Below are 144,179 nucleotides of genomic sequence, written 5' to 3' on the forward strand. Positions count from 1 at the left end.
ACACACCCTCATTTGCCACTATACAAATCCAAACAACAGCTATAAAAAAAATGGAACAAATTAAAGGCTAGATTCTCCTTTATACTGAGCCCCTTTACACCATTCTATCCATGTGAAGGGACCGTGAAGTGGGAGTAGATTACATTTACATCCATTCTAAGTCCCTGTTCCCCCTGACAGAGTGGTGTACAGGGGCCTTAGGGTAAATGGGAATGTGATTCCTGATGTTTCACTGATGTATTTGTCAGCATTCTAGAATTTTGCGGACACAATTGCCAGAGTTCTAGAATAATGAATGTATTGCTAAGGGTCTGACTCAATGCCCAGTGATGTCCCCCCCCCCCCCGCCCCATTGGCATTATAATGGGGGACTGGCCTTTTAAGGTCAGAGGAGGTAGCATGAGACGGCAGCTACCCCATTCCATGTGTCCAGGAAAGTGAATGAAGCAGTCTCTGGGGGAGAGGAAGTTGGTTCTAGGGACCAATTAATGACTGTGAGGGGAAAGCTAGAGGAAAACCCAGACCACTGTTCCTTTAAGAGCCCCAGGACCCTAATCCTTATACAGTGGGTGGGACAAGACTCACCTATCGCCGAGGCAACACAAACAGGTGTTTGGGATTATTAGACCCACCTGGGAAAGATTAAGTATCCGTCAGGTGGCTGGGCAGGTAATTTAAAAGAAGACTCCAAGCTCAGTCAAGCCGTGGCTTGAGGAAGCTGTGGTTGGGAGCCTAGGAAGAGCAAGTATGCAGCTAGCCCCCAGCCCTGGGAGGACGACTGTAAAACCCTGATCTAAAGGGGTGAGTTTGAAGGGTGGGACAGCCAGGACTAAAACTGCACATTCCAAAAGGAGCTCTGTGGAAACCCTGCACCTAGCAAAGGGTGAAAGAGGGATGGATTATATTGAACAAATTAGATCCCAAGAGAGGGGGGAATACCTCATTTCTGTGAGGGGCTTATTTCTGAGAACCTCTGAGGGAATCTGTGGCAGAGTGCCTGCAGAGTGCCCTGGAATGGCATCTCCCTACAATCATCACTGGGTGTTGGATCAGGCCTCTAGGCTCTTCCTTCCATTGACTTCCAGGGAAATGAGGAGCCTAAATACCTTTGTGGATCTGGGCCTTAGAGATGCTAGATGCCAAACGCCGCACAGCTAGATGTCACCCATGTTATAAATAGGGCTAGATTAAGGCAGTCCAGGGCCTAGGTATACCAAACCTAGGCCCATTGGGTCTCCATCCCTGAGGCCCTTCCCCCACACTATTGTCTGGCCCCATAGTGGGATTGGGTGGGGGCATTCCCCCTCAGAGGGGAAGGGGCAGTAGCATAGGGCCCCTATTGCTTCAGCATCAAGGCCCCTCCTCTGGTCAGAACCAGCAGGGGCAGGCAGCAGGAGTCCCCACCTGCCCATGGAGATGCTGCACCAGGAGGTCATTGTAGTATCTCAGTACCTTCCAGTAGTGCATAAAGTGACATGTGGTTTCATTCCTCATCCTCAAGGGAAGGTCTTGTTTTGGTGGTTTCTTTTTGTCTTGGAGTTAACACCCCATTGAGATGCAGGAGGCAACTCACACCTCTCAGAACTCTTGTTCCAGGCTATCTGCACACTCGGGCAGGTGTCACTGCAGAGGTTTCATTCCAGTCATGATGTCAGACTATGTGAAATGAAAGCTGAGATTCTGACATCATCACAAAACTTGGGACCTGTACACCAACATATAGTGGCTATGCTTTAAACTGGTGCTGGTTATAGCAGGGATTGGCAACCTTTGGCACACAGCACGCACCGCTTCACACAACCCCCATTGGCCTGGAGCGGCGAACCGCGGCCAGTGGGAGCTGTGATTTGCCGAACCTGCGGATGCGGCAGGTAAACAAACTGGCCCAGCCCGCCAGGGGGCTTACCCTGGAGGGCCACGTGCCAAAGGTTGCTGATCCCTGGGTTATAGGAACACTGGAAGCTGATGTCAGATATTCATCCAGTGATAGCCCTGAGCTGAAAGTTTGTGGTCTGTCTTGCCTGCCACAGGCAGGGCATTCAATGCCCAATGAGCGAGAGGGATAGGGGGTGATGTTTGTTTGTTCTCACTAACAATAACTCTTGCTGGCCAGGTAAGAACAGTAGGGTTGCTGGGACCCTGAAAGGAACTCTAACAAACCCACAGCTGCGGAGGAGTCTCAGACCTCATCTCTACCCTACATATCCCTGTGATCACATAGGCTTTATGAGTGTGTAACAGGCCTGAAGAAGTTTGTGGTGCTAAGAGGTATGGATGATGTATCCTCTGTAGGATGCAGCTGCTAAAGGGAGAAATGACCACATACTTAAGAAGACCTGCTCTTAAAGCTTAAATAAAAGTCCAGAGTGACCAAATCCCATGTGGGAAAGCAGTCCAAACAAGCCAGCACATTTATCTCACTCTGGCTGGACTCTGGCAAGAGGCAAGCTGCACTGTTAAGTTAGCTGCTCATGAAGGGGAGTTCACAAGGATAATATCCCACCAGATTTCATGAACGTGTGCATATGTGACTAGCTGTCCTCTGTCTCGCTTACTGAAGCTAAACATTCATTCCCACCACTTTGCCTGGAAGTTGCCTATCTGTGGAGGAATAGCAGCAGTGCCAGGCCAGGACAATTTTGAGATAGAAAAAATGAAAACTTCATGAGTCTGAAATTCTCAGATCATTTCCTGGAAGGGAAAGAAAGCACCACACATTACAGGGGAGAAATTAACACAATGGGTCATCCTTGCTTATTTAAAATAAAAATTTAAAAAAATCCTAACCTAGGTCTAAACAAACTGAGGTGCCGCCAGTAATTCCCAAGCAGGCCTGGAATCTTTGCCAAGCCAGAAGGGGCAGCATTTTAAAAGACTCCATTCAGCTTCTTCACTGCACCTGGAATGCAAAGAAACAGAGGCTTTACTTTTAATCCTAACTCTCCTTCTCCTTAAAGAAGAAAAATGGAACTTTGTTTTGATCTTTAACAAACCAAGAGGGTATAATTCAGCCTTCCCCAAAAATGCAGGATTTAAAAAAATGTAAAAACTGAGGGTTTGGGACAGAAAACCCAAACCACATCCTGTGCATGAGGTCTCCAGTCTGCAGGAGTTTGTTTGGGTATTCAGCTCCATTTGAATACTTCACATATTAATCAGAAGAGAAATGTTTTGATGGAAAATTACTTCTGGTGTTTTTCCTCTCCAACTACATAGCACAAGAGTTCAGGGACAGTCTGCAGAATGGTCACTTAATTGTGCAGTCCGGGCCCCAATGAGAAATGAGTTGTGTGACAACCACTAAAATGTTTACTGCAACCAAGAAAAAATATTTAGTGCATTAAAACTGGCTGAAGTAGAAAATGGAAGCCATTGATTGAAGATTTCAGCAAGTTCTGTGGAAATAACAATGCATTTTATATGGTACAAATACTCATTTTATTTGTGAGTGAATTCTCTTCTGGAACACGATGTAATAAAATATGTCCTTTTTGACGTTACACTGCAGGGTTTAGCCTAACAAAAACAGTGTTTGGAAACTGTTGGAATTATCATTTATGCAGGGTATTACCACAATACTAATTTAACCATAAAAATTCCTTAAAGTCCAAAGGCCAAATGGTATTTTATACAATTGTTCTAAACATGCCTTTAAAAAGCCTAAATATAAAGCAATTTACTACGTCCAAACAGTGACACAACATTTACAAGCATTTGATCAAGATACAAGTGGGCTAAACCAAGGGGTGCTTAGACTCAGATTGGTGACTCCAGAGTGCTCAGGCAGATATTAGCAGTGAACCCTTTAAGAGTTAACTTTTTTATACCCTGCAACAAACAAGTGATGTCATCCCCAAATACTGACTTCAGCTTAAAACCAATTGGAGACAGTTCACCCTTATGACCAGTCTTAATCCAGATAAAATTTACAACCTCCTTTCTTCTCAAGGCCTTTCCTCCCCTCCTCCTTACACCAGTTTTTCCATTGCACCGAGTTCACATAGGCTGCAACAGTGGTGCGTGGGTTGGAAGGACCATGCTGGTTTATTTGAAGACAGATACTCTTTGTCTTATTTAAAACCATTTGCAGCCACCTCTATTGGTCACATGACTTCTCTTCACAAACTTCTCCTTATCCCATTAGTTATTCTTTGAACCAGATGTCCTCTCGACTTCACTCCTTCCAGCCTTGTATCTAATTATTTTCAAGGCCTTCCTCCTGCTTACTACTCAGGGCCTTTCTTTACAACCCATTTTCTTAACCAAACTTAAACTAACCGTAATTCTTTAATTTCATATTTGTCCTGTAGCATGTGACCATGGTAGTGCATTGCGATTGACATTCACATTTGGCTTTCAAAAATTAGGTTTATTTAGCAAAATCCAGTACAATAGCTAAGCAGAACCTGTGGTATGATGGGGAAAATCCTTCAATATGCTGAGTATACTCAACCCTGACTGCAAACTTCAAGGGGTATTGAAAGGCATCAGCACTCTGAAGATTTAGGCCCTTCATTTGGCTGAAGGGTACCATAATAAATTTGAGATATGGGAAAAATTTAAAATACAGTGAGGCAGAGAAAACATGAATGACAAACAAGACCCATCAGGCACCTGGTAAAAATCAGATGATAGCCAGCAAACTGATGCTTTCCTAAGGAAGAACAGGGTATCCATTGGCGGCTTCTAATTTGAAAAAGACTTGTCACTTCAACCTTGGTGATGAGCGCTGGTGAAATACTCTCACATTGGGCCACCCATTCTCTGAAACCAGAAGAACAGCCAACATTTCTTGATCCTCCTCCTCATGACACACTAATCAAAATCAAACTCACAGCTAGTCTTGATGGGCAGCAGGTTCTCCCACCTGCCAGCAATTTGGCCCCGAGGGAATCAGATGCCCAGCAGGTGGGATGTAATAGGTGTCTGAGGTGAAGGTGCTACTACCAGCTGTGCTTCAGCATGCTCCCAAGCTGACCAGTTCATAGAGCAGCAATGAGACAAGTCTCTGAAATACAAGTTATCCCAGGAGAGGAGCTCAGGGTTGATGGTAAAATGTACATTTTACCTAGTCAAATTTTATGCTTAACCATGCACTTGCATTTCAAAGGTGAAAGCAACTTGGAAATATTTGTGCTATGGAGAAGATGTTTTATGCAAAAATCCTAGTTGCCACTATCCTCATGGAAATGGTCATTCTCTCTCCTTCAGCGATTTTCATCCTGGCAGTGCTACAAAGCCACTTCATCAGCAAAGAGTGATAGCGATTCACAAAGGCACACAGCAAATGGTCTGACATTCCAGTTACGTGTTTGAACTGTTGCAACAATGCATCCCTGTCAACACAACATGACGTGAGAGGCTACAATGTAATGCAATTGCCTGACATTGTTTCATATTTATTGGGTGACTCTCTGCAACTCCATTTGACTAACATTGCCTTCCCGCTCCACCACCCCCGTTATACTGACATTCCAATGGTTCTCAAACCATGGGTTGCAACCCCAAAGCGGGTCGTGAGTTTCTTTTAATGTGGTCACCAGGGCTAGTGTTGGACTCCCTGCTGCCAGAGGCAGAAGCTGAAGCCCAAGCCCCGCCGCTCAGGACTGAAGCCATGCATGAGCAACTTAGCTTCACTCGGTTGCCTGTGGAATGGGGCCACGGAAAATTGCCCTGCTTACCACCCCCTAACGCCGTCCCTGATTCTAGACTCTAGAATCTAGAGTAATACAGGACACTGAGGTCATGTAGTAATTTTTGTTGTCGGAAGTGGGTTGCAGTGCAATGAAGTTTGAGAACCCCTGCTATATTCTGACTATTCAAGAGAATTGAAGGAATAAGGATACAATACTCTAGGCCACCTAGATAGGACAGTGATAGTTGCCTTAGAAAAGGCCCAAATATGGGACCTTATGTATGACACAAAATATTCATGAAAGAAACTTAAAATACTCTTAGATTCTTTCATTTTAAATTGGTGCCCATAACTCTTCACCTAGCCAGTGTCTGTGTTCAGGGTCTTTCTAATCTTCAGTGTATGAGCAGACAAATTCTTGTTATGCATCCTACTTTGTGTAGTAAAAATCCTGCTCCCCCTCTATCTCTAACACATAGTACAGTCTTCTTTTTAACTAGAAAATTTCCTTGGAAAGAATGGGTTAACATGACAGGAAAGAAGATTATCCATCTCACTCTCCCTGCGCAAACCCAGAATATGGCTAATCACATTTACAAAACCTCACACACTAGGAGGTTGAGCCATCCTTTTTCCAAACGTACAACTTCATTTAGTCAGTATCCATGTGCTGCTTCCTAGTTCTGGGATAGCAGCCATAATCTCTCCTTATGCTTGCTTGGTCTGAGCTCAGATCTTTCAAAAAGGCACTTACAAGGCTTTTGGGGACTGAAGAAATTGAAACATACAGTAGTTTTCCAGGCATGACTTATTCAGTGACTTGAAGAGTTTGCAGACCTGTTACATTTAACTGAAACAAGTACTGTGTATGTTATCCAGTGTACTCCATGCTTTCTACATTGGATAGTCATGAAATGACATTTGGAGAGAGAACTATGATAGGGAAAGAGACCTCACTCTCAGCTTTATATTATCTACTTTTATCTACCATGTTAGTTTCTCAGGTTGTGCCACTTGAAATTCCACAGGTTGGCAATGGCTCAGTGTAATTCTTGACAGATTTCAGATTCTCTCTACAACAGACAATTGGCCACAAACTCAAGAGCTTTTCTATCTAAGCCTATATCGGTCCTGATTGTCAGAGTATGAAACTCTGGAAAACAACTTACTGTAACTCCAGAAATAGCTATTGCAACAACATGTCAGTTTCACATTTTGTCCAAGCATCACATGACACACATAGTAATCTATTAGCTCCAAGACCTGGAGGAGGTGGTAAACCTCAGGTATCAGGGGATAGCCATGTTAGTCTGCATCCACAAAAACAACAAGGAGTCTGGTGGCACCTTAAAGACTAACAGTAAAACATAGTTGGCCAAAAAGCAATATTTGAACAGCTTTCCTTTGAACAGATCAATGCATTCACCGTCTTAAAAGGTCTATTCACCAGCTGTGTTTTATTTGCCGCTCTACCAACTCAGAAGATAAGTGAATGACATGACCATCCTTTACAGTAACTTCTTATTCCATGCAACAGGAAATTATTTGTGCATCCACACCTATTTCAGGAGCTGAGCCCAGCATCCAAGTCTAGCTCCACATAGATCTCTTAGTATTCGATGTGTAACTGCATGTTGTTTCCACAAACCTGTTATATACACAGTGGAGGCTAAGAATGGGTTATTCAAAGTCAGTTTGCAGCAGCAGATAAAGATCTGACTGCCAATGGGGCATACTTTCTACCCTGAGCAGCCTCCATGGACCAACCTGCAGGGTCCTATAAACAAAGCTATCTCATTTTCTGAATGACCCTGTTATTGGAAAGCAAGTACGGACAAACTGAGAAAACTGCTTCTAAAAACCCACCTGGGTCACTGAACGATATTGTGGATTATGGCTTTTGCAAGTTGGAGGTGATCATAAGACCTTGTCTAAACACACAAGCTGAACTGATTTAACTATACCAGTATAGTTAAAGCAATACACACACACACACACCATGGATGCAGTTACACCAACATAAAGGTGCTTGTACCCATCTAGTGTAGTCCTCTAGGGGAAGGAAAATAAACTATATTGGCATAAGGCACCTTTACACTGATATAACTCCATCCAGACTACGGGTATATTCTCTCCAATTTGTCCACAGCTTTCTTAAAGTAGGGTGCCCAAAATTGGACACAATATTCCAGCTGAGGCCTCACCAGTGCCAAATAGAGCAGAACCTTTATCTCAGTTTCTTACATGGGACACTCCTGTTAATACACTCTAGAATGATATTAGCCTTTTCCACATCTGCATGACATTGTTGACTCACATTCAATTTGTGTTCCAGTATAACTCCCAGAGCCTTTTCTGCAATACTACTGCCTAGCAAGTTATTCCTCATTTTGCAGCTGTGCATTTGATTTATTTTTTCTTTCCCAAGTATGGTACTTTGCACTTGTCTCTATTGAATTTCCTCTTGTTGATTTCAGACCAATTTTCCAATTTATCAAGGTAATTTTAAATTCTGGTCCTATCCTCAAAGTGCCTGCACCCTTCCCAGTGTGGCAAATTTTGTGTGCACTCTCCACTTCATTATCCAAGTCACTGATGAAATTATTGAAATGTATGATTCCCTTTGTACCTGATCCACAGAGGATATGAGTCTGTTACAGTTCTCAGCCTGGTTGCTTGGCTTTTTTAGCTCATGCTGTAGACACTCATGCTTTCAGCTATAATAGTTGACAGTTCAGTCTCTGGTGTGACAGCTTAAATGGCAGCCATCACACTTACCTACTATGTTTTCAAGGCAGACTATATGTTTGCATACATGTCTTGTACTTGGTCAGCAGTATGTCAGAATGCTCACTACTACAGGACCCTGTTGTGCAGTGATATTTAAGAACACCACCAAGGAGTTAACGTTACTGTGACAGAGACTTCATTATGCTGATCTAACATAACTGCAAAGTGCCTAGCTCCTCTGGCGAGAGGGCTAAAGAGACCTACTCATACTTTATATTAAGGGTACATTTATAAATAGTTTTTAAAGGGTTAATTAATTATTAATAGATAGTTTAATGATTAATCAAGTGTTATGGATTGTTAGAGTCAAACAGGTTGTTTATAGCAATCATTAACACCTTCTCCTGATAACCAGGGCTTGGAAACAGATCCATGCACTATACAGGCACATCTCTGAAACTATTATCTCGTTCTCCTGAATCTCAGCTTTTTTACCACTCTCCCGCACCCCCAGCTGTTCTGGTTGTGAAGAAAACCTCTCAAATGGAAATGGAATGTAGCTGTGCAAAGATGTCAAGGTGAGTCTGAAACAGCTCCAACAGGTGTGAATGGCCCCATTCATCTTCCTGAGGTGTGAACCCAGACACCCAATGATGATTGCCTGAACATCAACACAGTTAGCTATTCCATTCCTCATGTAAAAGAGGAGAAGCCGGGTCACAGATCTGCACAATTCCTTGGGGGCAACATCTCATTTTTGTGCCACAAATGGGCAGGAGGTGCCACCGCTTATTTTTTTTTCCTTCTAATCAAGAAGGATCCAAGCCCATGGAGGACAGCAGATTCCGTGGGCATAGTCAAGACCACCCAGGGAAGCCTGATTTAAAGAGCGCCGTGGACCTCAATTAACTGAGAGACCTTTGATTTTGATGACTCAAGTGAGAAGCGCTTATTGTGGGGGAGGAGGCTGGAAGAGTACCAAGACTCCCCCCCCCCCCAATCCAACCCGAGTCTATAACACATACTACTCATGTCAGTAAACTTGTAACATCTATTAGTCACTTATTAACCCGTTGTATGCTATTGATAAATATTGATTGTACCCTTCATAGAAAGTGACCAAAACTCCTTGGAGAGCTACAGAGCTCAGTCCTGCTGCTAAAGAGCTCAGTAGCAAAACTCCCATTGACCTCAATGGAAGGAGGATCATGTCCATTGTCTATCTTTAATTGGCTTAGGCCAGACCTATTTTCAAGAAGCTGGATGGGGATGTTGCTAAATGTTTCTATGACATTCACGTAAGTAGTCTGACTGTATCTCCTTGAAAGTGACAATGCACAGATGTATGTTTCTTGAACGCCCATTTGCTTTTCCATGACATTCATCCTCAAAGTTTTAAAAATTACTCCTGAAAAATGGAGTTCACTGACAGCAAAACAAATAAATTGTTCAGTTCTGGTATACGCTCGTAAAATGGATCTGTTCCAGCTGAAACCAGTTGAAGAGGAGGAATGAGAACAAGGGGGTACCTTATGCTGAAGCCAGTTGAAGCATCAAACACATTTCGTAAGCTAGGAGTACAGCCAACTCTATCACTACAGTTTTATAAAGCTGACCTCAGGCAGTTCATATTGAGCTGTGGCTGTGTGATTTGCTCTCTTAGCTGCTATAGAGACTCTCTGGAAGGTTCTTATTAGCTTTTGAAAAGAGACATGGCACAAACTGGACTTCTAATTTTTCTCCTCATTAGCATACTACTGCTGGATCAAGCTACTGGCCAGGCTTCCAAGTTCAAAGCCAGAAAGCACAGTAAACGTCGAGTGAAAGGTAATCAGTTTAATTTGGGGGGGTATATGCCATGGGCATTTACAATACTCTTAAATATTATTTGAACCAGTGGTTAATATTATTTTTAAATGTGTTATCAAAGGGTATTTGTGCCTATATTTACTCTGTCTAGAGAGAAGATTTTGTATACGTTATTTGGGTGTAGTGTAATGTGCCAAACTGTATTACATAAATATAGGGTAGAGAGCCAAATACCGTCCTCTCAGCTCCATTGACTTTATTTGGGATTCTGAGTTGTAAATGAGATCTCAGTTTGGCCCATGATCTTCAGTCATGTATTATGTAATGGATATCACCAAGAATGGAATATCGTGTGCATCTGATCAAAACAAGCTGAAGAAACTAACAGACTCCCAAGGATTTTTGTTGAAATTTATTTTCCATGACCTAGAACATTTTTTGTAACTTTTTAATGGGATATTTGTAGGATATTCTTCTATTCTAATTCTTTAGGAGTGTTGTACAATGATGGACAAAAGAAGCCAGAATGAATTGGTGAGAAAAGTATAGTTTCCCGCTAAACATATGCAGAGCAAAGACAAAAACCTTGAATGTTGGGAAATGTGTGTATTTAATTTAAACTTACTTCCCATTTTTTAGAAAGCATAATGTAGTTTACACAGTTGGTGAATATTTACTTATTAGTCAGTGAAAAGTAAGCAGCTTACACAAGTCCATATCTTACTATGCTCACGCTACTCTGAAAGTCAGGAGACTATATGGCATTTGTTTTCCCTTCTCATGAATCTATCTGTCTAGTTTTGAGGGTTTTCCACCATGCTCATTACCGTGGTATCTGGGAGCCCTGATTCCTATTTTAAGCCATGTGCATTTTTGTGCAGTAGCTAAGTAAATCTGAACATCGGGCCTTTTTTATTTAGGTGACTAACTTTAGACACCCAAAATTGAAAATATCTGCCATAGCATCTTTTGGGATTGTTTGGGGTTCTTTTATCAAGACAAATATATAAGGCAGGTTGTAGCCCAATCACTAAATATAGTTTCAGTCCGAAAATTCCATGAAAATAAACTCTCAACATTTCCAACCTACAGCATTATGTCGATCTAACTTACATATGAATACAGCCACTGTAGTTATTAAATCGCTTGTGTGTGTGCACAGTTGGCTCCTTGTGTCAGCAGGGCGTGTCCGCACCAGGAGTTCTTGTACCAATTGAATTGTCAGTGTAGGACATTGTGGGATGGTTTTTGAAAGTCAGTAAAAGTTGACGGAAGTAACTCAGTGACTACATTGACCCTGCATTGACCTAATTTCATCGACCTTGACCCTACCCCATTTGGGGAAGTGGTGTTACTAAATTGTTGTAGAGAGGCGCTTATGTTGGGGGGAGCCAAATTTAAGTGAAGACACTTCCACAGCAAGGTTGTTGTAATGCAGCTTACATTAACCTAACCATTTAGCATAGACCAGGCCTCAAATGTACAGCCAAAACCAAATCTCGTCAGCAGCCCTAGTACAATAATGACTGATCTCTAAGCAATTGTCTGAATTTATAATTCAGTAACACATTAAAAAGTTGGAATACGTGAACTACCATGAGAGTGCATTGGAATTTCATGTGTATTTACCTAAAGAGAGCCCAAAATGCAATTCAGTAGAAACCAATGACAAAATAGCAAGCTGCCATATTAATATTATACTGTACTTAATCTTGGGAAATTAATTTTACTAAACCTATGTATTTTAAAATAGTTAAATATGCAATGTATTTGTTTATGAATATTTGTAGCTTTATTCTCATCCTGCATAAATTTTGTGTTGGTATAATCTCGCTGATTTCAATGGAAGAAGGTGCACTAGTGTCACAGAGAACTGAGTCTGACCCAGGTGAACATTTCCTTTGGCTTATAATGATTATTAGAATTGCATTGCTTCGATGTTGTGATTTTATGGCATGTAAATGATTGCTACTTAATTTTATTGCATTATAGCATTTTGATTGTCTCTGAACATTGTAATTACTATGATTTTTCTCCCAACTAAAGAGTTATGCAAATCTCATACCTGCAGAAGCCCATGATATTTTAACAGGGCTTCTGATTTAAAGATATTCTTGAATGTGTATATTTATTCATTCATTCTTTCTCTTAAGAAAAGGATGGTGATCTAAAGACTCAGATTGACAAGCTGTGGCAAGAAGTAAACTCCCTGAAAGAAATGCAGGCACTTCAGACAGGTAAAACATGTTTTATTAGTCTGTTTTACCAGGAAATAGAATCATAGAATATCAGGGTTGGAAGGGACCTCAGGAGGTCATCTAGTCAACCCCCTGCTAAAAGTAGGACCAATCCCCAACTAAATCAACTAAATGTCACTAAACATTTTATCAGTGAAACCAAACATTTCCTGCCCCCACTATAATGTTCAATGAGGAATCATACTTCTTTGACAAGTGGGATTCCTTAGCAACATGTCACTGAGATGTTGCCAACATCTTCCACTTGAAGAAGCCAGCAATGACCTGGACTTTGGAAGAGCCATGCTGGCATACCTCGTGGTCTATTAGCACATAGGGAAGCATAGCCAAAAATAAATAAGATTTAATAAATGAGACCATTGTGCAAATCAAGCATTAAATGTAATCTGTCTCTTTTAAAAGGCATTTCTAGTTTTAAATCACCTTGGGTCACTTGAAATTAGCATTTGAAGGGAGGAGGATGGTGGAAAAAGTGACTGGAAATGAAGCCCTACAGAGTTTAGGTCCTCTGTACGTTATCTTTCTAGTGACAATATTTATCTATCAATTGCCCAAACAGAGATCTGAATTATGAATTTCCAATCAATATCTGACGACCAGGACATACTGTAACTAGCCCTTTCGCACTTGCTGTCTTGAATTTATTTACTAGGCCCTAGGCGTAGCTAATACATAACACACTTTACTTTGGCACTTAAATGTCACAAGTATGAAAAGACCTTTAGATCCTTGTCTTTGGTGTGAAGCCAGGAATACACCTACTTCCTGGCAACTAAACCAGCTCTGCCAACAATACAAACATCCATTTCTCCTCAGCATATGTTATGAACCCGATGAGGTGAAGCCAAATGTGTAAAGTTGGCAGTAGGGACTATTTACGGGGGAAAAAAATTAAACAAACAGGCGTACACCGTCTTTGTGTGTATGTGTGGTCTCAAACAACAGCATAAATAATCCTGAGGAAATTACATTCCTGGCTGGATCCAGGCTGAGAATGGTGACCCAAGTAGATTAATATAAAAAGCGTAGAGGTGGGATTTTCAATAGCCCCTTCTGAAATTAAGATCACAAGTCACATTGATTTTCAGTGGGACTTGTAGGCCTCACTCCCTTAGGGGCTTTTGAAAATCTCCCACTAAAATGTCAACTCTGTTCTGGAACATCCCTGGCCATTTTGCCAGCCAGGGCAGAAAATGTTCTTGGTGGTCTCCCTACCCCCACAAACCTGCCCACGAGCAGCCAAATGCACAAAATAAAAAACAAAAGCTGAGTGGCGCTGCCCTGCTCACCTGCCCCTAGAACTGGTCCAGACCCTATTCTAATATGTGACTCTGTTTCTTAATCAACATGCTCAACCATATCTATTCACAGTCTGTCTTCGTGGAACAAAGATCCATAGGAAGTGCTACCTGGCATCTGAAGGTGCCAAGCATTTCCATGAAGCCAATGAAGACTGCATAGCCAAGGGAGGGACACTGGCTATCCCCAGAGACAATGATGAAACCAGCTCCCTTCGAGACTATGGCAAGAAAAGTCTGCCAGGGATTGCAGACTTTTGGCTGGGTATCACCGATATGGTAAACGAAGGGAAATTTGTTGATGTCAATGGGATGGCTCTAAACTATTTCAACTGGGATCGCTCCCAACCAAATGGGGGAAAGCATGAAAACTGTGTCTTGTTTTCCCAGTCATCTCAAGGCAAGTGGGGGGATGAAGTCTGCCGTACTGTCAAAAGATATATTTGTGAATTTCTAATCCCATAATTCCATTCCCATTAGCTGAACCAATATTTAGTTATTAATGTGCAGGTTTTGCATGTTAGTAGTTCCTCCTACTTACAGTGGTGAATTGAAAATACTTATTAAAATGCACATCTCCCACAATACACAAACCTTGCCCTAAGGCAGGAATTTTCTTTATTAATTTATTTTCCATTCAACTGCTAAAAAGGTTGTGTTTAGTGAGGTCTCTCACCATGCAACTGTCACATATGCTGTACGTTTTGTTTTGAGATGTATTGCATCATATTTTGCCATATTCTCACAGTCCGATGTTCATGTTATCAACATCATAAAGTCAAAATCCATCTTTCAAACCCACACTACATATCTCTATAGATTAGTGTTTGCTCGAACCCCCTCCAGAACTCCGGTTAATATTTATGAAAGTTCCATACATAGAACATTCACTAGAGAGTGAAGTTTGCCAGCATGAGGCTATGGAAGCATAAGTAGAACTTTAGTGGTGTATAAACCGCTGAAAATGGATGGAATTCATCTGCTGGAGCTCAACAATGTAGCTCTGAGATAAGATTTTGATCTAAAGGAAGAAAAAAATGAATAGAAGCTGATGTTATTCTGAAAGATTATGGAGTTAAAAATGACACATTCCTAGAAAGTGGGGGAAATATTCCCACTAGCGATCGAGACATCATGAAACGCCAGCTGTGGAAATCTTTTGTATGTACTTGTCATTTGGAAAACATTGTCTTTGTGTTTCTGCCCTGACTTGTTTACATGCAAATTCCAGTTAAACACCTGATGTTTGGAAGTGGAGGAATTACACTGTTTATTTTGTGCTATTCTTAATCTTTCAAAAGAACTGTAAATAAGTCCTATACGTATAGAGAAATGGAAATGATAGAAAAAAAGAAGCCAGCCATATACTTTGCTTTGCATCACCCAAGTATGCTTTATCTTAGCGGTATATACAATGCAGTTTGCAAATAACCTCTTGCATCCTAGAACCTGAATTCTGTTACTCGGAGGCCAACTCTTAGTTTTCCTTTTAATTATACAATACATTTTAATTGCTAATAAATCAAACATATAATTCACTAGTGGGTTGTTGAGTTTTTTTTGAGACCATGAAGACATGTACAATCAGCATTTCAAAGATAAAATGTACAAGATTACATGTATTGTGGTTCTGTAAATATTGTGTATACATCCTGTATGAGAGAGAATTCCATCAACACTGAGGCTGAGAGAAATCTGAGTGAAGCTGCTATTCCATAATATCGAGTATTTAAGGCGGGCTTTGCTCAAGATGCATTGAGAAGACAGGGCTCAGACACAGATTAGGTTTAGGATAGGGCTTGGATTCATGTTCAAAGCCAAATCTGGGCTAGGATCAGTGTCTAATGTCACCAAAATCTTGCAAGACTCTGGGCCAGAAAAATAGAAATCATAAGAGTTCAGCTGTTCTTGTGACATTTCTGCTATCTTGGGCTGAGTTTGATGCTGTTGAAGTCACATGAAAGATACAGAAAATAGGCCCTTTCTGATTTCAGCTTCAACCAAGAACCAAAGCTAATGCAGCAGGTCTGGTGTCAGCAGTCATGCAAATGGAATCCATTTCTTACCGGTACGGGGGCGGGGGGGGACACCAGGAGCAGGTGACCTCTTCACATGACACTCCATGTGACTCCTCTTCGCTCCCAGCCCGGGACCCCCATGCTCTTCCCATCCGCTTCCCATGATCCACACCCCTTACCTGGGGAGGCAGGAGCTCTGTCCTCCTCTCATTGTGCCTTTGGAACCACAGCGGGGAAAGAAGCAGAATTTGGGGCCGCAGCTCCTCCGATGGCTGTACCACCCCAGCCCCGCCCTCCCCAGCCCTGTCCTCGGTCAGGGCTGCTGCTGTACAGATAGAAGAGACCCTGCATGGAAGGTCTGGGCGTGGTATAGCTGTGCCGGAGGAGCTGCTGGCATGGGGCCATTCAGCTCCTTCAGTCGTGTTCTGCTGCTCCTCTTTCTGGTACGTCACACCACCTATAAATATCTTGCTGGTATGGTGTACTGGACTGTACCACCCTACCTGCATTGCTGGGTGTCAATGACTCAGAGTGGAGGTTCCACTTCCAGTTGGGCCCATCACTAGTATTTGTAAGTGGAATGTGATACCTTTGGGTAAATGGTTTGCTCACCCACAGATTTCTCTAGCCAGGTCACATAATTTCTCACAAACTAATCACCATAAGAGCTGGTTGGCACCTGGCTGGGAGACCACCAAAGACAGTGCAAGATGCTGCAAGAGGAAATGGTGTAGTCCTTTTTGATAGGTGTCACTCTTCTCACTGATCCAGCATTCCAGTACGGCAGTAAAGGAACTGACATGTTTGTGGGATCATCTTCCAGGTGAGATGCTACACCAAAATCCTGACCCCCTCTAGTCTTTTGCTGTCCATAGCCCTCATCACAAGAATAGTGAGAATAAGTGAGTTCTGTAGGCAGATTTCACTGTAGGTAGTTAGATTCTGGCTAACTAAATTCTCCTGAACTTTCAATCAGATAAGCTTTTCTCCTCGTCTTTAGCTGTTGTGTCGTGTTGCTGTGTACTAGCAAACAGCTGCCCCCTTCCATTCCAGAGATCAATAGTGGGCAATGATACCTGTACATATAGAACCATTTTATACATGAATAGTTATTATTACTGCATCTTAATTGGTGAAATCATTATTTCGCTAGACAAGGAACCTACAATAGACGCTTAACTGTCCACCCTGCTAGCCATCCTCTGAATTAAATTATGGGAGCAAAGCAGGCTATCAGGATCTATCCATCTCTATTAAGCTCAGCAGATGCTATGGTCCCCCTTTGGTTTTGTTTATAAACTGTGATTTAAATAAATGGAGAGCCCTACAGTAGTTTGATATGGCCTCTTGAGTGCTGGTTCATTGGGTTAGTTAATTATATAAATATAGCTGAAACTACATTATGTTCAACATGTAATTTCATCACAGTTTTGGAAACCTATTCACATATGCAGTAACACAAATACCTACCAAATTCCAAGGGGGTTACTCTTTATTTCTACTTAATTTTCATCCATTTACTTTAGGTAATAGCAATATAAACCGGTTATGGACACTATTGGGGGACATTTTTCCATATACAGCAGATGTCATACACTTTGTTAAACAAACAGACATCTGTGCCAGTTAATTAGTTCATAAAGTTACAGCCAGTATGGGGGACTCAGACTTAGGTCTTAACACTGGCAGCCAGATGCTTTGTCTAATAACTGGGATATCTGAAGTAGACCAGAAGGATGGGGTGAAAAAGGCAGGGCAAAGGGAATGGAATGGCTGGCAGGAAGTTGAGGGTGGGCAGCAGGAAGTGGGCAGGGGAGAGAGAGGAGTTGGGATAGATGAAGAGGAGGAAACAGAGTGATGGTAAGAGTCAATTGCCCGTAATTGGGCCAAAGCAAAGAGTGTTCCTCTCCGCCCATTCACTCACATCCATGAAATAGGTCACTTGATGAGCTGCACGGAGCTTTGCAGTTGTGGATCTAGTAGTGACTAGCGAGTCCTAGAAGGACCTTGTTAAATAGCACAATCTTCTTCCATTGCCCCCACCCTCACTCCTCCACCCAGCCTACCCCATCTTGTAGATACTATGTAGCAATTGCACAGAAGTGACTATTGCCCTCTGCCTCTCCCCACAGAAAACAGAGTCAGTTTCACCTCCTTGTTCCTCTCCCTCCAAGAGGGCTTGCATGGCCTCCCTAATGCAGGGACCAGCTGGTGCCAGTAAGGGTCTGAGTGCACCAGCAAGGCACAAACTGCCAGGCCCCTGCCCCGTGGACCCGACCGCCCCCCCCCTTCTCTCCCGCCAGCCGGACTGCATGCATGCAGCCGGTCCAACCGCGCCAGGCGCAAAACAACGTGCTCCATGTGCTCCTCTCCACTTCCTCACCTCACCTCACCTCGTCCCCGCCCCAACCACCCTCCACCCCTGGACCTCACCTGTGGAGTGTGAGAGGCCCAGCAGCCCAGCCTGTCCCCTGTCCTGGCCCCCCCCGAGGCCGGGGCGGCTCCTTCACGGGGGCGTGAGTGTGCAGGGCCGTGGTTCTGGGCGCCCTGCACTGCACCCCTGCTGGCCTGTTCTGGCCCCCTGCGTGAGACCCTGGAGACCCCGCACCTTTACCTAGCTAGGGCCAGCCTGCCCCCCATTCTTCACTCTCTGTGACATTCTCTTCTCTTTCTGGCTGCACCCCACCCTCCTCCTCCCCCACCCACCCACCCCCCCTCCCCTCTCCTCCTGCCTCTCCTCCTCTCCTCCTCCTCCTCCTCATCCACGCAAAAGAGGGACACGCCAGGAGGAGAGGAGAGCGGAGCTGGAGACTCCCTGCGACTCCCGGTCCGCTGTCCCCCCTCCTCCGCTCCTCCGCCGGCCGCGGCCTTCCCGGCTGGGCGCCCGCTTGCTTCCCTCGGCGCTCCCGAGGGCAGTGGGCTCGTCCCCCCTCTTCCTCCTCCTCCCCCCCCTTCCCCTCCTTCTGACCCTGTTCTCCTCCCTGTTCTTCCCTTGTATTAGTTGTCCCCCGGTAGGTGGGTTCCTCTGCCTGCTGGGCCTGGGGGCTGCTCCCTCTGGGGGCTGGGGCCCCCCCCCCTCCCCCCCTCCAATATAATAGTACAAACTGCCACATTCCCCTGCTTTTCCTCTAACTGTGATTCTATCCCTGCGTGAAGCCAGGGTGACTTAGCATTAGGGGGTGGGTGTCTGATGCCTGATAAGAAAACAAGCCTGTCCCAGATGGTTTGAATGACTTCATCAGAGCCTCACAGGGGAATGTATTTCCTAACCAAGTAGCCTTTCTGTGCTGCAGCTCCACTTTTATCCCAGAATGGTGAGTGAAATGGAGAATGCTCCCAAAGCAACGCACTGCTTTTGGGTTCGAGGTAAGAGATACAAGCTGGTAAGCAGCATGAGCCATCATGGCACAGTGGAAATCACACTTCTCTGTAAATAATCACAGTTTGGGAACACTGACATAAATCCTACTCACTCTGAAAAAGAGAGAGTAAAGCTTTGTTGAAGAATTCTTGTCCCAAGTGCTCAGACACTACTGGGATGGAACCCACGTAAGCATTTTGATAGACAAAAAGACTAGAGATCAGACAGGCAGAGGGAAATTAACCATTTACAAAATATTTTTTTGCCAACTTTTCTACATGTTAAATAGTTTTTGTTTCTTCATCTGTGGTTGTAAGTGCAATTAATTGTACAGCATTAATTAGCTCATTTTCTTTCATTTGGATTATTAGTGAAATAAATTAACACAAAAAATAAAAATAAAAAACCAAGGAAAATATTGGCTCCTGGTTAAAGAGAATCAAAATGGGACAAATAATTAGATTCAACAGACTATAAAGTTATTTTCAAGTCAAGTAGCAATCATACAGCCTCTGTTCCCTATGTTCAAAACAATGAGTATAGCCTTTTGAGAATTTAGATGCTGTTTTATCATATGTATCATCACTTCCAAGTTGTTTTCATTTCAAAGTGTTTGAAATGGAACAATGAATAGTTGTTTTTTCAAAATATTTGAGAGGTTTATTTAATTCTCACCATTTATATTGCAAATGTTAATGAACTAGTTCTAGACGTTTTGTGTTTACTAAAAATTGGTTTTTGGTAAATGAGAAATATTGATAATTATTTTGATAAAAATTGGGAAAAAAATAAAAGGCCGGCTCTTTTGTGAAAAAATTGACAGTATTTTATTAAATGTTATTTCTGAAAACAGGCTATTTTCCAATAAAACATGTTTTTGTTTGAAAAATGTTGGCTACCTGTAATCTGTAATCTGCATCCGCATTTTATTTTATACAGATATAGTGTATGTCAAGAGTCTCAGTATTTCTTTCTTCCAGCAGAGGTCTACCTTTCCTTAGTAAAACCCAGAAAGATTTTCAGACTATAACTACATAAATACACACACAGAGCTACCAATTCCCTCAAATGATTTTTTGCTTTGATGTAATAAAATACAGGTTTGGCGAACAGTATATGACAAGGACTGAAAACCAAACAAGCATGATAATAACTGATAATAGCTTTGAGGATCTGTGAAACCCGTGACCACAGAGAACTTAAGGCTTGAATTTAAGATGGGCTGTGGCTCTGCTGTCTGAACTCATTGATTGGGATGTGGGGCTGTCATCTTCATATGAATTATTAATATTGCCTAGGTATCCCAGTCAGAGATCAGGACCTCATTGTGCAAGGTGCTGTACAAACAAAGGACAAAAAGACCGTCCTTGCCCCAAACAGCTTATACTCCCTCCTGATAATGGAATGTGTCGCATAACCCATGGATCTTGATTCATCCCCTAACCAGACCCTCCAGTCATAAATACCTTGCATTCCCAAACCCCACCTGTAATCCTATTGATGCATTTCCTCCAAATTCCCCTTCTGCTGCCTTCCCCCGACTCCAAATTCTGATAGTCACTGCTCTTTGCACCTGGTTGTACAGCACCTAACATAATGGGGTCCTGATCTCCTTTGAGGCTCCCAGATGCCCCTACAATACAAATAATGATGGTCTCCACTGAACACAGCCAGGGTAGCTTTGTTTTGATCACTGTCAGAGCAGCACATGATAGGTGGTTGGTTAGTTAGTGATTTCCCACTGATGACTTTCCTTAGTGATTAGTTGTGATGGCAGACCTGGAAATCAGCTGGTTCCTTTGCATGGGCTGGAGAGCATTGAATGTGATACATAGTTTTCCAGTTAAGTAAGTTACAGTAAAAGTACCCAAGATCTGGAGTAGAAATTGCAGTAGTGACACCTAGTGGTATAACAAAACAATGTGGTTCCTACTTAGTTTTTTAAAATGCCAGATGATCTCAGTAGTAAGTACTGTTAAAACTGCTTCCCCCCCCGCCTTCTAATTCAATGCTAAAGAAATCAGTGCAGTGTAATAAATCAACCCAGCTATTATTACATTAGGAAGGGATCCATATTTTGGAAGTCTACATTAACACCTAATTAAAATGTTCTGAAGGCAAATGTATTGTCTGACTTATTTCTAGTCCATTTAACTGATGATGACTTGTGTTCAACCTATGTTATAAGATTACACTTAGAATGGACCCTTATGTGGATAACCAGGACAACGCAAGAAGCGCAGAATCAGGCATACTCTTGGCAGGTCTATGAGATCAGATGCATGTAGCATGGTCTCAAAAGGCCCGAATCTGGAGGAGATGGGAACCTCTGTTATCTGACCTGCCAGGTTAATTTTGAGAAGACTTAATTTGATGAGCCACAGAATTGGTTAAAAGTGCACAGGCTCTGTGCAACAATGATAAGTAGCCCATGATTCGCAGAAGCAATGCAGAGAGTACAATGCCAGATTACCTGCAGTTTGGCTTTGAGGTTGTCTCTGGTTAGACCAAAGGCACTGATGGCCATGCAGATTTAATGATTAAACTCATGGCTGGTGGAATATCAAGAGGATTCTGCTTACATTCAGCAAAGACTTGTGTAAATAGAATTAATAAGTTAACCCATGGAAAACATAGGGAAAAGGAGGACGATCCAAGCATTTAATTCTGGAACTTTGGAAATAAAAAGATGTGTGATGACAAGTTATTCCCCAGAATCAGAAAAAACAGCATTACTTCATGATGATGCAGGACAAGATGAGCAGAATAGGAGATCATAGTTAGGATCCTAAAGGACCTGATTTTCAAAAGTGTTGACCATCCAGCAGCTCCCATTGAAGTCAATGGGTGATCAGTACTTGTAAAATTCAGGCCATTTATTATGGAGCCTACCTGTGGATGTAGGAACCTAATTCAAGGCTCCTGCTTTTTAAAATCTTGGCTGTGATGACTAGGTAAAAAGTCCATTGGAAACTCTGGTGCCTAGTGTCTCATGGGGGAAGTCTCTATGCTATCTTGTAAATACTGTGGTAAAGGGCCCATGTGACTATTTTATCTGCGCCATCAACCCACTGTAAAACTATAGCACTAGTTAGCAGGCATGCAAAAGGAACCAATACAGAATAACCTTGTATTGATTTATGTTATTTTTAGGGGTAGATTTGGGAGTTAGTTCAGAACAGATGGGATTGCCCACAGACATTATAAATGGGAAGAAGAGAAAGGGCCCAAGTACAGAAGTCTTAGGGGCAACGAGAAACAGTGAAAGATGGGGATGTTGAGGCAGAAAGAGAAGGAGCAACTATCAAGGACACTACGGTGTAGGCTCAATGTGCATGAAGTAATTATATGTAACAGTCATCTTGACAGCTGCTGAAGAGTTCAAGTGATTAGGCCATAAATGTCACAAATAAGTAATGAATCTAAAAGGATGCTGCTACTACTATGTATTTTAGAAACCAGCTGCAGATTGGTATCTGGAAAAAGAATGATCCTGGTGTTTCTCGGGCATCTGGTTTAATTGTGCTTAATAAATATATACAACGGAACATTTTCTACCAGATCATATTCACTCTGAATCCACTAGGATTATTACAGCTAGATGATCCTATACCTCACTACTATAGATACCGACAATTTAAGACTTGCAGCAGGAGACATAGAAGGACAGAGCGAATGGTTATCTTGTATGGAAGCAAAGTCTCTGGAGAATGGCTGTGTATGTTTTAGTGAGTGTGTGATACAGCCATATCACTATGGACTAGAGATCTAATACATGCGCCTGTGCATTCATCTAACAAGCAGGTGCTCCATCTTCCAAGGTTTGCATAATGAAGTCAGTATAAGCTAGTGAGAAATATTTCACATATATCATTAATGGATTTGCTAGGTATTGACTTTTAGGCACAGCACTCAGTGAGCTGACACAAATTACATCAGATTATAGAACCATACATGTGTAGGACTAGAAGGGACTACAAGAAGTCTTCTAGTCCAGCCCCCTGCACTCAAGGAGGACTAAATATTATCTAGTATAATCCTGATGCTTTACAAGCAATGCCAATGGTAAGGTCCTGCTGTATGTTCTGGTTTTTTTAGTTCAACATACATAAGTTATTTATAGTGTAATGAAGATTCTAGCATATTATTAATATTTAAGTGAATGGTTAATAATAATAATATAATAGGAGATATGCCAATCTCCTAGAACTGGAAGGGACCTTGACAGGTCATTGAGTCCAGCCCCCTGCCTTCACTAGCAGGACCAAGTACTGATTTTTGCCCCAGATCCCTAAGTGGCCCCCTCAAGGGTTGAACTTACAACCCTGGTTTGAGTAGGCCAGTGCTCAAACCACTGAGCTATCCCTCCCCTGCCATTAAACAGCAACTCATTTTTAACTAGTATTGTATATTGCTCTTCTTCATAGATTTAAAACTGCCTGGCTGTGTGTCATAGATCCTAAATTGCTCACAGAGAACAGCGATTCATCGTTTAGCTCTACCGGAAGGGGCCTGTGCTTTTGGAGCCTCTGAGCTCTGTGCTGACCATTGGGAAGTCCTGAGCAGCCATAGGGCCTTGTACACAAACTTTAAGGAAGAGGCTTAAAATGTTCAATATTTGTAAAAACGAAAAATCCTGCCTGCAGTTTATCAGCATCCCAGGCTAATTCCTATCATGTGCTCTTCTCTCCACTTATCCTTCCACCTTGGCCTTTGGTGATGGCAATGAAAGGTCCTTCCAGGAGCTCAGCTCAGGATTGGGTTGAAAATAGCTCCCCTCAAGGAGTCCTCCTCTAGTCATTGCTGCCTTTGTCTTGCCCTGGGAAAAGTCGCTCACTCTGTTCGTTCCAGCCTCACCACCCTATCTTTATTGGGGAGGCACCAGCAGGGAACTGTCCCTTGTATAAAGGATTCACCCCCAAACACATGACTCAATAATTAATATTTTTAAAAATACAATTAGCTTCAGCTTGTCATATTAGGCAAACAACTTTTATTAAGGCATGAGGTTCTAATCTCATACTGTCATTGCTAAGCAACTCACTGGACATAAGAACAGGGGCCCGCTCCCCCCCCCCATCTGTATTGGGCTCTCATTCTTCCCCCACTATGCTGTTCTTGCCTTTTTACAGATTTTACAAGTGATATTTTACCTCAGTATGAACTGAGAGGCAGGACTCTTGGGTCTTATTCATGACTATGGGATTGGTCCTCTGTGAGTTTAGGCAAGTCACTGTTCAGTTTTGTGCTCCAATTGCCCTTCTCACTTGGGAGTTTAGAATGGGAAGTTCCACTAGGCTGGTTTTGGCTGCAGTAGCATCTGCAGGGTGGATGTCCATGTGCAATGGATTTCAGTACAAATAGTCTGCAAAGAAGAAAGTAGCCTACGGGTTTCTAATTAAAATGAACCAGGGAGCCACTAATACACTGGGAAACAGTTTCCAGAGTTTGAATTTCGGGATTCTTGCTCAGAATGCTCAGTTTAAACCTTCCCCTGTGATAAAAACCAGCTCTATAGACCACAGTAGCTGCTGTGCTGAGGTATAAGGTCCTTCAGTATCATCTGGGAGGGATGTGAAAGCCCTGTTATGCCCCCACCCCTTAGGGGTCTGTAAAAAGAAAACCCCCAGAGCAGCATAAGGTTTGGGAGATTAAATCTCAGCTGGGGGTTCAGAGAACCAGCTGAAAGTACTTCCCTGAGCTCAGGCAATCAGATGCAGATGTGACTAGATGGGCTCAAAGGCTTTAAAGGGAGCTTTAGTCACATGATGGTAACTACAGATAGGTGTTTGCTAGCTGGGAGTTGTGATTGGGTGCACTGCACCTGCCAGAATTGCTGTCTACCTTAGGACAAACTGTTGAGTTGCATGAAGAGTATGTGGCCAGAGACTTTAACAGTTTACATCCGTTAGTTTGAACAAGAACTCTGTGAGTAGACCAGAAACCTCATAGAGGGGTTTATTTTGTCTGATGTGGAACTCCTGTGAGCTATCTCTATAGCACAAACCCTGGCCTTGCCCCGCCCCATTCCCATCCTGTTAAGCAGATGATGATCTAGAAATTTCTTGGTAGGATTCCATGAAACCATCTCCTTACCTGACCACTAACAAGGAACAGAAAGCAAAGGGCCACCAGAACCCAGCCATCTCCTCCTCCTACTAGAGATTACTCTAGCTGACATGATTTTGAAGATCAGATTTTTAAATAAAAAGAAGAATGTGCTGATGTACAATCCTAGTCCTCTTTCTGCCCTTCCTGATTTCCATGTTGTTGCCTTTATATAGATGAAGGCAGAATGTGGCCTATCTAGGATGGTTCACATGCAATGTGTGACTCTTCTGGAATTGGGAAAAAAAGAGTAAGACTTACAATATAAATATTTATCTTTTAAAAAGAGCTCTGCTACTCTGTGGTGTTTACTTTGTTTATCCTTTGTGGTTTGCCATTGCTGTTGAGAGTTTGGTACTATTTCCTTCCCTATTGATTTTCTGTTTAGAAGACTGAAGGGTTTTGTTTTGTTTGTTTTCTGGCTTTCACCTACAAAGCCTCATTCTGGCATAGTTGCTTTTTGTTAAATTTCTTATCTGTGATTAGCTTAGTTAACAAGACAAGTAATGTCAGAGCTCAGCTACTACACTGATGGGTGCCCTAGGAACATTATATTACATAATTAGAGCCTGGTTCCTTTCTCTCTTACAATGATGTAAATCAAGAATCACTCCACAGATGTCAAGGGTCCTGATTCTTGGTTCTCTTTTGCCTACGTATGCGGCAGGAATGGAAGCAGAGAATAAAGGTGCTTTTAAGTTACTTTGCACTCCCCATATTCTGGAGCAGTCAGGGTGGCTCAGCCACAGGTGTAAGTTAGAGCAGTATGTGGGTGCTGGGAAGCAGAAACCAGCTGTAACAGAGTGAAGGTGAGCCAGACCCCTCTCCCATCCTCAATACACCCCCTGTATCAGTGGTTGGGAGTAGGGTCAGCACAGAGCCTTTATGCCAGCCTCTGTAGAAGGGGTATATTCAGAGGGTTGTTTCCTCCCCTTTGTGCTGCCATTGTAGCATGGAGGGGGCCTTCTGTGTTAGACTCAGCACAATGGGTATGGTTTTGAGAAAACGTGTAGCACTTGTGACTTCTTTTCAGAGGCCTGTGAGGTTCCAGTGCTGAGATGAAACAAGGAGAGAACTGGCAACTTTAAATAAGCTTTGCGTTGAGTTGGGGGCCCTGATCTCTTTGAAATGCACATTTGTAGAAGGTCCAGTGAATGGGCTGAGTTCAAGTATTGGCTTAATGAACTGGGTTGGATCATTGTAGCAGTGGTATTGTGGCATCGTATTATTGTAGCACAGCATCAAAGAGCAATCCACCAATCTCTTTGGTATGTCAAATGGAAGAGAGGAAAGCTTCTGTGAAGCAAAGTTTGTTCTAACTAAAACAACAGACTTGGGTCTGATGGCCTGTGCCCAAGGAAGATAGAGGTGCAAGAACCCAGGCCGTCTATTTGTATGACTGCCGAAGAGCCTCCCACAATAGCAGTCCTTGCTCTCCCTGTGCTCTGGCCTCTGGTCCTCACCCGGAATAAGTTGGCAAAAAGGGAGTGGAGAGGGCAGGGTTCGGAGAGAAGGACCAGCCTGAATGCAGTAGCCCTTTGCTGCAGCCCAATGAAGGAAGCAGCCTTCCATGTACACAGAGCAGCCCACAGAGAGCAGGGACATGCCTGCCTGAGGTTGTGCCTGCACAATATAGTACCCCTAACAAAGGTCCTGTTTCTACAAACCATGTGCTGAAGCTCATGCCTAATTAGCAAAGCACCTGTGAGCACATGCTGGCTAAGATAAGTTTGCTGAATTGGGGACAGAGTACAGAGGAAAATGGCATTATCCACACCTGAAAACCCTGTGGAATGTGTAACAACACTATGACTTACCTTCAGATTGCCAGGAAACTGCAGCATGGAAAATTCTGCACAAATAGACCAAGTTGTCAGGGTAGCACAAGAATATAGGCTAACAAAATGGAATTGGGGCCAACACTTGTAAAAGTAGAGTTTGAAAATCCCCTGCTTCTTCAAATAAATACTATGCAGTTGTGATGGGCTGGATTCTCTCTGTAAGGTGGCTGGATCACCAAGCTGTCAGTAATTAATAAACTCTTCAAATTTAAACAAAACACTCTTCTCTTAGCAACTGTAACTTGAGCCAAAGTTATAAAAAGGTTTCCCATGATATTTAAGCTTCTCTTCAGCTTCCCACTCACCCTTAAGGGGAATGAATTAAAGTAATGTTACCCACAATTCCAGATGGGCACCAAATGACACCTTTTGCATCATGTAGGTGCCCACCTTGTATGTGTAGCTGTGTCTGGTTTGTGGAAAGAGGACCCCTTTTCTGCTACTTTTGTTAAATTTACTTGTGTTGCAAATTTCCTTTATTGTTTAAAAATGGGCCTGGGGATTAGTGTCTGATCCAAAACCACTGAAATCCAGGGAAAGTACCCCACTGCCTTCAGTGATCGGACCTCCTCTCCCTGCCACCGCCCCCACAAGCTTTTGGCCACCTGTAAATAGAAAACAATACAAAATGAGTACAACAATCCTTAAAGGCTGGGATTTTCCAAAGCAGCCTAAGGAAATTAGGAGCCCAAATCATTTTGAAAATCAAAGAGAGATGTATGCCTAACTTCTTATGGCTCCTTTGAAAATCCCAGCCTAAATGAAACAGACCTGCTGAAATAACTGGAAGTATAAAAATTGTGCTCACCAGACAACCAGATTCAGCCAAATTCTGCATTAACATCCACCATTGTAAGTGCAAGGGAACTCTATTGATTGCAATGGTGTTACTCTAGATTTACTCTGGTGGGGCTGAGGGCAGAATTTGCCCTATGAATTTGAATGAAACCACAAAATTAATGTTAGTTCATGAACTAAAGTAGGATTTGATCCTAATTCTCTGAAAAATGAACAGCTGGTAAAAGTAGCCGGGATACTACATGCTATACCCATAAGCCGCCTATATTCAAACTTCATTTAGAAACTTCACTTCAGTGTTCCTTTTCCTTTCCATTATTCAGCCTTATTTTCAGTCCTCCCCCCTCCTCACATTTGCTCTTAATTTATGCATATCTGAGTGCAAAGTAATTTATCCTGGACCCATAAGTGTAAACTCTATTAATATTGGATTTTGTTTAAATTGTTACTGTGAGAATCAGGTTTTCTTGATCTCAGACCAGTTCTAGCTTTAAACACCTTTATGCCGCCTTAGCCTGCTTCAGAGTTTCTTTAGTGCTAATAATTACCTAGCAAAGCTAAATCTTATGTATTGCTTCATTCTCCTGTTTAGGTCAGATGTTGCTTTGCTCTTTTCTTTTGCTCTTAGGTGTTCTCATAAAAAGTCAGCCTGGGGTGTGCATGAGCATAACAGCACTTGGGGACCAGTTTAAATAGGGGCTTCCTCAGATGGTTTCCTCAGAAGTAGAAGTTCACACTCCCTGGGGCAGGGACTCCCTTTTCGTTGTTTGTGCGTAGAGCCTAGCACAACGGGGGGCCTATAGGTGCTACAGCAATACAAATGAATGGCAGGTAGTTTAAAAATCCAAAGGCATGGCAGATGTTGGTTTAGAACTGGATTGTCAGTTCCCTGTATTGTTGTATATTCTGAGAAATCCCAATAAGCCTGTCTTATTTTGGGTACTGGCATATCCTTGTGAATCCAGTGCCTTCTAGCATGTACATATGGAGACAGGAGGGAAAAAAAACCTGTTATGAGGTGAACTATTAGTTTTCTCATACATACTCTGGTGAGTAGCGGAGACATTTGTTTCTTTAAAAAAAAAAACCCCACTTCATAAACACTGTTTATTTTGACTATTTTTTTCAGTTCTGTGAACTAGGCCTCATTCTTACTTCTTCTACAGCCCTCTTGCACTGCTTGGGCAGCATAAAGGGCCTTCAATGTTTAATTAAATGTCATTTCCCACCTACTGTATAGCCCTTGTATACTGGCAGAGCAATGTAAAGATGCTTAAATGTAACCACATACCAGAGTGTCTCCATGTGACCGGGTGTAGACCCCACACAGGCACCAGAATTGACTGCACCTAAGGAGGGTCTGGGCAGGTGAAGGGGATGGGTTTAAAGGAGGAGACAGAGAAGATAGTGAGCTCCCCCTTGCTGGGAAGAGGCCTGATATAAGGTGGGAAGAGCAGAGAAATAGGCAGTCTTCTGCTGTGAGGATATTACGCTATAGTTGAGGGTCTCCTCTGAAGGAGAGTGGTAGCCAGCTGAGCCTGATTAGGGCTGACGGTCATCTTTATATTTCTGTTGGATGTGCTAAAGCAGAGGTAGTCAATTATTTTTTGTCAATGTCCAAATTTCTTGGTCAAGGTCCAGATTTCCGAGAAAATAATAATTTAAAAACCCTATAATGGCAACAATAAGTAAATAAAAAGATTTTGGGGTCCATTCGAAAGCATCTGGGGGTCCAGATTTGGCCTGCAGTGCACCTATTGATTACCCCTGTGTTAAAGGATGCTGAAGGGATCAAATGCTAGAATGTGTCTTGACCAGAGGTCAGGCCACGAAACACAAGAGGGGAAACTGGGACACAGCTACTATCATCCCACATCCACCTACTTGAGAGTGTGATATAGCTGCAACTCTGCTGCATTCCCCTAGAAAATATTACTGGCATCAAGATCCAAAACTCCCTCAAGTGTGGATATGTTTATTTCAGCATAAAAGTGCTTGCAACCAGAATTGCTTATCCTATACCAATACAAGAAACTCTTATACCAATATAACTACATCCACATGGCTTAACAGTATAACTAAATCAGAAAAAAAGCATGCTTCTAACTGACAGTTATATCAGTATAAATTTAGTGTATACCAGGCCCAGTAGTCAAGGTTGGGGAAAATGGAAAAAGATACTGTACATTGGATTGCCTCAGGCAGTTTTAAATGGTTTTAGACTTGTGTGACCTCACGTGCAAATTAATTTGGCACAATTTCTTGCTGAAAACCTAACTACTAGATAAATTGCAATCCCCTTGAATACAGCTTACCCTCTTAGGGGTGCTGGAATAATTTGTACAGTGGGGGTGCTGAGAGCCATTGAACCAAACTGTAAATCCTGTATATAATGAAAACCGCTCCAAGCCAGGGAGTGCTGCAGCACCACCCCCTTCCCCCCCACACACACCCATAGTTCCAGCAGCTATGTACCCTCTTTACATCCTGATCCTGACCCCATCAAAGTCAATAGACATTTTGCCAGTGATGTCAGGGGGAGCAGGATTGGGCCCTTAGTGTTCTGTATATCTAAAGACTGGCTTATGGTGGTATTTAAGTGCTTTAAATAAATAGTCTTGGAAATAAAACCTGTGGCAATGGAAAGACTCCTACTGACTTCAATAGTCTCTGGATCAGATCTTGAATCCAGGCTGCTTATTGCAACTAATATGATACTGACAGCCCAACAGGGGCTTCTAATGAATTCTGAAAAGTGTTTGCTTGTATGGACAATAACTTTTCTGCCAATTTTATACAGGGCTTTTGTCTCTTTCTAAATAGACTGCAAGGGACAAGCAGCTGTAAAGGCAACTACCACAAAACAACATTGTGTCTGGTTTGATAAGTGAATTGCAAAAACCTAATTAAGCACCTTTGGTGTATTGTAATTGGTTCTCTGCTATGAATAAGCTTTTCTTGATTATATATCAACCATGTTGTTTGCTGAATAGGGATGTTTTACAGAGGAAAGAAGAATGCTGAGGTGGGTGTCTTCTTGTGAAGCATTAGTATAAATGCAAGAGCTAATTATGTGATTTCCGAGAGCATCTTTCTGAATGTTAAATCTAGACATGTTTGTATGCACTACAGAAGAAAGAGCAGATGCAGGCATACCATGTTTAAGAACAAGACCGTGCGGTTACTAAGAAGCCTTTCATAGATGAAAATGGTAGCCCATACTACTGAATATATTTAATAAGTGGAGCACTGAAGCTTTGCTCCTAAATTAAAAAAACATGGATAGATGAAAATACACATTGGAGATCCCTAGTCTTCATCCCAAATATTCTTTCCCTCTCCTGTATGAAGATGAAGCCTGGGCTCATGTGTGACACAATTAGCAAAGGAATAGTGCATCAGATCCACCCTTCCTGGGCAAGCTCATTAAACAACCCCCTACATTCAGCTTTAAAGCTGAGGCTTGATAGATCTATATTTTTAGGATAGGCTCACTGCCTTTTCTCTGCGAGCTCGCAGGGACTCCTTCCCAGGAAAGGACTGCAGCTCTGCAAACTCAACTTGGAATTTGAAACTCGAGCTACTTTCTTTCTGGTTAATGCAGGCCCACAGTCTGCCCCTGGTTAAATGAGTACAATACCATTGCTTTCAGCAGGGTTGCACTAAAAATTATAAGTGAGGGCACCATTTGGTCGCTGCAATTGGAACTCAATGAACAATTCCGTTGTGAGCCAGAGCACAATCCAGCTCCTACTCGCTTAGCTGTGTTGGCTGTGCCACCTCTAACAGGTACAAACTATTTTATTCTCAGACAGCAGAAATATTTCAGACTCCACCCAACAAGTGGATCGCCATAAAAAGGTGCCATTTTTACACAGCCTCTTCTCACAGTAGAAGCATGTTTTAAGGTTATTCTTCAAATTATAGCAAACAAGACCCCAGGTTATGCTTGGTCCAGTAAATCCCAAATATGATAAAATAGCTTCAGGTAAAATGATAGGCTCAGTTTGAAGGATTTATCGTACACCATTAAAGGATGTGGCTGGTGTAACACAGCATGTTTATAGCTTGCTTTAAAGTTGTTTTACCAATATAAAGAGGGGAAATTGCTACAACCACCAGGATTCAGATAGGTGCAGCGAACTGTTCAAAGGCAGACAGGTCTCTGCAATTATGTTGCTTATCCTCTTTCTGGGCACATGTGGTGTCAACCCATTTTAGTGCTCTCAGAGCAGAGATGGAATCCATCATCAGGAATTAGCTCCTTCCAAGAACCAGCATCAGACAATGTCCTATCACCACACTGGCTGTGGAGCCAAAGAACCCTGATAGACACACACCCTTCATGGGGTTGGACAAAGCTGATCAGTTAGTGTGTCATCATGTCGATGTTTCAGTTTTTCAGTTAACGTTTTAAACAATTTCCAGTTTTGGCCAAAAAAAAATGGGGGGGTCTGAAAAAAATAATTGAAATGTTTTTCTGCTCTTTTACCATCTATAGAGCTGGCTTAAGTATCTGAAATGTTAACATATCAGTGAGAACTTCGATCAAAATTTAAATGGAAAAAAGATGGGGAGAAAATCATGCTGCTTCTTCAACCATTCTGCTCACAACCCTGAGGCTGGAGACCAATCTGACCAGATTCCATCCTAAACCTTCCGAGCAATGACTAGCAAGACTGTCCAACTGGCAAGAGAAGTCCAGACCTACCAGGGCTGGAAGAATCTTTCATCCTCCAGCCAAAGGTAAAAATTCCATTCTTACTCATAGACTTTAAGGCCAGAGGGGATCATTGTGCTCATCTAGTTTGACCTGAACATCGCAGAACACAAACCCTCACCCACCCACTCCAGCAAGTGCCTCATGCTGCAAAGGAAGGAGAAAAAACCCCAGGATCCCTGCCAATCTGCGCCTGCGCCCGGGCTAAAGAAACAGACAGCCCTCCTGGGATGGATGACTCCCGTAAGCTTCTAAAGCAGATCAGAATGGCAGAAGAAACTCCCGCTGGGGGGCGGATAATTGCTGGATCTACTGGGATCCTGCCAGACTCTGATATGTGTTCTGCCCCCTGCTACAAAGTTGTACCCTCAAAATGGAGAATCTGCTCCTAAATCCGAGTACGAGTGATCAATTTGGGGTGGGGATGGGGGTTAAAAAAACAACCAACAAACCGAAAAAGTTGTTGGAGCCCGCAGGCTCCAGGTGCTGTATGTACGTTTTGGTGCTGCTACTCCCTCGCTTTGCAACGCGCGTCTAGGTTCTTGAGTGCACTCCTAACTGCTAAATATGGTTTCTCTGTTTAGACAGTGAAATGTTGCAGGATCAGGATGAAAAAGTGTCTTCATCGAGCAGTGTCCACAGACCAGACCAGCAGTTTTCCAATGAGATTTGCCACTACAGCAAGTTGCACTACAGACTTTTCCCCTGAAGGAAGAGCAGTTTCACTTGTGTTTTTTCGAGTGTATACTTTGGAGCCAGCAATTGCCAGGGGAGGAGCCAGATCCAGCCAAGGGCCGGATCTGGATTTTTGCAATGTTAATGTGCGGGGATGTGTCAGGGTCTTAGAACTGGCGGCAAGGGAGGAAGCTAGACTGGCTCTATTTAGACAGTAGAAAGTGAGGGCTCGGAACCGAAACGCGGCAGCGTCCCTGCTGCTGGATCTGCTTTTCTTTAGCAGCCCTCCTGCTCCGGGACGCGTTGGGGCGAGGCTGGAGTTCCCCGGCGCAGCAGAAACTGCCGGATCCGATCTCTGGTTCTGACTGTACAATATCAGGGCTGGCTAGATCCAGCGTGACTTTCGGCCAAAGCTCCTCGCCTGCCGCCCTGAGACACTGACCCCTGGGCTGAAAAGGGAACGGGGCGGCACCTCCCTAGTGGAGGAGGAGGGCCCGTGATTTCACCAGGAAACAGGAGGGGGGAGACTGCTGCTGGGAGCCACAGGGACTGAGTCACTAAGGCGCAGAGGCGAGCGGTGCAGCAGGGGGAGTGACCGCCGGGGCGGAGGTGCAGGAGGATCCGCCGCTGCCAGGGCGTGCGCGCCGGGCTGGCGCTTCCCTGGAGCCCGGGTTGGGGCGCGCAGCGGGGGGACAGGGAGAGCCGCTCCTCCGCCCGGGCGCCGGGAGCATGGAGGAGGCAGGCGGGCGCCTGGATGCGCGGTACGAGCGCCTGGCGCTGGACACGGCGCTCAGCACCCTGCTGGCCGTGCTGCTGTACGTGGCGGTGAAGGTGAGTGTGGACGGGCTCCGCCACTGGAGGGCGAGGGTCTCGGTGCTGATCGTGGGGGCTGGCCCCGTGGGGCTGACGGCCGCGCTGGTCGCTGTCCGCTCGGGCAAGGTGCTGAAGCTGACGCTGCTGGACGAGCGCTACCGGGCAGCGCTGCTCTGCAGACCCCAGCAGATCGCCCTGCAGCCGCGCAGCGTCCGCTTCCTGCTGGCCCTCGGGGTGGATTTCGATAACATGGAGGGCTGCTGGGACAACGAGCACTTCTTCACCCGCATCGGCGTCTTCCAGGAGCACCTGCTGAGCATCCTGGAGCAGCAGAAGTACAGGCAGGAGATCCGGATCCTGCTGGGCACCAAGGCAAGTACCCGGCTCCCTACAGTCCGTGCTGCAGCTGCAGGGACGCGCCGAGTTGCACTGGCTCTGCCCGGGGACTAACTTCGGCTGGCAACTTACACCCGCTCCCCGCCGGCTCCTCAGAAGGGAGGGGGGGGGGGCTAGGGCCTGACCCACTAGTCTCACTGGGAGCTGTTTTGCCAATGATTTAATTGGGGTGCAGGACTGAGCCCGTGAGGGCTGGTGAGTAAACTCGTCCCTGCCGGCTCCTCCACCCCCGCCAACTTGCTTCAGAAAGGGCCCGATCCCACTGAATTCGGTGAGGTGGGGGGGGGCAGCACCTCGCCGGACTGGGCCCACTGCTCAGGGGAGAGACCTCCCGTGGAGTGCTGTGTCCCAGTCCTTGGGAAGGGGCTGTGCAGGCAGCAGTCCCCCTGCTAAGGCGGGAACGGGAGGGAGGGAGCATCAGCAATTTCTCTCTTATCAGAGCAAAGCACATGGGAAGGAAAAAGGTAGAAAGAGGAAAGATGTTCTGGGTGTGGAGTGCTACCTTCCTTTCACTGAAGTGTGGGATGACATATCTGGAAAAGCTCGTTGGGAAATGGTTCTGCCTCCTGTGCACACATTTTTGGGGGGAAAACAATATTTTTGCAATGTTTTGAGGTTTTCATAATTTTATTTTCAAAAAATGTTGGTTTCCAAATATTTTTGGGAGGGGGTCAGAGGTTGCTTGGGTTTTGGGAGGACCTGTTTTTTACAATCACTCCCTGCAAATATTTTGTTAAAAATTGACTTTCGATGGAATTTCTACTTTAGTTGACACCCTTTTTGTCATTTAAAAACTTTTGACTTACTCTAGTAAGCTTCTGGGGTGGGGGAGAGAGTTAGGGACACCAGGACTTCGGAGTCCCCAGGAAGAGAAGGGGAAAATAAACATTGTTGGCAGAACATGCTTACAACTAGTACTATCCAGCAGGCACCCTGCATTTTGGAGGATTAACTTATTTTAAAGTAGGACTTTTTATCTTTTGACTTACTGTTGTGTAACTGAGATCAGGGCCACCTTGTGTTAACTTGCTCTTCATAGAAGGGAAGGGATCTCAGGAGGTCATCTAGTCCAACCCATGCTCAAAGCAGGACCAACCCAAACTAAATCATCCCAGCCAGGGCTTTGTCACGCCCAGCCTTAAAAAACCTCTAAGGATGGAGATTCCACCACCTCCCTAGATAACCCATTCCATTGCTTCACTACCCTCCTAGTGGAGTAGTGTTTCCTAATATCTAACCTACACTTCCCTCACTGCAACTTGAGACCATTGCTCCTTGTTCTGTCATCTGCCACCACTGAGAACAACCAAGCTCCATCCTCTTTGAAACCCCCCTTCAAGTAGTTGAAGGCTGCTAATCCTTCCTTCTGTAGTGGGGGGCCAAAAACTGGACTCAATACTCCAGATGTGGCTTCATGAATGCCGAATTGAGGGGAATAATCACTTCCCTTGATCTGCTGGCAATGCTCCCACTAATGCAGCCCAATATGTCATTAGCCTTCTTGGCAACAAGGGCACACTGCTGACTCATATCCAGCTTCTCATCCACTGTAATCCCCAGGTCCTTTTCTGTAGAACTGCTGCTTAGCCAGTTGGTCCCCAGCCTGTAGCAGCACATGGGATTCTTCCTTCCTAAGTGCAAGACTCTGCACTTGTCCTTGCTGAACCTCATCAGATTTCTTTTGACCCGATCCTCCAATTTGTCTAGGTCACCCTGGACACTATCCCTACCCTCCAGCATATCTACCTCGCCCCCCAGCTTGGTGTCATCTGAAAACTTGCCGAGGGTGCAGTCCATCCCATCATCCAGATATAGTTACAGGGTTTCTGCCCCAGTGATCTTGCAACAGAAACAGACAAAGGAAAGATGATTATCCCTATTTTACAGATGAGGAACTGGGCCATAGAAAGATTAGTGAGCTGATGAGATCACACATGGAGTTTGTGACAGAGCAGGGAATAGAAACCTACATCTTGTGGATCCGTCACAGCCTTAACCATCAGACCATCCTTAGTGCTAGACCTGTAGTGTTTGACCAGAACTGCAGTTAATAGACAGTAACTTGGAATCTGAAACTTGTTCTGTATCTTCTTTGGTAGGGTGAAAATAGGTTGACATAATTTATTTTATTACACACAATCTTTATTTTTACTATTATGTTATTTTTAGATTCCAGCAGCATGTTTTCTTGATTCCAGTGTAATGAGTCAGATGACATGTTAAGGGTTACATTGACACACTGCCATTTTATATTTACTTCAGCAGGTATGAAATAATTAAGTTAGTGTACATTACAGGATTAGTTTAGCCAGTAATGAGTTGTTGTTGAACAGATCTATAAATCTAACATGCTGTTAAACTAATTACCATCTTATATATTTAGTAGGGTAATCTGTCTCAGCCAGCTAAAGTAAACAGAGTGAAATATATCAAGATTGAAGGCACTAAACAAACTGTAGCCAGCATCTAATTAAGCAGGGAACAGATATGCTGAAGGGTGACCTCAGAAGGTTCAATTTGGATGTGAGCATAATTTAGAAAGATTGTCCAGATTTAACAATGGAACTAGCTTTGGTTAAATCTATCCTTCCCAATTGAGGATTAAGATATTCAGCTCCAGGGACCTAAATTCAAACAAGCTTGGTCTCCTCTCTTCTCCTCAGTGGACAAATAAAACTAAACACATGCACAGCCCACCACATACACTAGCAGGATTCAAGCATTAAGACATCTGTGCTGAAAGTGAGTCCTGGACATGAAATAGCAGGGAGTGCTTATGCAATTCTAATGCATTGATAGAGCTATGTGGGGAATCATAGAACTGGAAGAGACCTTGAGAGGTCATCTAGTCCAGTCCCCTGCACTCAGTGCAGGACTAAGTATTATCTAGATCATCCCTGACAGGTGTTTGTCCAACCTGCTCTTAAAAATCCCCAATGATGGAGATTCCACAACCTCCCTAGGCAATTTATTCCAGTGCTCTACCATTCTGAAAGTTAGGAAGTTTTTCCTAATGTCCAACCTAAATTGCCTTTGCTGCAATTTAAACCCATTGCTTTTTGTTCTATCCTCGGAGGTTAAGAAGAACAATTTTTCTCCCTCATCCTTGTAACAAGTTTTTATGTACTTTAAAATTGTTATCATGTCCCTTCTCAGTCTTCTCTTCTCCAGACTAAACAAACCCAATGTTTTCAATCTTCCCTCATAGGTCATGTTTTCTAGACCTTTAATAATTTTTGTTGCTCTTCTCTGGACTTTCTCCAATTTGTCCACATCTTTCCTGAAATGTGGCGCCCAGAACTGGACACAATACTCCAGTTGAGGCCTAATCAGCGTGGAGTAGAGCAGAAGAATTACTTCTCGTGTCTTGCTTACAATACTCCTGCTAATGCATCCCAGAATGATGTTCGCTTTTTTTGCAACAGTGTTACACTGTTGACTCATATTTAGCTTGTGATCCACTATGACCCCCAAATCCCTTTCTGCAGTACTTTTTCCCAGGCAGTCATTTCCCATTTTGTATGTGTGCAACTGATTGTTCCTTCCTAAGTGAAGTACTATGCATTTGTCTTTATTGAATTTCATCTTATTTACTTCAGACCATTTCTCCAGTTTATCCAGATAATTTTGAATTTTAATCCTATCCTCCAAAGCACTTGTCACCCCTCCCAGCTTGGTATCTTCCACAAACTTTATAAGTTTACTCTCTGTGCCATTATCTAAATCATTGATGAAGATATTGAACAGAACTGGAATGCTTGCATCACACTAGCCTATACAATATTTGCCTATACTTTTATTAGTCCCTTACTAAGGCCTTAATCAAGCAGAGTATTGAAACATGTGAATAGTACCATTGCATTCAGTAGTTGTTTCTTCATTGGAGACTACTCGTGTGCTTAAACTTAAGCAAATGCCTTGCTGGATCAAGTCCTGTACATTTGATCGTAACCTCATTGAAATCAGTCCAGTCTTTGGATCTGCCTCAATATTCCACTATTCCTATTTTGGAGAAATAATATCCTCCCCATTCTTTTTCAATTACATTGACAGAGATGCAAAATTGTGAGCCAGTTTCAAAACAGCAAGGGAAAGTATTCATTTGACTTCTTTAAACATTGTCATTTAATTTCTTAACTTTTAACTTAATTCTGTGCTTCTTATAGGAACTGAAGTGACAGCTTTGGAAATCGAAATCCTCCTCTAGTTAACCCAGAAGGGGGACAGCATTGGCAATGCAAGCTTCCCTCCATACAGCACTGCATCAGTTCACTTTGAACCTGCCTTGGATGGACCACCTGTAAAGATAAAGGGTGTGACCAGGTAGAAAGGTGCTCCACAAGTCCTAGTGCATGAGGGGTTCCAGACTCCTGTCTGTCACATGGGTCATCAAATGATAGGGATATAAAGATAGAGAAGTAGCTGTGACAGCAGCTAGCTAAGGAGAAGAGTGTGTCTTCCCTTCCCAGCTGACCAAGAGATTGGACAGGTCTCTGGCCATTGGAACCTACTGTTCAGAGTGGCTTGTTTTTGTTTGGAATCCTTTGTTTAAGAATCAGTAAAAGAAAGCCCTGAAGAAAGTGATTGAAAGTGCCACTGATGAGGCTATTATTCATCTTCTCTGCATAGGGGTTCTTCTCACTAGCCTACACGGGGCTATTTTATTCTCCATGTCCATTCAAGCCTTGGCCTTTATTAGGCTGTAAACAAGGGTGACAATTGTGAAAGTGGCTTTGTGATCTCAATACCTATCCAGGAACTGGGCTTGAGAACAAAATTGTTATCAGATTATGCTAAATTCAACTCAATACTGACCTAGATGTGAATATAGCTCCGGGGTATACATCACATTACCGATCTGTTGTCATCCAGTCCTCACCACAAAACATAGCCTGTAATATTGTTAACTAAAGAGTGATAGTCCAACTCATTAGATGTGTTTATACAATGTATCAAAATATTTTATGTCTGCACAAGGCTTCACTCTGTGACTTTATGAAAACAGAGTACAGATTGAAAAGAAAATTGGTCCAATCTTGGCTGGTATAAATCCATGTAGTTCCATTGAAGTCGTCAGAGCTATGCACCAGCTGAGGCTGTGACTCAGTATTGCATACTCTTTGATTTTAAGAACTACATATTAACAAACAAGAAGACTCTCTCAATATTGGCTGTTTGTCGGACATGGGATAATTTCCAGCTAACGGGGACAAATTTAAGCATGAATAATGTTCCATTTCTTGTAGTATAATAGATGAGCTTGATTTCAAACAGGACATTTTCCAAATGATAGGCCTGATCCTGTCTGGTACTGAGCAAATGCAACTCCCATTGAAATCAAGGCCTCTCAGTCAGGTCCTAATGTGTTGCTAGAATTCACAATTTCTTTGGAGACCTGGTTTAAGGAGTACCTCCGGCTGCCAGATGAGGTAGCTATCAAAAAGGGCATGACACTTATGTACTGAGGGGTGCAGGCACACTAAATCATTCTCCAATATCCCCTAGTAGTTGATCTATAGAGTGGAATAAGCAGCAGTGCCAGAGGAAATTATTTGTTCTGAACACCAAATGTACATGTATGATGCACATGTATTTTTAAAGTATAAAGGGTAGCCTACAGGGAAAGGGAGGCTGGGAAAGTAAACACTTCCTTGGAATACTTCCTTGATTAGAAGAGTGAGGTAAGGCCTCCATGTGTTTTTGTTTTTACATGCCATGGTAGACTGGCTCCAGCCTACCTCAAGGACCTTTCCTTTCTTCACATCCTTCCCCTTCTTTTAATCTAGTCCTGAGTTCCTCAACCATTCCTCTGCACAATCTGGCCTCTTTTGAACCAAGAGTCTTCTCTTTTGCAATTCCTTTTGTCTCAAATAGCCTCTCTGTACCATTGACTCCATCTCACTGAAACTCTCAGATTGGGGGGACCCCAACCTCTTGTCTCTTGTACATCTCTCCCTCGCTGTAGAGCCTTCTGGCATTTGTATGGGAAAAAAGGGCATACATATCACTATTGTACCCGTGTAACAAACCCTGGCCACAGACACATGCAGGGAAGAACCCAGGCCCTTTAGCATCAAACAAGGTCTCTACCTCTTGAACAAAAGGAGAAGACCTTTAGGTGTGATGAAGAAACACCTGGGTTGGGAGGCTGGTGTATTACACTTGCTCAGTTGGTTTTGGCAGCTAACTACTATTGCTGTAAAATTTCTTCATGATGAAATTCAGCACACAGACAAAATTATAGCTAAGAAATTTTATAGTCTGAAATATTCCAGCATGTATTTAGATTGATCTTGCAGTCTTGCTCATTTTATACTATTAGTTTTTTGGACAGGAACATGGCCAGTGACTACAGCACTGAAGTGGGATCAGTGACAGCTCCAGGCACCAGTGCTTCAAGCGCGTGCCTGGGGCGGCAAGCCATGGGGGGTGCCCTGCTGGTCCCTGCGAGGGCGGCAGTCAGCCTGCAGGAGGTCCACTGGTCCCGCGGATTTGGCAGCAATTCAGTGACAGAAAGGCCGAATCCGTGGGACCCGGGACCTCCCGCAGGCACGCTGCCGAAGGCAGCCTGCCTGCCATGCTTGGGGCGGCAAAATACATAGAGCCACCCCTGAGTGGGATCCAACACCGCCTATAGTCTATTCTTGGCTTTGTCGGTGACCTGTTATGTGATTTGGGGCAAGCCACTTTCCCTCTCTGAGTCTCTCACTGTGTTTGTATAGTGGCTAGCACAATGGGGCCTCTAGGCACTTCCATATACTGTCATTTCTAATAATATGTTTAGAATTTTTTATCTTTATTAGGATGGCAGAGAAGTAGAAGGAAGAAAAGCAAACTTCCAGCTCTGATGCAAATTTATATGTATCATGCATGAGGTTAAGATTTTGTCACGGTTGTTTTTAGTAAAAATCACGGAGAGGTTGCAGGCAATAAAAAAAATGTGCAGAAGCCCGCAACCTGTCCGTGACTTAGTAAAAATAACAGTGGGGAGGAGGGAGGGCTGACTGCCAAGGAGATGGAAGCCCGAGCCCCCCCCCGGGGGAGGGGCACCAGCCCCCACCACAGCCGTTGCGGTGGGGTCTAATGCTGAAGAAGTCACGGAGGTTTGTTAAAGTCATGAAACCTGTGACCTCCGTGACTAAATCGTATCCTTAATCATGCACAGTGCAACAAAGGTAGAAATTGAGAGTAAAATGTTGCTTCATAATTCAGAGCAGAAACCGAGCTAATGGGAAAATTTAAGGTTATATAAGCAATAACGCCATAGTAGCAGTAATAGTGCTAGGCAATAAATGTCTCCAACTCATAAAAACCAAAGATGCAGGCTCAAATTTTACGATCTTCTGAGATGTTTATTCATGGATGACTGGCTCTGTTTCTCTAGAGTTTTATTTGACCACTTTCATAGTTAATATAAATAGAACATTTTAAATGTGAGCTTTATGGTGGACAAAAGGTCAAACATGGCAAATGCAAAGATAAGACCACTGGTTTAATAACCAAAAAGAGTAAAGCAAACAAGGATTCTTTTGCTACTTTCATCTTAACTGATTTGGAATTCTGTATACATTAGAGATGTATCAGATCTAACTAGTGAAAGCAAGTAACAGTACCATATAATTAAGCAACCGTTCAAGCCAAACTGGCATTTCCAGTTAAGTTTGTTTGCACCCTCACCAATAAAAAGCAAAACCAAACCATATGAGTGTTTCAGCAAACTAGATGTTCTGGAAACTCTAACATGAAATATACAATAATTATAAGATAGTGCCCATTGTCATAAGCTTTACATAAGCCATAGTGCAAAACGGGGGGGGGGGGGAAAGGAACCTAAACAAAATTTAAAAGTCCCTGAAAAACCTGCCAAAACAAGATACATCACTGCACATGCTTCTCCCCCTAAGGAGGGGATGAGGGGACAAACACATGATATATGTTTTTCATAACGATAACCATACTGGGTCAGACCGAAGGTCCATCTAGTCCAGTATCCTGTCTTCCAACAGCGGCCAACGCCAGGTGCCCCAGAGGGAATGAACAGAACAGGTAATCATCAAGTGATCCATCTTCTGTTGCCTATTCCCAGCTTCTGGCAAACAGAGGCTAGGGACACCATCTCTGCACATCCCGGTTAATAGCCATTGATGGACCTAGCCTCCATGAACTTATCTAGTTGTATTTTGAACCCTGTTTACAGTCTTGGCCTTCACAACATCTGGCAAAGAGTTCCACAGTTTGTGCATTGTGTGAAAAAACACTTCCTTTTTAAACCCGCTGCCTATTAACGTTGCTTAATGTGCTACTGGAAGGTGATGACTGCAGTATAGTAACCTACAGAGAATAGACTACTTATACAGATAGGTGGTCACTAGGATGAGTAGGGGTTACACCATCTAGCCCTAAGTGAACAGAAAGATGTGATGCAGCAGTATAAGTATTAAATAATGGATGGGCTAAAATATAGATGCAAAAGCAAAGTGGTTGACTATGTCCCCTTTCAGGGTCGAATTTGTGTATAGTGAACTCCAGGGATTCTGGAGTTATGCCAAGGCTGAATGTTTTCCCATTATATTGGACATGTTCCTTTATTTTATTCATGATTATGCGTTAAAGTGTAAATCATAATCAGTTCTGTAAATTCTATTGGTGTAATTTGGTTATGTTAAAGAGACTGTTCTGATGATCTAATCTGACCTTCTGCATAACCCAGGTTATTTTGACCTCCGTTTCGCTCTCACTTGTGAATTTATAAATCTTTCAAAATTGTTTGTTGTTGTTTTTTTTGTTTTTAATTTCACAACATTCTAAAAAACATTTTTTTCTATTTATTAATCTCTTTAAAACACAAGCTAAGAGTTTCAAATAAGAACAGTTTTAATTGATAGGTACAACTGTTAATGCCAGTACATCAGATGTTGCCACAGCTACCTTATATCATATATGAAATATCTGACTATCAGTAAAGAAATGCTTACAATTTCAGGTGAACTAGAGCAGTGAGTGCTCAGAAATAGTTGCAGAACCATCTGACACATTAATTCTACCATTTAGAGTGTACTTTGCCATTTACAATGTATGATGAGAATATTGTTTGGGAACAACTGTTGTCACTGTGTTTGATCATTTACAAAATTTGTTTGAAGGGCAGCTCTAAAAACCCCTTAGGCCACTTCTTACATTCCATTTAATCTGCCATGCATAGTTAATAACATGAACACTCTGTTTAGACGTCAGTTCATGTAACAAGGGTCCCACAATCATAAGAATGGCCGTACTGGGTCAGACCAAAGGTCCATCCAGCCCACTATTCTATCTACCGACAGTGGCCAATGCCAGGTGTCCCAGAGGGAATGAACCTAACAGGTAATGATCAAGTGATCTCTCTCCTGCCATCCATCACCACCCTCTGACAAACAGAAGCTAGGGACACCATTCCTTACCCATCCTGGCTAATAGCAATTAATGGACTTAAGCTCCAGGAATTTATCCAGTCCTCTTTTAAACCCTTTTATAGTCTTGGCCTTCACAACCTCCTCAGGCAAGGAGTTCCACAAGTTGACTGTATGCTGTGTGAAGAAGAACTTCCTTTTATTTGTAATAATCCTGCACAAGGTTCTCATTGGAATTATTCTGGATTTACATGCTGAATATGAGATCAGATTCTGGCTTCTAATCTCTCTCTGAGTGTTTCTTCATCAGTAATATGGGGACAACAACTCTTAGCTGTTCCACAAGTGTGTTATAAGATTATAAATTTAATTAATGCTGCTGAAGAATTTTGCGATTCTCTGGTGGAAGTAAAAGCAGCGAAGAGTCCTGTGGCAAGGCACCTTATAGACTAACAGAGGATGCATGGTGGAAGTCTATCAAGAAATGTGAAGTGTTACTATTTTGTGATTACATCTCTGGGGCCAAATTAAAGGAATGTAATATGCTTTTCCGCTGCATTGTAACAGTAGATCTGAATAAGGTTTGGTCTACATTTTTTGACTTAGCTGTTGCAGGTGATCTTCCCAGCATTTAGTAATCACTTTACTAGATGCTGGAGGTAAACCACTGACCCTAGAGTGGAACCAAAACTCCATGTGCATAGGCTACTCCCTTAGTACAAGCCAGGTCTGGGAAATTTGATGGTTGCAAAAAGTACCATATGCCAGAGCTGTGTCTGTCTGCTGCCAGTGTTGTGCCTCACTGATCATTTATCTTTGATAATATAAGGGGTGCTGCTGGGCTAGATGAAGACCAATTTTTTGCTGACATTTACCCAGGTATAAATCTGGAGTAATATCATTGGAATAATTGGACTGGGTCCTTGGGACTGGCCTATCTATGTCCAGAACAGTTCAGGGTAGGGAGCTGTGAAACAGATCAATTGAATCATGGAACAGGTCCTCAAGGAATCAATTCTGAAGCACTTAGAGGAGAGGAAAGTGATCAGGAACAGTCAGCATGGATTCACCAAGGGCAAGTCATGCCTGACTAACCTAATTGCCTTCTATGAGGAGATAACTGGCGCTGTAGATGAGGGGAAAGTGGTGGACATGTTATTCCTTGACTTTAGCAAAGCTTTTGTCTCCCACAGTATTCTTGCCGGCAAGTTAAAGAAGTATGGGCTGGATGAATGGACTAGAAAGCTGGCTAGATCGTTGGGCTCAATGGGTAGTGATCAATGGCTCCATCTCTAGTTGGCAGCCAGTATCAAGTGGAGTGCCCCAAGGGTCAGTCCTGGGGCCAGTTTTTTTCAATATCTTCATCAATGATCTGGAGGATGGCATGGACTGCACCCTCAGCAAGTTTGTAGATGACACTAAACTGGGAGGAGTGGTAGATACGCTGGAGGGTAGGGCTAGAATACAGAAGGACCTAGACAAATTAGAGGATTGGGCCAAAAGAAATCTGATGAAGTTCAACAACGACAAATGCAGAGTCCTGCACTTAGGACGGAAGAATCCCAATGCACTGCTACAGACTAGGGACTGAATGGCTAGGCAGCAGTTCTGCAGAAAAGGGCCTAGGGGTTACAGTGGACAAGAAGCTGGATATGAGTCATCAGTGTGCCCTTGTTGCCAAGAAGGCTAATGGCATTTTGGGCTGTATAAGTAGGGGCATTGCCAGCAGATCGGGGGACATGATCATTCCCCTCTATTTGACATTGGTGAGGCCTCATCTGGAGTAGTGTGTCCAGTTTTGGGCCCCACACTACAAGAAGGATGTGGAAAAATTGGAAAGAGTCCAAGAGCGGAGGGCAACAAAAATGATTAGGGGGCTGGGGCACATGACTTATGAGGAGAAGCTGAGGGAACTGGGATTGTTTAGTCTGCTGAAGAGAAGAATGAGGGGGGATTTGATAGCTGCTTTCAACTACCTGAAAGGGGGTTCCAAAGAGGATGGATCTAGACTGTTCTCAATGGTAGCAGATGACAGAACAAGAAGTAATGGTCTCAAGTTGCAGAGGGGGAGGTTTAGGTTGGATATTAGGAAAAACTTTTTCACTAGGAGGGTGGTGAAGCACTGGAATGGGTTACCTAGGGAGGTGGTGGAATCTCCTTCCTTAGAGGTTTTTAAGGTCAGGCTTCACAAAGCCCTGGCTGGGATGACTTAGCTGGGGATTGGTCCTGCTTTGTAGCAGGGGGTTGGACTAGATGACCTCCTGAGGTCCCTTCCAACCCTGATATTCTATGATTCTATGAACGAGGTGGGATTTTTTCACATTGTTTGCTTTTTAGAGGAGATCAACATGCTAAAGTCTGTGTTTTACTGTAATAGGTTGACACATAACATTCACGGTCAACTCTCCTTTTCTTTCAGTTCTCAGATGACTTTATAAGGAAGAATTTAGCCTCTGAGTGGCCACAAATAATTGTGATCGCAGATGGATCCTGCGGAGAATCAAGCTCAGTTCTTGGAATCAGTCCAGATTACATTGTGGAATCCTGTAATGGTTATGGAGCAAATGCAGCTATTGAGAGGCGTGATCAGAGACAGGTAATGAGAAGAACACTCATTGTTATCAGTTGTTTACTCCCGACTGCTGTATGATGCTCTATACTATAGAAATAAGGTGGGGATTTAAGGGCTTTTATGCTGTCATGTGACATTTCCTTACTCACCTAGAGTTTGCTTGCAAATTATTTTTCCCACTGAGTTAAATAGGTGATGCTTTATATTCTGGGGTACATTTTAAAAGGCTTTATAAAGGGTGGGTAAATTATTAATAGATGTCCTAAACATGTTACAGACACATGAGGAGTGTGTGTTGTAGATCGCTCTAAGTACATCGGTAGAAGATCTTATGGTCATAAGCAACTTATTGACCAGTTGGGGCCTGTAACAACTGAATAACAATTTCTTAAAACATGTATATTAATCATTTCTAACTTCATCAATACCTTATGTAAGGTTACGAATGTTACTATTATTTTGTCGCCTGAGTTCAAATTAATTTGTTCTCAATATTAAGAAAAATAGACAACCCCAACATCTTCATATTCAACTTTCTTGGCAAATACAGTAAATAGGGCTGAACAAGACTACATAAAGGAACAGCTGATTAGAGGAAATGATTACCATGTGCAGTGGATAGTTTGACTGCTAGAATATTAAGGGAAGATGACAAGAATAGATGAATTGCACACTATGCCAGTTGCCTTTTCCCTGGATTGCTTATTAGTATTGCTGTGCTAATCCCGTCATCCTTTGAAAGGAAAAAAACAAGCCATGAATGAATAGCAAGGGAAATGTCAAGCTTTATGCAAGGCTCAGGAGATGCTGTTCATTATCCAGGGACAAAGACTCTTGAGAAGAAAGCTCATAAATAGGCTGGGCATAATTCAGTTCTTTTATAATTGCAATAAATACCAATGTTTGTTTTTAAGTATTTTTTAATTTCTACCTACATACATTTTCACAGTTGTGAGAAATTCTGGTGGGGTCAAATGTGTGGAGTGAGACAATAATTATTTAATGTCAGACACTGAGAGTTAAAAGAAATAAAGCTTTATAACTATACAAACACAAATTGTCAACCTCATAAGAATGGCCCTACTGGGTCAGACCAAAGGTCCGTCTAGCCCAGTATCCTGTCTTCTGACAGTGGCCAGTGCCAGGTACCCCAGAGGGAATGAACAGAACAGGTAATCATCAAGTAATCCATCCCCTGTCGCTCATGCCCAGCTTCTGACAAACAGAGGCTAGGGACACCATCCCTGCCCATTCTGGCTACCTACCCTCCATGAATTTAGATCTTTTTTGAACCCTGTTATGGTCTTGACTTTCACAACATCCTCCGGCAAGGAGTTCCACAGGTTGACTGTGCGCTGTGTGAAGAAATACTTCCTTTTATTTGTTTTAAACATGCTGCCTATTAATTTCATTTGGTGACCCCAAATGACCACCAATTTCATTTGGTGACCCCAGTTCTTGTGTTATGAGAAGTAGTAAACAACACTTTCTCTACACCAGTCATGATTTTATAGACCTCAATCATATCTTCTCTTAGCCGTCTCTTTTCCAAGCTGAAAAGTCCCAGTCTTATTAATCTCTCCTTATACGAAAACTGTTCCATACCCCTAATCATTTTTGTTTCCCTTTTCTGAACCTTTTCCAAGTCCAATATATCTTTTTTGAGATGGGGCGGCCACATCTGCACACAGTATTTAAGATGTGGGCATACCATGAATTTATATAGAGGCAACATGATATTTTCTGTCCTATTATCTATCCCTTTCTTAATTATTCCCAGCATTCTGTTCGCTTTTTTGACTGCCACTGCACATTGAGGGGATGTTTTCAGAGAACTATCCACAATGACTCCAAGATCTCTTTCTTGAGAGTGGTAACAGCTAATTTAGACTCCATCATTTTATATGTATAGTTGGGAGTATGCTTTTCAATGTGCATCAGTTTGCATTTATCAACATTAAATTTCATCTGCCATTTTGTTGCCCAGTCACCCAGTTTTGAAAGATGTCATCACATGTCGAACTATACAAAGAACCGTAAATACTCGTTCATTAGCTCGTTCGTTCATAAGCAGACCCCCCAAAATGGATAGGTAAAAGTAGCAAAAACTGTATGACGCTTTCATAAGCTGACCCTATATTTCAGGGGTTGGAAAACTTTGGCTCCCGGCCCGTCAGGGTAAGCCGCTGGCGGGTTGAAACGTTTTGTTTACTTGGAGTGTCTGCAGGCATGGAGCCCCTCAGCTCCCTGTGGCCGTGATTCGCCATTCCCGCTTCTCCCATTGGCTTAGAACGGTGAACCGTGGCCACAGGGAGCTGAGGGCTCCATTCCTGCAGACACTCCAGGTAAACAAAACAACAGTGTATTAGATAGTCAATTCAATGATTTCATAGAGTTTAAAATCATCAAATTTTGATGTAGACCCGTTTATAAGCTGACCCCCACTCTTTGGTGTGTCACGTTTTAATCAAAAATATTCAGCTTATGAACGAGTATATACGGTAAATATCCTTAAATCAAACTGCAAGTTCTCAAGCAGCATTATTTTTACTCTGCCTGTCTGTAAACTTCAATTATTATTGATGGAAATCTTTTTTTCAGCGGTTTGTGTGTTAGTTTACCAACCAACAAAAATTGACTCCTTCCAAGCACACTCATAAATCACAAGAACTTTAATCCTCACAGGCATTTTTTGTTACTTTCCATCACCTTACAAATATTGTATGGGCCTTATTTTCAGCTATGCCAAGTGCCCATTTACTTTGAAGAGAGTTTGCAGTGCTCAGCATCTCTGAAAATCAGGCTGTATGTGTGCGGGAATAACTAGCATTCTAAGCATACTACCAAAATGTCTCTGGGCTGCTCCCAGAGCTGCTGGAATGTTTTAGTACCAAAAAAGAAACCAAGGAGGGACTCTGTAAGTTGACCTATTTGTTTGCATTATGGTAGCATCTGCAAAATGCAAGGTGGTCCTCACACATACTGCCACAAAGAGCATACAATTTGTTTTTCTTCTTTTGTATTTAGCACCTATTATTCTATTCTGAAACACAAGACTCAATATCAGGAAATATACCATGACTTTAATCTAATATCTGTTTTATATTACTTTAATCCAGTGTGATATTGGTTACTATATGGCAAAATAAAATTGATTAGGGCTGTCAAATGATTAAAAAAATTAATAAATAAATTTGAAAATGTAGAAAACATCCAAAAATATTTAAATAAATGGATTCTATTATTAACAGTGTGATTAATCACAATTAATTTTTTTAATCGTTTGACAGTCCTAATCAATGTTATTTTGCCATATAGTAACAAATATCACACATATATATATTTGAAAATGTAGAAAACATCCAAAAATTGATATATATTTATATATAATCAATTACAACACAGAATACAAAGTGTACAGAGCTGACTTTATATTTATTTTTGATTTACAAATATTTGCATTGTAAAAAAACAAAATAAATAGTATTTTTCAATTCACCTAATACAAGTACTGTAGTGCAATCTCTTTATCGTGGAAGATGAACTTACAAATGTAGACTTATGTACAAATAAAGCCTGCATTCAAAAATAAAACAATGTAAAATTTTAGAGCCTGCAAGTCCATTCAGTCCTACTTCTTGTTCAGCCAATCACTCAAACAAGTTTGTTTACATTTGCAGGAGATAATCCTTCCTGCTCCTTGTTTACAATGTCACCTGAAAGTGAGAACAGGTGTTCTCATGGCACTGTTGTAGCCAGCGTCGCAAGATATTTATGTGCCAGATGCACTAAAGATTCATATCTCCCTTCATGCTTCAACCACCATTCCAGGGGACATGCATCCATGCTGCTGATGGCTTCTGCTCAATAACAATCCAAAGTAGTGTGGACTGATGCATTTTCATCTTCATTATCTGAGTCAGATGCCACCAGCAGGTCTTTTTTGTTGGTTTGGGTTCTGTAGTTTCTGCATCAGAGTGTTGCTCTTTTAAGACAGCTGAAAGCATGCTCCACACCTCATCCCTCTCAGATATTTAGAAGGCACTTCAGATTCTTAAACCTTGGGTTGAGTGCTGTAGCTATTTTTAGAAATCTCACATTAGTACCTTCTTTGCGTTTTGTCAAATCTGCTGTGAAAGTGTTCTTAAAATGAACAACATGTGCCAGGTCATCATCCGAGACTGCTAAAACATGAAATATATGGCAGAATGCGGGTAAAACAGAGCAGGGGACATACAATTCTCCCCCAAGGAGTTCAGTCACAAATTTAATTAACGCATTATTTATTTAACGAGCGGCATCTGCATGGAAGCAGCATGGAATGGTGGCCGAAGCATGAAGGGGCATATGAATGTTTAGGATATCTGGCACATAAATACCTTGCAATGTCGGTGTGATGTTGCACTCTGTATGATTTTATGAAAATATGCTAATGAGTTTAAATATAATGTAACTGGAATATGCTTCATGCAAAAGGTCTCTTGTAAGGTATCATTACAAACCTTATAATCTACAGAGTGTGGTCATCCTATCTGTATAAATGTACCACTCTTCTATCTGAAACTAGAAATATGAAATATAACTCTGAGGGCCTGTTGTAATTATGCAAAGTGTGGGCCATTAATGGTGGTTTGGAATCCTGATGACTCCCATTAGCCAGGACAATTGTCTGCAGATGGCTCTGTTTTACTTGCAAGTCTCCCTATATGTGTGTGCTGGCATGTGATCATGTCGCCTGAACTGGAATCCATCTTTAACCTGGGGCTTTTCCACTGAGAAGGAGTGGGTGGGAACCCAGAGAGGGACAAAGGATTCCTGCCTTATGCAAAAGGTCTGTAAATGGGTGGAACAGAACAAAGGGGGCTGCTGTCATGAGGAATCACCTGGCTACCACCTGAGATGGAACAAGGGCTGTACCAGGGGAAAGGACTGTGCCCAGACTAGGAAGGCATCCAGTCTGTGAAAGAGACTTATTGAAACATCTCTCAGGGTGAGATTTTTATCTCTATTCAGTTGTATTACTGTATTAGGCTTAGATTTGTGTGTTTTATTTTATTTCCCTTGGTAATTCACTTTGTTCTGTCTGTTACTACTTGGAACCACGTAAATTCTACTTTCTGTATTTAATAAAAACACTTTTTATTCATTAATTAACTCAGAGTATGTATTAATACCTGGGGGTAGGGGCAAACAGCTGTGCATATCTCTCTATCAGTGTTATAGAGAGCGAACAATTTATGAGTAAGATGGATTTATTTGGGCCTTGGACCCCAGTGGGAGTTGGACATCTGAGTGTTAAAGACAGGAACACTTCTGTAAGTTGCTTTCAGTTAAGCCTACAGCTGTTAGGGGACGTGGTTCAGACCCTGGGTCTGGGTTTGCAGCAGGCTAGCAGGTCTGGCTCAAACCAGGCAGGGCACTGAAGTTCTAAGTTGCCAGGGCAGGAAAGCAGGGGCAGAATTTGTCTTGGCACATCAGTTGGCAGCCCCAAGGGGGTTTCTGTGATCCAACCTGTCACAGTCGGCTGCAAAAGTGCTATGCAAATGCCTGTTCTCACTTTCTGGTGACATTGTAAATAAGAGGGCAGCATTATCTCCTGTAAATGTAAACAAGTTTGTTTACCTTAGCGATTTGCTGAACAAGATGTAGGACTGAGTGGACTTGTAGGCTCTGAAGTTTTACATTGTTTTGTTTTTGAGTGCAGTTATGTAACAAAAAAGCCTACATTTGTAAATTGCACTTTCATGATAGCCATTGCATGACAGTACTTGCATGAGGCGAATTGAAAAATACTATTTCTTTGGTTTATCATTTTTAGAGTGCAAATATTTGTAATAAAAATAATATAAAGGGAGCACAGTACGCTTTGTATTCTGTGTTATAATTGAAAGATATATTTGAAAATGTAGTAAAACATCCAAAAATATTAGTAAATTTCAATTGGTACTTTATTGTTTAACAGTGTGATTAATTGCGATTAATTTTTTTATTCATGATACATTTTTTAGCTAATCGTGTAAATTAACTGGGATTAATCAACAGCCCTAATTTAATCTTTAGGTAACAGATTCCTGTCCAATACAATTGGTAGTGACTGGAAGCCATTATTGTTTGATACATCTGGCTTGTGAAATGACCTGCACTCATTTACACACTCATTTAAGAACATGAGTAGTTCATTGAAGTCCTCTGCACTTCCTATTCTGCACACCTGTCACAAGCACTAGACATCAGTAGAGAACCATAGACTAGAGGGAAGGATTTGGCCTCAAGCCTTTTCCAACTTTCTTTTTGGTGAGGAAGGGAGAGTTATGGTGATATTTCATTGGTAAGACAAGTGCTGAGAAGATATATATATATATGCAGCCCTTATATATATATAATACAGGGATTTATCTCTAATGTTTCTATAGTGCTAGAGTGGGGCAGACTTTTACAGGGGTGCCCAGGAGAGGGTGGAACATACTGGGAGGCTCCAGAGAGGCTGAAAGAAAGCCATGCTCTGGTCCCCAGTTCTCCTCTCACTAGCCCATACCATGGTTTGACCACACTGAGCTGGAGCAGACTACATCAGCCTTTACTTACCCACCTTAACAAATACTTTACACTTGTGAGTAAAGCCTGAAGAATTTGGTGCTGTAGTAACAAGCTGAAATATTTGGAACAAAGACTGGCTATTTGACAAAACTGGCTCTATTGAACAATCTCAAGTCACGATAGTCTTAACACAAGCAGAACTTTTTTTCTTTGCATTATTATGTGGGACAAATTGTAATGTATCTGGGTCCTGCAGATCAATGGATTTGTCTTTGAATGTGAAATTAATTTCCTGTACATGTATAGTATAAGATGTGGCAATTGTAAATTACAAACAGACACAAGTCATGTTGGAATTTTATGGTCTCTCTTTTTTTTCCCCCTAAGAATTCTGACACCAGCAAAAGTGCCTGGGCAGGTTTAAATAACTGTCTGCCTTATAAATTATAAACATGTTCAGTTAATTAAAAATGTCGCAATTTACATCATATAAAATGAAATTGAGAGATTTTTCCTTTTCTGAGGCAGTTAATTTCTAATAACACAAAAGTACCACCCCCACAGCCTTATTGAAAAAATTATTCTCTAAGAATACTTTGCCCTTACATGTAACTTTCCAAGCATTTTACAAAAGAATAAAGTATCATTATTCCCACTAACAGATGGGGAAACTGAGGTACAGGGGTTTCATGGCCCACACAAGATCACACAACAAGGCAATGTCAGAATCAAGTTCCTTGATCTCATGACTGAACCAGTGTCCAGTCCACTGGACCATGCTATGTTCCTATGGAAAAGGCAGTTTGCTTTTAGAGTTCTTAGTGCAATTTCACTGAGCTGAAAACACGATATACTAATATCCCAGAGGGGTTCTTTTCTCAGCCTTCAGTATGAAGAAAAATCATCTAGAACAGGGGTCGGCAACCTCTGGCACCCCTTGGCCTGCGCCGCTTCCCACAGCCCCCATTGGCCTGGAGCGGCAAACCGCGGCCAGTGGGAGCTGCGGTCGGCCGAACCTGCAGACGCGGCAGGTAAACAAACCGTCCTGGCCCACCTGGGCGTTTACCCTGGTGAGCCGTTTGCCAGAGGTTGCCAATCCCTGATCTAGAACAACACAGGAAGGAAATGAAATGGCAATGCAAATGCATGGGGTAACTTTCTGAATTCTTCTTATCTGGAAACAAAACCTCACTCTCTAAATATTTAATTCATTGCAAGGCATCCCATATGAGGGTCATCTGGTGGAATCCATGAAATGAATTCATTAGTTAGATTAGCCCTTAATTATTTTTCCCTTTTTTTTGCACTTTATAGGTGCCAACTCCAGAGATCCGTGCTCACAGTCTATATTTTGATCTCTCTGCTTATGGAATGGATATATCTTCCATGGGTAAGGAATCTCTGAAGCCAGGATTTCATCTGAAAATCTATGGGACATTCCGTAATCGATACATGGCTTTGGCATGTCCAGCTTCTGATTCCAAAGTTGTTAGATTTCTACGGCATACTCTCAATTCCTCAGTGAGTATTCAGAACTATCGCTTTTCAAAGGGCCAGGAAACTCTTTGAGAAGAGAATTATTTTTCAATGTTTTAAATTTGGTAACACCAAGCAAAATTATGCAGCCCTTATTCAAGCAAAACTTACATTTATGTCAACTGGAGTTTAGTTCAGTTGCAGAAAATTGGCCCAAAACCTATGATCGGATGCACACGTTCTTGGCTTGAGCCACTATATAAAGAGTTGAGGTTTCAGTCGCAAAGACTGGACACTCGGTTAAAGCTGCTGCTTTCTCATGAGCAATATGGGAAACAATCTATACCTAAGGTACCTATGCCTATACCTGGGTACCTAAGGTATGTCTACACTGCAGCTGGGAATGTGCCTCCTAGTCAAGGTAGTCAGACACATGCTAGCTCTGCTCTAGCATGCCCAAAATAGCAGCGTGGACATTGTGGCAGGGGCTAGCCACGTGAACAAGGACCCCAGGGGAGCAGGCTGGCTTGTTCTCTAAAGCAGGGGCGGGCAAACTTTTTGGCCTGAGGACCACATCGGGTTTGCAGGGCTGGTTAGGGGAGGCTGTGCCTCCCCAAACTGCCAGGCATGGCCTGGCCAATGCTCCCTATCTGACCTCCCCCTGCTTCTTTCCCCCTGACGGCCCCCCTGAGACTCCTGCCCCATCCACTCCCCCACTCCCTGTCCCCTGACTGCCTCCAGACCCCCTGCCCCTGACTGTCCCCTGCCGCCCCATCCAACACCTCCTCTCATTCCTGACTGCCCCCCCAGGACCTCTGCCCCATCCAACCACCCCTTCTCCCTGACCTCCCCCAGACCCTCTGCCCCTCACTACCCCCTCCTTCCCCATCCAACTCCCCCTCTCCTTCCTGACTGCCCCCCCGGGACCCATGCCCCCATGTTCCCCGCCCTCTGACTGCCCCAACCCCTATTCACATCCCCGCACTCTGCCCACCACTCTGAACTCCAGTGCTCCCTTACCATGCTGCCTGGAGCGCTGGCGGCGCTATAGCCACCCTGCCCAGAGCAGCAGGACAGGCAGCCACGCCACCCGGCTGGAGCCAGCCACACCACCGCGCAGCACAGAGCACCAGGTCAGGCTGCAGCTCTGCAGCTGCGCAGCCCCAGGAGCTCGCAGCCCCACCGCCCAGAGCGTTGTGCCAGTGGCGCAGTGAGCTGAGGCTGCGGGGGGAGGGGGAACAGCAGGGGAGGGGCTGAGAGCTCAGGAGCTGGGCAGGAGGGTCCTGCGGGCTATGGATGTGGCCCGCGGGCTGTGGTTTGCCCACCTCTGCTCTAAAGGCTAGATTGCACCACCACCTGTACCCAACATCCATAATGCTATGCTTAGCATGCTGGCTCAAGTAGAACTAGCGTGTCTGTCTATGTGGGCTGGGAGGCATGCTCCCAGCTGCAGTGTAGATATACCCTAAGTCAGCTAAGGTTTGGGATCCATCAGAGCTGCTTCTCTGTGAGGCTGCCAGAGACTACAGCTCTTTAGAAATATTCAATTTTGATATTTTCATGTGTATCTCCTTATGACAGAGTGCTGGAAGCTAGCAATGGAGCCAGCACTGTGATCACTTAGGCATCAGTCAGCAACCCAGGAAAAGGCTGATTCGGGATATGCAAGCTAATTAGCTGAATAGGCTGGGAGGGCTGATAAACCAATTAGCCCATCAGCTTCAGGGGCTATACAAGACACAGGAAGGAAGTAGGAGGAGTGAGGACCCAGGCTAGCTGTATGGAGTGTGTTCAGACAGCTCAAGAAATGGAGATCTGTGTTCTTCCTTGGCCCTATGGGAAAGGGCTAACAGTAGAAAAACACTGTAAATATTGCTGCACAGAACTGTCTTGGTGTTTGGTGATGGGGATGTAAATAAATCACACAAAGTTGTCACTTCCCCCAGAAACCTCTCAAGCTCTGTCCAGTATGTGAGAATGGTGACAGAGCCTGCCCCATTACACTCCTAACAGCAGAGCTGGTGAGAACTCTGTCAGTGAAGTTTGTGGTGGTGTTGAACAATTGTTTCATCAAAGCTGAAATGGTTTATGAAGATGTATCCATTTTGAGTAAGTTTTTGTTGGGAAGGTTTCTGAGGTCCACAGTGAAGTCTCTGGTCACTTCCCCAGAGACACTTTTTCAACACAATGTCTTTTAACCAAAAAAAAAATATTTTTTTTCATTTCTCATGAAAACAAAACAAATTTCAAAACCTCAAAAAGTTATCAACAAATGAAATTGTCATTCTTTGGCTAGCTCTACCTATTAGCATTAATAAGGTTTATCCATGTGAATCCCACAGCAACTGATGGGAACATACATGCTAGGGGTAAGATTGAGCCATTGGCTCAATCCTGAGTAAGGGGTGGCACATAGCAGCCCTGCCAGGGCAGTGCAGCTGAGAAGGAGTTGTGCCGCTTTGCTTTGGTGGTGGTGAGGGTAACTTACTACTACACTCTTTTCCAGGGTGTAGCATATTCCTGCTGTGCTGCCAGCTTATTACTACTGCCGTCAGCCAGTTTTAATTGGTTATGAAAGAGGTCCTGGGGCTTAAATAATTTTTTTACTTTCAAAATTAGTGCAGCAAACCCAGACACAAATTACTCACTGCCTTTAGTGAGTAGGAATGAGGTCTGTTTTTTACCACTGTCATGTCTAACGTTTTTGAGCCTTTAGAACATGAAGAGAATATGTATTGCAGAAGAAATCTGTGTGAGTACCATGCCTAGTGCAGGAATACAAGTGTGTGCTGAAGGCTTTATTAACAGGGTTTCAGAGCTCATGCCACCAGAGATCCAGTAAACATGAAGTTTTTATGAGTTTAATCACAGATTTAAAATGCTGGATTCCATCCAACTAGGGAATGGAGGTCCCTGTGTATACATAGGTTGTGCCAAGAAAAGCAATTGAAATGTGAGTAATGAGGGCACATTATAAACCACTATTCTTCAAAGATCTATTTTTCATTTTAAAAGGCTGGGTAAGTGCAGCCTTTTTTGGGAGTAGCTTTCCCCTTCAATCTCTCTTGAAAAACAAACTCTGGTTCAGATTCAGTGACAGAAATTAAAGCATCAGTGCAAACATCTTGTGGAGCCAGGGCCAGATTTTCAAGAAAATCATTACTAGAGCTGGGTGGAATTTTCAGCAAACGATGCAGTCAGTGACATCAAATTAATGTTGACTTCACCAAATTCTTCTAAATTTAAAAAAAAATCGATTTAGATTTTGGTTCAAAATTTTTTTAAATGTTATTAACAATTAAATAGTTTAAAAATGGGCAAAATCAAAAGGAAACTGTGTGGGTGGCTTTTTGGAATGGCAAGCAAATGAACAAATCTTGTTGTCCACCTCTACTTATGACCGGATTTTTTCAAGTGCTCAGCACCTACAATCAGAGTTTCAAAAGTGCCCAGTACCCAACATCTTGAGCCTCTCTGAAAACTGGTCCTATGTGGACACATCATTCAGTGAAAAGTTTGCAATATGCTTTTCAGGCTCCTGTATTATATCTGAAATTAAACACAATGTAACCTTCAACATACATTTCTATAACTGCTTGTGGTCTCACTGGATCAGCTTAACACCCTATTAGTAGGCTAAGCAAATGCAACTGCTTTTTAAATTTGTTGATGGTGTTACAAAATTGATGGAGAATGCAATTGATCTAATATAGGTAGCCTTTACTAATGTGTTTGATAGTGTCTCATGAAGCTTTATTTGAAACTAGTTCAAATTGTTTTTTAATCAGAATAAAAAACTGGTCAAAAGACCATAAACAAGAGGCAATAAACAACTGAGAAGTATCCAGCGGAATGCTTCAGGGACAGGTAATGGGACAACTGGTATTAAATATCTTTTTATTCAAGTGGCAATTTAAGGTTAAGGCTGAGCCTCTGGGGTACCATTTCCAGTTCTACAAGGGTGAAGCCCATTGACTTTAAAAGGACCTGGTTGATATCTTACACAATTCTTGACAATATAGGGGCCTAGAATTAACCCATACTGTTGTGCCTTCCCTCCCCACTCCCGTCAATTGCGTGATTTAAGGATACTATGCTAATTTATCTGGGTTATAATAAGACAACCAGCCACATGGTATTTGAGCACCAGCTGAGGGTGGTTTGACCATGACTCAGTGACAAATGGCAATTGCATAAAGGTCTTCATGGTGTACTTTGTTTCTGTAGTTCAAGGGTGATATGAATGACTACAAGTTGAATTTAAATGTGTCCCTTTTCTCAGTTTGTCACCTTTTCTACAGACTTAGAGACATGTCTGAAATGTTCAACACTGTCACGTGTCCAAGCATTTGAACATTCTGCACTCATTGATAAAGCATCTTTAAAACAAGTTTTATTCAGAGAGGTTGCTATGCTGTTATACAAGTGGATGTTTGTAACACGTACATCTTCAGGGCCTTGCTAGTGAGAGAAAGATAGGATTGCAGCCAGAAGACGTGACATGCATCACTGAGATGGCACAAGAAGCAGCAGGTTGGAATCAGAGATGGAGTGGAGGAAAAGAGAGGCAAGGGGTTTTTGTTCAGCTTTTTTTGTTGTTTGTTTTAAAAGCCCTACTCAATGTACAGTCACCCTGTCAGCCAAAAGAACCTCTGTTGGGCACTTCACAGTAGGGCTTATGATCCTTCTTTGTTTAACTTGCCCAAATTGCTTAACGCAAAAGGCCCGATTCTGATCTCACTCTTAGTAGTGTAAATCAGGAACCAGGGTAATGAAAACTTACTTCAGTGGTGGCACCAGTATAAATGACATCCAGAATTGGGCCCAAGATTTTTCCAAACCAGATATTTTGTTAGTGCAGTCCACCATGTTAAACATATACAGTATAGAGTGCAATCTTTCAGAAAATGTACGGATTAGATCAGAGGTGGGCAAACTACGGCCCGCAGGCCACATCCAGCCCACGGGACCCTCCTACCTGAGCCCCTGAGCCCTTGGCCCTCCCTGCTGCTGTTCCCCCTCCCCCGCAGCCTTAGCTCACTGTGCCGCTGGTGCAATGCTCTGGGCGGTAGAGCTGCAGAGGCGCGGCCTGACCCAGTGCTCTGTGCTGCGCGGTGGTGTGGCTGGCTCCAGCTGGGCAGCACAGCTGCCTGTCCTGGTGCTCTGGGTGGCACAGCTGTATCGTCACCAGCCACCGGTGCTCCAGGCAGTGCGGTAAGGGGGCAGGAGAGTTCGGGTTGGGGTCAGGGGGTGGGGGTGTGGATGGGGTCGAGGCAGTCAGAGGGCGGGGAACATGGGGGCAGAGGCTCCGGGGGGGCAGTCAGAAAGGAGGGAAGGGTTGGATGGGGTGGCGGGGGGCAGTCAGGGGCAGGAGGTCCAGGAGCGGTATGGGGACAGGTAGCAGGGTGGGGTGTAGATGGGGCAGGAGTCCTGACGGCCCCCCTGGGTGACAGGGAATGGGTGGGTTGGATGGCGTAGGAGTCCTGGCGGGGGGGGAGGCATCAGGGGGCAAGAAGCAGGAGTGGTCAGATAGGGGGCGTTGGCCGGGCCACGTCTGGCTGTTTGAGGAGGCACAGCCTCCCCTAACCAGCCCTCCATACAATTTTGGAAACCTGATGTGGCCCTCAGGCCAAAAAGTTTGCCCACCCCTGGATTAGATAGATACAATTAAAAAACAGGTTGGCAGAGAGGCTGATTTTTTGTTGTTTGCTTTGTTTTTGCCTTTCTCTGCAGCATGGGGCACAGGTCACTTGCAGGTTTAAATTAGAGTAAATGGTAGATTCTCTGTAAATCCTGTTCTGAGGACTCAGTAGCTCAGCCAGAGGTGAGAAGTCTATTACAGGAGTGGGTGGGTGAGGTTCTGTGGCCTGCAATGTGCAGGAAGTCAGACTGGATGATCGTGATGGTCCCTTCTGGCCTTAGCGTCTCTGAGTCTGAGTACTCTGAGTAGGCACACCTAATCCTACTATGTTGCAGGATCCTGCTTTACTGGTAGCAGCATTACTAGTTTCTGCAGTTCCAGCATACGTTACTGGAGAAAGGAAAGAGATAACAGGTGGATGAGGGGGGGAGTAGAATGAGTATTGAAAATGCACACCACAATCCTCAATTTGAAATGACTTCCTCGCAGTTTTGTTCTTTATTCTTTCCTGTTTCTGGTGCCCTATCATTGTAGGAACCCTGTTACTGCATGACTTATCACAGCAGAGTCAGCCTTTGACAAAATACAACATTGTTTGATATAATACATACATTAGAAATAGTTTTCTTCATAGCAGTTTAGTAAGGATATTTCCTTCCCTCTTTTCCCATTCACAGTATGGTTATTTGAAATACACAGGATAGCGTTTTATTTTTATCTTGTAGAAATATTGTGCTTTCCTTTTGACTTTTTTTCTATATCTAAATAATACCTTTTCTTCTATATATCATCAGTGTTTAATAGTCATTCTGGTGAGTCATCTTCATAAATAGTCTTGTGCTAGGTTACTAACCTGCCAGATCAAGGAAATGAGCATGTGGTTACTTAGTTACCACTTAAGTGGCAATTGTCTGTTGTGCTGAGTGAATCTTAGGATAGAATGAGCCTTTTCAGAGCAGAATGCTGGAGATTATTCTCAACAGCAAACAACTTCACTTTGCAAAATGTTGGGCAGATACAGTTGCGAAGAAGATAAGATTTTGCACCAGGAAGAGATTAGAACAAGTTAGAAGCTAGTTACCTTTTGTAATTGAATAATATATTTTATCTGAACACAATGAATATCTTATACAAGGTGAAATTATTGTTAAAGGTTAACAGGAAAAACAATTCTGCAGATCTACCATCTTCTAAATAATCTTTTATCATTCTTTGTTTACTGAACTCTAGAATTTTTTGAATAAAATCACTATGTTCTTTGAGTGACGCAAGCATCTGCTACAAAAAGTCAACAGTTCATTTCTACCACTTATCAATGTATAGTGGCTTGGTAAGTACTCCAAAACAAAACAAAATAAAACCTTGCATTTAGCCTCAGAGCTACAAAGACACTTTTGATGTTTAGGCTGAATACTGTGACTTGTTAGCTTACTGTTGTAACATAGGTTGTCTGTTTTGATACCACCATTTTCTAAGATAATTGTTTTTCTATGACAATTGTTAAAATACCAATGTTGATGATAGAACTATTCATTAACTATGAATTATGAGTATAGGACGTCAGAGCTAATTTTAGCCTCAGGAATTACGTGTGTTTTTAATCTTGTTTGAGTGGTACATATTGATCAGAGTGGTACATACTAGTTTTCATAAACACTGGTGACATGACAATTTTGTCCATGCCCTGAAACGTGAACATTAAGGAATACAATTACTCTCTATTCTTTAATCTTAGTATTTACTAAAGATCAGAATGCCAGGAAGTCTGACCATTTTGGCTTATTTACCATGGTGTAGAGTAATTATCTGTTCAATTGTCTTTCTTTTTTTAATAACACTCCTTTATGGAGAGGACGAGGGTTTATAGACTTCACAGAAGAAGTGATTTTTCAGGAGACAAGGCTGGACGCATGTCAGAACAGACTAGGAAAGGAGGTCTGGGCATAGTAGGACAGATGGAAGAAGACACAAATGAGATTAGGAGAAGGAAACAATGAGATCAGTTAGGCATGCATCTTGGATGGAATGGCACATAAGGGTGGGTATTACTCTGTGCCACTCTAAACACTCTACTATAAAGCCAGCCATGTGACCACACAGCTTCAGTAGCTTAGCAGGTAATGTTACCCACTGCATGAACACCCTTTCCTTTTCCCCCAAAATGACACAATTTCTCCAAGTGCAGTTTCAATCATTTTAGCATTTTGGCACCAGAGAGTCTTCTGGAAATTTAATTATCCAAGGAATTGGTGATCAGCAGTCCAGCAAGCAGCATCAATCTCTGTATACAAATAATCCTGTATGTGAACAGGCTCTATAAAAACTACCAGGGAAATAGTCAATTCTTGGCTAAAGCTTCCAGGTTCTCACGGAAAAAAGACTGGGGTAATGAGGCAAAACTCCTGATTGACAGTTAAATTGGGAGCTGAGGTTCTGAACACACAAGCTTTATATGCCGGCCTAATTTTCAAATGTGGCTAGTGATTATGGATTCCTGAATTTATGGATGCCCAAGTTAAGACATTTTGATTTTCAAAGGGCAGGTGGTCAAGCTGTTCTGTGTTACCCTGGCAGCAGCAGCAGCCCCACAATCAGTATTGGGATGAGTGCCATGCACTCCAGCCCTGGCCCTGTCTACTTCTAGCCATGACCTTGGCCTACCTCCTCTGCTCCCTACACGGAGTAAAGGTTTCCCTTTAGGGCTGCTTTGTTCTGTTTGAGCTGTGCAAAGTGGCCAGACCAGGGACCAAGGCTGGAGCCTATGGCCTTCGATTGACTTTTTCAGAAGCACTGTTTAAGAGCCAAAAAAAAAAGTATTGCCAATTTTATTAAAAATCACACAGCCCTAGATCCTTAAAATTCCACCTGTCCTGTCCTGTGCTTGCGCGCGCGCGCACACACACACACAAAGGGAGAGAGGGAGAGCTTGGTTTCTTGATTTAAAATAGGAACTTCGGGGTTGGCCAATGGAATTTATTCTATGGAGGAAGTCCTCAGATAAGCAGTTTCACAATTAAAATATGTTACAGTAACAACAAATTTGCAACAACCATCCTCAATCTCAAGAGAGCCCTTGAAAGAACAAAAATCTTGTCTGCATTTAACCAGTAACTTCTGCTCTTTATCTACTGGCAAGGACAGACCATAAATCTGCAGCTATGCATGTCTATTTACCATGCTGCATTGAGCTCAGATGGAGGACATTAACCAGGCAGTTGAGTAATTTATTCATTATGTTCGTCCAATTAAAAAGTTAAGAATGAGTCTTTCTTATATTAAGCATTTTTGACTGCAGATGTTTAATTTGCTCTTTGTGAACCAGTGTATCACTTTGGAAGGGAAACAATTAAATGAACCTTATCCAAATCCCAACCCAGTTTTCAATCCTACTCTGCACAATCTACAGGGCTGTTGAAATCTGGAAAGTAGGTAGGTTCAGCCCATCATAAAAACGAAGGACAGGGACAAGGCAAGAAATTCGGACTCCACTCCAAGATCAGTTTCCAGTGCTCCTATTGTAGTCAGTGGAAGCTGTGGGTGCTTAGCACAGTACTAGCATGCTTAAGAAAAACAAGTTAAGGAAATAAACTGGTTCCCTAATAGAATTACTTTATGCCCTTTGCTTGATATATTAGATAAATGTGGACAATTCACTGTACTTTATTAAAGTACATCTGTTTTCTTATTGATAGGTATGTTTAAAGCAAACATGCTGTATGCTTCCAGATAAATGCAAAATCATGCCCCCTGTGACTGGTATCTGCTTCTCATTAGTGATCTTTCTATTGGTTTGTACATAATTGACCTTTGGGTTCTTGCCTGATTTTAAACTGGTTCTCTGTGTGTGAAGGCAGGGACTAGATTCACAAAGAAACTTGGCATGGTTACTGGGAGCATCACCATACCTAGCAAATCACTGGGATTTACACTGCCTGGGTAAGGTTCCTAAGCTCCTCTCATAATACAATTAATGGGGAGAGATTCAGAAAAGCCACCATGCTATGCTGCTCCAAACCTCTGCTAGCCAATGGGAGATGCCAAGGTGAGGTGTGGTGCTAAGCTGTGCCCCATTTCTCAGAGATAGATGCCTATGTCTAGGTGCAGGGAGGCATCTCCCTCTGCTTGGGATTCTCAAAGCTGCCCATCCTCTCTTGGTGTTAGGCACCTATGCTATTTTAGCAAGAAGCTGGGGGAGAGAATGAGCTCCCTCATTATTCTTAGCCCACAGGCTAAGATACTCACCTGAGATGTGGGAGACCGCTGATTCAGATCCCCCCCACTCCACTAGAGGGGAGAAAGAGATTTGAACTGGGATCTGATATCTCTCAAGTGAGTGCTCTAACCAGTGACCTATAGGATATTCTGATGAGGTAGTCCCTCTCCTGTTGCAGCCATTCCCTGTGCCAGAGGACTCTCGCAAGCTTGAGAATGACATTGTAACCTGGTGCTTTGAGCACTCAAGGGGGGGGAGATCCAGGATCTAGTCCCTCTTCTTCAATGAATTTAATTATTTAAGGAAACTTAAGCCAGAGAGGGGGAAACTTCAAAAAGTAATGAGAAACTGACAACTGGGCAAGGAGGATGAATGGAAGACCTCATCCAACCTGAAATATAGCTGCTGTTCATTTTCCAGCTGTAGTACTGCCAAACAAAATACATTTCATATTCTCTTGCTATGAATGTGTGTGTGTTGGGGGAACCAACCAAGCAAAACATGTATCACAAATACAGGTTTTCTACTTCCCTTCAATGCAAGTAATATTTGTAGCTCCCTTTTAACTTTATTGGAGAATTGTTCACTTCTTTCTTCTAATTACAATGAGAGAGTAGGGTTGGTTTCTGTTGTTTTGTTTTATTTAAAATGAAGTGAAGTGTTTTCCTGTCCCACTCCACAAAGCTGGTATGCAGTTTTGATGATGCAGATAAAATCTAAAATCCTCCCCCTTTATCGGTAGCATGGAAATTAGGATACTGCAATAGCTTGAAAATGAGGCAACCAGTTAAAAGTCCAGCCCAGATAATGACTGTACTGTTAACAGCTCACACTTTTCTAGTACCTTAATCACATTCAGCTAGAAAATAATTAACTGAGCTCTCTGATAACGTTATGGGTATCTCCAGAATATCTGAAAGGAGACTGTTCTACTGTGTTAACCCATTTAAAAAATAAATGTAATGTTGCTGTCACAGGGCAAGACTCCCTCACCCTGGATTCCTTGCTGCATACAGTCCTCACCCACACCTGTGGCAAGTTCGATACCACGTACTTCATTTCCATTATGCTATATAACATGACGCCTGAGCTACACTAAAGAGTTAGGGTCGATGTAAGCTGCCTTATGTCGACCTAACTCTGTAAGCTTCTACACTAAAATGTAGCTCCCACCGATGTGACTTGCCCACTACACCGACTTAATAACTCCACCTCCGCAAGAGGCATAGTGCTTAAGTCAGTGCGGTTAGGTCGACGCAGTGTCAGTGCAGACGCTATGTTGCTTACATCGCCTGTTGCTGTCTTTCCAAAGCCATCCCACAGTGCTCCACACTGAGAGTTAAATCAGTGCAAGAGCTCCTGGTGAGGACACAAGCTACTGTAGTGTGGACATGCAAAAGCAATTTTATTACTGTGATGGCTGTATGTCGATATAACTTAGGTTGACTATTTTGTAGTGTAGACTTGCCCCAAGTCCTTGTTCCCCAGGCTTTTACCTTCTCTTAGAGTACGCCTATACTACCTGCCGGATCAGCGGGTAGTAACTGATCTATCGGGGATCGATTTATCACGTCTAGAAGAGACGCGATAAGTCGATCCACGAATTGATGCCTGTACTCCACCTCGGCAGGAGGAGTAAGCAGCGTCGATGGGGGAGCCGCGGCAGTTGACTTGCCGCTGTGAGGATGGTCAGGTAAGTTGAACTAAGATACTTCAGCTACGCAAATATCATAGCTGAAGTTGCGTATCTTAGATTGATTTCCCCCCGCAGTGTAGACCAGCCCTCAGACACGGGGGATGGTGAGGGACTCTTAACTGCCTGAGATCCTCAGTTTCTCTGGCCTTCCTTAAGCTGAATCACCTTGTTATTTGCTTAATCATCCAGTCCTTAAACAATTATCTCCTCTGTTTGTCCCAGTGGTGACACTTGCCAAGTGCACGGAGTGGTGAGTGAGCCTTAGGCTAAACAGGCTCTGTCACAATTGCAGAGTCCTGGTTTAAGGAGCTTGGCTATAAATCACCGTTACTAAGGATAAAACTCCCAGCATTTATCCACTGGCAGATGCTATGGTGAAGTGAACTGGGAAGCTCATCTTTGGGTATCTCTACACTACAAGAAACAAACAAACAGACAAAAAACCCCATCGCAGTGAGTTTCAGAGCCTGGGTCTACAGACGGAGGCTCATGTCACAATGCTAAGAATAGCCATGCAGACGCTGTGCTCAGGCTGGCACTCGGGCTTGGAAGCCCACCATACTTCCAAGGCTTTAGAGCCCAAGTTCTGCCTTGCTATGGAACGTCTACCTGGCTACTTCTAGTGCTGTCCTGTGAGCCCAAGTCTGTAGACCCGAGCTCTGAGATTCACTACCGGAGGATGTTGGTTGTTTTTTCCAGTGTGGCTCTATCCTTAGTGAAGGGACCACAGTTAAGTCTGACAATAAGGTTGTTAACTCTTTATAGCCAGGCTGAATAACAGAAGAAAGAAAAGTGAAGACTCATGAGGGTCAAGAGGGGGGAAGGGATGTCCAGTTTCCCACTGCAAGTGAGTGAGTTTGAAGTTACTAAATAACTATGCAAAAATGCAACTTCAAGAAACATCGGGCACTAACAGGTTGATATACTTCTCTGCTACCTGCTAGCTGGAACAATAATCCATTAGGAAATCAAGAACCTAAAGTTGAGGTGAAGCCTGAAGAGAAAAGTTAGCAGTCTTTCCCCCTCTCCCCCCCCATTACATAGAGAATCAGCTATATTTCTTTGTGGGGGAGACAGGACTGGGACTTTTATTAGCAAAAATATCAGCTGAAATGGTCAATTCCTTTCATTTTACAGAAATCCACTAAAAATATAAATGTTCTCTATGGTTTTGCCAATTCTGTGAACAAACTATAGACATCTCTATCCAATAGGAAAAAGGACCATCTCCCTAGCCATAAAGAATCCCTAGCATTCTGACAGCTCCTTAGCAAAACAAGTGTGATTCAGAACTTGGGTGGAATCTGAGTGCTGACGGGCTGATTTGGAGCCAGGAACTCTGGAATTATATTTTCAACTCTGCTGCTGACTTGCTGCATAGCCTTGGCCAAGTCACTTAATTCCAGGATCTCCGCTTCTGCAAAATGCGATTCATGGCCTTGAACCAACAAATCCCTTGAGCACGTGCTTTAACAGACTTGACAGGAACTGAAGCACATTCTCAAGTGCTTTGCTGAATCACACCCATGACTTGTGCTCTATAGAAGTGGGTGTTAGGATTGGCCAGGGCTGCACCCTTCAAGTTTGACACACATAAGTAAAGATTACTTATGGGAGTAGTGTCTCATTGACTTTAATGGAACTACTAGTATGAATAAGGATTAATTTACATGAATAAGGGTTTATAGGGTTGGGACTTATCTGGTTCCTACTGAAAATATGACAAAAATAGTGTTGGCATTACTGATAAAGGATCAGGCCAAGCTATTGATGGGAAGTGCTATGTAAGTGTTGAGCATTGTGATGCTATCTTCTGGTGTTAGTATTCCCTTTTTTTTCTCCCCCTGTAGTCAACAATAACAGTTATGTAGCTTCCTTGCCTTTTGTGTTGTAGTAATGGCTTCATTTTACTCAAAAAATTATGGCCTATTTTCTTGCTATTCATTTTTTCCTGAGTCACAATTTTTGTGCTAAGAAATTCTTTTGTTTAGAAAAGCCAGCTGATCATCACCTGTTTGTGTGTGTTGGGGGTGGGGTGGGTATGGAAGCCTCTTATAAGTGAATTGATTGTTTTGATTCAAGTTTATACATGTAACTGAAGATAATTCAGTTTCGGGGGAAAGTGTAGTGATATTATTCCATATCATGACATTTCCTGGATTTCCCCCTGTGCAACCTGTGGGAACCTGGACTTAGCATCTGATATTTGCAAAAAGTAAGCAAAGCTTCTTCTGATATCCAATTCCCTACATAGCAAATGGTTTAAGCAAGCAAGAAAGACCAGATCATATCATTGTTTGAACATAGGCATAGAATGTTCTTTGAACACAGCATTCTGCTTTCTTTTAAGAGACACATTTAGATCTTAGAAGTAAACGAACAGTGTCATGCATGGGGGTTGTTTGTATTGTTATCAGTGTAAAGAAACTAAGGATAGCATTGATCAGGAGTGAAGATTGCTGCTAGTGATGGCTCATTTGATGAAGAAAGAGTGCTTGTGATTAATATTCATAAAAAATGTTAATGATTTTTTTTTACTTACTTATGCTCCATCTCCTTGATTTTTCCTCTGTAATTAACTAATTATCTAACCCCAGTTTTAAAGCCTTCACAGTGAAAGCTTCATTTGTTTTCATTTTTGTAGTTAATGTTCAACTCCATCCTCCTTTCTAAAGGGGCTGGTAATCACCCTTCCTATTCTATTTTTAGTAGTTTATTATTACTCCATGTTCATTACAGGAGTGCCTAAAGGCCTAATGAGAACCCATTGTGCTAAGGGTTATACAGGAGCAAAAATGATGCAGTCCCTTCCCCGAGGAACCTCAGGGGCCCCCAACCTGCAAACTCTTCCCTATGTTCTTAATTTTTTTGAAGTCATTTGGACTATTCATGTGTAAGGCTAAGATTTTGTCATAGTTATTTTTGGTAAAAGTCATGGACAAGTCATGGGCACTAAACAAAAATTCATGGAAACTGTGACCTGTCTGTGACTTTTGCTGCTGTGACTCTTTCTCCCTGTCCCATGGTGGCTTGGAACTGCCAGGATCCCTCTCTGCCATCCGCAGCTGGGGGGAGCGGGGGCACTCCACCCACATTGGCTGGGAGAAAATGGGACACCCCCAGCCACTTGCCGGAGGTGCCCCCCTCCCCCCGTGCAAGGCTGTTGCCCATTGCGAGAACCCTGAGGAGGGCCCCCTCAGGAGTCTGTCACCTGTCGCTGGAAAACCCTGCCAGGGCCCTGCTGGCTGCCAGCTCCAGAATTCTGCAGCCCCTCAGGCTGAAGCAGAGAATGTCAGGGAGGTCTCTGTGACTTCCATGTCCTCTGAAGGTAGCCTCATTCATGTGTAAAATTAAGCATGTGCATAAGTTTTTGGTGCCTTGAGGGAGGGGACCCTAATAAACATCACTAATTTTCTTTTGCTCACTCTTCACTCCCACCTTTTTTCCTTGCCAGGGGCAAGACATTTATTTCTCTCTTTGAGCCTATGATTACCCAACTTTGTGCATCTCTGTAGATGCACAACTGCCTAATATGCATGCACAGTTGTTTGTTGGGTGTGCAAATGTGGGGTTTGCAATTAAGATTGTTACCTTTCACTAGTCACTTTGTTGTTTTTTAGATAATGAAGAACATATTCCACCAATCTTTCAATGCCTACAAGATGGATATTGAACCCAGGGTGAATGAATTGACTCTACATCATGTCCAGTGTAGTAGAAGACTCTTTGAGATCATGCTTTCTCATAGGAGGGTTACAGCAGCCTTTATTGAAGGGGATAATGTAGTGGTCACTGTCGAAGGAGAAGCAGCCAGAGTGCTGAATTTTGACACTGGTGAGTTGGAATTTGTGTTACAGATTTGTAAGCATAACACCACAATAGAAGGTAGAAAGGAGAAAAAACATCCTGTGTACACAAAATGAGACCGTTACCAGTATTATTCAGTATCAGTGATTGAGCAATCTGGTTGCTCTTATGAAGGTAAGCAGTGGTAGAATTATATGGACTTTAGAACAGTCAAACAGTATCTCAGTTAGCTGAAGTAACAAGCAAATCAAGGTCAAATAGTTTCCCACAAGGTAATAGTGAGGGTAATTAACCATTGGAACAGTTTACCAAGGGTTGGGGTGAATTCTCTATCACTGGCGGTTTTAAAATCAGGATTGGGTGCAATTCTAAAAGATAAGCTCTAGTTCAAACAGGAATTAATTCAGGGAAATTTTATAGCCTGTGATATACAGGAAAGCAGACTAGATGATCACAGTAGTCCCTTCTGGGCTTGTAATCTAGGAAGCTATGAAAAAATCACTGTTGCTCCTCACCAGTCTTGACCTTGGAGTCCACCTTAAAAGTGTAATTTCAGAACTACAGAACTATGTGTTATAACTAGAGCAACAGAGAATCGTTTAAGAAGTTATCCATGTTTATTTTCAATTTGTTTTCCATATGACTGTGATTCCAACTATGCAGGATTCCATGAATGTTTCATTAACGGATTGATCATGCAAACTATGTACAAGATTGCTTCTGGTTAGAAATGAGAAAATTGAAACATACTTATCAGTAAGGTCCATTCGAATCCTATTTCAACCTCCAGATATTTGAGATTTTGTTTCTTTGTATGCAAAAGATACAAACTAAAATTAATGTATTGGACATACTAAAACTAAATTTGAATAAAAACTAAGGGATTTAGAAAGCTTAAATGGATCTTGCAATAACAATGAATGATCTTAAATTGGAATTCAATGAAATAATGATGTAGTAAACTTGTTTTATGGCCTACATGTAGCCTCTAGCAAGCTAGCTCTGTCTTTAGCTCTGCTATAAACGTAAATATGAATTATTACAAATGGGCAAGAGCCTGAGAGTCAGATATTACTACAGATTGGGCTATATTTTAAAGCCATTAGGAAATGAGTGACAATGTACAATGCACTGTGTAGTCTAATCCTGAGGCATGAATCATGGAGGCAAGATCTGTATTTGGAAGAAACAGTTGCTATCTTTATAAATACACTATGACTGCTGCTGATAGTTGATCATCTGAGAGCAGCAGGGAATTTACTATATCTCTAAATTGTGAAAGAAACTCTTTGCCATATCATCAGCAGTGGCGGAATAGCCACTGGGCCCACGGGGACTGGGACCCACCAACTGCCCCCCTCCCCGGCTTCCGTCGCCTGGCGGGTCGGGAGGGGGAAGTCCCCACGCTCCCCAACCCTGTCCCCAGTAGAAGCTGCAGGACAGGGGAAACCACCACAGCATGCCCTCCCAACCCCGACAGAAGCCACGGAATGGGGGAAGCCTCCCCAGCAGAAGCCCGCAGTGGCCCACAACTCCATGCCCAGCAGAGGAAGCCCCCAGTGCCCCGATCCTACTCTCCAGAAGAAGCAGTGGGTGGGGCGGGAGAAGCCCCAGTGCCCCGACCCTGGTTCCCTGAAGAAGCACAGAGGATGTCAGGGGAAGCCTCAGGATCAGGACCCCCATTGCAGCCCTGGGACTGGAGGAACAATCCCTCCCTGCTATGACCCCGGGCTGTGGCATGGGGCCAGAGCTTCTCCAGTCTTGGGACCGCAGTTGATGGGGGGGCAGAAAGGGGCGGGGCTGTGGTGTGGGTGGAAGAGGGAAGAACCCTGGGAGGAACAGGGGCGGGTTCCTGGGGAAGGTGCAGAAAGGGGTGGGGCTGTGGGCGTGGCCACAGCCAGAAGGGGTGGGATAGGGGTGAGACCGCAGACAGAAGGGACGGGGAGGAGGCCCCCACTTGCTCTGGCCCAGGAGCCCAGGAAACCTGAATCTGTCTCTGATCATTGGGTTGCTTTCTGTAACATATCAGCATTACTGATGGACACCTCTTCCATCCCCCAGTCTCTGGCAGACAATACAGGCCCCAATCAAGTAAAATACATAAGCACGTGCTTAAAGTTAAGAAGATACTTTAAGTGCTTTGCTGGATCAGGGTTGCCAACAGATTATATATAATCAAGTTTAAATCAATATTTCTAGTGGTGAAACCTATCAGACACTTGATTTTGATTGCTTAAAGCAAAGGAGATCAACAACTCTACTTCATGTGCTAATTGGCAAATATTTCATTGTGACATTAATCCCCATTTCTAAATGTCTTTTTATTTTATCCCCTTTTTCTGGCAGGCTGTGGTGTTAATCTTGGATTGAGAGGCTTGGAATCCTTGGAAGAATTACTTTACAGGGTTGCTACAGCAGTGGATCAGAATGATATCTTTGAAGCACTGTCTGCCAAGATACGACACTCCAAGCAAGTGTCAGAGGATTTTAAGCAGAATGGATTATTTACCACAGTTTTTGAATAAACAGGTGGAAGGAACGCGATGCAGCACTGTGGAGATATAGACCTATTTATAGGACAAACAAAATGAATGGTAACTGCAAAAAAAAATCCAGGACCTCAAATTCAGCACAGCTATTTAAAACTTAAAGGGACCTGCTCAACCCTTTTAGGATCCAAAGTCACTTCCCCCCACCCAATGGAGGAATTGATGTTCTTTTTGCTGATCCTACAGTCCTTGCTTCATGGACTAGTCTGGGTGACTTCACTGGGATGCTCATGTGATACCAGGCTGCAGGGTCAAGCCCTTAATTGGGGAAAAAAAAATTAAGTGGCCTCAGCTTTTCCTCTGAGATTGTGGTCCAGCTCCTATTGAAATTATTGGCAAACCTCCCACCGATTCCAGAGGTGCAAGCCCCAGTTCTGCAATGTGATGCACAGGGGCAGATCCTTGGGCCCACATGGAGCCCCACTGAAGTCACAGCTTAATCTCAGATGACTGGTTGAAAACTCATGTATCTATTTCCTACTCTGGGGTAATACAAATGAGATGAGAGTAAGGCTGGTAGATAGGGGAATAAATCTGGATGAGGTGGCAAAGGGTTTGGGTGCTCTCTTGAGAGATGGTGTGTCCCCCACTTGTCAGAATTTGCAGTTTAAGGGTAGGGTTAAATTCCCGGCTGCTCTAAGAGAATCAAGTAGTAGCGGCCAAAACATCATTGTAAAGACTGCAACTGTTTCCTTCAGGCGTACATTTTGTTGTCATGGTTCCAGCTAGAGCTGGTCAAAACATGGAAAATAAAATGGTGAAAGGTGTCAGTATGATGTAATTTTTGTTCTATAGGTTTTGGAAGGGAAAACATCTTTTGTCTATTTTTTTCAATAAAAAACCTCAGTTTAGAATATTGGGGAGGGGGGTTCCTTCCTATTTTGGGGGGAGGTTTGGTGTTTCTCCCCCTCTTTTCCTACCCCTCTTTCTCCCTTTTCCATTTTACCACTCAGAAAGGGTTTGTTTTAAAGGTTAATCCAGTATGTATTGTATCAACTTGAATTAGGAAACAAGTATTTGAGATTTCTACTTACCACTGCAACAGGCAAACTGGTGAAAACCTACAGTCAGTGGAATCTTAGGAAGGTTCTTGTACAGATAACTAAATATTCACATGTATCCTCAATTTTCAGAAACCTACTTTCATTAAATCACAATTCTAAGGTGAAATTATTATTTATTGTATCAGATTATTTTGGCTAGTGTTTGTCAAAAGGGCAAATAACTGCTATGGTATTTCTACCATAGATATCATAAACCTAAACTCTTGAAATTCTTGTTTCAAGTCAGAATTTAAAAAGTAAAAAATATGTATATCATTGTGTGTGTGTGTGTGTGTGTGTCTGTGTGTATTTTTACACACACACACACACCCCTCTCTACCTCATTATAACGCTGTCCTCGGGAGCCAAAAAATCTTACTGCGTTATAGGTGAAACCGCATTATATCGAGCTTGCTTTGATCCACCGGAGCGTGCAGCCCCACCCCCTGCCCCCCGGAGTGCTACTTTACCGCGTTATATCCGAATTCATGTTATATCGGATCACGTTATATCGGGGTAGAGGTAGGGGTGTGGGTGTGTGTGTATATATATGTATATATGTATATATGTGTGTGTATATATAATGATTTTTAAAAATTTAGTTTGAAACAAGAATTTCAATAATTTGGCCTGGATCCATAAATGGACTTAAGTGTTGCAATACCTAACTTCTAGGTGCCTTGAAAATCACTGAAATCCACAAATCCTGAGATAGGGGCTTAGGCACCTTATACCGTGCATGGGGAGAGACAGGCACCAAAGAATGGGATCTCTAAAAGCTGGCACAGTAGACAAGACACCATGTAAGTTAGCCAATATCAGATGCCAAACAGAGGGAGTTTCCTAAGCCTCACCCCTCTTAGGAAGATGGGCACCTGACTCCACGAGAGGTTCCTGACTGTGTATCTTAAGCGCACATATCCCTTAACTCCCACCATTCCATACTTGGGTACCTAAGTGGCACATGTGTCACTCCACACAAAACATATGTGAGGCCTCTTCATCCACCTGGCTACCTTTTAGCCCAGAGTTAGGGAGCTCACTTGGGATGTAGGAGACCTCATTCAATTCCCTCCTCTTCCTGATGAAGAAAAGGGATTTGAACAGGGGTTTCTCATTTCCCAAGTGAGTTTCCTAATTATTGGACTATGGAATATTCTGATGTGGGCTGCTCTCAGTCCCGCTGAAGCTGTTTTATTGTGTACTGAATATGCAGCGGGCCAGAGAGAGAGAGAATGACTTTGTAGTGCAAGTGAGCAGGTGTTTTCTACATTGACATAAATCTGGGCTTTATGGATCTGGATCTTTGTTTAAATGTTTACAATAAATATATATAACTTGGAAAACAAACTTTTCCAGTAAGAAAAATGATTTTCATTGGGGCTGCATAGAGGGGGATAGCTGTTAGAGCAGAATTTGGTCCATAAAATAATAATCTTGTTTGAAATGTTTTCCTCTTTTAGAGGAACAGTCTATATAAATACTGTAATAGATGAATATTGTACTCAATCGTAATGTACTATGGACCAAATTATCCTTCTATACCCCATTATACAACAGCAGCATTTACATGATTTGCTGATTCACACCCATCTATATTTTGGGAGGGATTACGCTAATTTAGGTACAGACATGTCTCTGCAAAATGTCTTAGAAACTTTTTTTTTCTTGAAAAGATGTAATTCTCTGATCAAGGCAGATTATTCTGTTTTGACTGACTGTTTTTTGCCTTCTGTTTACAGCAACATTTCTGGATGCACAATTTACCTGATTTGTTAAGAAATATTAAGCATTAACATGTGTTGTATATGGTAAATGCTTTTTATGGGGGAAAAACCCATAATTGATGTACTGAAGTGGACAGGCAGAGGAGGCTTGTGTTCTCTTCCCATCTCTTGCTTGTTAGCTGCATGACTGTGGGCAAGTCACTTAACTTCCATGCCTCGGTTTCCTCTTTGGCAAAATGGGAACAATGATTTACTCACTTTTATTAAGTGCTTTGAGACGTATGGGTGAAAAGTGCTATATTAATGGTAAGTATTATTCCACTAAGTGGTAAATTAATCCTTTTTTGTTTTAGCTGCATGACACGTTTATTTGCAAAAGCATAGTAGCTTAATTTAACTTGCATATTTTTTCCTTAAAATATCACTTTGTGAGAGTCATATGTATCCTGTGAAATTTCAGGATTTTTTTTTTTTAAAGGGCTGCTTCATTGTGATTATCTATAAAAGCAGGAGAGAGTCCTGTGGCACCTTATAGACTAGCAGATGAATTGGAGCATAACCTTTCGTGGGTGAATACCTATGTGATTATCTAGAGATTTTCTTGCTCCATTTTATTGTGGCTTTTCATTTTAATAAAATGTGAGGGACTTGAAGGTTAAACCCAAGAAGTTTCATAAAAGTTGGTTTTGTAATTGCTGCAAAGAGGTACTTGTATTTGGTGACTTGTCCAAACAAAGGTAAGAGAAGAGATTTTATCTTGGTGATTTTAAAGAGTTGCTGTCTGGGGTTGGGAGATCGGGTGGGGTGGGGTGGGGTGGGGTGGGGGGGAGAGGATGTTAAAAGATCATTGCTATATGTATATAAATAAATATTTAGTTTTCAAAACTAAAATAGTACAGGTGTGTATGCAATTTTGGTACACAGTGTGTAAATGATTGATGACAAAAGGACTTTATTACATTAGGGCAACTCAGCTCAGTGTTTTTGGGCTCATGGGTTTACACACTGAATCCTCACTAATGCTGAGGACTGAATGTTGTAAATGAATCTGTGCTTTAGGGTGGGATTTTGTGATGTGCCCAAGTGAGTTAGGTGCTTCTAAAAAACTCACCCCTAAGTCATTGAGTGTTGAGATAAGAACATATACCTAAAGCAGGGGTTGGCAGCCTTTGGCACATGGCTTGCCAGGGTAAGCCCCCTGGCAGGCCGGGCCGGTTTGTTTACCTGCCGCGTCCGCAGGTTCGGCTGGTCGTGGCTCCGGCTGGTCGTGGCTCCCACTGGCCGTGTTTTGCCATCCCAGGCCAATGGAGGTGGCGGGAAGTGGCGGCCAGCATATCCCTCAGCCAGTGCCACTTCCTGCAGCCCCCATTGGCCTGGGACTGCGAACGTGGCCAGTGGAAGCCGTGATCGGCCACACCTGCGGATGCGGTAGATAAACAAACAGGGTGCTTACCCTGGCGAGCCGCGTGCCAAAGATTGCTGACCCCTGACCTAAAGTATAGTAAATCTGAAAGGAAGCAAAACTAATCAGACACCCAAAAATCATCAGAGGATTTTTGTTTAAATCCTAGCCCTATCTTGTTTTGTGCCTGCAAACAGTAGCACCAACAATAAATTCTTGGTGTAAATGGTAGACCTTCCATTTCTAAGTTTCTGATTGTGCCCATAAATAAGATAGCTAGACAGTTAAGTGTTAACCATTTTTCACCTGCAGTTATTTTTGGGTGAAAAGCAGGAAGCAGCAGTTCAAAAGTGGGTTTTGAGTGTAGATAGAGAACTGAATTGGAACTCATGTCTTCTGGCTCCGCTTCTAGCCTGCTGGGATATCTTCCTTGAGCAAGTCACTTCAGCCCATATCATCATAGGTATTTAGGTGCCTAACTCCCATTGAGGATCTGGACCATCAGCTGTGTGCCTCAGATTCTTAAAAGGGAGATAATGATACTGATTGCCTTTAAAAAATGCTTTGAGTTGTACTGATGGAAAGAGCTGGGTGTTATCATTTTGTAATTTACCGTGATAAATATAAATATTACTACTCCTGAAGCAGTAATATTGGATACATGGATATTTCACAGAAAACATTGTAAACCCTGAGGGATGCCATAAAGGTATCTCACATGGACACGAGGACAGGGATTTTAAGACAAAACTCTTTTTGTATTTTATCTTTCATACAGAACATGTCACATGAAAGACAGTAGTTATTTACAGTGCATGTGTGTATATACACACACACGCCTACTTTTAAACTTGCTATCATTCTCTGTGTGATCTGAAGTGTATTTATACACGTACTTCAATATAACCCTTCGTGATGCTGTCTAATTGAAAATGTCCATTTGTATCGTTGCTACCACTGTTTAACAATTGCAAGAAATTTTTTACAAAATGTACCATGAAAGGTGTCAATGAAAAAGTTAGTCTATCAAGTATGATTATTCTGGTGAAATCCATGCATCATCAGTGTATCTAAAGTTATGAATATTGGCTCTGTATCTGTATCTCCAATGTGTTTGTTCCTGGGGTAACACCCCCAATCTCGCCAGCCCATTGTGAATAACTATTCAAGCTTGATGGGCCATTAAGAAGAATCAACTCTCCAGGTCCTTTTCCTATGTATGTCTCAGCAAGAATATGGGTGACTCATCAAACCAGGTAAGGACATGTGATATGCTCAGGTGACCCTGGACTCCATCTTGGGTTAGTAACTTTCGAGAGGCTGTGAGCTTTGTTTGAGCCAGTACATTTCCAGGCACGTGGAAAAGGGTATAAAAGATGCCTGAGATTTCTCTATTTTGCCTCTTTGCTGCCCTCATTCTCTGGACTATAGATTTTACAACTAAAAATTTTTTGGAAGATACCAGAGAAATTTTACAAGCCTACAGTTTATTCCATCGCTGCAACAAACCTGATATAAGGACTCTGCAATTATTTGTATGTATATGATTTATTAACTTTCTTATTTTCTTTTAGTAACTAAAATCTAAAGTTTTATTAATAAAGGATTGGCAGCAGTGTGATTATTGGGTAAGAGCTGAGTTATATATTGACCTGCCTAAGGGGCTGATCTCTTGAGATTAGAAGGACCCTATATTTGATGAAATTGGTTTTCTGTAACCACTTATTATAGAGTCCACTGTCTGGGTGGTGAGACAAAGGCCGGAATGTCTAAACAGACTGCATCTTTGACTTCCTGTTAACTTCTGTCTCATCACACTGATTTACTTTTGTTACTAGTTTGCTATAATCTAATGATAGAATTACCCCACATCTGGAGTGAGTCTGCCCTATTTCTCAGCAGATTGTCCTGAATCTGGTATTCCTGGCTGTGAGCTACTGAGGCACGGTGACACCCTTTTTAATATTGAATGACTATTTACTAGGAGATTAAATCTTGCATACTGTTAGCACAGGGGTCGGCAACCTTTCAGAAGTGGCGTGCCAAGTCTTCAATTATTCACTCTAATTGGGTTTTGCATGCCGGTAATACATTTTAACGTTTTTAGAAGATCTCTTTCTATAAGTCTATAATATATAACTAAACTATTGTTGTATATAAAGTAAACAAGGTTTTTAAAATGTTTAAAAAGCTTCATTTAAAATTAAATAAAAATGCAGAACCCCCCGGACCGGTGGCCAGGACCTGGGCACTCTGAGTGCCACTGAAAATCAGTTGGCGTGCCATCTTTGGCACGCATGCCATAGGTTTCCTACCCCTGTGTTAGCATATCTTAGGATATGTAGATACTTAGGCTGAATATCTTTGATTCCCCCTTAGAAGAGAGCTGGCTGACAACTAATTTCCATATTCCAATTAACCTAGCAGCATACAACTTCAGCCATTGATTGTTGGGAGGAGGTAATGAAACGAGGAGAAAACACTCTTAAAATAACCGCTTTCTGCCAGTAGTCACCAATAAGTTGTTAATTATGGATTTCAAACCTTGGAGCTACAATCTTGAAACAAGTGACCTTTTTAGCTACTAAGTTGATCTGGAACACTCTTCTGTCATAGGTCACTTGTGCAGGCGCTTCCTAGGGCTGGCAGGTCAGAGGTGAGCATGTCACTGAAGTGCCCCTTCCCTTTTGGATGCCTGCACCCAGCAGGGAGCTTGTTGCAGTGCTTTTCAGTACTCCCAGCCCTGCTACTGTAAGTTCTCTGCTGTAAAAATTGGCACATCCATAGCCAACACCTCTTATGACTGACTGACATGAGGAACTCCTTCAGTGTCACTTCTCAAATGTGATGGAAGGGCAGGCCAGGAACTAATTTAAGTCTTTGCAGGCAGACAGGAATGGGTATGCAATTATTGGGGAGCAGGTGAGCTGTATAGTGCCAATAGTGCATATTCAACTTTATTTCTTTGTCTACAGTGCCATCTGCTGCAGTCTCCAATAATTACATTTACAGCCCAGCAGTCTGTATTGCTCACTCCTCCAAGGAATGACTGTGAGGAGGAAGGGGCTGAAGAACAACAGAATATAGTTAGCAGAAGAATGAAGGCATTTTGTTTAACATAGACTCTGAGTGTCTCTCTCTCTTAGAGAGACGGACTTTGTTACAGGAGACAAATCTTATATCCCAAGTACTCTAGACTCTATTGGTATTTACCAGACCAAAGTCCTGTGTTCTAACCCCACTGATGACCCATGACATTACAAATGTTCACAAGCAACAGACCTGATTACTATGTATAGTTATCAGGATTTCAGATTCCACAGATCTGAAAAAGGAGCCTATGGAGACTGCTCATTTAGGTGGTCTGAAGCCACTGAAGAGAGGTGATTTTTCACTGAAGAAAGTTATGGTATATTGATACCACACCAAGCTGAGCGCTATGTAAGCTATGACTAAGGTATATATCCTAGTTCTTGAGTCCAAATGGAGGTCTTGGCAAGCTCTAATCTGTGGTCATACATTTCTCAATTGTTTGAATCTTTTGCCAAAGCATGTGCTCGTGTTGTCTTAACTTCATTATGGCAGGAAAATAACTTTTCTTTAATAATGAAACTTGCTTTTGTGTTGTTCCTTTATCCTGAGGCCTATTCTTTGCTTTCATAAAGAAAGGTATGGTCTTGTGTTTAAAGCCCAGGACTCGGAATCTGATTTTTATTCCTGGTTCCACCCCAGACTGGCTGTGTGGCCTCAGCCTAGTTGCTTAATCTTGCTGTGATTCAGTGCCCCAACACCCCAGAGAGGGATAACACTACATCCATGAGGTGTGTTATAACTTAATATATTAACAACTATTAAGCATTTTGATAGTTTCTGATAAAAGCTGCTATAGAAATGTAAAGTATTATTCTAACAAATCCTAGAGAAAGAAACATAGAGACTATTTCTTGCCTAACAAGCAGCAGTAACAATGTGATGGTACTAACTAACAGTATTACTACTGTGGTCTAATAACCTTAGCCCCTGACAAGTTATTGTATATCTTGGTTTCTTCCACTATAAGCATGTTGCTTGGCTCTGTTTGCCCTCAGCTACCAGGTGGCTTATATATTGATCACTAGACCATGACCATGTGTCGTTATGATCATTTACTCTCCATGATTCAAAGATGAATGAATGGCTGGAGAGTTAATACAAAGGGGACACAATAGTCATCATTGTCAGCAAATAGCCATACATCACTGCAGTCATCCTGCTGCCCAGTCTTGGGAAATGGGCCATGCACTGGCCATACAGAGTAGTCCTAAGCTGCAGTAAAGTGAAGGCAGGGGCTGAGACCTAACCAACTGTCATTTTGGATGCAGTTGTTAGCTCATAGGAAATGGCAAATGTATTTCTAGCCCAGTAAGGGCAAGGTTATGCAATGCTGGCCTGGCACCTAGAGAAACTAAAATGGGCAAATGGAGCAAAAAGTGGTCAAGGCCAAAGCCCTGGTCAATGATTTTTCCTTCTAACCAAAAAGCGATTAAATAAATAATCAAGTAGCGTAAATCTGTGGCACCCACTAGTGTACAAAAGTTAGCAAGCTCAGTGATCCTCATCTGTGTGTTCAGAAAAGAGCACTGAAAAATGATCAGATGCCAATGGGCAATTTGGAAACTATCGTGTTTGATTATTTAATGCAGTGGGTCTTGGTATTTTCCAATTGCACCAATCCACCATATACAAACAACCAGCGTCTGAATCCCCTAACTGATGAAACTGGCTTAAAATGAGGATTTCTTAAGTGCTACAATTGATTTGGGTTTTTGAACCTTTAGGCTCCACTGACTTCACGCTCTTCTCCGCCCTCACTCTGTAAGGAAGGCGGAGAGAGTCGGGCGACGTCACGATTCCAGCCTGAGCTCGCGCTTTCGCACAAACGCTGAGCCGCCCTGGAGGCACCGGCGTGAGCGCTGCAGGCGCGCTCGGGCAGACTGTGAGCCCAGCCCTCACGCCGCAGCGCCCAGGAGAGGCGGGCTGAGAATCGCGGCTTTACAGCCAAGGTGCCTGCAGGCTGGGGAGCGCCCGGGGAGCGTGTCTATTTGCGGGAGTGGGGCTCCCTGCGCCCGCCTCTCCCAGCCCGCCGCACGCACCGCACCTGCCCGGCGCGCCCCTCTCGTCCGGACTACATTTCCCAGGGGGCATCGGGCTCCCCTCGCCACCCGATTGGCGGAGCCCACCGGAAGGGGCGGAGCCACGAAGGGAACGGGCCGGTGGCGGTTGCTCTGGGGCTGGCTGGATCCTCTCGGCCCAATGGCTGCTCTGAAGTACGCGGGGCTGGAGGACACGGACAGCGAGGAGGAGCTGCCGCCCGGCTGGGAGGAGCGGACCACCAAGGACGGCTGGGTTTATTATGCTAAGTAAGGGGGCGCCCGCCGCGCCGGGACCCTGCTGACCCCTCTTCCCCCCCCCCGCCCCGGGTATGGGGGGCACGGAGCTGCCCGTCCCGGGTATGGGGGGCACGGAGATGTTCCTCCCTCTCCCGCCCGTGGGATGGGCAAGGGCATGGAGCTGCCCGTCCCTCTCCCTCTCCTGCCCTGGGGATGGGCGAGGGCATGGAGCTGCCCATCCCTCTCCCTCTCCTGCCCTGGGGATGGGGGAGGCACAGGGACACAGTAGCTGCCTTTTGCATCTATCCTTGCTGCCTTTCCTAGGTGAGGGCTGCTTCTTCCTTACACAGAGTAGCACTAGCATAAGCTGGGGTGGGGTAGAGAGGGTGATAGAGCTCTATATGGAAGGGAGGGAGGGAGGGTGGGTCATGAGAACTGGACTTAGTTAAGTCACCTATTTCACTGCATGTCAGTTTCCTGATCTGATACTTACCTCATGGGGTGTTGAGGTGATAGATCTACTCATGTGTGTGAGGTGCAGTAAGGTGCTATGGTAATGAAGGGGGAAAATAAATACCTTGGATACAGAGAAGGGAAGGGGTCAGGAATGCCCTACACATCAGGGGAGACTGGGATAGGGGGAATGGGATAAATTCTGCTTTATATGTGGGGATCAATAAGTGCAATACTAAGTACATGTAGGTGTAGCTGTAGTCTGTTACCTGGTAAGTGGTAACGATAGAGCGCTACATAAAAGGGGTAAAACTCCATTGGGAGGGCTGTAACACAGGATGTGTTTGGGGGAATATTGCTGTACATTTTTTGGGCTGAGGATATAACTTTTTCATATATTTGTGTATATATACGGGGGCAATAGTGTCCTACATAAGGGATCATGGTGCTCTCAATTTTGTCCTGGGCAGGAGGAGAGGAAAAACAAGTTCCATAATATTCTGTGTGTGGGTGGCTATTGGAAGTTATAAATAGGTGTGTAGCTCAGTCTGGATGTTGAGGTTTGCCAGAGTTTTGGCTGGGTGATTCATGGGCCCATAGCTGCCACCCTGTGCCATTATGAAAATGTTAAGCCTAGACATTGCCATATTCTGGGCATTTAGCAAGAGCAGATGCACTACAGGGCTGACTTGTGAGAGGAATTTCCCTGCTTTTCTATTAAGGCTCCCTTAAATGGAATGGCAGTGGAGTCAATCTGTATTGAAGTCTGAATGATGGCTCCGGTTATAATGCTAGCATGATCTCCCTTTGTGGAAGGAAAAAAATGTAGCGGCAGTGTTTTCTCCTATGTACTGTCAGATGACTTCTCTTCTCCCTACTTCTGCACCCCCCAGTGCACTTCCTAGCTTGTCCAGCATGTGAGGAGAATTAAAAAAAAATAAAAATTCTTCTCCACAAACTAAATTATTCTGTCTAGATTTTAACTTTTCCTTTATTCCCACCAACTTCAGTGAGCCCAACTTTTGGTAATCATTACTAGCATGTTTTTCAGTAAGATCCTATGCATGTCATCTCTGTCAGACATAATTGTGCTGGCAAAAGCCCCTAGTGTAGAGTGAGAAGACTTCAGTTTTGCTGCCATAGCTTATTTCTCTCGGGAGGCTGTAATAAGCCATACCACAGTGGCTCTCAAACTTTTTTACTGGTGACCCATTTCACATAGCAAGTCTCTGAGTGCAACGCCCCCTTATAAAATAAAAGCACTTTTAAAATATATTTTACACCATTATAAATGCTGGAGGCAAAGCGGGGTTTGAGGTGGAGGTTGACCGCTCGCGACCCCCCATGTAATACCCTTGCAACTCCCTGAGGGGTCCAAACCCCCAGTTTGAGAACCCCTGCTATACCAAGACTAAGTACAGCTTCGCTGATATAAGCTGTGGCCACACTAGGAATGCTTTCCTGCTGTGGGATACTGGTATAGCTATACTGGTAAACCATTCCTAGTATAGATCTGGCCTGTGTGTGTGTATATATCTATATATAGATAGATATAAAATGTTTGTGTGTATATATACACACACATATTTTATTTTATTTTTTTCAATAATTTAAAACAATATGCTAAACCACAGGGGAAGTACCTTATGCAAAAGAATTCACTCAGTGGGTCAGACTGTTAGCTAGTGTTGGGTATGGCAATGTTTTTTTTTAAAAAAGGCTCTGCATCCTCACAGGTCTTGCATGCTCAGGGCCTTATTTATTCACAGTTCTTCCTATAAGTTTACTTTGTCAATAACAAGCTGATGTTGTAAGCATGGGTCTATAATCTATATACTTTAATTTGGCCCTGCTTGTTTACCTGAGCTCAAATGTAGAAAGCTAAGTGGTATTGTTAGATCTGTTCAAATGAATATTTTTCAATTGAATAATAGCTCTAGATGGGATATAATGCCATCTTCCACCTTATTTAATAACTAACTAATGAATAAATCAGTGGTTTGAAGACTTGCTATGACTTTCATTTGCTAAGGTGGAAGTTCTAACTCTTTTACATCACATCTTACATATGAAAATTACTTGGGCAAAACTTTGAAAGGGATTTTTGTGACTTCAAAGTTTTCTATTATGTATTCCCATTGGAATCCTGTGGATCCCATTCATGGTTGCATGTTTCGTGCTCTTCCCCTTAAGGCCAGCGGCTTTTGTACGCAATTTCTGAGTCTGTTAATGTTGCTCTTTAATCGTCCAGAGGGGTTGTTTGCTCCCTGCCAGCCTGAGAAATGAGACTTGGATCCAAACTTGTGTTTGAATTGTAGTGGCTTCTGTTCTGTGTGACTAGGTTTTTCTCAAAAGCCTGGCACCATAGAATCTAGTTACCTGAGGCAGCACTCATGAAACTTCTTTTAAACGGAGGGGATATTATTAATATGTAGGGGGAATATATTTCTTTCCTCAGAGGTTTACACCACAGAAAGATATAATCAGATTGCAGCAGGAACACTACTATGGTGATATATTGTATTGAAGGTAAATAATAGAAATGCATCTTTATGCTACTCTTTAATTGTCTTTTATTTATTTTTTTAAACAGTCATCTTGAAGAGAAAACCCAATGGGAGCATCCTAAATCTGGAAAGAGAAAACGCATTGCAGGAGGTTTGTGTTGGGCTTTTGTAACACAGTAAATTACAAGTAATGATCAGAACGGATGGAGGATCTAGATGGCCGATTTATGCTGTATTTGGCCCCAATCCTGTCAGCTACTTTATATAAGTAAAGCCCTGTTGATTCACCAGGGCCCGACATGTTTGCCAGGGGTCTGTGCATGTGGATTAGTTTGCATGACTTTATTTCTACATAAAGGCAAAGAATAGGCAGAAGTGCTAAGGTCTTCTATTTACTGTCCTTGTAATGGACGCAGAGACTCATGGCAAGATTCGTAAATTGCGTTATGGCCCCTTTCCGCCACTTGGGTGACACAAAGGGTCCTTATTTCAGATGTAAATGCCAGCAGAGAATTCTGCTTGTGTAGGGGGAATTCCCTGCCAGTGCCAGGGACTGTTCCATGTCTCCCACACCTGGGCTAGGTAAGTGTCAAGGAAGGAGTGGGCAGGAAGAGAGCGCGGCAGAACTTCAGTAATCTGCCACTGGGAAAATGCCCATTTAAGGACCTTCTGTCAGTGGCTCAGGTTAGAGTGCTTTGAGAATCAGGGAACCCAGACTGGCTCCCTGAAACCTCCCTTCCCCTGTGGTAGCCCAGCTCCAGCACTGGAGAGAATAAAATCCCTCGTTTACTAGTATGATCTCATCTTGCTTAGCAAAAAGATTGTTGATCAGGGGAAAGCTTCAATAAATATAGAGGATAAATAAAAACAGTGCATTTTAAAGGAGGCAAAGTTATATATACAGAAAAACAGCCCTGCATTAAGACTAGATGATGCATATTAACATTTTCAGTAGATTAATATTAAAGGGATATTCGTAACTTTTTGGTTGGGGCGGGAGGATGAGAGCATTATAAATAGGCATGCCAAGGAGGGACTCCATTACTAAATTTGAGGTTTTTTATGTGATCTTTTATTGTGTCAGTAAAATCTTTAAAGCCATTAAAGAAAGGGATAGGTTGTTCATGTGCTGCTGATGTCTCATGTTTCATATATTGTCAATAACGTGCACATACCTAATTAGAATGTTTTCAGTATATTTGAACTGCCACCCTGATGAATTACAGCTCATATTTTCAGCCAAGTTTAGCTTCTTTGAAATAGCAGGAAAATTCCTTGATTTAAACATTTTAATGACTATTTTATAATAAGATTTGGAAAATATTCTGTTATACTTTTTATCATTTCTTTCCTTTAACAACATATCACCTCCTATAACAGTATTGTCTGTCATACACTGGGGCTTATTCACATGTTCAGATATGTAATGTGCATTATATACAATATTGCAGAATCCAGTATTATGATAGCTGCTGTACTTGATCGTGCATTCACACCAGCTCTGCCCAAAATGCATGGGACATGTGCAGCATATTACAAGGCAGGATCAAACCATGTGAGTTTGTACTGCAAGTAAAGTAATTTGTGAAAGGATTACTAGCCTCCTGCAAACATCTCTATATCCTTGTTAGTAATGACCATATGCCACACAATATTATTTATTCTAGATCTTCTGAATATTATACCTTTCATCTGAGAACCTTTCCTTTGTTTTGATGGTTTGTGAGCAGTTCTTGTTTTTAAACTTAGCTTCAGTGTTCAAGTCAAGCAGGTAGGAGTACTAGGGATGGAAATGCTTGTATATATTTCCCATATTCAGCAATGCCAGGAATTCAAACTTCCTGTAGAAAAGGCTTTGAGATATATTTTCTGTATTCTAGATCTGCCATATGGGTGGGAGCAAGAAACAGATGAAAACGGACAAGTCTACTTTGTGGAGTAAGTACTTGAAAACATAGAACATGAATGAATAGGAAGGATGATGACATATACAAGATTTCTGATCAGTCAAGTGAGTTGCAATGCTATGATTCTTTGAGTTAAATACACAGAAACCAGTAAACAACAACTTAATATTTTAAACTTTTAGGCATGTAATAAATCTCCCCTCCCCACCAATTTAGTAAATTGTTTCATGTAAACATAAGTATAAACTTGCAGTGCAGAATTGAGAGCGACTTAAACTTAATTCTATGACACAATACAGTAACTCCTTGCTTAATGTCTTAGTTATGTTCCTGAAGCGAAATGATGTTAAACAAATCCAGTTTCCCCATAAGAATTAATGTAAATGGCGGGGTTAGGTTCCAGGGAAATTTTTTTCACCAGACAAAAGACTATATTTTATATTTATATATATATATAAAATTGTGTGTATATACATATGTATACACACACACACAGTATAAGTTTTAAACAATTTAATACTGTACACAGCAATGATGATTGTGAAGCTTGGTTGATGTGGGGGAGTCAGAGGGTGGGATATTTCCCAGGGAATGCCTTATTGCTAAACGATGAACTAGCACTCGGCTGAGCTCTCAAGGGTTAACATGTTGTTAATGTAGCCTCACACTCTACAAGGCCGCATGAATGGAGGGAGGGGAGACAGCATGGCAGAGAGAGACAGAGACTGTGTGTGAGAGAGACGCGCATTGCTCCTTTAAGCACGCTGAGCCCACTCTAAGTACATTGCCTTTTTAACTAGATCAGCAAGTTGAGACAGCAGCTGCTGCCAGCAAGCTCCCTCTGTCCTGAGCCCTGTCGTGTGTCTGTCCCCCCCACCCCCAGCTCTGTGGATGGGGTAAAGGAGCGGGGGGGCGGGGGCCATCCTGATATTAGCACCCTGTCTGCGCTCCCCCTCCCCCTGCCTTGCACAGCAAGCAGGAGGCTCTGGGGAGCAGCTCCAAGGCAGAGGGCAGGAGCAGCACATGGCAGTGTGGGGAGGGACAGCTGAACTGCCTGACAATTGATAGCCTGCTGGGTGGCTGCAACACAGGGAATTTAGGGGAGCTGCCGCTCCACCCTGGTTCCAAGCCCTCCCCAGCTAGCTCCAAAGGGCTGCTCTTTCTGCAAGCAGTAGACAAAGCAGGCAGCTGCCAAACAATGTTATAAGTGAGCATTGTGCAACTTTAAACAAGCATGTTCCCTAATTGATCAGCAACATAACAAGGAAGCAATGTTAACAGGGACGACTTTAAGTGAGGAGTTACTGTAATTGTGATATCAATAGATTTCCAGCATCCTCTCCCAGCTAAACAGAAGGTGGAAAGAATCTAGAAACAAATTTGGGAAATAATAATAATGAAATGAGGAATAATGGAGTGATTCAAAAGATAACTCCATATGAAGATTGGGTTCCCAAAGAGAACACCCAATGATATGTTAATATCCTCTGTTGTAAAGTCAGGAGAGAGAGAATTGTGAATTCTTCATACAACAAATTTTGACTGTGGTAGACCAAAATTCCTGCCTCTTCAAAGTGTGAGTAGGTGAGGCTCTCTCTTCTTAGCCAGAAAAGTAATTTAAGAAATACAATAGGAACTTGATTTCGTGATCTCAGCTCAGAAAGGATAATTATATGGATCAGTTTTTGTAAAGCAAAGCCTGTTTCACACTTTCTACATATGACTTTGCTTATATGGACCGCCAAGCTTCCATAATTGATTGGTCTGTTTTTGCAATATGCTCAAAATGTGTTGGATGCTGTGAAAAACAGAAGGAACAATCCCTGCCCCAGAGAGCTTACAATCTAAAAGATGTAGGGCATCGTGGGGAAGTTAAGAGAGGTTGAACAAGGGGCAACAGCAGGAGGGGTGAGGTCATAGGAGCAGGAAGAGGAAAGAGAGGAAGGAAGGAACGATCATAAGGAATACTGAGTCTGGCTTTGAATAGACATTGGTAGAGAGGAGAAGGGAGGTAGTTTCAGTAAACAATGAATCAGCAGAGAGGGAAAAATATTTGCAGTCCATACTGTAGAATCTGTTCACACAAGGGGAGCACAGGTGTTGTGAAGATCATTGATCAGAAATGAGTTGAGAATTTTTTGACAGAAAATGCAGTTTCTGCAAAACAGAATTTTTCCACGGAGCAGGTGGGGGAAATTTTTTTTTTTTTTGCCAGACTTTCTTTTTTTTTCCATTGGGGAGGGAAATTTAAATGAAGTATTTCATTTAGGGCCAGTTCAACCCAAAATAGAATACTTTTTGTTGAAGATTTATTGAATTGAATTTTTTAATCAGTTCAATAAAACATCACATTGCATTTCTATTTCAGCAGATTGCTTTATGGGAGTTATAGTTCAAACCCCGGTCTCTCCTATGGGCTGGGCTGAGCTCCGCTCCCTGGTGGACTGTATCTCCCATAATCCAATGTAGATTTCCCTCTGATCAAGTTCTGTGTGATTTACCATGGGAAATGTGGCCTGGATAGGGAGCCTGGCACAGAGGGGAGAATGGGGGCCTCAGGTTTCTGAAATGCAATTCCCAAGAGTCAAAGCATTACAATAGGAAAATGCAGTTTAATGTTAAAGTGACTCAAAGTGAAACATTTCTGTTCACTTCAATTTCAGGAATGTTAAAATGTTTGCATTAAAAATCATAGAATATCAGGGTTGAAAGGTACCTCAGGAGGTCATCTAGTCCAACCCCCTGCTACAAAGCAGGACCGACACCAACTAAATCATCTTAGCCAGGGCTTTGTCAAGCCTGACCTTAAAAACCTCTAAGGAAGGAGATTCCACCACCTCTCTAGGTAACCCATTCTAGTGCTTCACCACCCTCCTAGTGAAAAAGTTTTTCCTAATATCCAACTTAAACCTCCCCCACTGCAACTTGAGACCATTACTCCTTGTTCTGTCATCTGGTACTACTGAGAACAGTCTAGATCCATCCTCTTTGGAATTGTCTATCCACCTTATAGTCTATTCATCCAGCCCATACTACTGTAACTTTCCGGCAAGAATACTGTGGGAGACCATATCAAAAGCTTTGCTAAAGTCAAGGAATAACACGTCCACTGCTTTTCCCTCATCCATTTAGTCTCTTCTGAACTGAAATTGTTGTGGGAGTTTCTGTTTCGTGAAAAATGTGGATATTTCAATTGAAATGCTGGAATTTCCTTTGGGACAGAAATTCTGAATTTCGTTTGGCTCAACTGCTCTGCCAGGTTAGTCCTGCTGTTCCTGGGGAAAGGCTGCGACCAAGGATGAAGATACTGCTTCTGTTCCTCCTCCAGCTTATTTGGCTGTGGAGTGGTGGTGGATGCTGCTACAGTTTGAGTCCAGAGGTATAGCCCTTTGGAGCATTGGCAAAGTTCTCATTCATTTCAGTGGGGTCAGGACTCAGCCTGCGTCCTGCCCCATTGCTTGTTAGCAGATCACATGGAAATAAAACTGACTCAAGCACATCTCTCCCTCTTTTTGGATAATATCTCCCATTGTGCAACAAAGTGGAACTGCCATTTCTTAACAAGGGGGTGGAGGTTTTGTAGAATACTGAAATATTGCCTGAAAGAGCTGTCAGCAATGGATGCATATTTCACAGTTCCTTTGATTGGATTAAGGTGTGGTTAAAGCACTGGAATTGGAGCCACCTGTGATCTGAGTTTTAGTTGCAGATCCTCCACAGACTAAACTTCTTTTGACTCACTTCTGGTTCCCCCCTCTGTGAACTGGGTATCATAATCCTCATATACTTTATATAGGTGTTGTGAAGCTTAATTTGTTAAAGTTTATGAAGTGCCTTGACCGCCTCAAATAGAGTGAAGATGAAGATAATTTTGCACTTAGAAATGCTAAATATTATTACACTCAAACATCACTTAAAAGCAAGCAAAACATTTGGGAATGACTGGCTGTGAAGAGTAGAATGCAGACAGCAAGCATAAATGAGATGGTGAGCATTGGGAAGTAGCATAAGTGATCCTATATTGGAATCAGTAGGCACTTGACTATTTTGTTTCTATTCTTTGATCTTAAAGGCCTCCAACTTGCAGCAGTAATGGGAAAGCTAGATTTCACTTCAGCCAAATGATGACAGCATTAGAAGAATCTGAGTTCTCTGTCTTTCCACTGGTCTGTAGTAAAGAGTAGCCGTACAGCTCTCATGAGATTGGACTGTTTGGGTATGGCAATTAGCAGTAGGAGACTGCTGGTCTACACTGGGAACTTATATCGGTATAGCTATGTCTCTCAGGGGTACGAAACATGCACACTCCTACAAGATGTAGCTATACTGACCTAACCCCCGGTGTAGACAGCGCTAGGTTGAAGAATGGAAGAATAATTTTTTTGACCTAGCTACTGCCTCTCGGGGAGATGGATTACCTAAGGTGACCCGAGAACCCTTTCCGTTTTGCGGAGGTAGTGTCTACACTGCAGCAGTGTTTCAAATATAGATGAGTCATAACTCTTAAACGGCTTTGTCCCTGAGGTAAAAAGGAGAGAATAAGTCACATGTTCTGTTATTAACATTCTTGGTATTAATAAGACATGCTTATTGTAGAAAATTGGCAACACTTCAGTGTTTCCCTAGAGCTTGCAACCTTACTGCACAGCATAGAAGAAACAAAAATTATTTTGAAATCTTGTTTCTGATTTTTACAGCCATATAAACAAAAGGACTACGTACCTTGACCCCAGACTGGCATTTACAGTTGAAGATAATCCAGTGAAGTCTACGACTAGACAGAGATATGATGGAAACAGTACTGCAATGGAAATCCTTCAGGGTCGTGATTTGAGTGAAAAAGTGGCTATAATCACTGGAGCGAATTCTGGAATAGGTAGGTCAATGTGACACTTAAATGAGTAAAATATTATGGTTCATGTAGTTGCAAGTCGTTTTGACCTAACATTGGTTAGGTATATTTAAAAATGTACATTCACTCTTTAATTCTGGATTGAATTGACATCCATTATTACGAAGATTAAGTTGCTTGGAGAATTAGTTCCCCCAAATCATCCTGATCATTCATCTTCTACAGTAGTTGGTTGTATGGTGGCATTGGAATAGGTGTAGCCAGTGTATAGTTAAGGCATTTTTTTAAGTTACTGATTAGTTTTTTTTTTTAAATAATTTTTGATGAAGTTTAAGAAGGGCTTAATTACTTTTCTCTCAGAAGAGGATCCCATAGACCTCAGTCTTCCCCCCGCCCTAGCCACTACCTTGGTTTGAGTCATTGCCACTGTGATTGTAGTAAAAGTAAACTGTACAGGACATCTCTTCTGTTTGATTTTTTTTTTTTTTTTTTGGAGGAGGAGCCAAAGTTGCTGAGACACAGTTAGATGGGGATTAGGTATTAAACTTGGTTCTCTCTCAGGCCTGTGCAGATAATCCACTGAGCCCTCCAAAATTTTATCTAAAATTTAAATTGCTGTTCGTCCTTTTTTGTGGTCTACCTTTTGAGTTGTAGAACCATCACAACTGTAGTGGAAATATCCTTATGCAAGTTATAGCTATTGTTTAAAAACAGAAGCAGATTAAATCAAAAAAAATATTTCAAAGATTGCACCTTTTGAAGGACCCATGGCCAGCTTGGAACTCTCTTGAACAATGAAAGGATTTTTGGACCAAGTGTCAGTTTGAATTTCCTTTGGTGCAGTTCGTCCTTAAATCATTTGAAAGGGAACATTCTCTGAAATAATATTTTCAGGCTACAAGAAGTTCTAAACTTTTCTTATTGTCAGTGTGTCTTGTTAAATCTGTTTTTGGGAGATTTTATATCATTGACTGAATAGCTTTAAATTTATGTAAACATTACCAGAGCTTGCAATACTACTCTAAATTGGCTTTACCTAAATGCAGCAAATTTGCTTATATAATTATTAAATAAATTTGTTTAATCAAATGGTGCACATTTTAAAGTATGTAAAATTTGGGGGGATAAATCAATCAAAGCTTCTCCTGCCCCCCTTTAGAGTATTTTTAATTGAGTCCATTGCTAATAATCTGAGACTGTGTATCTCAGAAATAACCTGGCTCTTCTCTCTCTTAACCTTCAACCAGGTGAGGTTAGTCTCATCATGTGAACATGTTGAGTAAAACAGTGTTCCACGCTTCTATAGAGATACTATAGTCAAAGGGTTTAACACCTCATCCAGATTTGTGATGCCTGTGAAAAGTAATTGTTACCTTGAGAGGATGTCTGGATTTGTATTGTGGTTCCTCTTCCTTTTCCCCACCCAATTTGCAGTTCTGGGTGGTCATAGCTAAATACATGCACTGCGGGACTAAGTGCTTGCTACCAATGGCTACTATATACTGAAAGCTACAATATGTTAACCTATCAAGCTAACAGGAAACTACTTCAGAACCCTGTTTATCCTATCCTCCGTTATCTGGTTCTCCATATTAACCGAACTACCAGCACGCACAGGTCCAGAAGTGGGCGATCTCTCCTTTGGCTGCTAGATGGCGCTGTAGCCTCGCATTTGCCCATTCTCTGCATTATCCGAATTTTTGATTATCCGATCGGGCCCTGGTCCCAATTAGATGGATAAATGGGCTCTGCTGTATATTAAGAGGCGAATAGAAGCATAAGTGGGTATGCGAGACAAGGCAGGAAGTATTTGCTGACTGTTTGAAAATCTGAGTATTTTGTTTTGCGGTTTGCTCATTTTTATTTTGAGCGTTTTCCTCATCGTGGGAAATAGCCAAATAAATAAGGCTCCCTGTCTGACTGGAAAATTAGTATTAATTACAAAAGTGCATCTGAAAAGGCTGCACAGAATAATTGGCATTCAGCACTCTCTCACCCTCATAGAGCAGACTTCTCAGCAACTCAATTGTACCTGGATGATCAAGACGCCACCTGTTTTACACCCTTTTGTTTGTTTTAAAGCCTCTGCAGCAGTCAGGGTAATGCAACAAATGACATTAGTGGCATTAATGGAGTGAACGAAACATTGGGCCTGTACTGCTTCAAATTGTGACAATATAAGGTTCAGAAAACTTGAAGTCCAGATGGTTTTTCTCAGTCGAACTTGAATCATATGTGAATGCTTGAGGTGAAGACATGGCCTATGAGCCTCAAACTTCTCAGATGCCGTAATGTCTTCAACATCACTTTAGGTTCCATCTCTACGTCCAGCACCAGTTACCAACTGCCAGAGAGCAAGATGTTTCAAGGGTGAGGCCATTGGGTTGGGACTTGGGTACAGGGGGATCAAGTAGAGTCCTGTGCTGTTTGGGCACCCTGAGTTGTCCTGATTTTGTGAGGCCTAAGTGTGAGGCTTGCTTTCTCCTTCACTGCTTACTGTGAAGGGGAGCTCTCTTCCTTTGCTTCCATAGAGCGTGGCTGCTAATGTTCTTTTCCAGGCCATTTGGATGTACCTTGTAAGTCCTGAAGATCTGTTGAGATGGGGCTATTTAGAAGATTGAGATGACTAGAAATCATTAAACACTGAATTCTAGTCCCAGTTCAGCCACTACAATGTTGCGGGGCCTTGGGTAAGTAACTTGCCCTCCGTATGCATCAGGGATAGTACTTCCCTATCTCGCAGGAGTGTTCTGAGGGTTAATTAGTTTGTGGTTGTATAATGCTCTGAAAATCAAGTACTCTGTTCTGTGTCTTTTAGTGTGATTGGATGTTCTAGAGCAGTGTTTCCAAAACTTGGGACACCGCTTGTGTAGGGAAAGCCCCTGGCGGGCCGGGCCAGTTTGTTTACCTGTCGTGTCCACAGGTCCGGCCGATTGCAGCTCCCACTGGCCGCGGTTCACTGCTCCAAGCCAATGGGAGCTGCTGGAAGCAGTGCGGGTCGAGGGTTGTGCTGGCCGCCACTTGCAGCAGCTCCCATTGGCCTGGAGCAGTGAACCTTAGCCAGTGGGAGCTGCGATCTGCCGGACCTGTGGACACGGCAGGTAAACAAACCGGCCCGGCCCACCAGGGGCTTTCCCTACACAAGTGATGTCCCAAGTTTGGGAAACACTGTTCTAGAGGAAAATATTGCTGTGTTCCACTAGCTAAAAAGTGATTAAAAGAAAATCTTGTTCAGCCTTGGCAGTTTGAAATTTCATAAGGTCAGAAGCACTCGAATGGTTTTTTAAAAAATAATGAAATATTAAGGCTTCTCATTATCAAAATCAGTTTGCAACATACTTTAAAGACTGATTTGACTGTCTCCGTGAATGGAGTTTCTCTGGGGAGGAGGGATAGCTCAGTGGTTTGAGCATTGTCCTGCTAAACCCAGGGTTGTGAGTTCAATCCTTGAGGAGGCCACTTAGGGATCTGGGGCAAAAATTGATCCTGCTAGTGAAGGCAGGGGGCTGGACTCAATGACCTTTCAAGGTCCCTTCCAGTTCTAGGAGATTGGTATATCTCCAATTATTACCTATTACCTTTATTACCACATCATGGGTAGGGAACTTTGTTTATTTCAATATGACCGTCAGTTAGCTCCAAAAGACCAGTTCAATTCAAGTTCAGATTTCTTGGTTTTATCTAATGGCTGCTTTCCCATATCTTTATATATTTTGTTGTACTTAGTCTTAAAAAAAAAAAAAAAGGGGTACCATAAAACATATTCAAGAAATAGTCCCGTCCGTCCCCCCGAGGTATATTTAGGATATATAATGAATAAGTGAAAAGATGTAAAACTTATGTTGAAAAGAATTTACTAAATATATCCACTAGTTGCTTCGCTTGAGGCAATTTTTCTAAAATACTTAGATTTTTATCAGGGTGTGAATACTTACCAACTTCTTTAAAATTAAAGCTGGTGTTGTGAGAATGGTAAATACCAAACATTTTTCTTCCTTTCATTTTACAGATCTCTTCTAGACAGTGATAAACATTCTTTAGGTCTTGATTAGTTTTAGCCAGGACTGAATTTTCATGTTCTAAATATTGCGTCAGAAAAATGTTAATTATTTGTGTACTGCAACACTATATTATGATTAATTTTAACTTCAGCTATGAATGGTCTTGTAATATTAACCCATCTAATTTCAGAAACAGACCCTGTTCCTGCAGAGACTTACTCACACACAAAGTAGTTCTTTTAAAGTCAATGAGACTACTTGCAATATATAGTTAATGGTTAATGCGTAATTAAGTTTGCAGGACTGGAACCCTAATTTGGTTACAAAGAAAGAGTCCTTTAGTTTGTATCATGCATACAAATAAAAATAATTCTTTATTTTTTGTTTTTGTTTTTTCCCACTAGAGGGCTGTATTGACCTTTGAAAATATTAAACAAAAGAGAGCTTTTATATTTTTTTCCTCTTCTGTGGTTTTTTGTTAAATACTTTTGAATTTTTGTAATGTATCTTATGTGTTTTTAATTATCAGCGTTAAGTTCAAAATATGAGAAGTATGTTTCATTGAGTTCTAGTCTATAAGAAGATAGAATATTTTCAACTTTGTTTGCAATCAGTTCTGCCAAATTACACAATGTCCATGTTTTTAGTAGTATTCATTTTCAATATCGGGGAGACTGTGGTGTGGATTACATATTTGTAGGAAGCTGAATTACACAACTATTACTGTACATTTTAAGGCTCATCTAAGGCTATACTAAATGACTTTAAACTACATGTACCTCAGCTTCATTTTTTTTTTTTTTACAGTACACATTGGTTACCTAATCCATTGTGAATATTAGACTATGTAAGAACAGTAAAATATAAATGACACAGTACTACTTAGGCTGTTTTACTGGCATATTGTAGAGCAGGGGTAGGCAACCTATGGCACGCGTGCCAAAGGCGGCACACAAGTTGATTTTCCATGGCACTCACACTGCTTGGGTCCTGGCCACCGGTCCAGGGAGCTCTGCATTTTAATTTAATTTTAAGTGAAGCTTCTTAAACATTTTAAAAACCTTATTTACTTTACATACAACAATAGTTTAGTTATATATTATAGACTTATAGAAAGAGACCTTCTAAAAAGGTTAAAATGTATTACTGGCATGCGAAACCTTAAATTAGAGTGAATAAATGAAGACTCGGTACACCACTTCTGAAAGGTTGCCGATCCCTGTTGTAGAGGGACAAAATGTGTATCTTTTTGTGCTGGGGCAGAATTCGGAAAACTATTTTTTTTTTTTTTTAAAGAAGCCATCTTATATGAAACTGTTCTTTTAATTGCAGTTTCATTTTTTTCTCTTTACAAAGTCATCATGCTTTTTGTATTCAAAGAACGGGAAATAGTCCTATTTTGGTTATATCAAGGTCATAAGCAATCTATTAATTACATATCTTAGGGAATGCCCAGATCAAACACAGAGGTGACCTCAGAAAATTAAAAGCATTCTTGGCTTTGTGCAGCTCTACTTTTTTAACCAAATACTGAAAAAATTCCAAAAACTCTTGTGCTGAACATGAACTGTCCGTGCTGCATTTTCTTAACTCTTGAGTTACAAAGCCTTTTTTCAGTCCATAAACTTAGTTGATCGCAAACATTTCCACTGTTTCAAAACCAGTAGCTGTGTATTAACACTTTTGTTAAATAGAATATTATTTTGTATTGCAAACTCCTAGAGACTCCAGTCAGGAGTGAGGTCCTATTCTACTAGGCACAGTAAACACATACGAGAGCTTTCATTCTCCGCAGACTTGTAGTGTAAAAAATCATCTTGTTTCTACTATTGCCAATACAAAGCTGCAGTATTCAAAAGTTTTCTAACATCATATTGGTGCCTAGAATGAGGATAAGTTCTTTTAATATATCAAAATTAAGCTTCTGCTATATAATTTATTAATCTGTTTTGGATAACTGGCCCTTTAATTTATAGAGGCTTTATAAAGATGTGTATTTCCCTGCTCTTTCACCCTTGTCTGAATTACCTGTGTTATAGGTGGGCTCTGCCTTGTGTACTGGAGTTTGACTTGCTTGTCATTTACTAGAACACTAGCCTGAGACAGCTGTTAATAAAGATTAAACAGAGGGCTTAATTAGTTCCTAGTTTTGTAGTATGGTGCTAAATTTTAAAATCCAGGAGTCTGTCTTGGATTACCATTTTTAACTATAATTTAAGTCTCAAGAGAAGAGGACATGCTTCATTAAGGCTTGCTTATATAAACGAAGAAAACACTAAGCATCTTAACTACAAAAAAATAGGTAGCAGCTCTATCCTTTTAGTCTGTCTTAAATTGAATTATATTATACCCATTGATGACTCTTTGTTGCTTAAACAAACAAGTAGTATCTGTGCATCAGGCTATGGAATTGGGGAATACATTTTCTACATTAGCTAAAACTTTTCGCTTTGGGCACAGCTATTATGTATCTTCTTAATGGAATGTATATGTAATGAAGCATATTCTCAGTAGCAAGTGCTATAGCTAGGGTTTGCTTCAAAATGACAATTGTGTGTTCCTAAATACATCCGTCTTGTAAAGCTTTACTCACCCCAAGAAAGTAAGTATCTATTAATTTGCATACTGTCACCATGATAATGTATGGGTGATGAGATTTTGTTCATAGGTGGTCGTGATGTTTAGGTGATTGTATTTATCATGCACCTTTGACTGTCGTACTTGCTCTCAGCCCACTAATCCATCTCACCTGGAACTTTAACATTTCAAACCCGTAATCAGTATGTAACATCTGCCTTTTTTGTGAAAATCAGTCTGCTCTCTAAAAATCACAAATTCAACTCGCTCTTTGCCCAGAAAATTAAAAATCATTTGCAGTGGGCTAGCCACATTCAGCCTTGGATCTGTGACACATTTTAGGTTTGGTACCTCGAGGGGAATATGTGAACTTCAGACCATTGGAAACTCAGGAATATCTCTCCATTCCAGTTAAACACATTGTTATGGTATATATATCCCACACAGGTGATGAAAGGGCTAACTGGAACCTCTCTCCCCTCCCCCCGCCCAAGATGAGTCCCAGCTGAGGAAGGAGCTGAGCTTAAAGAGAGGAAGCCCAGAGCAGAAGAGAGGTCTGCAGCAAGATGCTGTAGGAAAGGGCAGTTTCCTGCAGTAGTCCCTGGAGGAGGGAAAAAGACCCCAGAGGAGTGCCCCTGGGGCCACTATACTGAATAAGGGACAGGGAATTGGGAGAGAATCTAGAAGCCAAGGGGCGGGTGGACATTGTTTGTGTTGGTCCTTTCTGTTTGGGCCATTTGAACTCTAGTAGGGATTCTGGGGCTGAGAGCCCGCCACTGTGAAGGAAGATTAAGACAGATGAAGAGCCTGGGTTCACAGAAGGCAGCAGAGCCAGAACCTTTTGAGTTATGGTCTTGATCTTAACTGTTCGATTTGAAGTGGCGTTAGTCCAAGAGTGTTGAAAAAGTACAGTATTCTTCAGGAGTCCTGAAAAGGGGATGCCTGCAATGCTATCACGAGCCACAAGGGGGAGAGGGGGAACACTCTGAGGTGACAACCCTGGAAAGACTGACAAAGGCACACAATGCTTACATTTAGTCCTAGGAGCTCCCAAAGTTTACCATCAAAGCATAATTTTAGATAGACAGTCGTAGGTAACAATGTCTATTCTCTCTCTGTATCTAAAGCTTGTACATTTGGACAAAAGCTAACTAAGGGCCCTGGTTTAGTGATATGAAGCTTGTGTGCCGGTCCATCTAGTCACATCACACTGCAGGATTGAGGCCAATGGCAGCTTCTTTTACAGGTGGAATGATGCTTCTCATAATCCCAGTAAAAATTCTAAATTCAAGAATCTTACGTTTTCTCACTAGGTTTTGAGAACTTACCATCATACGTATCAGAATGACTTTAAAGTACCTGAGTTTGTGACAGGCTCAACAACTTGAAACAAGTGATTCAGAATCTGCCTTCAAGGAGCTTGATGTAAGGGCAGATATGTAGCATTCATCCTCTTTGCAATTCTCAAGACACTTGGATAATAGAATAGTTTTGATCATTGTCTTCAACAACTTTCTAAACTGCTTATGGAGAGGTCTCCGGTACTTGCCAGCTAGCTTCTTCACCAAAAGCTTTCCTATATAGGTGGAAATGACACACTCTCCTATACGAAACATATAGATCACTTTGTGCATATAGGGAAACATGCCAGATATGGGAGTCTGCTCAGGCTTTTGGCAGAGGGGACAATACTCTTATTATGAAGAGATGGTGGTGTGTGTGTGTGCGTTCATGAATGATGTAGTAGTTGCCCCTAACTAGACAGTACATAGAACAGTATCTTTAGTCAAATCCAGATCATATGGGAGGAATAAAACGGACCCAATAAATATCAATGAGGACTATCATGTTAATGATATTAGTCTAATTCTTTAAGTTTGTTCACTATATTACATTGCTCTTGGTGGTCTCAGCCCACACAGACCCTTGTCTGAGTTTGTTAGTAAGGAATTGTTCACCTCTGCTTTGGAGCTAGAGGACACAATTTTCTTCCTCTCTAGAAGCGTGCATACATTTGTCTGAACAGACATTGGTTTATTTTCTAATTTATGTCTTTATCCTCTTTCTGTTTGTCTCCAGATTAAATAATAGTTAAAAAGATTATATGAACTGACATACAACTTCTATAAATGATTCACTAGACATGCTGTCCTGTTCTAGACTCATTTTCTGATTTGTTGCAAGTCTTCTGAGTCTATTTCACAGTTTAGTGTCTGATTTTTACCAATCTTTCTTTCCAGCAGATAGTACTTTATGTGTGTGTGTGGGGGGGGGAGGGGGTTTGGGAATACGATTTTGAAACCAATATGAAGCACTCAGGCTTGGTTGTTCAGTTGTACTGAAAAATAAGAACATTTTATTTAAGAAGGATCTTTTTATATGGAACTTTTCTTTTTGTTTTTGGTCTGCTTTGTACTTTAGCTATTGTCCAATGCACACCAGTAGTACTAATGCAACCTTTCATGCAGCAGAGCGCTTTAAATGCAGATTAGCTGTTTAAATGCTTTTTTTTTTTTAAATAAACTCGCTTTAATGAAATGCAAACATCAAGAAAACTTGCTTGTATATTGCTTCCACTACTTGCAGTGCCTCTTGGGGTATGTCCTCACTGCATAGTTAACCTGGGCTTCTTACCTGTGTTTTAGCCCCCTACCATCCTCACAGAAAACCCTCTAATCTGGATTTGGGTCTGAAGACTGGGCTAATTTACCCATCTGGGGTATAGTTTAGAACCCAGACTCTAGTTTAACTCTGGATGGAATCCTCCCACTTTGCAGTGAGTATGCAGACAAAGTTACTTGAATGCTGATGATCCTCCAGTGCCCTTCCCACAATTTCCCTGAAGGATAGACAGGGTCTCCCACAATTGACTGGGAAAGAATCTGAGCATCTCAGCACAAAGAACCATGGGATATGCCCTCAGGGAGACTTGGGTGAGTCTAGAAACCAGGACATGGTAACACAGATAGGGCTTTGGTGTGAGGATGCTCGCATCCAGTGTAGGCCAATCCAGGTGCTTAGGCCTGGGTGTTGATCACCCAGAATAACTGTGTAGTGAAGATTTAGGGCTTGTCTACACCTGAAATGCTACAGCTGCTTCACTGTAGTGCTTTGACACTATGTATGCTGACGGGAGTGTCCTTAGAGGTTGTAGCTGGGTTGACAGAAGAATTCTTCCATTGACCTACCGTGGTGTATGCTGGCTTAGTTATGTTACTAAGGCTATGGCTACACTTGCACTTCAAAGCGCTGCCGCGGCAGCGCTTTGAAGCGCTAAGTGTAGTCAAAGCGCCAGCGCTGGGAGAGAGCTCTCCCAGCGCTGTCCGTACTCCACCTCCCTGTGGGGAATAACGTACAGCGCTGGGAGCCGCGGGGGCTTTGACCACACTGGCGCTTTGCAGCGCCGCATTTTGCAGCGCTGGAGAGGGTGTGTTTTCACACCCTGCTGCAGCGCTGCAAATTTGCAAGTGTAGCCATGGCCTCAGTGGTGTAGATTTTCTTATACCCCTGAGCGACATAGCTGGGTTAACTTAACTTTCTAGTGCAGACCCGGCATAAGTCCTTCCCTCCTCAGAGGAGGAGGAAAAAGGAGATGAGGGAGTTAAGGCCTAATTCAGCCCTCGAGGAAGGCAGCACTTGCTTACTCCACAGGCCTTGCAGTAGAACTGCTGCTGCAGTAAAGGCCCTGCGGAATCCAGAGGAGGGAGTGTGGCTCTACACTGTTCCACCCATTGAAAGATGCCTTGTTCCCTGGTTGCCAAGTCTTTCTCCCTCTGGGATCAGCTTAGGGTAAACTACACATTTTGTAGCTTGGATCAAACAAGTGGGGAGTGTCCAGGCCTTTACAAATGTGATGAACTACATTGCCAATTAACTCAATCTGTTCAGTGGAGTTTTTACCACCTTAAATTAATTTTATTGTATTGGGGTGAAGGAAGGCTGGAGACTTTGATCAGTAGTTGGATCTTGTGCCCTCATCTGGAATTGTTTACTGGATATCTAGTTGTGGTGGCTAACTCTTGTAGCTTTTTTGATTGGCTTTGTGGCTTGATCAGTGCTGCCACTAGGAACTGGGGATAGGGAGGATAATAGCAGGTATTTGTTTCTGCAGGTTTGGGCTTTTAGTCCTTTTGTGATCAGTAGCCTTTCAGATGTAGGCCTGCAGCTAGTGGCTTTGTCCACACTGGACTTTTGTTAGCAAAGCTTTTGTCGTTCAGAGGTGTGAAAAAACCACCTCCCTGAACCACAAAAGTTTTGCCGCCAAAAAGCACCAGTGTGAACAGTGCTTTGTCGGCAGGACAGTATCTACCATCCGTGATGAGATCATTTTCTAATCAAGACATGGGCTATTTTGGAGATGACTGCAGGAGTGTGCATACAAAATCTGAGACACATGCATACACAAAAGTTGGGAAGTCTGGGTCTGTGTTCTGGTAAGCATATACCAGTCTTTATTTTTCATGTAATTACTCCATTTCTCAAACTCTGTGTGCCTACTAGATAATGCTTCATTGCTATGGAAGCAGAGATGTAAGCAGTGAGAGAGACCTAATATGTCATCAAATTAATTTCTCTAATAATGCAGCCGAGTTCGCCACTTTGTCTCCTAGTGTTCTGAGAATTCTAGTTTTAAATGTCCTAAAAAATGGGAGTTTCTTCCATTTCTGTGGAAAGAGACTGTCCTACAGCTTCATACATTTCACTTTTGGGGATGCAGCCTGAAGGAGTCCTTTCTTAGTTTCATAGTGTTACTTTGGCTCCAACAGAATTTATTTATTCTATAGGGCAGGGACTGACTCCAACACTGCAGCTCTTAAGCTTCGTACCAGTTGAGGATGTGTCCTGCATGTCTTTTAAGATGCATAATAGTAGAGTGCTTGAGAGGCCCACAGTGTGGGGGCACGTGGTTGTTCAGGGCGCTTTGGGGCAGTGGCCAGGAAGAAGGGTAAATTGTGTGGGTAAGAGCTTCAAGACAGGCCTTGTGGTGGAGTTCTAAGTTCCACAGATCTGAGGTCCCTGTTCTGATGACTCTTACGAAGTTAGAAATGACCATTCATAGGTCAAAGTGTATTTTGAATGACTGAAAATAGTGAAAAGCAAACTGGCTCTTAAAAACTGATTTAATCATATAAAGTGTTAATTACAAAGGTAAGGACCCTTTTTTTGTTTTAAAATATAATTAAATTGCTATCATCCTTTTAAATGAAATTTTTGTTGCCTAAGATTTAGCTTGCATTCAAAAAAATCCTTTAATGCATCTTTTTTTTTCCTTTGTGGCTTAATTTATTTGAATACTAGGTATAGCTTTATTTTACACATGGCTCTTATGTTGTCATTGTTATAGTCCATAACAGTTAATGAGTAAATTGCATTAATCCGAAAAGTTCTTTTATGAGGTAGACTAGAAATGGTATCCGATTTTCATATTGCTTTTCTCATGTCCGTTTTGATGAATCTATTTATTACTTCTGTAATGAGTAGTACACATGGTTGGTTAGCCAAGTTATTGAACTTTATCAACCTTGGCTGAAATTCACAATGCATGCCAAACTTCTTGTAACATGTAAGAAATTACATCTTGGCTAAAAGGTTCAATAATGATTACTCTTGTAATGGAATCTTTTCACAAAGAATGAGATTTAACTGTATGCCTATGCTTTTTAAAATTCATTCTAACACTGAAATAACATGCCTGTAGATCAAATTAATTCATTTATGATACACAATCACATTTTAGAATGTGTTCAATTATCTATTATGAAAGGGTTAAAAAGACTTGTCTATGTGCCTTGGAGGAACTGGATCTTTCTTGTCAAATGTCTTTCAAAATATTTTACTTGGAAAGGTTTTTCTGCTTATAAACGTTAATATAATAATAATACCTTTCATGGGATGTGGAGATGGAAAAGATGTTTTTGATGAATCAATCCATCTCTCTACCAGAGCAGGATTTATTTCCTATGGTGTCTTATCTATACATATTCTGAAAGTCAATAGCACTAGAGCATCATGGTTGTCTGAGTGACCTTAGCTGTGCATTTTAGAGTTGGTTAGGAATTTTCCATCAGAATGATTTTCCAACAAAAAAAATTGACATTTTCCATGGGAAAAATTCCAGTTTTGCTTAATACACCTCTACCCTGATATAACATGACCAGATATAACACAAATTCAGATATAAAGTGGGGGGGCTGTGCACTCCAGTGGATCAAAGCAAGTTCGACATAACGTGGTTTCACCTATAATGCGGTACGACTTTTTGGCTCCTGAGGACAGCGTTATATTGGGGTAGAGGTGTAACTTCAATTTTTTACTGGGCAAATGGAAATTTTGTGACTTCCTGGCTGCTTGCCTAAAAGATTCTTGTCACTTTTCTTCCTGCAGGCAGAAAGAAAAAAAAGTGGAATTGAGAACGGCCTTCAGGCAGGCAGCAAAAAAAAATCCACTTTTGGTTCTCCTAGGACAGGATCTTTCTGGAAAACCCTTCCCTAGAAAATATTTAATGTTTTTGAATTTTCATCCCATTCAGGGCAAAATTTGTTTTTCAAAAACACAAAATTTTTCTTGGGAAGGGATTTTCATTTTCTGGCCAACTGAAGGGCATTTGGATTCTCTGCAATGCTTGTGATTTCTTAAGTAAAACAGTAATTATTGATTTACAGGCTTCTTAATATTTGTTTTCTAAGAACATAAGAACAATCATACCGGGCCAGGCCAATGGTCCATGTAGCCCAGTATCCTGTCTTCGAACAGTGGCCAATACCAGGTGCTTCAGAAAGAACAAACAAAACAGGCAATCATCAAGTGGTCCATCCCCTGTCACCCATTCCCAGCTTCTGGCAAACAGAGGCTAGGGACTCTTCAAAGCATGGTTTTGCATCCCGGCTAATAGCCAGTGATGGACCTATCCTCCATGAATTCATCTAGTTCTTTTTTGAACCCTGATATAGTCTTGCCCTTCACAACGTCTTTTTGCAAAGAGTTCCACAGCTTGACTGCGTTGTGTGAAGAAATACTTCCCTTTGTTCGTTTTAAACCTGCTGCCTATTAATTTCATTTCGTGACCCCCTAGCTCTTCTGTTATGAGGAGTAAATAACACTTCCTTATTTACTTTTGCCACACCAGTCATGATTTTATAGACCTCTATCATATCCCACCTTAGTCGTCTCTTTTCCAAGCTGAAAAGTCCCAGTCTTATTAATCTCTCTGCATGTTGAAGCTGTGCCATATCCCTAATCATTTTTGCGGTTGCCCTTTTCTGAACCTTTTCCAATTCCAATATATCTTTTTTGAGATGGGGCGACCACATCTGCATGCAGTATTCAAAATGTTGGTGTACCATGGAAATATATAGAGACAATATGATATTCTATGTCTTATTGTCTGTCCCTTTCTTAATGATGCCCAACATTGTTAACTTGACTGCCACTGCTCATTGTGTGGATGTTTTCAGAGAACTATCCACAATGACTCCAAGATCTTTCTTGAGTGCTAACAGCTAATTTAGACCCCATCATTTTATATGTATAGTTGGGATGACGTTTTCCAATGTGCATTATTTTGCATTTATCTTTTCTAAGGAAAATGATACTGTCTTCGAGGGATTTTTGACTGAAGTAAATGATAGATCCTTTTAACTCTAACTTTCAGCTTTAAATTTTTTTTTCCCCCATGGGAATTCCCTTTTAGGGTTTTTTGTTTTTGTTCTTTTTTAAATCCATCAGCTCATCTGCCAGCATCTGCAGGAAAAAGGCTCCCTCTAAACTCTGCAGGAGACCTAAACTGCTCACAAGGGACCAACTCGGGGAGATTTGCTTCTTTGGAGTTTAGAAGCTCAAATCTGTAGGAGCACAGCTCCTAACTCCTCTTCAGTGGTGTTAAGAGTTCTTTGAGAGAAGGGGTAAAGTCTTGATGACATTGAAATCAATGGCAAAACTCCTATTGAATTCAAAGGGGCCAGAATTCAGAATTTCACCAAAGTGCATATAGTATCTAGAGAAAACAGATCCATTAACAAATTAGATGGATGAACTTAATGGCTGAGGATACTCAAATCCTCTGAACTGTGTTTAAAAAAAAAAAGACTAATATTTACTATGTTCCTTTTTCATCCATTTGTTTTTGATTCTCTTTAAAAATCAAGTTTCTTTGAAGACTTGCATTTTAAAATTTGTATTGCTTATATAGCTCATGGTTTTGTTATCCTCTGCACAATAAGCAATTTTTCCTTTTAGTATTTGTTCCATTGTTTTGCTAGGGATAAAAGGTCTTTTGATATTTTTAATTTTTTATCCTTCTGCTGCCTTTCTCTTTCCCTGCAAGCTGAAACTGAATATTTGTTTGCTTACTTCTCCCTTTTCCATTTACAGTAGAGGTGTTTCTTTTTAAACCTCAGACTTCTGCATAGCCCGTTGGGCTGATTCTTAGTTCTTCTGTTTCCTTCTTCCTTGCACATTGTCTTGTAACTAGTTACACCTTTTTGAATTTTAGGCCTGCCTTCTACAGAGTGACTTTTAATACTTCTCCCGGTTGTACTGAACAAACTTAATTCCACCAAAACTTGTTTTCCTGAAATCCCAATATGTTGCATGTTGTGATTTCTTTCCGCTCTCTCTGTTGAATTCAATTGTCTGGTCACTGGTTGTAAGTTGCTATTCTTGATCAATTCTTCCTTGCCACTAAGAAATCCACCAGGATATTTACAATGTGGATCATAACATTGTTTTAAGGAACCTTTATGATGCTTGTCTGTCTATACTTGTTTAAAATCTTCCATGTGCACTGAGGCTTAGCATACAAAGAGTTACTTCAAAAATTTTCTGTTCTTACAGTCATTTATCCCGGTTGTTTTCAGGAGGTATCTTTTGGGTCATTTCTTGTCAAATAACTGTACCACCACACTTCTCATCAAATGCTAGCTCCCTAGCGTGGTAGATGCTTTTGTAGCACAGTTATTGCATTTCTTCCTTCCTTTCTGTCCCTTCTGCGTAGAAAACATCCATCAGTAATGACTGAAGCTGGATGAAATATCTGTAAATATAGATATTTTTGTCTAAATTTAACAGCTTTCAAGTTCACGAAAAATTGGAAAAAGGTTCTGAAATAAAAAAAAATTAGTGACATTTTATATGAAATTGATTGATCACAATCAGAGGGTAAAACTAAGTTATTTTTGTGCAAATATTCATTCTTGTGAATTTTGAAAAAGCTGCTGGATAAGTACATTGGTCTCTGCCTGTCCAAAAAAATCTCCCAACAAAGCTATAGTCTAGTGGATTTCACACAGGGCTGGGAGCCATAAGTGTTTATGGCACTCAACATTTGATGAAGTAAGTTGTTATCCTTATTAACATGGGTAGTTAATACTTCCAGAGGCTGACTTACCTAAAGTCAGAGTAAGTCTGTATTAGCATTAGGACTACAGTTCAACTACAGGATGTAAATAACTTCCATTGACTTCAATGGGAGTTACTTTTATTCTGTAGTGGGAGCAGAAGTTGAATGGAGACAGTTTATGGCAGTTTGGAAAGTTGGTGCTTCCCCAACTCTTAATGAGTGTGAAGAAAGCCTTCAAAAAAGATGCACTGGGTGTTCATCTGGGTCATCACCCAATCTGAAACAGTTGCTTTGAAAAACTTTGAATTGACTTTAGTCATGAAAATGGATGTTAACTCTGAAGGCCAAAGATGACACATGTCAACATTAACTATTTCATATTTGGTTGAAGCATGCAATTAAGGAGTGATGAACATGCACACAATCTACTGTGTATGACAGCTCATTTTGGAGTCTAGAGGGATGGAGCTAGAATTACAGGCTGAGTTTGGGAAAAGATCACCATTTCCCCTTTCTGAGACCTGCCAGTCTTATCTCATCAGAATAAAACCCCAGATCTCCTGTATCTATTTCCTATATCTAATCACCTAAACTACAATCTCTTCCAGTCAAATCCCTTGAACTTTAGTGGGTGAAATGTTTAGTGGGTGTAAGGATAGTCAGATGTCTGTTTATCATTAGAAACTAATGGGAATTAGGAATCTAACTTACACTTGTGTCTTGGAAAACAGATACTGAGGGAAATTCTTAAATCAATAGAGGAAACATAATTAGCAAGGCAATATCTGAAAATATAGAGGATTTAAGATCTGAGGTTGCAGGTACTGATATGTATGTATTGTTGACCTGTTTTTACACACTTAAGAAACTGAGGTTGAGTGTTACTGACCTGGTGAACCCTATGGTCCAGCAAACTGGCTATAGGAGTTGGGCAGCTTGGATTCTGTGCAACCTTTAATTAATTGTTTAACCTCTGATCCTCTATTTCTTCACCCCAAAAATAGCTTACCTATTTCATAGGGGTGTGACAAAACCTAACTTTGTTTCTATAGTGCGAAGTATTAAGTCACTGGCGGAGTTGGAAATAGAATACAGGACCTAATAGCTTTTGGCCAATATGTCTTTCTTTGTAAATGCAATTGCTTCTCCACCAGATTTCAGAATTCACAGGTGTAAATTTTCATATGAAAATACATTTTTGGATCTTGCACAACAAAATTGCGCAGAAGGAATTGACAAAAAAATTCATACTTATATAAAAAATTATCAACAAGTGTGTCTAGTTCTAGTACTGACTTTCCACAGGTGAGAATCTTTCCACTGAGGCCTTGTCTACACTGATGGATTGCCTGATTCCAACTGCTGGTGGCCAGACACTAGTGTAGCTGCTTTTACGTAAATCTCACGTTTAGAGATGCAAGCTGAAATTTGCCCCACTGCTTGAAACTGAGGCAGAGAAGGCTTCAGTTTCAGACATGGCACTAGGTTATATCATGTAAAGACTTCTAGTTCTTGCTTGTTTCCCATGCTCCTTGCATTTGTATACAGATGCTATATGTTAATACTCTTCTTATTCTTCATCTTTTGTTTCAGAACAACTCCATCTCCTGCCTTACTTTGTATGTTGGAACCACATGATGGATCATTTGAGTTACATAACATCTCCCCTTCTTCCTCTTTCCTACGTAGTTAAAAGCATTTCTAAAAGATCTTCCAGTTTTGAACCTGGGAGGCCGATACCCATTCTGTTTTAAATGGAACCCATCTAATCCAAAGAGGCTCTGATTGTAAGAGATGTTCCAATGCTGTGTAAATCCCCAAACCTCCATACTCCAGCCTCCTCCATTAGTCACTCTTCAGTGTCAATCTTTGTTTGTTTGTACCTGAAGAATCTTTGAAAAGATGAACTGCAACATGCCAGTATTAAATTCTCTTCACAGGATCCTGAAGTGATTCATGACTGTATTTAAAATCTTCTGTTGTTGGTTAATTAAACTAATCACGTTCATCTCACATTTTCCCCAAGAAGACAAAGGAGGGCATGGAGAAGACTGGCAAAAACTGAACAAATTTGTGTTCCATCCTTTTGTCACTCCTGTTTCTGTAATATAGATTGTAAGCTCTTCAGGGCAGGACCCTGTCTTATATAAAATACCTGTAAAATACCTCGCACAGTTTTTAGACCACTACAGTGTTTGTGTAAATAATAATAAATATTAAGTTTAAGAAAATGGATTTGGTCAAATTTTATGCAAGTAGAGCTCACAAGTTTTATAGAAAACTCGGAATATCATGGAAAAAACTTGCAGGATAGTGCTTGCAGTATCCAGCTCTCTTTAGCCGGCAGCACAGTATGTCTTTTAATTATTCTGTCTTAGATAAAATATTCCTTTTTAATTTTATTAAATTTACTTCTCATATTAACATTGTGTGATTGTACTCGCCAAAAGGAGATTTAAAATGTGCAGCTAATTTTTTTTAAAGAATGCTTAATTAGGACTCAGCTCAGCAGTGGAGAAGCCTATGATACTGTTGGCTCACAGGAGGTCTGTGCAAAAATGTTTGCACTCAAAAAAGAAACTGGAGACATTTTGGCTGCCTTCTCTGTTTTGCTTTAGAGTAAAAATTCTGGTGTATGATTTGAAATTATGACTGAGAGGAAAAGCACATTCTAGATGTGCCAAACTGCCCTTTCTCCTGTCTAATCCCCCCCCCCCCCACACACATGCACACTTAATAGGAAAACTATACAAGGTCCAATCAAGAACAACTTTATAAACCAAACCAGTCTCTGGGTCCTACTGAGAGCACCTCAGGAAGCTGAGTGGACTTTCAAAACAGGTAAGACCGACCTATTAGTTGGGGGAAAAGGGATCCCGCTCACCCTGAACAACCAGTGTTCTTCATGCCTGTCCCTTGAACAATTTTTAGGTGTGAGTGAGCGGGAGGAATAGAAGGGGGGCGGGGAACAGAAATAAATCATTTAGTGCACAGGATGGCTAACAATCCCCCAACACCAATATTTCACAAAATGAAAAACTTTGAACAGCTGTTGCTAATGGCAGTTCTGAGTGGTTATGACAGGTCTGAAGCAGAGTTTCTTGCTACTAATGTCAGGTGAATTCTTTATGTATTTTTTTCACTATTACTGTGCGTTTTCCTGGCATATTTTTTACAATTATTTGGAGTAAAAGATACTGAAGCATTACAGATACTTTAAGTAACACACTAAGACATTTATTCTCCCCTCCTGATTTTGTGTCCTTGAAAAGTGTGAAAGTAACAGCACTCGTACGCAGGCTAGGTTTATTAACAGTTCTGATCAGTTGTCCATGAGCAGTTAAGTCTTCAAAGGCTGTCTGACAGAGAAAACATTCACCATTGTAGAGTCATCTTTGTCAAGTTTGACTGCCATCATGGGTCTGATCTTCCTGTTACTGAAGTCAATGTGAACAGGGTTATCCTCTTCTTTTGAATATAGATTTTTGTTATGGTCAAGAATTCTTCTTTTCTTTACCATATAAAGATTGGGTTTACAACCTATTTGTGGCATAGCAACATATTTCCACTGCCTATTACAGGTGTAAGTATATGAATTTCAGAATAAACAGGCATATGCTAATTTCAGCCAATATATTTTTCTAAGAAAATCAATCCAAATAAAATTGGGGAATATGGGTAACACTACTTTTTAAAAAATAAGTAATTTTTTATTTTAATGTTACAGGCTCAGATTTTTAAAAATGCGCATGTGCATGCAGTTTTATGATCATGCCATCGTGATAACTATGTGTAGATGTCCCTTTTTTGATGTGTGACTTTTCATTTATGACTAGCTGCCTTGAAGTTGTATGCTCAATTCTTACATTCAAAGGCACACGGGAGAAAACCTGGCTACAGTGTTTAAAAGAACGAAACACTACAAAGACAAAAGAAGTAAATAAAACACAGTGCAAATGAAGTATTACTACACATGTTTTTGAAAATTTATTAACCAAATATAAAATGGAGTGCCAAATTCAGATATTTTTCTTTTAAATATAAAGAATGATTTGTGTCTGTAGATGACTGGCTTTCTTGCTGAAAGCCAAACTCTCACATGTAAAGACAACCAAAAGAAAGCATGAACTTGGCCCATGCTTAATAAAACACTGAGGAGATTATAAAGTTCAAATAGATCATGACTTGGTTGCAAATATGAAATTGTTCAAAGGTAGTGAAAACTTGTGTAAATGTCTACAAGGGATTGTAATGGTAGTAACATGACACCATAAGTGGTAGCTAGCATGGCCGTGGTGCCACATGCTGCAGACAATCGGAATATTTAAGCACAATCTATCCTTTTAGAAGCATGCCCTACCACTGGACAGAATAAGGGAGTAAAAAGTTCAACAAAGAAACAAAGGCTGAAATTTTTGAAAGCCATTGATGCTATTTAGATGTCTTCTATTTTAATGGAAGAAGTGTGTCTAAATCCCTTAGACTACTTAGGAAAATGTCAACCAAAGTGTGTCTTATAAGCCAAAGAGTAGGTACCAAAGATCAAACTGGAACTGCGTTGAAAAGAGTTATATACTCCAAGCTAGTCTCCCACTGCACCCTACAGTCTACTGGTCACATAAACAAATGCCTAATGGGGCCCATCCTCTATAACTTGAAAAAGTGCTGCTGAAGAGGTCATCCACAAGACTGTATTAAACTCAGATTTTGGTTCAGTAACTAATACTTGGTTATAATCTGATTATATTTTAAGTAATTTATATATCAAGATTTTTCTTAGATTAGAAGACCCTTTTTTTTTTTCCCCCTGGGTGTGTGCCAAGCCTTTGTGTTTTGAGGCAGACACTCAACATGAAAAACTTTAGCCTGACTGGTTAGTTTCGGAACACTATAAGCAAGCAGAAAACAGGGTCTTGTAATGAGAAGTGTCTGGTAACCCTAACTATAGGTGGCACTTCAAGATTTTCCTGTAATGGAGTACCTGTCACAATGGGGCTCATGCTGATGGGAACCTCTGGCTGCTACTGCAAGATATTTATATTGAATAATAGCAATTTACAATATAAAGCTAGGAAATGCAAGTTCACATATGTTAACGAGAACAAATGGATATAAATACGAGAACAAATGGATATAAATTGGCAGTCGGGAAGTTTAGGCTTGAAATTAGACGAAGGTTTCTAACCATCAGGGGAGTGAAATTCTGGAACAGCCTACCGAGGGAAACAGTGGGGGCGTAGGACCTCTCTGGCTTTAAGTTTAAGCTTGATAAGTTTATGGAGGGAATGGTTTGATAGGATAACACTATTAGTCAATAGGTCAATAACGTGCCGCCACTGGTAATTCGTACCGAGGGTCAATGTTGGGATATTGAAAGTCTTTTTTCCGAGTGTCTGGCTGGAGAGTCTTGCCCGCATGCTCGGGGTTCAGCTGATCGCCATATTTGGGGTTGGGAAGGAATTTTCCTCCAGGGTAGATTGGCAGTGGCCCTGGAGGTTTTTCGCCTTCCTCTGCAGCATGGGGCAGGGGTCGCTTGCTGGATGATTACCTGCTACTTGAAGTCTTTAAACCAGGATTTGGGGACTGCAACAGCTGAGTCAAGGGAGAGAATTATTTCAAGAGTGGGTGGGTCAGCTTTTGTGGCCTGCATTTTGCGGGAGGTCAGACTAGATGATCATAATGGTCCCTTCTGATCTTAAGTTCTATGATTCTATGAATAAGCAATAGTTTTTAATAGTCGTTGACCCAAGATTTATAACATTTTGAAAGGGTAAATCTGATCAGCTATTGGAGGTCTAGCTGGGTATGTATGTGTCATAACTGCATAGATTTCTTCATGTAAAACAACTGTTTTGTTGTCTCATAAGGTGGTAGGACTTTTCAGAAAGTGTAATTACACCAAACATTAATTTTTGGCTGTCTGAAGGCATTTGGCTCTAATCTTGAAGTGCATCTGCTGGATAGCTCTGATGTAATTGTAATATTGTGTTTACTGTACAGTAAATGATTAAACTTTCATTTGTTTTTCCTGTGGAAAATTAGCAAATGCACCAAATGAACCAAATCAGTTAGATACTTAAGTTTTCTATTTTTATAGTTTACAATATATTTGATGTAAGAAAATGCTTTTATATTTTTATTTGTTGAAAGAAGATGGTCTTCCTTTCACATTAAATACATATTTTTAATTTTGTAATCTTCTCAAAAGTAATTATTTAAATTATGTAAAGTAATTATTTTGCTTTGTTTAGAACATGATGTTAAACTGAACAAAAAAGTGTAATAACGTGAAACTGTTTCTTTTATTTTAACATTGGTTGGAAGGAAAACAGAACCAACACATTAGTCGTCCTAATTCATTTTGGTTGGCTTTCTCCATAACTCTTGAATCCAAGAGCAACAAAATTGTCCATTTTTAACTCTCACAGAGAGGCAGGATATAATCTTAAATTTAACATCAAACTTTGCAATGAAAATCCGTGTCTAAAGTTAGTGTTAGCAAGATGAACAAATAATATCAAAATACTTGATACAGCTTGCTCTTTCTAAAGTCTTGAAAAAGTTTTTAAAAAGCATGCCATTCAGATTGCTTGATTTACATTTAGTGTGACTCAATCAAACTTCTGGAGCTGAATTACCTTTCTTCAATATTGATATTCAAAAGGAACAACAATTTGTTCCCAAACATCGCGGTCTATGTGTATGAAATTGTTCATCGCTTATTTTTGGACTCTGAAAAGTCAGGAGAAATGCATATAACTTCGTGACATATATTTTGTAGTGGTTTGGAAATTGTTACATGGAGAATACTGTCTGGATTTATCAAGATCTCCAAGAAGAAGCTGCAGGTATTTCAAGCCACCTCCAAGAAGCAGAAATCTGTTGTCATGGCACAGGAGACTGTTTGTTTGTTTTTCTTTGTTTCAAGAAACCTATGTTAATTTCGACTGTCAGTGACTCCTTGTAGTCTCTGCTAATGGTATAGGATTTAAAAAAACTCATGTTTCTAGCATTATGATGTGCGTTATAAAATGGAGTAAAGAAGTTTCTCAGCCTTAAAAATACTTGCAAGATGTTGCTCTTGTGGCATGGGACAGGCTGAGTTTATTCAAAATGAAAGATCTAGTTTATTGTGTAACACCAACTTACCATGGCTAGCAAGGAAAAACTTAGCTGAAATCTTTTGCCTACTCCTAAATAATAAATGATCAAGTTGCGAAGATTTGTGATTTCATCGCAAAACTCCGCTTTAAAGGGAGCTCAGTGTAAATCAGTCCTGCCCCAAAACTTCATGCATTTGGAATGCTTGGATTTGCCTTATTTATTCTAGTGAAGGAGTGTTTACAAGGGCAGCTTGATTATTCAATGCTCTTCTTTGTTGGTGCTTAGTTCTTACTTTGTGTTAAAATTATCCCAGTGATGCATCTATACAAGAACCAAGTCATTTTACCTTTGCTGCATGTAGTGCAGTTGATAAGGGACTAGAAATTATTGTTGTGTATGAGGCAGTCTGGACCCTTGGTATAGAACTTGGGACTGGAAATCAGGAGACTGGGGTCTATTCCTACTTGTAATGATGACTTGTTAAATGATCTTGAGCAGGTGCTTAATCTTTGTGTGCCTTGCTGTCTCCCTTGCAGAAATGGGGTTATACCACCTTGGTAAACATCTGTGAATGAAAGGTACAGAATAAGTGCAAAGTATTATTTAAAGGGGTGTATGTAATGCCTATAGTAAAGGTTGCACTAGTGTTTTATTTTTAAGGTGTTGTCATTTTGATTTGATCTTTTCAGCCCAAAAGATAAACGTGGCAGGTTTGTTCATGACCCAAGAATCCCCTTCCCCCTTTAAGTTCTAACAGTAGTAACACAGGTTGGGTGTCTGAATCTTTTTCTCTTTAAATAAGTTGAAAATATGCTTATCTTGATTAGCTCTAGTTCTTTAGTGGAACAGTAAGTTGAATCTTTAAATTTGGCTGGGAGATGGAGGTTCTGTTGCAGACATACCTTGCATGGTCTTGTAAAAATTGGCTATAGTTTATCAAAGTTTTTGAGGTTTTAAACGGTACTTTGTGGGTACACACTAGATTCTATAAAGTGAAGTCATAGCTGACTGCCAGTGTTCGTTGGTTCTGTGCTTGTGTGCATAGCACAAGAAAATTCATAGGGAGTATTATTTTTATTTGTCTTGGAGTAGTGCCTCAGAGTCCCAGAAATGGACCAGGACCCCTTTATGCACTAGACATATAAACACAGAACAAAAAGGCTGTTTCTCCCTCAAAGATTTTACAATCTAAGTAAAAAGTGTAATAAATGTCTCTATGCTGAGTTAGAGGCAGGGTCAGAAAGGAGACCTACTTCTGATGAAGGTACCAACAGCATGGTGACAAAGAGCTGGGAAAAGGGGTCCTGTGCTACATTCCCCCCCTAAAGTGCCTCTTTGCTCAGAGGAAGGCCCACTGGACTGACTTTGTGTGAATAATAGACATTACCAGAGTTGAAACTTGTATGGGGAGCCATATGGTCCTGAAGTTGCAGTTTAAATGGCCTGTACGGATGAGTAAGGAGTTGGAAAAGTTGCTATTTTCATAGCGTACACTTGTATCAGGAAAGTTTCTCTTCATGGCTGATGTTTTAGATTGCATTATAAGTAAAAGCTACTCACTTTTATTTTTATAGATTCATAGATTATAAAGCCAGAAAGGACCATTTTGATCAACTAATCTGACCTCCTGCATATCACAGGCCATAGGACTTCCCTGAATTAACTCCTGTTCTAACTAAGCCATGTCCCTTAGAAAAACATTTCATCTTGATTTTAAAATGACCAGTGATCGAAAATCCACCATGACCCTTGGTACTTTTGTTCCAACCTTTATTTACCCTCATTTTAAAAAATGTGCACCTTTATTTCCAGTCTGAATGCTTATCTACATGGCAAGTTACTGCACAGCAAGCCAGAAAGAAATTATACTTTTCAACTACCACTGCTGTTCTTTTGGAAATACTTACATAATTTAAGAGTAATATTGAAGAAGATTCTTCTTAACCTCCTTGTACTTAGAAGAAAAATATAATATTCTAGAAGATGGTCTGATTCATTCTGAAGATTAGGAGTTTATTGGGCTGTACAAATGGGGACCCTTGTGACAGATCGGTTTGCTTCAAGTTAGAAAGGAAACCTGAAAGTCTTAAGGAACAGAGAAATACAGACCATAGCAGTGAAAAGAGAACCAAACACAGCTGTGAAAACAATATAAGTTTAGTAATATAATATGCTTACAAAGTCAGAGTTGGTTTCTGCTATTGTAGAGGCTATAAGGAACCCATCAGAGTGTAAAAGGGAAGAAACATGCATACCACACAGAAACAGGCCAACACTTTTCACTTCCAATCCTACAGACCACTTTAATTCACTTAGTCAAACTTGTTGCTTTTACTCTATTACAAGAGGAAAGCATCTCTCTTTTGCAGTTTCTATTAGTTTATTTTTACGTTTAAACCACCTGTGACATAAGGCTCAATAAAACTCCGTGAAGGTTCTAAATCTAAAATAAACTACATTGCAAGGATTTATAATCTCAAGTCTTTGAGAGTACTATTACAGGGTGAGGGAGAGTCAAAAGATGTTTTTGGAGAACTTTCAAAAAGTTTTAGGCTTTTAGTCTGGGGAGATTGGAGAGGACGGCTGGATATCTTCTTTGTGGATGTTTTGTAGTTTGTCTTGGAAAGAGGTTTTCTGAATATGGGGAAGGTCTCCAGACACCTGGTCCTAGGTATTCATGGGTGGTTGTGTGAGCATTCCGAAAAGTTGAATCAGAATCACTACTATTTAGCATAGTTTAGCTTTCATCCTCTCTCTTCTTTAATTCTTTTATCTCTGTATTGGGTAATACTTAGTTCTTATGGAGACTTGGAGTATTTTAAATTGCTTAAACATTTGGTTCAAGTTTGTCATCATTAGTTTGTGGGATATTGTGTAACTAAACTATGCTCCATTCTCTCTAAGGTTGCTGGTTTGATTTAAAGCAGACCTATTTTTCTACCCACTAAGTGAATGCTATCTTGATTGTAACTAAGTGAGCATCCTATCAGGGTGTGAAAGGGTATGAAGAAAGTGTAAGGACTACTAGTCATTTAGTAAGAGACAACTTGTTCTTTGGAAGCTGGCTACTTGGATCGTGGTTCCAGGAGTTCCAGCTGGGGGAACTGTGACACCTCCCAATAAAAAAAAACAACCCTGACATACTGGCCCTGTAGAATGGTAGCAGGGCAACGTGCTACCCTAAAGAAGACCAATGTGGAAGAGCAATCTCAGGATGTTTGTTACCAAATTCCCTCAGTTGATTAAAGTTCTATTTATTTTCGATATGCCATCCTGTTGAGTGTTCTATGGAGGATGGCACTTATCTGATAGAGGCAATATTCTCAGTTAGGTCTAAATCGACATTGCACCATTGGATTGAATAGAGTTATACTGACTTACACTACCTGAATGTAGGCAGTGATGGTAGTCAACAACTAGCAAGATGGGTACAGTGAGTATACAGGGGAAAATCATGGCCTCAAGAAGAAGAGTTATGAAACCTAGGACTCTAACATGTTAGCCCTCAGGTAAGCTTATGTGTACTGAAGGGGAGGGACTGAAGAGGCTTCCACTCCATTCAGAATGACAAGGTATGTCTACACTGCAATAAAATACCTATGGCTGGCCCGAGTCAGCTGGCTTGGTCTGCAGGGCTATAAAATTGCAGTGTAGACATCTGGGCTTGAGATGGAGCCTGGGTTCTTAGACCCTCCTCTCCCCCCCCCCCCCCTCGCAGAATCCCAGAGCCCGGGCTCCCTGCCAAGGTTTGTCGTCTACACTGCCCTGTGAGCCTGAGTCAGCTGACATGGACCAGTCACAGGTCTTTTATTGCAGCGTAGACGTACCCTGGGTGACACAAAAATAGTAGTAAGTTCACCCAAGCTGCAGTGAAAACCTTTTTAAAATCAGTAAGAATAAGGCCATGTCCTGAATGCACTACTGGAATTGTCTTACCCAGACCATATTTTCCCTAACTTTAATATGAAGGACAATAAAATATTAAGGTTTAGATGAAAAAAGCCGCCTATTTATAGGTGGAGTGCTTTAAAGTTCTATAGCCAATCCGGAGCAGTTATGCTTTTTTGTTACCAACCCGTTAGGTCAGCCTTTGACAAAGAGAACTGTGCCATAATGTTTGTCTTCATATATTTCTCATTGTTATTCTTAAACAGGATTGTCACTTGAGGGTCAGATTAGAGCTCATTCAACCAGAGCAGTGGCAGCACTAGTAGCCAGCCTCAGGTCAGTCTTGCCTCTTGAGATTTTCAGGGCAGTCACTTGGAATTTATTGTATAGTTTTACAAAACATTATTGCCTCAACATTGTATTGCATAGAGAATTTAAATGTAGTGTGGTTGTACCTCAATGTGAATTCCTTTTGAGCGCACAATTCTCTTTGCCATATTTTGGGATATATCTTTTTCTTATCCTGTGTTTTATAATATATATATTTCATCTTGTTTTATAAGTAATTACATCCTTAATGTGTATATAAATTATGGTGTGTGTGTGTGTGTATATGTGTGTGTGTATATGTATGTGTGTATAATATTGTACTGCATATTTTTGCACGTGGTTTATTTCCTCTTGTAAAAAGAAAAGTCACTATTAACTTATGTTAATATAGTATATTTCCATTCTGTTAGGGGCATTCTCTTAGTTTTGTAACATCAGAGCAGGCCACTCTGTCATTTGCAGCCCAGTGCAAATCAGAGGGTCAAAGGTGCTGAAAATATTGATGTACCGCATCTATGTTTCACCCCAATTCTTCCTGCCAATACCCTCTTTTGCTTATTACACCAGTATTGGCATAACATCTGTGCCACCAGTCGATTGCCATTTCACTGGGATTACCTGTTTTGCTGGTTAAACCATTTTTAAAGATAGACCACACTGGTAGTGCTATACAAAGTGGACTTACCTCTTTGGAGGCTATACCCCATTGTGTCTCTTGCAAAAAATTACCCTACCAGGTTCAAACTTTTCAAAATAACCGTTCAGTTATAATTGATGCTAATGGCATTTGGAGTCCTGAGTTTGAAACTGAGTTTTAAAGAAGCATCCCTTCCCAGGGTGTTGCTGCAGGGCCAGAGTTAAGGTGGTCAGGTCCCTTATCTGTGCATTTCTGTACTTTAAGGTGCTTTAGATTTCTTTTATATGTAAACTTACCTCTGAATTTCCTGGATTCGTGATGCTTGTTTTGGGTATAATTGAAACATCCTTAAATAGTTTACCCTTAAGTTACTGATATGTAATCAACATTGTAATGCAATTTTTATATAATGGACTAGGCGGAACTTTTTCTTCCCTTTTATAGAGTTCAAGTCTTTTAGTTGTCAGCACCGCCATTACAATTACTGTTCAGGGTTTGTATTTACTCTAGGCTGAAAATTAACCTTGTAACATTTGAGTCCAAAAGCAAATTTTGTTGCCAAACTCCAGTCTTTTGCTGTTAATAAATTCAATATGTAAAAAGACTTTTAAGTGACAAAAGCTTTTTCCCCTACCTCTTTTGTTCACTTGGGGAAAAAACGTGTCACTCATTATCAGACACACAAAATGTCACTGAAACAAGCTATTGCACATAGAACACTGGAATTCCCAGACTGGATCAGACCAACATATTATCAAAATAATAGAAATTGGTGTGATTATGTTGTGTTACTTTGACAAACATAATATGCAGAATTTTAAAATATTGTGTGCAAAATTTTTATTTTTTGGCACAGAATTCCCCCAGGAATACTAAATACATTTTGTTTGAAAAAGTTTTACCTTTTACTAGGTTTGAATTTGCTACCTATTAATTTAATAGACTGTCCCCTCGTTCTTGTGTTAAGTGACAAGTAGAACGGAAGTTTCTATACCAGTCATTATTTTATATACTTTTATCATGGCTGCTGATTCATCATCTTTCGAAGGTAAACAATCCCAAACGTTTCAAACTCTTTATGTGAGAGTTTTTAACCAGGGCTGTGATCATTCTCGATCCCCTTTTAGTTCTGCAATATCCTTTTTGAGATGGGGAGACCAGTACAGTGCACAGTATTTTAGCTAAGGCCACATTGTTGATTTGGAGAATTTTGTAATATCTTCTATATAAATCTCTGGCTTTACCTGCGCATTGAGCAGAAGTCTTCATTGAGCTGTCTACAGTGACACCCAGATCCCTTTCTTGAGGTAATAAAGCTAATTTAGAATGCTGTAGGGTATATCAGTAGGTTAGATTTCTCCATCCAATGAGTATTACTTTGCATTTATCAATAAATTTCATTTGCCAACTTCATTGCATTGCTAATTCACCTAGCTTGTTTTGATCTCCCTTAATTTCCTAGACCTGTTTCAGATTTGTGTACCCTACCTGTGAGAGTTGCATTCACAGCTGGTCCCTCTAGTTTCCAAAGGGATTCTGAGGAAATGGCTATAGGGTACTGTTTCCTCATTGAGGAGGACAGATGGTTTCTGAAATATTGCCTCTTTGTCTTCCTGATGGCCACATGCTTCTCTTGTATTAACACACCTGCCTGTTCCCACCACTCCCCCAGCTCTTCCAGCCCCCAAACAAACACCGTAGTCTACCACCTTTGCAACACACATCTACATCACTTATCTGGTATATCCCTAGGACCAGTGCTGAAGCCCCATCCACGCACACAGCCCTCTCTTGCCCACCCCCATGTTACTTCAGTTCTCCTGCACATCTTGCTCCTGCTCCCTTGCTTTCACCACACTTGGGTCCTGCTTTTCCAGTTCTTGCTTCTGTACTTCCTCCACCCCCAGCTCTTGCTCTCCTGCATCTGTCATTTTCTGCTTCCCACCCTTAGTTCTTCTCTTTACCTCATTCCTAGGCCAGCCTTCTGGATTCTGCATCTTGTCCCTTGCTGTTTCTGGGGGTGGGGTAGCACAGTATGCTAGGCCCCAGGATGGGCTCTGGTTGTTCAATGACTAGATTGCAGAGATGGTCCTTGATTATCAAAACGAGCTATCTTCAGGGTTTATATTTATTCAATAAACATTGGGTAAAATCCTGGTCCCATTACTGTCAATGGCAAAATGCCCATAAATGTCAGTGGAGCCAGGATTTCACCTATTCCCTGAGCTGAAATCTGGCATGTACATATATGGCTTGAAGACAGTACTGGGGGAGCCATAATTGTTCTGTGCTCTCTTCCTCTCCCTACTTCTGCTGGCACCATTGTTACATACTGGTGAGTGTGGAGTTAGCGCCTGGCCACCTCCTCCTTCCTCTCCTTTCCTCCTTTCTTTCTGCTGCTGTAGGCTTCCAGGTCACACATTGTTGGATAGTTGGATTATGACTTCAGAGGTATGCTTGCTAACCATCCTTTTTTCCATCTATCTTACTTAAGCGACCCCCATTATCAAAGTATCTGCATGCTTCACAGTCTTTAACATGTGCTTATCCTCAACACCCATGTGGGGTAGAAAAGTGCACTTATCTCCATTTTACAGATGAAGAACTGAGGCACAGAGAGATGAAGTGACTTGGCCAAGATCATACAAAAAATCTGTGGCAGAGCAAGGAATCAAATCCAGGTCTCCACAGAGTCCCTGGCTTGGCCCCTAACCACTGGATTATCCTTCTTTTCTACCTCTGTATACTCTCTAGTGTTCACCCTGAAAAACTTCTCAGTTACTAAGAATCAAGATTGCTTCTTTGTATTGTGTTTTTTTAAAATTAGATTTTTTTATGGGTGATTTAAAGATACAATGTTTCCCCACTTTTGCCTAAATCCTGAATTTTTTTTGTTGGTTTTAAGATAGTTTACCATTGATTGTTATGTTTGTGTGTGCAGGTAAAATTAGCTAAATTGTAACATGTAACTTTATTATTTCAATTTTAAACTTTGTCAGACAGTTCATATTTTTTATAAGAAGAAGTTATTAACTGAAAATGAGAGGTGTGGAGTTAATTATTTTGCACAAAATATGGCACAGGGTAGACTTGGCTAAGTGCAGCTACATTTAGCTAATTAAACTGGTCATCAGCTCCACATTGCTAGTATTACAATACAAAAGAACATGATTCTCAAGGGTTCAAACCAGATTTTAGCAATATGTAGAGCTATTAAAATTAGTACTTTTTTGTAAAACAACTAACATATGGCTAGCTAACAATGTTGCAATACAACATGTGCCACATTTGTTACATTTTAAAATTACCCTGCTGTATGTGCTCAAAATGGAATTAGGAACAGGGGAAATATCCTCTGCATGTGCTGAAGGTACATTCGTGCGCATACAATGAATTTCCCAGGTAATTAAAGTTGCTTAGTACAATGAATGGTTTGAAAAGAGATGCAGGAAAATTGCTTGGGCTTAAATACCATAAGTATGTAATTGCAGAGAATGGTATACATTTTTTCTGGTGTCTGTTGTTTCTATAATCTGTTATACCCTATGTTGTAACTGAATATTTTTTTGCCCCAGGGCATTTTTGGGAGTGAGGCAGCATAATTTAATACGTTTTCCCTGGTAAACAAATTTTAAAAGGAAAACATGAATATGCTTTAAGCTACATCAAGCTGGAACAAATAGCCTCCCCTTCTCTGTGACTTTCTAATATGTTCATACTCAAATTATTGGGCATTATGATTTGATTCTTCATGTTCTAGTTTTAAGCTTTTCTAATTGGAACTCATTAAGTGCTGTTATGGGTGAGTTGCCTCTTTCAGTTAGATGGAAATTTCTCTTTCATTGTTACAGTGCTCCATAGCAATAGAACACCCAGTGATAATGCTGAATGCCCCACAAACCAACTTGCCCGAGGTGGAACCCTAGTTATTGACCCAACCCTGTGCATTGTAAATCAGGCACTCTGCACTCGCAAGGGCAGGTTCTCAGATGGTGTAAACTGGCATAGGCCCATTTCAGTTAACTGTAATAAGCCATGGCAATTAACAGCAGCTTGAGGCTATGTACCTCAGTGTCTTGATACAGGCCCTTAACAAATAAAGGGGAGTAGGTGGGAAAGATGAGCAAGGGAAGCAGGTATCTTTCACTGGCTGGCATCTTTATTTCTCCACACTCTGTGCATTGGATGTCCAATCCTGCCATAAGTGGCCCTCATATCGGTCAATCACGGGCCAGCTCCAGGTGTGTTAAATCCATCCAAGCCTGTAGGCACACCTGGGCCCCTCTCCTCATGCCTTTCCGTGCTGACTTGGCAAACATAGCAACATATGCTTCCATTCAAGGCTTGATGCAGCATTTTAAAGAAACAACAAAACTCACCTCTTCTATTAATTGTGGGTAGGAAAGAACTCCATAATTTCAGATGAGTTTATGATTTCAGTTTTGAAGAGAAAATCTGGTCTGAGTTATGATCACCGTTAGCACTCATATAGCACTACTGCAATTCATGTATTGTGGGCTTTAAGGATGAAATCCTAGCTCCACCGAAGTCAATGGCAAAGCTCCTATTGAAATCAGTAGGGCCTGGATTTCTCCCTAAGTGCTAAATCTTCATAACTCTGTAAGGTGGTAAGTGGGGCTTCTAGGTACTATGGTGATACAAATAAATAATAATAATTATCCTCATTTGACAAATGAAGAAACTGAGGCAGAAGGGTTAAGGTGCTATACTTATAAGAGCACACGTGGAGTTTTGCATGCACCTAAGTTTTGTGATCCTAAAGTCTTGCTGGCATTTACCTGTATGCAGACCTGACTTGCATGTGCATGCCAGGCATTTGCTGGGCACAGCTCAAGTATACTCAAGTGTCCGTCACCTTTTGCATGTGTGCCCTTACAAAGATAGGCTCAAGTAACCAGAACAGTGGAGATGCATATTAAAGAAATTTCTAAGTTCCTGGCTGCATCTCCCTTGAAACATGAGTTTATACCTCTTGCTAGACTCATCTTTCTCTGATTGGAATTTTTTTTTTTAATTTTTATTTTATCATAGGATTTGAAACTGCAAAGTCTCTTGCACTCCATGGTGCCTATGTCATTCTTGCCTGCAGAAATATGTCGAGAGCCAATGAAGCTGTGCAACGCATCCTAGAGGAATGGGTAAGGAAACACACATTTTTCAACGCTTAGCAAATTCTACCATCTTCAACCTCATAATTGCACATTGTTTTGTTTTGTGCAGTGTACGCCATTTAATGTTGTTTGTCACTTATCAGAATTCAAGAAAACAGCTTTCTTTGTATTGCAATAATCACTTTAGTACTTAAATGTATTTATAGCTGGAACAAAGGAGCTATGTCATTTTATAATGTGTATGTACAGTTAATTTTAAACATCATCATACTGTGCTTGAAAGGTTATTTTAATACTAAAAAATTCAAAAGTACTAATCAGGCGCATGCCATTGATGACAGAAAGATAATTTTGTAAGCATCTAAATGTGTGCTTAGTTATTCCTGAGATTGTCAGTGTAATGCCCTTGCTACCCTAGTCACTATTACTTTGAGAGTTCCATAAAATTCTGCCTATAAGATGTTTCAAGGAAATCATTTGTCTCATAAATACTTATTCTTCTTTGAGTACTATTCCTGTGGGTGCTCCACTTCAGGTGTACGTGTGCCTCTTGAGCCCTTGATTGGAGATTTTCTGTTAGCATTGTCCATTTGGCCTATACAACCTCATGATGTGCTCAGAGGGTACCTAGGCTATGCAGGTAAACTGCCTTCCATTTCTTCTTTTAATGCCTGGGCCTGAGACAGAGCTCTAGCGTGTCCACCTCATGCATGCCTCAGCATGTTTTGTAGTTGTTGTTTAAATAGTTTAGTGTTTCTAGTAAGTATTATTGTTGGTCTAGAATTAGTTAGACAGCTGTGAGAACTTTGTTTGTCATCTTTCTTTTTTCTCTCCCATTTTTCTGGGGAGCTTATTTGGCCTGGCTGGACATGGCTCACTCACCGGTTTTCAAACACTGTCTTTCATGTCGGGAGGCTATCTCAATCAGCGACAGTCACTCTAAGTGTATCCATTGCTTGGGAGAGTCCCATATCTCCCAAAAGTGTAACTTTTGCCTGGCTTTAAAATCTAGAGCTCAGAAGAAGCAGGAGACTGAAGCTGCTGCTGATGGAGTGCTCTCTTCAACCTGTTTCTGAGTCCAATCAGGAGACCCTCACATACATCTGTCTTTAGACAGATCCAGTGCCCCCTTTGACTTCAGCTAAAGTCTAGCCTAAGAAGGGGAAGATCTTGGAGGACAAGGGAAGACTCCTAAGAAGAGGAGCTCAGTCTCCCAGCATAAGGAGTCAGCTCCCAAGAATTCCAACCTCCTGCTAGGTCTATGATATCAGTGGCCTTGGCTTCTCAACTTGGTACCATGGAGGCAAAAGTCTCTTCCTCTGGTACTGGCAGAGCAGGGAGATCCCAAAGCACTTTAGAAAAACACCGCACCAGCGAGGCCCTAGTACCATCTGCCTCCAAATTGGTAAGTCTGAAATAGACTGTGCCAATGGTGTCTTCTCAGTTGGCTCCATTGGTACTGACGAAATCGAAGCACACACCTTTGGACCTGGCACCTACACACTCCAAACCAATGGTACCACCCAAGTCAGCTGCTATGTCGGTATAGACCGACTTGGTGCCGCAGGCATTCGGTTACTTCAGAGACTTGTCAGTGTTAGATGAGCTGGAGTCCCCACTGCTTATGGGTACTGAACAACTCTCAGTACTGAGACCCCAGTCTCTGGTTTCCCAGTGCTTCACAGTACCAGGATTCTCCACCTGTTTCTGCTGGGGCCCCTCCATCAGAGGACATTGAGGAGGATGAAAGAGACGTTCAATCAGTCTCCTCCTCCTTATCCCCTCCACATAATTACAGAAACAAATACTTTGACAAAGACCTTCAACCACATCAGGGATTGTGGGGTCAGTCAGGGGTACCTCCTTCTCTCCCGTATGGACCTCCCCAAGGGCTATACTGTGATTCTTGGATGGTGTATCAACATTAATTTGCCAGACCTCTGGATCCACTGCACCAGGAAATGATGATCACACAGTCTCCTCCCAACTTCAGGAGACCTTTGTGGAAAAGAAGGCTAGGGGGTGGATGAAGAGGCTACCCCTCAAACTCCTCTTTTGTCTTCATCTCTGGACCAAGCAGTCATGCCTCCACCATAGATGTCTGGTAATTGTAATCAATTCCAGGACCTTATGAAGAGGGTGGTGGACATCCTCCACGTACCTTTTGAGGAGGTTAAAGACTTATATCATAAGTTCTTGGATGTTTTGCGGTTGGCAACACCCACTTAGATTGCATTGCCCATTAATTAAGCGCTCCTGGATCCAGCAAAAACTGTGTGGTAAACTCCTGTTCCCATCCTGCCAACTTGTAAATGGGCAAATAAGGAATATAATGTCCCCCCAGAGACTTAGAATTTTTGTTTTCCCATCCCCACCAATTCCCTGGTGGTGGACAGCATTTTTCCAGGTCTATTCCTTTTATGACAAGGACTAGAAAAGGTTAGACTGTTTTGGATGGAAGGTGTAACTCTCTTGCAACCCTCAGTTTGTGATCTGATATTTGTCAGGTGATTGTGGACAAGTATGACTACCTGAATTACAACAAGTTTTCGTCCTTTATGCTCTCGTTGAAGATATTCAATAGAGAACACTTCCAGGCCAACATTAAGAAGGGTCAGTTTTTAGCCTGAACCTCTCTCCAGGTGTCCTTGGATGTCGCAAAAATGGACAATATTTGACAAACCTTAAAGACAAGAATGAGAGATGATGAGAATGTGTCAAGGAACTATATATATGGTGAAGATATTCCTGAAAAGCTCAACGAGAGATGAATCAGGTAAACCTGCCAATAATGGATGAAGGAATCATGGCAGCAATAAAAAGACCGTGAATGGATAAGCACTATGTTGTGATGGAATACAGGCTGAATTGTTTAAAAACATAGGGGATGAAAGTTTGTAAGCCCTGTCAGAGGAATGAAGAATATGCTTGAGACAGCAGAATTGCCAAAAGACGTTACAACCTCACTGTATATCCAAATCCTCAAAAAGAACAACTCTATGGATTGTAAAGACTACAGAACAGTCAGTCTAATATCACATGCCTCTAAGATACTATTGTGAGCTGAATGCAAGGAAAAATTGATAAGGAAATAAGCAAACAACAATATGGTTTAAAAGGTGGAAAGTGCACACTAAATGCCATTATGAACTTGAAGCTCATAATAGAAAGATCAATCGAAATGGGGAAAACAGTATACTTGTTAGGTATTTCTTTTTATTTGGGAAGTCATTCTACTCATACAAATTACTCAATATATTAAGGTCTGTAGGGATTGATGGATACAACTGAGCAATAAAACAATTTATACTGCAATCAAAAGGCGATTATAATGAGAAACTAAAATGAAAATCTAGTAGGGATCAAGAGACAAGTTAGGTTTGTACAATGTCACTGACTTTATTCAACACTTGTATCAAGTTTAGATGAAATTAAGCAGAAGAAGGTATTAAGATGAATGGAAAATGGAATAATATTTGCTATGCAAATGACACGGCACTGTTGGCTGATTCAGAAGAAAGTCTGTGCAGTTAGTGGAGATTATATATGCATATGACAAAAAATATTGCCTACGTAAGGTCATATGTATATGGACAAGTCAAAAACTATGGTGGCATGCAAGGATCTTAGAAAGACATGCAAGATTACAGTGCATAACATAGTAATGCAGCAAGTGAGACATTATTGCTACTTAGGAAGCATCAATACAGAAGACGGAAGATCAGATACTGAAGTCATCACCCGAATAGCAACAGCGAAAGAGACATTCTGGAAGAATAAACACCTGAGGAGAAGGGACATAAATCTGAAGACTAAATTCCAACTCTTAAAACCTTTCATTTGGTCTGTGTTAAATTACAGCTGTGAAACATGGGCATGCAAACAATCAATAATAAAGAAACTACAATTCTTCAGAAATGATGTTATAGAAGAAATTGACAAATATCATTGATAGAGGCGTGATGAAAAAGTATTGGAGATTATTGGAACTCAGCAAATGCTAGTCGGAAATCTTATGAAAAGAAAGATTTGATTTGTAGGGCACATTTTAAGGGCTTCAGCAGGTGATGCATGTTTACAGGCACTGAAAGGGAAAGTTGATGGATGATGTGTTATGCTGGATGAATCAAAAGGACTATTCATCCACAAGAGATTAGTGGAGAGTCATACAGAATGTGCTACTGTGATTGCAAACCTCCTGTAATGGAGATGCCACATAAGAAGAAGAATAATTTCTGGAGCCCAATTTCTTGAAGAAGGTATTTTGGATTAAAGCCTTATCTCTCTTGGGCCTGTGAGTTCCAAATACTGTATTTTAAAGGTTTGTTTTTTCCATAGTTCCTAATTGAAATGGAAGCTGCCTGTTTTCTTTGTTGCAGTACCACCAGTGGAATATCTAAAGGGCCCATAGAAAACTGTGTGTGTGTTACTTTTAAATTTGGCTTTAGATTATCTTCCAACATAGGTGGATTTTTGAGTAGACCCTCACTTGAATTGATTTAGTCTCTTTCTAAATGTCCATAAGTAAATGTAATTAAACTATTTCAACAGAAGAGTGAAATGATATGAAATAATGGTGAGTGCCTCTTACGTATAATTTGCTTTGCACATTTAATTTAAAAAGTACTTTTCCAGAAGTTATCAAAATTCAATTAAAGCAAAAATTGTTTTTAGTACTTTGTTCAGACAAGAGTACCAGACTACTTGTGTAAGTACATATATTACCTCACTGAAAGTTAATGAATGGGTAATTGAATGAAGATTACTGTCTTGGTTCAAATTACTTAAAAAAACACTACATTTATTTACTAACAGTTCTCAAATTCTAATTGTTCAGAATACAATCCCATCAGTAAACTGGGTAGCTGGAGAACCTTCAATGCATCTTTGTAATGGCTTTGTTGTTGTTTATTGAGAGGCACTAATTAACTTTGATTATTGCACTAATATTGTGGCATTTTGACAGTCCCTCAGATTTATGACTCTGGGAAAATAAACAAATGAAATGCAGGTGCTGGAGCAGAAAGAATAAGTTATTACTGAACTTTAATTACTTGGAGTGTGTAACCAGGAGAGAATTTGTTGGTGAATTACAAGGTGCTTAATATTTACATAAAATCGTAAGCAATCTTGAGGAGAATTGGGTGGGGGGAGAGGGGGAGAGACAACACAGTTATTGTAAATAAAAGGGGGAAAATACATTTGTAATACTTATGCATGTTAAATTAATCTGATTAATACTAATATTACAATATTGATACTGATATTTATTTTATAATACATTTTTATGTACATTTGTCTTATATGGGTGTGTGGAAGCTTGTTAACCTGAACATTCCACTTTCCTGAACAAAGTGTCTTGATAAAGAAAACATGGCTTAATGTTGTTCAGTGGAATTCTCCCTACAGGGCAGGAAATACTGTACCCTGCTGGAAAGGAGAGCTTTTAAGTGGCCATGACCTTTGACTTTGTAGTTTTAGGGGAAGCTATATGATCAAGAGGACTTGGTTCACTTCAGTTGAACTTGAGAATGTAGAACTATATTTGGAAATATACCACCTTAGGGCGCAATCCTACATAGTTTAGCACACATTAGTAACTTTACTCTTGGGAGTAGCCCTATCGAAGTCAGCGGTGCTATCAATGTGAGTAAATTTACCCATATGCATAATGCTTTGCTGGACTGAGCCATTAATCTGCATTGTACAAGTATAAATTCTGCATTCCCTAAATTCTCCCATGAAGTGGGTAAAACAGCTTTTAAAAAATTCATAATATTAATGGAAATCTAATGTTATTTCTCTGTGAAATTGTCTATGAATATTTTCAATAACATTTAATTTTATCTGATTTTTTTGTTGGAAATACTGTATGTGTGATAATTTTAGAAATTTATACTACTGCTTATAATACCCATATAAAAGTCACAAATGCACAATAATAACAAACTTAGTGTGTTTAAAAGAGTAGCAAATCTGTTACAAGTGTCTGTGTCCTATCTAAGGTTTTAGAAAAACGTTTGAGAAATAGTGTGATTAAAGATTTGTATCACACAACTCAGTCAACCTGTGGAACTCATAGTCAGAGGATGCTGTGAAGGCCAACATTATAACTGAGTTAAAAAAGAAATAGATAAATTCATGGAGGATAGATTCATCAATAGCTATTAGCCAAGATGATCAGGGACACAACCCCATGCTCTGTGTCCGTACGCCTCTGACTTCCAGACGCTGGGACTGGAAGACAGGAGATGGATCACTAAATAATTGCCCTGTTCTCTTCTTTCCCTCTGATGCATCTGGTATTGTCCACTTTCAGAAGACAGGATGCTGGGCTAGTTGGACCATTCATCTGACATAGTATGGCCATTCTTATGTTCTTTTAATATGACTGCATAACTGGGCAGAGTTAAGGTTGTGCATTCTTCCTTAAGGTTCACATTTCTTACTTTGAGTACTTCCCTTTGCAGCCTTTACATTCTGTTACTGTAGGGCCAAATACTAAGAGATACTGAGCACTTACAACTTCTAATGAACCTGAGACGTTTTTTGCTTATTTTAAAGTAATCAGGAATGTTCAACTACCCAGAACATGATTAAAGAAACAAATATTTTTGTTTAAAGTTTTTATTCTCTTGTATTGACTTATTATGTATGTATTATATATCTAAACATTTTGTGGGAAAAATATAATTCTTGTTTAAAAATATGTGAAGACCTATTATAATATAGAATTCAAAAAAGTCAGTTATGAAGTACAGTCTGCTTAAATGAACTTATGAGAACAACCTGAGTAATGCCCTTGACCTTCTGGTGTGTTTGATTTATGAGATCATCGTCAATAGTGCCATAAAATGTAGGTTCCATTAGTATCAGTAGAGCGCTATCTTTTTTGTTGGTGTTAGTTTTGTTACTACAAAAGAATCAGTTATTGTTACACAAAAATCAATTTTAGATTATCTCTTTTCAGTGAATGTTACTTTTATGTCTGAATTGCAAGCTTTAAAAAAAAAAAGCCATGTGGACTGAAAAAAACGTAACCTAAAGGACTTGAGGATAATACTAATGATATCCAGGAAAACAAGGTTTGTCAGATCAGCAGTTGCATGCACTGTAAATTAAAAAAACCACAGGGGATGACTTGGCTGATTGTTGAAGACAAATGTAGAAAACCACGAATTTTCTGCTATTCATATCCAAAATGCTATTTTGTGGAGACTGTTAGGATATAGATATTCAGGCCTGTCTGCAAAGGCCTATACTTTAAGAATTTAGGTGTATTTTTAACACTTAGCTAGTTATGGAGGTATAAAAGAAAGAATTAAAAAATTACTGTCTGTCTGTGTAATGGCCTTTTTTTACTGTGACAGTTTGAGGCCTGGTTTTTTAGCTAAGCAGCAGAGACCAGCCATAAACTGGGAAATGTATGGTTACATTCTTACATTTCAAACTAGTTACATTGAAATAAGGTGCTATTGGGCTGTTAGGAATACAATCCTGTTCTGATATTCTTATCACTTTCAGAGAAAGGGAAAAGCCTAGAAGATGTAAAAGGAAACTTAGTTTGATAGCATTTTGTCTGGCAAGAACTTACTTACTTATTAATAGCTGGGATGTAAAATCCTTATTTTTGTATTGTTCTGTTATTGTAGTCTTCACTTTCCTATTGATTGTCTGTATAATCTCTCTTTAGTTCTGTAATTGTTTTTGTTTGCTGTATAATTAATTTTGTTGGATGTAAACTAATTAAGGTGTTGGGATCTAATTGGTTAAATAACCATGTTACAATATATTAGGATTGGTTAGTTAAATTTCAGTAAAATGATTGGTTATGGTATAGCTAAGCACAACTGAAGTTTTACTATATAGTCTGCAGTCAATTAGGAAATAAGGGGAGGGGGATGGGAACAGGGACTGGGGATGATGGTGGGGGAATTGGGATTATGTTTTGCTAAAGGGGGAAATGGGAACAGGGTATGGGAACAGAAACAGGGACACAGGCAAGGCTCTGTGGTGTCAAAGCTGGGAAGGGGGACACTAGGGAAGGAAACTGAAATCATGCTTGCTGGCAGTTTACCCCAATAAACATTAAATTGTTTGCGCATTTGGAGTTTGGGTATTGTTGCTTTCTGTTCATGCAAAAAGGAACAGGGAAGTGAAAGGGTGAAGGAATAAGCCCCCTAACATCTTAGTGCCATTGACTCGGATGCATCGCATTGGATAGGTGAGTGGCAGCCTGTAAGTCCCCCTCCCCAACAGTCCGCACAGCTGCTTGGAGGGGGTATAGTGAACTTTTGTGATGGTAGTTGCGGGTTCTGGCAAGCCAGGGTAAAGGATTTTTTGGATAAATGGATAAGGAAGAACCAGGGCCCATACCAGGTGCAGGGGTCAGCCTGGGATGAGATTAAAAAGGAAATGGAGGAAGTGTTAGGGGACCCAGAGGAATGGGAGGTGGCTGAGGAGCCCACCCTCCTTTGATATATGGGTAGTGAAAGAAGGTCCCTGCCCATTGGGACTGAATGCCTTCCAGGGAAAGAAGCACTTCAGTCCACTTGTGAAAGATTTGAAGTAAGGGCAGCATTACGGGAAGCTGCCAGTAATCTTTCAAGTTTGGTGCTGTTTCAGCAGGGGTTGCTGCAGTGTTGTAAATTAGTTAGGGTGGTTAAAGACAATTTGGCACAACAGAGTTTAAAGTCAGAAGCAGAGTTAACAGACCACCTTTAGAGACAGGAGCTGGACCAGGGAAGTGAAAGGGTGAAGGAATAAGCCCCCTAACAGAGAGTTTGATACCAGCTCTGCAATGATCACACTTGAAAACTTGTCAGCTACATTAGGTAACTGCATAACATTTAATGTTGTATTTGCGGTATTTTACTTACTTCCTATAGTATAGTGAAGGTTACGTAATACTGCAAATACAGAAATAATTGCCTTATCTATATACCTAAAGCAACAACTTTTCAAGTGTGGCCATTGTAGCTTTTCTTTTTTTAAAACCATAAGATAAAAAACAAACAAAAAAAACCCCAACCCCAAAACCCATACACATTTGAGGGGATAGTAGTGGAGTATGTTGGTACGGACTGAGATATAAAGGAATCAAACCAAAGAGAGACATGGGTTGCTTTACAGTAGATGTCTTGAAAATGGAAGTTGCGCATGCATGATAAAGCTCAATATCAGTTTAAAACTGAGTTTGATAATTTCTTACTCAGAAGAAAGGAAATTGGAATTTTAGAGCTATAATTAATTTTAATCATAAATTGTCAAACAAATTTCGCCTTGAGTAGTGGAAAGGCCCTAAAGCAGCCAAGAAAGAATATCAATACTTTGCAAAGGAGGAATGATTGTTCCAATTCGCAGCTTAATTGACTTTAAGGCTTAATGAAAAACACTACAGTGCTGTTAGTACACATAGTTGCTCTGATGAACATTGAAATCTATGCTCCAGAAAGAGGAGTTAGGGAGCTTTTTATATTTTATTATTGATGCATTTTTCTAACTGAGTATAAGCATAACAGTTGGACAGAGCTACATAGCTCCAGATGTTAACTATATTCTCAAGAAAATTCTTCAAAATGTGGATGAATAAAATATCATACAGCTTTTTGTGTTGAGAAACTTACATGTATATATTCCTATCAGATTTCAGTCTTTTAAATCTATATTAAAAATAAATTGAACATTTTTTTTCTTAACAAAAAGTCTAAAGAAATGTTTCTCTTATAGTTTTTTCAATATTAAGACGACAGTTACTTCAAATAAAGATTAAATTATTGGCAAACTTAAATTTCTGTTACATGGAGATGATTACAAGGCATAGATGTAACAAGAGTACAGAAAACATCTAACTCAGAACTGCAAGATAAGTTTGACACTTGCCTCCACTCTCTTCTCAAAGTATTGTCCACCTGAGGGTAACTCCTATAAAGAATGATTGATTGACAGACACTTGCTGATTAAATTATTGTGATAGAAATTAAAACCTGATCTTTCAGGTTTGGCTCTCCAACTGTTACCTAACAGAAATATAGGAAGACAGGAAGCAAGCTGTATGCCCATGCTTTGTGTATGTGTCCCATTTGCGAGGAATGCAAGCAGCACTTTTCATGCAATCTATACATTAGCCTAGTTTTTCAAGGAGAAGGGACTATTCTGCCAGTTAGCCTCAGATGTTGATTTTGGTTCTGTGTATTGAATATGTTCATTGAAAAGAAATGTTACCTCTATCAAGCAAAAACTCTTGTGCAGCCTTCAGCATCTTGAACCCTGTGGATGTTAATCTTGATCTAGAAGATAACTCTTGCTACCCATTATGTGCTAAGTCACTGAGCTTCTGTTTTACCTCAAGAATGCCACAAAACCTATATAGTTGTTTTCCTCACCATAGTCCCATGTATAGGATGCCTTATTAGGAACAATCCACTAAAAATGCTCTAAGTCCACTGACATGCTCACTGGAGAAAGGGCTCCTTGCGGCTGATTAGCAGTGAGCTCTAGAGGTCAGTCATGAAAAGTCCTAAAGGATATGAAATAGACTGCTTCTGAAAGTACAGGTAGGGATCAGTAACTGTTGGGTTCCACAAAATGGCACCGAATGGCACTTCTGTTATGTATTTTCTGGTAAACTTTATAATGAATAAACACTCTCAAAAAGTAAAATGTTCAAAAAAACAAGTATAGGTATTTCAGGATACTTTACTGCAGAGTAAACTCAGTGTGGGGAAGGGCATGTTTCTTCAGTGCTCTAAATCTGGCAAACAAGCTGAAGACTGCAGATAAAGATAGGGAAAAGGGATAGGATAACTAACAGGACATAAGCTTTTTACTTTTTAAAGGCCTGATCCTACTCTCCTTTAAGTTAAAATCTTTCAGTTGATTTTAATGTGAGTTAGATGAGAAGTGATGTTACTAATGCAGTTCTGGCTGAGGTTGGTAGTAATCAAATATCATAACCATCTGAGAGCAGGCTGTGAGCTGTGTGAAATGAATTGATCCTCAGTCCAGTTTCTAGTAGCATCTATATTAGTATGTGGTCTCTATCACTGACCCTTCCAGTGTTGAGGGACACAGAGGGTGTGGTTGTTGGGGCCGCTAGTAAAGCCATTTTCCAAGTACAGCTTGTAAATAACTTGTTATACTGTGATACCCAAGACTTTGAATAGCATTCAAATGTGTCTGCAGCTCTAAGAAAAAAATAAGGCTCAAATATACTCTAACACAGCCTGCTAATGGAGGAGCAAATTAGCTGCAGCTTTTGAACTTCTGAAGTAATTGATAGGCTATAGGATTCTAAATTGTATTATGTTTTTGGTAATATATATATAGGTAATGCAGCTACCCATGCTGATGTTTCTCAGCCTGTCATAGCAAGTGGTCTTGATAGATTTCTTCAGTGGTAACATCTCTACATTCTTCTTGTCAGGCACACACCTTTTTAACAACAACAAATTTAGTAACTGACAATAGCAAGAGGGTTTTTTTGTAATGATTTGCAAGAAATTTATATGTAAAAGCAAATGGATGAATTTAAAAACATTAAACAGCTTCACCAGCATCCACATGGATGAATTGTTGAGATCTATTTTTTCTTGCACTATAAACATATGGCATGAATTTGCTGCTCTCATTACAGATGCTGAGAGAAGGGAAAGACAAATATTTAGATTACATTCATGTTTTACAGTAAAAACACTATTCAGTTTGTTTATACAGTTCCACTGTTACAGTTTTTATGGTTGGTAATGAAACCACTGTAAAACAGAGTCTGAATTATATAGCAGATGTGCTAAGGCCCTTGCATTTAGAAAGATGCCCAACATTGAATAGTGGATATCATTTATACAATCTACTGACTACAGCTGAACTATTTCAGACCTTTGTCTACATGTACAGTTAGCCTTGTACCATTATTGTAGTAAAGATGTAGTTTTATTATCCAAATACATTGATATTTTACAAGAATAACATTTATGAACTATAAAGCAGACTTCTAGTCACTATGGGTGGGTGCGGGAGGCTTTAAAGGATTTGGTAGGCATTTTCCAGTCATTTAAGACCTCATATGGCTTCCATTTTCATTAAACATTATGGATGCATTCCAAATGTTTAATTAATATAACATCTTACTGTTTATTCACTTGAATTTCTTGCCACAGTTCTGAGAACTTGGAAGTGTTTTGATTCTTTTTCAGTTGATAAAGAACTAATTCCAAAGAATGTGTATGCTAAATACATGAATTAGTAACAACAACAAAAATTCTTAAAAGTTAAAGTTTATCACTGTTTTTATGTATTTGAAAGTATCGGTAGAAAATATCTAGTCAGCTACCTTTCCACCAATGCCCTTTTTATACAATCTACCTACAGCCAAAAATATATATTGTTGATTTAAGATTTCTGCAGCCCCCGTTGGCCTGGAGCGGCGAACCGTGGCCAGTGGGAGCTGCGATTGGCCAAACCTGCAGACCTGGCAGGTAAACAAACCGGCCCAGCCCGCCGGGGCTTTCCCTACACAAGCGGCAGCCCCAGTTTGAGAACTACTGTTCTAGCTGCTACAAGCACTTACTGCCAAACGTAGTGCTTCCTATCACGACTGACTTCAGTTGCACTGTTCATGGTAGCAAGCACTGCGCTTAGTGTTAACTGTTATCAGTACTTGGCCCTTATTTGGTAAACAAAAGGTTAGGAGAAGAAATGTAATTAAAGAAATGGGATCTGCATTTTTTAGTTTAGTTTCTTGTAGTTTCAAAGCTTTTTGTCAAAACTTATCAGAAATCGCTGCAGAAATGGTTTAGCAATGGCTGGCAAGCTGAAAGAAGACCATTAAAGGGGCTTTGAAGAATTTGAAGTGGCTTGGGGCACTTGCATAAGAAATAGGATTCAAAATGACTGGTGACGTGAGTGGTTGAAGCAGAGAGCCCTTCATAAGGTGGGAAGATTTGGGTTGGGGAAGATAAAAAGGAAGGGGAAGCACAAGGAAGAACACCGAAGCTGAGGATGAGGAGTGTCCTGTGGAAAGAAACAAGAAGTGTGTTGGAAGGGTTTTAGCAGAGAGGAAGAATGATCAAAATGGTGTCAAAGGAAAATAGTTGTGGGTGGGGTAGGTTGACTGGATTAGTAAAAAGGGCAGAAAAGATGGGTAGGCAGATTAGACTGGGGTGGTTGCAACAGTCCTTGTGGAAGAAATGAGGGTCTGATGGTCTCACAACAGTAGGGGCTGCTAGTTCTGAACCAAATGTACCCTAGCACCAAGTGTACTCTAAGTAGTCTCATGAAAAGAAGGGTGAGTTCTTGGCATATCTGCCTTATGCCTATTTCATCCATGCTTGACCTCAGGGAAATATAGGTGAAAGAAAGCAGGGGGTTCATTCTGAAACGAGCATATGAGCACTCCTTTCCAAAATGTCCAAGAGAGCCAAACTGCAGCATCCTGTCAGTTTGAATTTCACAAAGCCCTGCTGACTTATGAAGGCACCAGCCTGTTTTGTGTCCTGATGGAGGCATTAGCATCCCTCTTAATTGTGAAGGGGTATCCAACAATTTTGTTCCACCTAGTGTCTTTCTGCCAAGGTCAGCAAAAATATCCCATTGCATTCTGGGCTTTTCATATGCAGTGCACAGAAGGAAGTTAGTAGGGTGACAATAGAAGGAAATTCACCTTGGTAGTTTAATAAAATCTTGACTAAGGGATAGTCCAGAATAGTAAATTCTGCCTTGGTTTCCTGCTGTAATTTTGGATTTCTAGGTTACTCTACACTGTATGTCAACATCTAACTGCTCTAGTCATAATCTCATTGCCAGCTAATGAAAACAAAAGTACTGTCACCTGTCTATGAAGTTAGTGTTGTATTTAATTAGTGTAAAATACAACTTTTCATATAATAGTGTAATATAGATTTTTAACCTGCTATCATAATGTACATTGGAACCAAATCATCTGAAGTCGTCTTCCCACTCATCTACCATCTCAAAAATGTCTGAAATGTAATTTTAAGAAATAGCCGCAGTGCCTCTCTTCCGTGTTTTATACACGTTATATTGGCAGAAGTGGGATATTTGGTTCATGATTTTAGTAAAACACTGTTCTTCTTGACACAATTTCAGTGTTCTTCATTACAAAAACAAACAACCTACCTTCAGCATCCAGGAAATTGGCAAAACATAACATGAGAGAATATTGCCTGCAAATCACTCAGCCATGACTAGTTTTCACCAAGCTTTCAAAAAATAGGTGCCTAAAGCTGGGCTTCTAAATTTATGTTTAGGCTCCCAAGTACATTGATTAGCACTTTTGAAAAAAATCAGGCCATCAGTGCTTCAGTTAAAACTAATGGGAGCAGCTGGCTGTTCTGCACTTCTGAGAATCAGGCCTAACTTTAAACATCTGCTTTTAAATCTTGTCCCTTCTGTATTCACATAGCCTCGCTTACAGATATGTGTAGATAAGCTTCATATTGACGTTTTAGAGATCTACGGAATACAGCAGAATCCTATTTATCTGAATCTTTCTTTCCATAAACTCCTATTGTCTAATTACTTTTCCCACAGTGTACATTGTTGGTATGGAAAACCCCTCTGTTTGTATATACTCCATGTCATGTATTATTTTCACATAAATATAATACTCTTATTACACTTGAGAACTAAGTTTTGAAAATAAGTTAAACTGGCTTGATTGTAAATTTTTAATCATCCCCACAATTACTCTGATTGTGATGTGAGCTTGTAATATATTCCGTTAATGAAAAAGGCAAGCTTAGCTTATGGTAAATACACTACTAAGTGTTTATTGTACATTTTATATTTTACATGATTCCCTTTATAATTCTGCTTATCTTTTCATTCTAATTCCCTAAAGGACATATAAAAGAACCCCTAAAGAGAGTAATTACTGCTCTACTCCTTAACCAAGGCTCCTTTTGCAAAAAGAAATCTGAGCTGCTTTTTAAAGAAGGGAGTTTTAAATAAAAATGCAAATAAGCTGCTTTGTAACCACATTAATTACCCACCTAGCTTCCTATTACCATGTTTGTATTGTTTGCAAACACTATTTACAGTCGTGTGGAAATTAACATTACTGGTCCTGAGGAAAGATTGTTGTTGGTGGGTTGTGCTTTGGAACCAATTAGAGTGAATCTTGTCTCCATTGAGACTCATGGGGAATAGCATAGCCTTGCAATGTCAAATAATAACATTAACTTAGACTACACAGGCATAGTGCTGTAATTATATTATTGGCCCTATTTTGCTTCTGCATTGAATTTCTCTGTCTGCATTTTAAAACCAGCAGGCTGCAGAGTTTGTTGCTAATGATTTAATACTGTGATAACTTCTGATGAAAGTTGTGGTGAAATCCAGTGGGTCGCTTTATCACCAAACTGATTTTTTGTTTTCTTTTATAAAACTGCCAAAACTAGCATCTATGTTGAAGACTTGATAGGTTTTCATATAATTAATTCCCAAACTGACAAATTTGCTAGCTTATTTCACATTGTGAGTGAATAGGATGGAATGTGTGACAGGGTACCAGTAAAGCAGTATATTCACACAGTGAAAATAGATTGTTCACCGTCCTTTGCACACTTATGCTAAGAAACATATGGGGGTTTTTGTTTAACGCCGACAGACCCCAGTCACTGGCAGGCGGGATCAAAGTGGGGATCTGTGGCACTCAGTGTATGAGCCTCTACCGCATGAGCTAAAAGCCAACTGGCTGTTGACTAAGGCTGTAGAGCAGACTCATTTTATATCTCTCTCTCTCTCTCTCTCTAAGTGGTCTAAGTGGCCACTAGATGGGCCAGAACACCACACCCAGGAGGTGTGTGGGTTACATTAGCAAAATATAATTGTGAGCTGGAAACTGCAAAACAAACTTTTTGATAAAGTATCTTTTAGGCTCTCTCTCCTTTTTTCCCCTTTTCCCTTTCTATTTTTTTATGAATATGTCATGGACCTTCAATCATTTTAACATCAAAAAAGTTAATTTGAAAAAAAGAAAATGATGCAAGTGTGACTCTCTTCTATGTTTTAGGAGTTAGAAGTAGGGCTATGGACAAATCCCACAGGGTTCATGCAAATGAGTCATACAAAGTAGACCCTACAGGATTTGAGCTCTAAAAGATTTCCTCTTCTCTTTAGGCTTTTATTCAGACCCACCAATGTGATAGAAGAGCCCCTCCAGATAGCCAATAAACTTTTCTGATAATGGATCTTGTTCTACTTGTCTTTAAAACACCATTGTGTACATCTCTGTATACACCATTGTGTACATCTGGTGCTATTAAAAACAGTATGGCTGTCTTTTAAAAATTAAAAAATCCTACTTAATGTTTTTCTCCTCCAGTGACTTCTGTATCAGTTCTGCTCTAATCACAAGAGTTTAAATACTCCTCCACTGATAGAAACACTGTACCATGCTGGAGCAATATTTCAGCACTGAAAGAGGAAAGAGTGTGACCTATGCCTAATGAATCACCAGCATTACTTCTCCTAGCACCCGGGCTTGATTTGGGGGCACTCATCCAACAACTACCGGGCTTCCTGATCTTCCTCAGCTTGTAATCAAAGATCGAAGCTCCAGGTTGTATGGTGGCTGACCAGCGTAAACATAAATGACCTAAAACGCCCAGAGGAACACTATTCAAGAAGGAGGCATAACCAAAATATAAACAGTGGTAGAAATGTTACGCAAACTGTCTGCCTAGAGGGCATTGTTAGCTTTGTCAGTCTCTCTAAGGTATTTCTATTACTGTGGAGCTGAAGCACTGTGCAACTTCACTAAGTTTGTAATCAGTTTGCCATCGTTTTATCTCCTCTCTCCACCACGGGAAGTGCTACAGTATTTTACGTGCTCAGACCTTTTAAGAGCCTGTCACCTTTGTCTCCATTCTCTCATTTCACAATCCCTACTGTTAGTTGAAAGGAATGCTTCTCCTTACTTGATAATCTTTTGTTGGCAGCACATGGTAGGACGGTCATTTGGTAAGTGTTTATGCAGTACATAGCACAATGAGGCCCAACCTGGTTGTGGGTTTTAGGCACTTCTGCAATATAAATGTTGATTAATGATAATTAATGGTAGCCTCTCCTTAATAATAGCTTCTCACTTAATTCAATGTGTTAAAGCAGGGGTAGTCAGTTATTTTTCGTCAAGATCCAAATGTCTTGGGCAAGGTCCAGACTCCAGCAAAAATAACAATGATAAGATTAAGTAAATTGAACAGACCACAAAATCTTTTTAAAGTGTCTGGCGGGCCAGATTTGGCCTGCGGTCCACCTATTGACTACCCTGTGGTTAAGGTGTTTTGGCATGCAGAATGGTTTCTTTATGGCACTTAGTGATAATGCACGAGTTGCTCTGTAAGTCCACTGCACAAGTGGCTGTAAGGAAAAGGTGTATCTGAGTGGTGTATTATGTTCTTCTGCATAGTGCCACATTATTTTAGTTAGGGTCTGATCCAAAGCCCACTTCCTTTTACTTCAATGGGCTTTGGATCAGACCCTAGATCTGTTAAGCATGTAGAAAGATTTGTCTTTAAGGGGCCAGATTTTTAGTATATAGCTGCACACACATGCATATGCTTAACTTGGGTGCCCAAGTAAGGTATGCACCGATCCCATCTTGCTTGTGTACAAACTTCCATACATTCATGCAAGTCTGCCACTTGCAAAATAATATGTGCACTTTTGCATGCTTGTTTTAGAAAATCTGGCATTGTTATTAGGTCTGGCTTTATATGAGCTGCGTTGAGGGGGATTGTCCAATGTATAACTGTCCATTCGTTATGAAATAAGGTAATTGAAAAATCTTTATGCTGCTCCTGCTCCTTTCTGGTTTTTGTGCTGGAGGGAAGCACTTCGTGTATGTGCATTTCTGATTGTGCTATTGGGGAAAATATTATTTCTGAATGCAATTCATGTTGTTAAAAATTCATTCTCATTTTACTTGTGACATGCCAGGTGAGCATTCTGAACCAGAATGGATTGCTTATAATGCTAACCTTACAATTAAAAGGTAAACATTTACTTTGGTGTTTTCTAAATGGCAACTCTTGTTCCTTCAGCAATACTTTATTTGAAGAGGGAAAGCTAGATTGAAAATGCAATCCAAATGTTGCAATCTTTGCAGTAAGCCTCTATTAATTTCGTCCTGGTAAAGATTCTCAGTGCATCATTTTGCAGGAGCAGCTTTATTACTCAATATATAACTTTATAAAGAGGTGGTAAAAATAAGTTATAGTATGCTGAGCTTGTTCATAGTTTTTCTTTTCCTTATTTCATTTGAGATCACTGAGATACAGGATAAACTTTAAAATTAAAGTTTGATCATTACATAAAAATATTAAATTCCTGGAATGGAAGGATTGCCTTGTGGTTAAGGGATTGAGACTTGAGTTTATCTCCCAGCTCTGCCACAGGCTTCCTGTTTGACCTTCGGCAAATCACTTAATTTCTTTGTGCCTAGGTTCCAACATGTGTAAAATGAGGATAATAATACTCTCATATAAGTCCCCCCCCCCACCTTTGTTTGTCAGGTCTATTTAAATTGTATTTTAGGAGATGTGCCACTAGACTGTGGGGTGCAGTGAGCAGTCTTGTTTGCAGCATCTGTGGGAAGGTTTGCTTCACATTAGAAAAGTTATTTGAGGAAACTGTCAGATTTTTTCTTTCTCTGTATCATAGTGGGACTTCTCTAGCCACCCAGGATATGGCTTGACACCAGAAGAGCAGATGACTCCACCTGAACAATATTGTGTTCCAGCAGCTCCCCATTCAGACTTGACTTTGGTATTCACATTAGGTAAAATTCACAGAGTGGTGACGGTCAGCACAAGAAGCTGAACCCCTTTATCTCCAAGCTTGGTCTTTAGAGGATTTAATTGGAACAAAGTGAATGGTACAGTATTGTACGGCATGGAGTGAATTCCACCCAATGACTTTTTAGGGTATGTGTTCAGTGCAGTGTTAACTCTGATTGGCACCTGGGTCTGGGTCCCTAGTTTCACCTAGCCTGGGTGTGAGCAGCAGCACTGCAAAGCAACAGTCACATTACTGTGTCCTCGGTGGTGCTGCACTCACCTGTGTATGTCACTAGGACTTCTGGAGGCACATCCTATGGTTCTTTGTATTGCTAAGATTGTTTCCCAGTTATTTATGGGAGAATTTGTCTTTCCTGGGCACACAGAGGAATTGTGGGAAGGAATTGGAGGACTGTCAATACTTGGGTATGGTAACCTGTGTCCTCACTGCAAAGTGGGTGGATTATCACCCCAGGTGAAAGCAACACCTGGATGTTAGTCTATACTGCAGGATGGGTGAATTAGCCCAGTCTGAAAACACCACTAAACTTGGATCAGAGGTATGGTGTGTGGATGGGAGGGAGATGAGGTGCCACACCTGAGTAAGAACTTGGGGCCATGTCTACGCTACAGGCACTATAGCGGCATAGCTATGGTGCAGGTAGCTATGCCAGCATAACCCCATAGGAATCCAGCATACAGCAATGGTTTTTCCATCTCTGTAGGAACTCCACCTCCCTGACTGATGGCAGCTAGATCAATGGAAGTATTTT

The 144,179-nt window shown here is 41.2% G+C and overlaps 3 protein-coding genes across 28 annotated transcripts in view; all 3 read left to right on the top strand.

Moving 5' to 3' along the window:
• Nucleotides 1-378: 378 nt before the first annotated feature.
• On the top strand, nt 379-15,252 carry CLEC3A (C-type lectin domain family 3 member A). Of its 5 annotated transcripts, XM_039503364.1 has the most exons (7): nt 379-801; nt 2,114-2,268; nt 8,852-8,943; nt 10,116-10,192; nt 12,024-12,062; nt 12,328-12,411; nt 13,804-15,252. In XM_039503364.1, exons 3-7 carry the CDS (start codon nt 8,909-8,911, stop codon nt 14,193-14,195), a joined length of 627 nt encoding a protein of 208 aa, XP_039359298.1. In that variant the 5' UTR covers nt 379-801; nt 2,114-2,268; nt 8,852-8,908; the 3' UTR covers nt 14,196-15,252. The 5 variants fall into 5 exon arrangements, 4 of the variants coding, with proteins under 4 accessions (XP_039359298.1, XP_039359301.1, XP_039359299.1 ...); XM_039503367.1 differs by lacking the exon at nt 12,024-12,062; XM_039503365.1 differs by lacking the exon at nt 2,114-2,268.
• Nucleotides 15,253-24,893: 9,641 nt separating this feature from the next.
• Nucleotides 24,894-73,110, top strand: LOC120384240. 6 transcript variants are annotated; one of them, XM_039502632.1, is made up of 8 exons: nt 24,900-25,037; nt 32,358-32,602; nt 33,161-34,082; nt 34,368-34,436; nt 46,269-46,445; nt 54,273-54,479; nt 69,605-69,818; nt 72,138-73,110. In XM_039502632.1, the coding sequence occupies exons 3-8, from the start codon at nt 33,981-33,983 to the stop codon at nt 72,314-72,316; spliced, it is 948 nt and encodes a 315-aa protein (XP_039358566.1). In that variant the 5' UTR covers nt 24,900-25,037; nt 32,358-32,602; nt 33,161-33,980; the 3' UTR covers nt 72,317-73,110. The 6 variants fall into 6 exon arrangements, with proteins under 6 accessions (XP_039358564.1, XP_039358566.1, XP_039358562.1 ...); XM_039502630.1 differs by having other exon boundaries at nt 24,894-24,983; nt 33,161-34,436; XM_039502628.1 differs by having other exon boundaries at nt 33,161-34,436.
• An 8,241-nt stretch (nt 73,111-81,351) lies between these two features.
• The window catches only part of WWOX (WW domain containing oxidoreductase), a 635,942-nt gene continuing 573,114 nt past the window's right edge, over nt 81,352-144,179 (top strand). For 4 of the 17 annotated variants that reach the window (XM_039503875.1, XM_039503880.1, XM_039503879.1 and 1 more), the window contains exons 1-5: nt 81,354-81,911; nt 84,928-84,992; nt 86,722-86,779; nt 91,446-91,624; nt 124,527-124,633. In XM_039503875.1, coding sequence (XP_039359809.1) covers nt 81,805-81,911; nt 84,928-84,992; nt 86,722-86,779; nt 91,446-91,624; nt 124,527-124,633 — 516 coding nt within the window. In that variant the 5' untranslated portion in view covers nt 81,354-81,804. Of the gene's footprint in view, nt 81,912-84,927; nt 84,993-86,721; nt 86,780-91,445; nt 91,625-124,526; nt 124,634-125,618; nt 125,658-143,290 lie in introns of those variants that run through there. The other 13 variants (XM_039503885.1, XM_039503888.1, XM_039503886.1 and 10 more) reach the window with 8 other exon arrangements.

The sequence above is a fragment of the Mauremys reevesii genome, linkage group 16 (genome assembly GCF_016161935.1).
Source record: "Mauremys reevesii isolate NIE-2019 linkage group 16, ASM1616193v1, whole genome shotgun sequence".
In the NCBI taxonomy this organism is placed as follows: Eukaryota; Metazoa; Chordata; order Testudines; family Geoemydidae; genus Mauremys; species Mauremys reevesii.

What these genes read in the sequence shown, in the direction of transcription:
- CLEC3A (XM_039503364.1), top strand. Translation starts at nt 8,909, where the DNA reads ATGGAAATGGAATGTAGCTGTGCAAAGATGTCAAG. An exon ending in CAGTAAACGTCGAGTGAAAG is followed by an intron (nt 10,193 to 12,023) that starts GTAATCAGTTTA and finishes TTTCAATGGAAG; the next exon opens with AAGGTGCACTAGTGTCACAG. An exon ending in AATGCAGGCACTTCAGACAG is followed by an intron (nt 12,412 to 13,803) that starts GTAAAACATGTT and finishes ATCTATTCACAG; the next exon opens with TCTGTCTTCGTGGAACAAAG.
- LOC120384240 (XM_039502630.1), top strand. Translation starts at nt 33,981, where the DNA reads ATGGAGGAGGCAGGCGGGCGCCTGGATGCGCGGTACGAGCGCCTGGCG. An exon ending in GGCATACTCTCAATTCCTCA is followed by an intron (nt 54,480 to 69,604) that starts GTGAGTATTCAG and finishes GTTGTTTTTTAG; the next exon opens with ATAATGAAGAACATATTCCA. An exon ending in AGTGCTGAATTTTGACACTG is followed by an intron (nt 69,819 to 72,137) that starts GTGAGTTGGAAT and finishes TTTTTCTGGCAG; the next exon opens with GCTGTGGTGTTAATCTTGGA.